The 144,179-nt window shown below is 41.5% G+C and overlaps 3 protein-coding genes across 4 annotated transcripts; 2 read left to right on the forward strand and 1 right to left on the reverse strand.

Annotated features, from left to right (window-relative positions):
* Positions 1-20,257: 20,257 nt before the first annotated feature.
* Positions 20,258-72,591, reverse strand: Slc9a6 (solute carrier family 9 member A6). 2 transcript variants are annotated; one of them, XM_029473306.2, is made up of 17 exons: positions 72,264-72,591; positions 61,918-62,117; positions 59,773-59,850; positions 59,393-59,469; positions 59,011-59,123; positions 53,454-53,559; positions 48,371-48,512; positions 45,881-45,986; positions 45,506-45,594; positions 42,393-42,506; positions 37,503-37,614; positions 35,943-36,096; positions 31,293-31,382; positions 30,248-30,278; positions 27,077-27,156; positions 23,746-23,851; positions 20,258-20,981 (listed from the first exon to the last, which is right to left on the reverse strand). In XM_029473306.2, the coding sequence occupies exons 1-17, from the start codon at positions 72,589-72,591 to the stop codon at positions 20,709-20,711; spliced, it is 2,199 nt and encodes a 732-aa protein (XP_029329166.2). In that variant the 3' UTR covers positions 20,258-20,708. The 2 variants fall into 2 exon arrangements, with proteins under 2 accessions (XP_029329166.2, XP_021008337.1); XM_021152678.3 differs by lacking the exon at positions 31,293-31,382.
* An 11,687-nt stretch (positions 72,592-84,278) lies between these two features.
* Positions 84,279-96,834, forward strand: Mmgt1 (membrane magnesium transporter 1). The gene is made up of 4 exons (XM_021153211.2): positions 84,279-84,575; positions 86,887-86,939; positions 91,181-91,284; positions 93,053-96,834. The coding sequence occupies exons 1-4, from the start codon at positions 84,497-84,499 to the stop codon at positions 93,210-93,212; spliced, it is 396 nt and encodes a 131-aa protein (XP_021008870.1). The 5' UTR covers positions 84,279-84,496; the 3' UTR covers positions 93,213-96,834.
* Positions 96,835-131,752: 34,918 nt separating this feature from the next.
* LOC110287396 (integrator complex subunit 6-like) lies at positions 131,753-135,143 on the forward strand. The gene is made up of 4 exons (XM_029473646.2): positions 131,753-131,900; positions 133,731-134,069; positions 134,413-134,506; positions 134,907-135,143. Exons 1-4 carry the CDS (start codon positions 131,777-131,779, stop codon positions 134,989-134,991), a joined length of 642 nt encoding a protein of 213 aa, XP_029329506.2. The 5' UTR covers positions 131,753-131,776; the 3' UTR covers positions 134,992-135,143.
* The last annotated feature ends 9,036 nt before the right edge of the window (positions 135,144-144,179 follow it).

Here is a 144,179-nt window from a genome sequence, read left to right on the forward strand (position 1 = left end):
ATACATATTTTTGTGGCATGCTACACAAAACAATAGAAGGCATAATTCTTGCCCTTGTAAAGGTCCATGTAGACTGGACCACCATATGTGCAAAGGACATCCATCACTTAATGAAGAGCATGTAATGAAAGACAACGTGATCAGCGGTCTTCCTGCACCATCCCTGCCAAGGCTTTTGATGCTCTTGGTTCTCCTTTGGGTAGCCAGATATGATGAGCCAGAACCAAAATATGAGAATCAAGTTTCCACCCTCACTGAGAGCTAAAGATAATACTTCAAGTTTAACCGATGGTCCCTAGCACAAGAAAATCTCAAGACAAAAGAGTGCTCCCCTTCACCCGAAATGATTCAGAGCTGGGGCACTGAAAACATTCAGGAGGAATTTACAGCTGTGGCTCCAGCCCTAGGTAGTCATTGCTTCTCAGTCATCCATTTGACCATTCTCAATCATGAAAAAAAAAACAAAACAAAACAAAAAAAAACAAACCCACTCGATTTCATGGGAAGTATATAAACAAATGTGGATCTGAGCAAATATTTCCTGGAGTTGGGCATTGGAGACACCCTATAGGAGAAATCGAGCAAAGAGAACTTGTAAAATTTATACATATGGGGGAAAGGTGGTGCCTTTTTTTTTTTTTTTTTGAGTTAGGGTTTCATGTAGCTCAGGTTGGTCTCAAACTCAAAATGTAAACAAGGATAAGTTCAAGCTCCTGATTCCCCTGTCTCCACCTCCCCCCTCCCTGTGCTGCCACACTAGTAGTAAAAAGTAAAGGGGAAAAAAGTGGAGGAAAAAAAGATTAAAAAAAAAAAGCAAGTGGCTTAACTGGTTATCATTCTGCCTCAGGACTGGCCACACAACATCCCTTTGAAAAATGAGATTAAGAGAAATGAGAAAGCAGAACTGTGGAGCAATGAGTGGACTGTTTTATGACTTCTCAAAGCCACCAGCCTCAATACTCTGTCCCCACAGCAGTCCCGAGCACATGAGATGAAAGGGATCACCAAATGCTGACGTGGCCATGGCCTCTCGTCTGTCCCAACAATGTCAGAGCCACCCACAGCATGCCACATGTTTGCGCTGAAGGGACTCTTTCCTATCACAACCTGGCTGTGAGGCACGGATGGAGCTCGGCTTTAGCCCTGACCACTTTCAGCTGAATGAGTATAGTACACCAAGCCGTAGCATAATCCACTGGAAGCAGCGGGAAGGAGACGAGGAAATACAGGACATATGGTAAAGCCATTTGAAGTAGCCAATCAGTCCCTAAACAGAGAGGCAAGAGCCACATAATATTTCATTTGGGAAGAAATGAAATTGATATGCTGAAACCATTCATCCAAAGCACGGTGCCATGCAAAGGACAAGACTACCTAGCTTCCGAGGACACTGTATGGTGGGTGCCATTCAGGGGACTACCTTTAGAATCTACAGCTAATTCCTTGAAGTAGTCGTACTGCTTGGTTTGCGTGGGTTTTGTTTAAATGGGCAAATATTGCCCAACAAGCCAAATGTCCCAACTAGACTGCTCTACCTTGGTGCCAGGAAGAAAGTGAAGTGGATTGTCTCAGGTACCCCATTGTTGGCTCTGCAGAGGAACAATGTCCAGTACTTTGGCGAGAGCATTAGAATAAGGATGTGATCTCCCAGGGGACCTCTTTGGAAGTGCGACTCTCATTTACTAGATGTGCAAGATCTGTTGTAATTTAAATAAATACAAAAGCTCCAATGTATTTTTTCAAACCCACCCCTACTTTCCTAAACAGTATGTTGAGGAAGAGGGGAAGGGAACCAGTGGTATTTTGCCAAGTCATGTGATGTCACCTTGTTCACAAGCTGCTTCCTAAGGGTGGTGGACCTTGATGGTGCACACTTGTACTCCCAGAACTTTGGGGGTGGAGACAGCAGGATCAAAAGTTCAAGGTTATTGCTGGCTACATAGTGAGGTTCAGACTAGCCTGGGTTACATGAAGTCTGTCTCAACTAAACAACAACAAAAATCAAAGAAAAATCCCATAGCAAACTCTTTGTGAAAGGGTCATATGGGAACAATTTTGTGCCTTGAGGACCATATGGGCTCTGGCATATCAACTCAATTCCATGTACAGGTGGTGCGAAAATGACCATAGGCAGTACTGAAGCACATCAGAATGGATGTGTGCCAAGTAAATGCTCTCTCTAAAATCAGCCAGAGCCAGAGTTACAAGATTGGGTCCTCAAGCCCTAGTTTGCCAACCTCTGCTTTTAGGGCAATGCTGACACACATTCACAGGGTTCTTGTTCGTCATCACCAAACAACGCACTGGAAGGTAGAGGGGCGAGCAGAGGTCCCCTGGCTCCCATAATCGCTTTTCTCCAGCAGTTCTCAGCTGAATCCCATGATGTCATTCGGAAATGCAGTGGGTCGCTGACAGGGTCATATTACTCAGAGGAAAACAGGATGTTTGACACCTAAAACATTCAGAACAAGCCAGAGCTCATCTCTGGGAAAAAAAAAAACCTCATATAATGAGATATAAGCAGGGGCAAGGGAAAAGTCAGTAATAGAAGGCTAACAGGGGGCGACCACTCATGGAAAAGGGATGCTGGCTTGAGCTCAGATGACCGCTGCTCCACTGAGAACATTTCTGCTTGCAGCTGTCACTTCAGTGGACAGATGACTTCATTTCAGTTTCCCTCAAATAGAGGGACAATAATCTCTCACTTGGGGGAAATACTATATGGTAGATGCTTTGAAAAGTTGTAAGAGAAATATGAAAGACTTAGGAGGAAAAAGCCACTTCCCAAAGCATGAAATTTGTGAAGAAAAGGATCGGGCGGTTCCTTTGAAACACCATAGCTTCCTAGAAAACTAAACCTAACGCAGCAGGATCAGATGACAGAAGGGACAGTACTGAGCACAGCACCAGGGAGATCTCCTTTTGGGTGTTTACATACCTTTAGTGCATCTCAAATCCAAAACACTTATTCCCCAAACTGTCCCAAGACCTGTCCCTGCCTCAGTCTCTACAGCCTCCACTCTATCTTCACTCTCCGGCCTAGTTGTTCCCAGGCAAGGCTTGTTCTTGAAAGCCTCCTCTGGCTCTATCCCAGCTCCCTCAAATGTGTCCAGCACCCCTCTTCTAGGAATCTCGCTCTATGTCCTCAGTTGCATTTACCATGCCGTTTATTTGACAGGCCATCATAAGGCCTCTGCCAGTCTCTTTGACCTGCCTCTGGCTCCCCAGAGTGTTTCACAGTGATGGGGTCATAGGAGGAGGTCCACAAGCATTCGTGGAATTGAATGTTAAAAGAGCTGAGTGGGGAAACCACCCTCACCACATCTTTCTCCTTTGGACCACAGCTATGTTGTCTAGGACTAGACTAGGTTAGAGCTTCGGCCTGAGGTCACTAGAACAAATACATCTGTAGCTTTTGGATTTTCAGCAAGGGTTCTAAGCAGATTGCTTTCATCCAACCTGTTAACAAACATTTGCGTACTAACCTTGCCAGGCCTGGTGCTAAGAGTCATCAAGCCAGCTCCCTCTTATCCTTCTGTCCCCAACAGAAATGCTTCCTCCTCTAAGGGGCTTTACCTTATGCCCCAATCTCTGTCTTGGCTACAGTTCTGTTCATTGGCTTCCTATCATTAAAACCCATTCCGTACAGATTGTTATGATTTATTTATCATCATTAGCCCCCACCTGTGGGTTGGTGTCATGAGTATGGCAGAGGCTTTGTAAAGGAACCGGCATTGTCTCTGCTGCATCTGCTGTTGTAGCCCGCAAAGCACCAAACTTGGCGTTTAGCAGGCATTTGATGAATACCTGTTGAATGAGTGAAGGCATGCCATAGGTCTGAGTAAAGCTAACACCCATGGAATGCAGAGCCAGAACCACTGCCTCCAGGCACACAGCAGAAGCTCTTTATCATCTTCTTCAAACCCTGTAATCCCAGGAAGCAAGTAGCCCAATGAAGTGCCACCTCGCCCACTCCAGCACTTACAGAAACACATCCTTCCACCTACATCCAGCTGGGAAGGGTGACAGGCACCAAAAGGAAAGCAACTGCCATCTCGGATGCAGCAGGAAGATGTGTGCAGGAGTTGACAGCATTAATGTTCCCTTGAGCATGGCTTGATTAAATAGGAAGATAAGACAAGGTCACACAACCAGAATCATAGATCTGAACACATGTGTTAAGATGTCAACATGTTTAAGTAGCTGGAGTTCATCATTCTATAACATACATGTGCTTTAAAATACCATATTTGTAAAAATAAATAAATGTACACAATTTATCTTTCAACTTAAGCGTAAACAACATTTTTTTAAAAAGCAGTTCTGACCCTGCCACAGATAGGACAAGCCCAGTTTAGGAGATTATATCCATATAAGGCTCTCCACACAGCTCCCAGGAGAGCCTGAGATAATTTGGAACCTCTTACCAAAGAGCAACTGGATTCCTTTCAGGGCTTTGTTCACAAATAACCCCAAGTCTGCTGTCTACATTTTCATCTAAACGCGTGATGGAAAGCCTAATACCACTCTAAGCATCCCAGGCCTCCCAGACTCTTGAAAGAAGCACTTCAAACAGCTCAAAGACAGCCAGCATCCAGAAGACTCACTCAAGGGTATCTAGAGATTTGGGAAAGAGCTGCGGTGGGGGCAGGGCTCTGAATTCAGAAACTCACTGAGATCTGATTCTCTTCTTTGACAGAAGAGAATCTCTAGCAGCAAAAACTCTCTGCTCAATTTGGGGATCATGTTGTCTCCATCACAGAGACTCAACACTACCTTTTTAGTGGAAAAAATGAGATAAAACAGGGGTGTGGTTTTGTTCCAGGCAAATCTTACTGAGGGACACTGATATATAAATTTAATATTTTACACATGTGATATAAGCATTCTTTTGACTTTTAAACCATTTAAAAAGCTTGAAAACTATCTGTAGCTCATAGGTAGTACAGAAACACACAGTAGAAGCCGAGTGGTAGTTAGTGGTGGCGCATGCCTTTAAATCCTAGAACTCAGGAGGCAGAGGCAAGTAGATCTCTGAGATCGAGGACATTCTGATCTACAGAGGGAGTTCCAGGATAAGCAGGGCAGCACAGAGAAACCCATCTGAAACAAAACAAAAAACAAAACAAACAAGAAAAACCAGACAGTGGGTCATATTTGACCTGTGGGTTCTACCTGTCTGACTCTGGAGTACACAGTAAGTAATGCACAGCCACTGTGAAGAACACAGCCCCAAGCATTGGACTCATATAGATTGGTCAAGTGTATTTCTGTCACTTTTTTCATTAGTATAACAAAACACCGGAGAGTGTAACTTTATTTAAAAAAAAAAAAAAAAAAAAAAAAAAAAAAAAAAAAGCCGGGCGTGGTGGCGCACGCCTTTAATCCCAGCACTTGGGAGGCAGAGGCAGGCGGATTTCTGAGTTCGAGGCCAGCCTGGTCTACAAAGTGAGTGCCAGGACAGCCAGGGCTACACAGAGAAACCCTGTCTCGAAAAACCAAAAAAAAAAAAAAAAAAAAAAAAAAAAAAAAAAAAAAAAGTTTAGTTAGCTTCTAGTTTCAGAATCTGGAATTCCAGGGTACTCGCATTGGTTTGGTCTCTAGTGAGGATCTCCTAGAAAATGGCATCACAACAATATGAGTGCGAGAAAGAAGAGATCACATGGTGAGACAGAAAAACCCAGCAAAGGGAGGGGCGGAGGATGCTATTTTAATAACAACACTTCCAAGGCAACTAACTCAGGAGTCCTATCCTAGTTTGCTTCTCTGCTGCTAAAAACTAAAACACTGACCAAAACCAACTTAGGGAGGAAAGGTCTTATCTACCCTTCCACATCAGAGTCTACCATTCAGGGATAAGTGAGCAGGAACTGAAGCTGAGGCCACATGTATTGTCACCCACAAAGTCATTGCTCCAGCTGCTAAGGTAAAAGAGAGATTAGCCAGGACTCTGTGCTCCTTTAGGGTAAGCCATTCAGTTTTAGATCCACAGCAAAAAAAAGAGGCTGTAGGGATACCTGACATACAGGTACTTCTTAGTTTCAAACCCTCTGAGGGGCTGGAGTCAGTGGGGAGGGAGGGGGACATTTCTGCAGAAAATATGGAAAGGAAAATCCTTTTGAGTTGGCTTCAGCAGGCCTTGAACCACTGAAGGCACCCCAAGTGGATCAGAGGTTCCAGCAAAGCTGTCCCTGGCTATGGCCAAGTCAGGCTGACAGTGTTGGTTCCCTATAGGGAGAAAGGCAGGGAAATCCAAGCGAGTGCTATGCTTGGCAGCACAGGCCTTGTGCAACACTGAGCAAGATGCTGTGGACGACGTGAACACTGAAGAGCCCCTAAAGGCTTCCAGCTTTCCTCCGGAGGAAGGTTTGACTTGGCTCATACTACAAATGCTGTCAACCACATCCGAGCTGCTTCACCAAAGCGTTCCAAAAATGTAAAGTGTTGAGGACATTTGTGGGAACTAAGATGAAGCCAATCCTAAGCCCAAGCACATCATTTCCCCACCACCCAAGGAGCCACCTTCTCAAGCCTTGAACAAGACGGATGGGAAACTGGGGGTCTTCGCGTCCTTTTCAGCGGGTCCCTAGAATCCAGGAGGCCTTCAGGAATCTGCATTTCAGAGTTCAATTTGAGTCTTGGGGCTCATGGCCTGCTGTGGCGAACTGGGTCACCAGTCATGTCTTAGGGTGGCTAGGAGAACTAGTAGCTCTAATTGTTGGGCATTCACTGTAGCACAGTTACCTCAGCACATTCACAGCACCTCCCCAAGCCCCCCTTTCTTCCTGGCCTTTAAGAAAGTGATAGTAGTGCTTACCTCAGAGATTCCATTGTGAGATTCCATTAAGGCAATCTGGCTGGGGGAAGCGCCTGACCCTGGGCCTGGCTCAGGTTAGACGAGTCAACAGTCACTAACTGCTATTGTTACCTGTGGGACCTAGCCAAAGATTAAGAACAAAGGGAAAGGCGATAGCGATTTTAATTGCTGTCCTTTGCCCTTCCTGTACCCTCAATTACCTCTAGTTCTTCTTTATCCAGAGGTTAGGCAAGGTCCCCAGTTGGGGGATGGGGCTACACATTCATCTCCAAAATTTTAACCCAGAATTGCTCTTGTCTAAAGGAAATATAGAGACAAAGTTTGGAGCACAGACTGAAGGAAAGGTCATCCAGAGACTGTTCCACAACCTGGGGATCCATCCCAGATGAGGCACCAAACCCGGACACTATTGCTGATGCCAAGAAGTGCTTGCTGACAGAAGCCTGACACAGCTGTCTCCTGAGAGGCTCTGCCAGAGCCTGACAAATACAGAGGTAGATGCTCACAGCCAACCATTGGACTGTGCACAGGGTCCCCAAAGAAGGAGTTAGAGAAAGTACCCAAGGAGGTGAAGGGGTTTGCAACCCCATAGGAAGAACAACAATATCAACCAGACCCTCCAGAGCTCCCAGGGACTAAACTACCAACCACAGAGTACACATGAAGGGACCCACAGCTCCACCTGCATATGTAGCCAAGGATGGCCTTGTCAGTCATCAATGTGAGGAGAGGCCCTTGGTCCTGTGAAGGTTCTATGCCCCAGTGTAGGTGGATGTCAGGGCAGTGAGGTGGGAGTGGGTGGGTGGATGAGGGAGAGCCCTCATAGAAGCAGGAGATGGGATAAAGGGTTTCCAGAGGGGAAACCTGGAAAGGGGATAACATTTGAAATGTAAATAAAGAAAATATCCAATAAAGAAAAGGAAAAGAAAAAATGTAATTCACCTTTTCACAGTGTGTAGTTTAGTGGGTTTTCTTTCTTTCTTTCTTTTCCTTTATTCTTTTCTTTTCTTTTCTTTTTTCTTTTTCTTTTCCTTTTTTTTTTTTTTTTTTTACAAAATAATAAACTTCAGTGTGGTATTCCATGCGTGGGCATCATTAAACTCCTCCCCTGATCATATCCAGCATCCTCACTCTCTCGCTCCACTTCTTGCTGGTCTACTTCTGTGGTCCAGCCAGGCAGTCTCTTTTTGCTCTTACCTTGCTAATTAAATACAGACTCTTGCAAATCTTCTCCAATCCTGAGACAGAACAGGCAGATGAAGCAGGTATAGCAGTCCCATGGTAAGCAACCAATACTAATTATTCTCGGGTCTGCATGCCTATCGCAGCAGCATCCAAGCAGACCCCTCCTCTTCTCTGCACTTTCCATCTCCTTAACAATGCAGCTTAGACCCAGCTCCACACGTGAGGCATGCTATGTAAGAAGGAGTAGAGCTTGCACACCACTGCTGTTCTGTCTACTGGTGCATGCATGATGGGGAAAAGTCACGAGGCAGTTCTAGGGTTTGTTTGTTTGTTTGTTTGTTTGTTTGTTTGTTTGAATCAACCTAGCACATGGTCCAGCTAGCCCGCCACTGGCTATATCAATGCAGAAAACAGAGCTCTCCCCTTCAAGGGAATAAAGGATAGTTTATTCTAGAGCTAAATTTGAGTAACCACGATCCAGGAACAGAGAATTAGGTTACTACAAATTCCATGTTCCAATGGAGAAGCAGTTTCGTGAAGTTTTATAGTTTTATAGAGCAAAGAAAGCCACAAGCCAAGGCACGTTTAAAATACATTGGTGATTCCATCAAGATGGGGGAAGCTCTTCTACAGGCCTCGGATGCTATCTGATGACATTCTTAGCTCCTGGCGTGGATGGAAGCGAGTGGTTTGCTAAGTAAATAGATTCTTAAAGTTTTTTTTTTTTCTTTTAGTCACTTGATGTTAGTTTTGATCCTGAGATAGACAAGGAATGGCAATTCAGGAGGGTAAATCTATCCTGAGATAAGGTAATTAGCCTCTAAACCTACAACAGTCCAACCTCCCCTAACCATAAATTAGTGTTTGCCGACAGCTTCTTTCCAGGAACTCTCACTGGCAATTAACTAGCCAAAGAAAATGAAACCAGAAAGCCAAAGAGATAGCTGCACTCCCATGCTTATTACAGTGAAGAATCTTGCTATTTCTCTGTTACTGAAATATTTAATATCTACCAGAATAAAGATATATTATTACCTGAAAAAAAATCCTTAATTTTAAAACTGAGAGAAGGCTGGCAAGATGGCCCAGGTAGTAAAGACACTTTGCACCAGGCATGAAGTTAAGAGTTTGGTCCCTGCACAGACAGTAGAAGAAAACCAAATCCACAAAGTTGTCCTCTGACCTCCACACATACACCTGGTGCATGTACCACCCCCAGCATGCAGAAAAGAAAATACAGCATAATAAAAAACATTTTTAAAACAAAGAGCCTGCAAAGGGCTTCATGCTATGTGATTGTGTGTCTATGAGATTCCAGAAAAAGGCAAAAACTACAGAGACAGAAAACAGGTCAGGCTGTCAGAAGCATGAGGTCAGGGAGAGAGGGGTTAACTTACAAAGGGGCATGGTGGAATGTTCTGGAGAGTTGTATTTTCACTGCAATGACAGTTGCATGTCTGCATACACTTTTCAAAACTCACAGAACTGTGCATTAACCTTGGTGTTTGTCAATTCTACTTCAATAAGCCTGAATTTTGTTTTTAAAGACATGCTCTGCCTCTTTTCTCCAGTTCTGTTTTCTCTTGGGAATAAGACAGGCCTGGGGAGATAAAACTTTTGGAGGGGATGGTGGAGAAAGGCAAGCTAAAAAAGAAGTGGCAAAGGAAATGTTCCTACTCCTGTCAAATTCTTGAAGTTGAGCCACACACAGCTAGGACTTAAGTTCTCTTTCTTTGTTCTTTGTTCCTGTTTTAAGTCACAGGAGACCAACATTTATGTGAAAACTGTAGCTCCCTTGTTATTTAATGAGGTGACTTTAGTATGAATTCAAGAACATGATTTACAACTCAAGTGATATCTTTAGGAAACATTTACATCTGTAAGAACACCTCATAAAACTTTTTATTGGAATTATTGCTTATATGGTTAAAGTAGACTGTCAAAATATTCCCCCTTGGACCAGACCCAACACCAACTGATAATTGATCATTACTCTTGCCAGTACTGTATCTCGAGTCAATCTGTTGAAGGATAGGAAAAGGGGAAACACTAATTGTCATTGCATTCTTTACAAATGTTGGAGTTTTCACTGACAAGGAAAATAACCTAAAGACTTAATCACCTTGGTATTTTCAGTACCTAGAGTGGAAGGCACTAAGTCTGTTAAAGAAAGGAAGGAAGGAAAGAAGAGAGATGGAGGGGCCAATCAAATCATTGATCTTCTATGAAAGACAGAGAATCCAACTACTGACATCCCCACCAATGGGCCAGCGCTGGGTAAAGCATAGTGTAATGGGAGTGAATGGATGGCTTCTTTATTACACAGAAAAGCCAGTTTTGTCATGGACTGCAACCATTGGCCTACTGTCAACTTAAGGCAGAGGAGCCTAGAACATAGCTTGGCTGACTAACTCCCACTGGGGTAGAGTTCAGTCTTAGGAATAAGACACTTTAATATTGATGGCTCCCTGTGACAACATTTTGCAGGTTAGGATTGGTAGTAGTCCAAGAACTCTTGAGTGGAGAGATAAGAAACATCTTAATTCCTTGGTATCTCTATGGGATACATAGCATCTAACTTCCCTGTAAAGGGCTTATTTTATGAGGTTCTGATATATCTCATATATGAGAATAGCTCACAAATCTGATATATATATATTGCTGATATATATATAACAGCTGCTTGGCTAGACCCTCTCTGGTTCTGCGGAGATTTACATGCAAGCTGAGCCTCCCTTACCTTTTTCACCTTGCCGAAACACTCTTTGGAACAGTTTCTAGGGGTGTGGTTTAACATAAAAGCAATTAAAAAAAATCACTTAAGACAAAGATTTCTTAGGTGCACACACACACACACACACACACACACACACACACACACACACACGGGCCTATCTCTCTGTAGATAATCTTTCCTTCAAGGTAGTTTTAAAGTGAATTTCCCCAACTGTTCTAGAGGCAGCAAAGTTTGGAAACCTTGGCTGAGTGAGCTGGTGACTCACACCTCAGACGAATTAATAAAATTGGAGAAAACAAAAAACCAGATGTTTCCTTCATCTTAATAGAGAGGGCTCTATGCTGTTTAAAAATAAGCTATACTGTCATTTTCTTCTAGTGAGAAGCAAAAAAATCAATTTCTAAAGCATTTGAATCCAGGCATGTTAGATGTAATCTTTCCCACCAGTTGCTATTTGGCTCCAACTTGCCGTCAAGTGTCAGCCTAGATTCTGATGATTGAAGCTTGTGAACAGCATTGGGCATCAGAGCATATACAGCCCAGCCCAGGGCTTTGCTCACTCCACTGATGTGCTAGAAACTGTTCCAGGAGCGTTTGGGCAAGGTGAAAAAGGTAAGGGAGGCTCAGCTTGCATGTAAATCTCCGCAGAACCAGAGAGGGTCTAGCCAAGCAGCTGTGGCTTCCTTTCCACGCCCACTACTCATTCTCTGGCCCTTGACGCTCTAGGAAAATACTAAGAACTGCATTTAACAGAGCCCACCATATATATTTCACTCTTCTGGCTAAGACCAGTGATGGATACACTAAATTCTGGAGCGGCACACTTTTAAAAATTTCCTACTAATACCACCCACCATCCCTGAGAACTTCTGAAGCTCTGTTTCTTCTAAGGAGGGGTAATAATTTATTTTTTCCTCCATTCATTGTATTTTGGTTAAAGCAATGATTTTTCCCAGACACCACCCAGAGGAAAAAGCTGCAGATGGTCCTAGATTATAATTAAAAGTCCTGGTGGTAATCAAGCTTGTATTCTTTCCCAACTTCATTTGGGGCTCTCGTTCCTTTCTCTTATTTCTTTCATGTTCTTATTTTTTAATATAAAAATTGTATGTATTTCTAAGATAGTATGATATTTCAAGGCATGAACACAGTATAGGGTGAAAATCAGGGTGAATAATATTTCCATTTCTATATCACTTTCTGTGTTGAAGCCTTTGAGCTCTTCCTTTGTATAGTTGTAAAAAACACATAATGGACTATTATAAATTATAGTCACCCCATTGTGCTGCAGAACACTAAAATGTTTTCTTCCTATTTGTGTTTACTCTTAGCCAAGTTCTTTTCTATGTCCTCTTCTCTTTGCTTGGTCTCTAATCATCACAACTCGACTGTCTTGTACTTTGAAATTGTTCTAAGCCTCCACAATGAGACACAGCATGCAGTACGTGTATGTGTACTGTGTGTGTGTGTGTGTAATGAGACACAGCATGCAGTATGTGTATGTGTACTGTGTGTGTGTGTGTGTGTAATGAGACACAGCATGCAGTACGTGTATGTGTACTGTGTGTGTGTGTGTGTGTATGTGTGTGTGTGTGTGTGTGTGTGTGTGAGAGAGAGAGAGAGAGAGAGAGAGAGAGAGAGAGTCAGAAGAAATCTACATTTGTTTTTACTGGCACATCTCACAATCTCTCGGTCTAAATATATATATATTTAAAACTTGTACTTACTGCCATGTTCTCTCCCCACCCCTGCCCCCCGGTTGCCCAGTCTGGATCACTCACACTGTGGAACTGTGCCCTCTCACTTCAGCTTCACATTTAGAGATTGGTCTATTTTTATTTGATGAATGCTTTGCCTGAATGTATGTTTGTGCATCAAGTGTGCAATGTTCTCAGGGGTCAGAAGAGAGCATCAGATCCCCATGTGCTAGAGTTATGGGCAGTTGTGAGAGCCATGTGTGTACTGGGAACAAAATGAGGGCCCTCTACAAGAACAGGTGAACTACTGACCCTTCTCTCCATAACCGCCGGCATGGCTCTCTAGCCCTATCTTGTTTAACCTACAACTATGGTTGAATCTCTCCACTAAATGCTCCCTGATCTACTTCTTTGTCCTCACTGACATTTCTCTAGTCCAAACTCTTACTGGCCAAGAATCATCACTTCTATACCCAATCTTATCCCTATCCAAGTAGCCATTAGACATAAGGAGAGGTATGATTTTGTCCCCTGTACACTGCCACTTTCAAGTAATATAGTGGATATGGTGGCTTAGGGAAAATCCTTATACCAGCCTATGACAGGGATGGTAGGTATGACTAGATTAAAGTCACAGAAATGGCAGGCAGTCTTCAGCAATACTCCCCCATCTTTTCCCAGGCTAGGCATCTATCATGTGGATTCTTCTCTATCATGGTCCTCTTGTGCTAGATCACAGTTGTCTGTATGGATCCTTCTCTCCCTTTCTCAACTACCTGTGACTGATTCGGTTCTCTCTGTGCCTGAGTCCCATGCAGAATGCCTGGCACAGGTTAGACATTCTGAAAGAGACAGTAATGGAAACAATGTTCTTTCCCTCACAGGCACTCTGTTAACTTCCTATGGCTGCCATAACAAATTAGTACAAGATTAGTGGCTTAAAGCAACACCCACTTGTCCTTTCCCAGCTTGGTAGGTCAAAGGTCTGGCAAGGCTCTCAGTGGACTAAGTCCATTGCTGGTCCATGCTCTGGCTTCCAGGGGCCCCCTTCCTCTAGCTGCAAAATGAGCCAGGTGGCATGCACCGGGGTTTGTGTCTATGATCAGCTCTTCTTCTCTGATCATGGTCAGGAAGAGTTCATGAATTTTAAGGACCTGTGTAATTCAGATGGGCCCATTTGTATAGCCCAGGATAACTTCCCCACCTCAAGAGCATTCTGTTGGTAATCTTCATTCCAAACTTCCCTTTGGGTGGACAGACATTCCTGGTGAGTTATAGTCTCAGCAATGTGAAGGACCAGAATTCCACCTAACAACCTCATTCTAACGCATAGCCTACCACTAAGATGTTCTTATTTAGTCTGCTGCATTCTCCTTTAGGCTCAAAGCATGGTTTAAACACCTCTGTGTTGTGTTTTCCCCTGTCCCCAGCCTGGCTCATGTCTCAGCCCAGATGAGTTGCTAATGGTCTATGGACTGCCAAGTTAGAATTTAAAACACTGGCTGGCCAAACTTGTTAAATATCAAACTCCTGGCTCCTGGGTTTTGTTTTGTTTTGTTTTGTTTTGTTTTGTTTTGTTTTTGTTTTTGTTTTGTTTTGTTTTGTTTTGTTTGAAGGAACTCCGTTGAGTTTGTGTGTGTGCATTTTTTGTAGCTCCCCAGGGGGTTTAATTGCCTTTATCTTGACTTCTCACACAAAACTAGTACGGGGATGGGGGTGGGGACAACTTTGGTTATCTGACAGAAGTCTTCCAGATTTCTCAGATGGAAAACCAGCTCATGTAATTTTTGTCTAAGCCACATGGAAACCCAGCTGTATAGGAGATTCGAATGGACAACATCAGACAGCAAAGCCTCGTGACACCCAAATCAACCAAGAATTGACTACGTCTCAAGACATTTCTGTACAGTATCTGAACAGTGAACCAACTGTCTCTACAGAGGGACCCAAAAGCACCAATGGGGAACTTAGTACTCCAGCTGAACGGAGAGCAGGGCTTCCTAAGGTACAACTATAATGTAGGTTCACAGTTTTAAAAAAGAGACACTATTTTGCTTACCAGAATTAACTGGAAAATGGACTCATGGACTTGAGGCTTTAGCTGTGATAGCTGCAGCCAGTAAGGCAGCTTCGCTGTGGCAGGCACTTGGGACCCTTCCAACGTGCTGAACTGGAGATTCTGAGGGAACACAGCCCAGAGGATCTGCAGGCTGTGCAGTGTTTTCCATATCATATTCAAATAGCACCTCATCAGCAAAAGCATACAGCATATTCAACCTCAGTCAGACTGCTTTAGTGTGTATCACTTCATCTGATCCCCTAATAGGGCTGGCGGCTATTTGCAGCTGAAATCATAGTCCACCCACCTACCGCAGTGCCTGGCATATGGTAATAGCTCAAGAAATGCTCACGGAGTCTCTGACCTGTCATAAGTTTATAAAGCAGGCTTGGAGAATAAAGGAGCTTTCTAAAAGTGCTTCCCCTGTTCAACTGTGCTAATCTTCCAACTGAGTCAAGGACAAGAAGACTTTTTTCTTCTGTCATTGAGCATCTTCTCTGAAGCATTCCTGTTCTCTATCTAGTTGGGTGTGCTTTTTGTTCATTTTTTTTTCCTTTTCTGAGACAGGATGATCTTACATACCACAGGCTGCTCCCAGATGTAGCTAAGGCCAGGCTTCAATTTGGGACCCTACTGATTGCTGACATTTTTAAGTTCTCCTGCCTCTTCCACTCTCAGCCCCTCTCCTTGTGCCCTTTACCCTCTGTCCTTTTTTTTTTTTTTTTTTTTTGGCTAATTATCCACTCTTTAACCATTTCGTGCATGTGCAATTTATGGTTTGCTTTCTCTGAAGGGAATGGCGACTTCAGAGCAGGGCGCCTTTGGCTCAGTCTTCCTGATGATTCTTACGAGGAGCTGATGCAGCCACAGACAGTCTGCAAGCCAGGGTGGTCTCAGGTGTATGGAAGATAGAAAGAGAATGGGGCTATTTAGCCTGAGGACACAAAGACTCAGAAACGCCATTATCAGCTCTTCTTTTTAAAGGCCACAGAAGGGGGTCATCTTAGCCACATGGGGGCAGGCAGGAGGTTGAAGGGGTTACATTTTGGTTCAAGGAGTGCATTCCATTTTTGTTAACACTGGAATTTGGATTCTGTCCTTGCGACTGTTTTGCAAATGCTGGGAGGGTAGCTCTCCTGTTTCTTGCTGAATTATATAGCACAGTGTATGTTTTGTCACTCAAAAGACACCCGACTAAAGGAATGTCACTCCCCTCTGCCTGGAATGGTCTGCATCACTTCACTCAGCTGGTCCTCGAATTTCTCTTGAGATCTAAAGTTAAACATCACTTTATCAGAAACACCGGCCCTTGCATCACCAGATTACAGGGCCTCTGCTATCACTCTGGGGAGGGTTCTTACATTTTGGTCATAGCTTTTCTATTATCACATTTGAAGTTATTAATTAAAACCAATATGCCTCCCCCAGTAAAAACCAAGTAGTTCTTCTTACATAAGTGATTCCCACGTACGCAAAAAGACGGTTGACAATTTTTGTACAGTGCTTGGCACAAAGCTGAGACTGCTGTTCAATTGTTTGCTGCTATGCCCACTGTAAGTGGCGCACTGTATGAGCTCAGGACCCTTGAACAGTCAAGAAGAAGGGAATGAGAGAGCTTGATTAGGTCAGGCAACTGACCATCAACACACTCAGTAGCCGGGCTTAAGTTTGAACCTAAATCTGTATAACCCTAAAGCCTGGGCTTTTAAACACTAGCCTGGCTTTTATGGACACAGAGCTGTTGATTCTGATCACATCCTCTGGCATGAAAGCTAGTCCCTTGGTGAAAAGGCTAACAGGCAGGGTAAGGGAGTGTAAGGCAGTGAAGCCAGCTTTACTCACAGATTGGACAAGATACAGGAGGAGCCCTTGGCTAAGGGTGTCAGAATGTTCCCATTCAGAGATCCTCGTGTAAGGCAGCCAAGTGGGCAGGAAATGCAGACAGAGCTAAGACTTCATGTCTTCTTCCCCAGTCCTGATGACAAGCATTCGGTGGGCAGCCGGCTTCAAGTGGAGGACGCCCTGCCTCACCTTCAGGTTGTACTTAGAGATTAGCAAGGAACCTGTGCCTGGAGGCTTTTAGAGTATTGGCTAATAAAACTGGACTGTTGATGTTAGATGTGGTGGTACACGCCTGTAATCACAGCTCTCAGGAGGCTGAGATGGGAGGCTCATTTGTTTCAAAGCCAGAATGGGCTACACAGTGAATTAAAAGCCAGCTTGACCTTTATGGTAAGGTCCTGTCTGGGAAACAGAACAACAGACCATGGCTTTTGGAGCCACGCTGAAGGTGGATTTGAGTCCTAGCTCCATGGGTTACCAGCTATGTGAACTCTGCACTTTTGTCTCAACTGAAACATGATGGTATAATCATGATGAAAATGAAAACAATAAAATACCTTGTAAACACATTACCTGTATATAAGGGGGACTCAGAAATACCACTATTAACATTTCCAGTTAATTTTCAAGTCTCACCCTGTACCATCTTGGTAAGCGATTTCTGTCAAGAATTTTCAAATTAATACAAAATATCTATCCTTTCAAGTCCTTATATTCCAGAACTAAATTAGGTTAACTGAGGTATTTATTCAAATCTAATACAGGGGTCTGTGTGGTGATAAAAAGAAGTTGGTTCAAGGTAAAATTTTGTCGTGGGTGCGGGTGCCTCCCACCTGTGTCCTAGTGACTGAACCATGACTAGTGAAGCTGGAATGTTAAAAGCGACAGCATAACTCAAAGCGCTATCTGTACCATTAGCCAGACTGGACAAAGCTGCTGTTGGCCAACTTGGTGATGGCTAGTGTCACTTGCCAACTTGACTGTATCTGGAATTAAGTGAAACCCGACTGGCTGGGCACACCTGTGAGGGACTTTAATTAAATCATTTGAAGGAGGAAGACTTTTAACCGGGATCTTTGAGGTGGGAAGATCTACCTTGATTTAACTGGAGCCATACCATCTGCTGGCTGCCCATATAAAGGACCTAGAAAAAAAGGAAGTATTTGCTCTTTGCTTGTTAATCTTACTGGTGAGTCCATTCCTTTACTGGCATTAGAGCCTACTTTGCCAGGATTCTGGTGTATACTGAACACCAGCTGAGATATCTAGCCTCGTGGACTGAATAACTAGTGGACTCTTAGACCTTTCATTGGTAAGCAACTACTGTAGGACTGTACAGACCACAACCTGTAAGCCATTCTAATAAACCGTGTGTGTGTGTGTGTGTGTGTGGCACACCCATATGTTGCTATTCTTGGTTGTAGACTTGACTACATCTGGAACTAACTAAAACCTACATGGTTGGGCACACATGTGAGGATTTTTTTCTTAATTAAATCACATAAATTCTGTAAGTTTCATTCCTCCAGAGAACCCTGAGTAATATAAACTCTAACCCACAAAACATCTCATGTACAAAGAGAAACATACCTTTAACATGAAAGATTTAATGGTCATGCTTTGCAGACAAACCTGGAACTGCCTTTCTACTTAACCCAGTTCACAGCCATCCTGCCTGCTGTACAATACAACTATTTTCACGACATTTTCTGCTATTGTGCTAACAAGCTACAAATCAATGTAATGGAACTTGATGGCTTTGACCAGTATTTCTTAAATGGTACAATTGTGACCATAAGCAAATACATTCACCCTTATACCTAAGCACCCCAACTCTGCCACCTCATAAGTTTTCTGTCATGTTTCTTTTTAAAACACCAGCCCTTCCCCTTTTCCAGTATGTATATAGGTAGAAAAATAAATGAAGTCAGCATTCTTTATGTCTCTCTAGAATAAACTGTGACTCAAATAACAGTGAATGGTTATTTGCAAGGCTATAATTTTTTTAATGACAGATTTTCCTAAAAGAAACCACTAGAACATCTTTCCCAGTACTCCAAGGGAAAACAGAAAGCACGTACAGATTAGAAGTCTAGTACTTTAACAGCACGCTGCCAAACACAGACTAGGATAAATGCCAAGAGACCTTAAAAACAACTCTGAGAGATGCAGTGTTCAAGTCAATCAAACACGTAGGTTCCACAAACAACAGAAAAACAGGTCCACAAGCGTTCACTCATGCATGATGGTAACTCACACTGTACTTCATCAAAGTTCATTGAGGTGCTTAATTCTAATGACTGTCTCAACAGAGATGCTTTTCTCTTTGCATGGGGATGTTGTACACAGACAAGAGAGGGAAAAAAAGGCTTCCAGATGAATACATAAGTACAACAAGCTTCGTTCTCCTTTGATAAAGTACTGAAGGCAGATTTAGTGGACTCAAGCGTTATCAGTTTCCTTAATGAGAAATCTTATGCATGCTAAAAAGAGACAGGTTACATATAATTTGTCATGCTAAGTATTTATAGCCATTTTCATAAGGTGAGCTCAGTAACCTGACAGAATAAAAAAGATAATAGTTAAATCACTGTATACCCTTTTACAACTTGAATAACTTTGTGGGTCATTGATGCTGACATTCAAAACCCCTCAAACATACATTAACAAAGAAATTATTTACTGCATGAAGAGCCACGCATCATATAAAACGTACACTTCACAGGAGGAGTTCCTGCATAGCAGGAAAGTCACTACCACTACATAACAAATGGCTATGCCAACAGTCAAGGCTGCCACGAAGGGTACACCATGAGAATTCCTTTACAATCTCAAGGAGTGTTGGCAATGGCACAGAACCCTTTTGAGAGTAAGTGCGTGCTTTGTTTGGAAGGGTATTTTTCAGTGGAAAATTTGAACGTCACATAAGTAATCAAGTTTCTAATTGGGTTAGATTTAAGGCAATGCTACTCAGACCTGAGGGAGAAAAATCCACAAGATTTGTATCTTTTTCTCCTGAATCAGGAACAGGTCAGAATCAGCATCAAAAAGTGTTCCCTTCCAAGTGTTCAATGTACCTTTAGGTATTTGCAGCATTACAAAATAGAAACCACTTTCATACTATGAATATGAAATGAAAATTTGTTCTGTGCTCTTTCTTCCTCAAAAACCATCAAAAAGTAACACATGGCAGCTTAGGTGTCTATTATTAAAAAGTAACACGACAATGAAGACAACAAGCACACCCACTTTACACCAGGAGAATCCCTTCAAAGAGTGCAGAACACTGCATCCTTCTCACGGCTGCCTCTGGTGCAGTACAGAACAAGTGTGGGTTCATAAATTAACTTTTAACATCAACTATCAACTAACAAGTGACCTTTAAACATAACGAGTTCAAAAATTTTACATTTTGCTCCTGTTTGGCTGCTAAAGAGCAGCAATTTAAGTTGATATAAAAAACTTCTGGTGACAAGGCTTCCTATACACACAATGAACATAATCAAAAATGAAGCAGCAAGTACATTTCCTATTTCAACTTATCAGGTATAGACTATTTACATATTTGGGAAGAGAGACCTCCAACACCACTATCCCCATGTCCACTTGCTCCAGCGCCCTCAAATCTGTAACAAGTGCCCTGAATGATATACACCTGTACTTCAGCTAAGCCAGCTGGATGCAACTCCTATGGTCTTGGTGTGAAAGAAAAGAAATAAGGTCTTGGAGGTCATTTGTAGCCTTCTTTCTCAGAGCATCAATGTACTGTAGTCAAGAAATCTGTTCTTTCACATCAATGGGGGAAAACGGCCCCCACACTTCAGTCCCCAACCTGAATGGGGTGAGATCAAAATGCCATCAGCTCCTTGCACCACAAAGGGCCACCAGAGAAAAGGGAAAGAAAAAGTCACGACAAAGGCAGCAGCAATCAACAAAAGTTTTTCCAACAAAGGAACCTCTCCTCCCCGGGTTCCCGAGGGAATAACAGCTCCCCCTTCCCTCCCCTTCCCTGCCACACACAAATTAACTCACAGCACAAGAACTCGGTACTCAGATAAATATAAGAAAGAGTCAATCCGTCACTTTTTATGCTTTAACTGAAACATAAAACTAACAGAACACACAACATCACTGTGAAAGTAAGTTTCTAAAACAGATCTGGCCAATATGTAGTAAAGCCAGCAAAACTTAAGAGAACAGGTTTTTTCACAATCTGCCTTGTACAGGGTATTTATCTTCTTCCTATGCCATATAAACGGCATTTATATAGCTTACACATTCAGAGACATGCACTAGGACTTGTAGGTAGTACACATTTCTTCACAATCACATGTGCAAAGTTTACAAACCACTAACTGAGAATCAGAGCGCTTAGGCCGGACTGTGTCTCGTATCATCTAATGAATTTAACGCAGGTTCAGAATCATCCATCGGAAGAACCAGGCGTGTGCCACGAATGACTAGTTCGTGGTCCCCAAATGTAAGCTCCCGGTCCAAGGCATCTTCAGAACTGTTGCCCATAAATCTCCTTGGGGCGCTGGCTGTTGCGGACTCAGTGTTCACAGTAGAATCCCCGTATGTCAGACTGATATCACCATCATTGAGAATGAGATCAGAGTCATCATCTTTCAACTGTTCCTGGTTCTAAATACAAACAATAAAAGGTTTCAGATCAGTTAAGCAATGAAAGAATCCAAGCCATGCAAGGTGGTAAAGTAAGGCGAGCTCTTCAGAAAACCATTCCCAAAAGGAGATCATCTGAGGACTCCTGGTTAAAATGCCTCCCTGCTAGCCTCGCACTGGCTTGACAGAGAAGACAATGTGATTTGTTCCCTTTAGCTTTGCTTCCCATCACCAGCTGCCTCTCCCACTCCAGCGGCCCCTTGCTGTGCAGGGTGGACTACAGCGGTGACAACTATTCCTCTCTCTAGTCTTTCTCTTACCTCCCAGCCGGTAGGCATCCCTTTCAAGTCCTGCCTGTGACTTACTCCTGGCAGGCTTCTTTGATCTTTCAGCTCTACACTGGGTGTTCGTCCTCTGTGCTCCCACAGTGGCTGGCCCTTAGCCCTTTGCTTGCTTAGCTCTTACACATTAAAAGTTTGCCCTCCTGAATCTTAAAAGTCATGTCTCCGGGGCCAGGGAAAAGGGAAACAGACAAATGTTAAGATACAAGACTAAGTGCTTCCTATTCCAACCACACAACACACCATGGCACATGGAGACACATGGAAACTCTCATCACGCAGTTGTTTTCTAGGTTCAGAAACTTCTGTTCTAATGGAAAAAGGTTTTCCAAAAAAGTACTCCATGTTGAGTTGCTGGTGAATTTTGTTTGAGTATGCATGTGTGCACGTGTGTGTGTGTATGTGTTTCCGCTATCAGAAATTTACTATTCCTAGAAATTTCCTTAAATACTCAAAGATTACAATAAACAAGTCAATGAAAAGGTTAAGTCCAGAGCCACTAATCAGCTGAAATCACTTCCTGTCTAATATATAACTAGTTACAAGAAACCTAACTAGTGTCTGCCATTTGCTTAAAACAAAGCTTGGTGGCTACTATTGCAGGTCTTTGGCACTTTCTAATTAATTTTCTTTAACAGGTCTGGAAAAAATGTAAAAGGCACATACCTTTTGATCTAGCAATATCCCTTTAAAATCAATTCTACATACTTATAATTTATACCCCTGAACAAATTTATGTGTAAAAGTTTATTTAAAAAAATAACCAGTCACTGTAAGTACTGTTTGTAACAGCATAAATGACACAGGCACCTGTGCATAGAAAAGGGACACTAAATGGTGCTGAAGCATCTACACATTGAGGAATGCCAAAGACTGACAGTGAAGCATCAGAAGTGAAGAGAGAAGCATGGAGGGAACTGATCCTGCTTCTGCCGTAACCTCAGACTTGTAGCCGTTTAGTCTGTCAACTGCCACAGCAGCTCCAGGAATCTCATACAATGATGTGCTATACTGCTCCATACCACACGATACATAGTTGTCTCTTTTTTGTTTGTGAGTTTTTAAAGGTTGCTGGTGGCAGGTGTGTTTGTGTGTTGTTTTGTTTGTTACCACCTTGTGCTTGCGCACGTTCGAACACACACACACACACACACACACACAGCTATGGAGTTTTTGGCTGTGAATGATGTAAGTTATTGGATCTCTGGAATCTGAGAGCCAAGGCTGTGCCTGAGCCAATAACACGCCTATGGATAGTCATGTGGAACAATGGAAAAGAACAATGCTTGCATGCAGAGCCTGGGTCACATGGGAGGGAGACAGGACAGCATCTAGCATTCTCTCCCCCCCCCCTCATATACAAGCACAATCTGTCAAATGGCTCAAAACAAAGCCACTAGCTGCTGCCCTGGCTCAGGTGCCTTCCCTACACTGCCTCCTCCTCCCCCACTCTCTGCAAAGGAGGACACACTCAACCAAGAGGTCTGTGCCTACACTGCTTCAGTACAGCTACCCACTAACCTGGGCTTCTAAAGTTCTATTGCAGCAGTCAAAACTGGTAGAGGTTGCATTTGGGAAGCCCAGTCAATGTCACAGATTCTTTAAACATGGGGGAAAATTAAATGTTTACATTTTAGAATCCAGAGTAGTTAGCACATCTTTCACTCTCTTCTTGGTTGTAATATTTACCAAACCATCAATCATGTTAGTAGATGAGGAAAATATATGTACCCCAGATTCTGTCTAGTTGTGTCCTGGACCAGACATGGGTGTACTTCCGTAAAATACCAACATTAAATCACAGAGCATCTGTTATACTTAACAGACATCCAAACAGTGCAGCTAAGCACAGTGTGCTATAGCACACTTGTTCCACTACGATTGCTTTGCCGTTAGAGGAGATGCTCCAAAACATCACATTTTTGAATTTTAATAAATGTAACTAAAATCTAAGAAAAAATGTTTTAAGCATCCTCTCAACTGCACTGTGATGAGCCTGATGAAGACATGGAAACATACAGACCCATTGTTGAAATCAGGCCACATATGGTAAATAAATTAAAGCTGGCATGGAAACAGAATGAATGACCTACTAAAATAACCTGCTAGAAGATAAGGAACTGTTCTATTCTCAAAGGCTATTATCTCTACTCATTTCAGTGTATATTCTACTTGAATAAAATGTGCTTAAATTCCCTCTCTTGGATTTATACCTCAAAGACTGAGAAATTCAAACCAAACTAAAATATAACCAGAAGCCTAACCCATAGAACACCTAAAGTGAACTTGCTAAAGAATTTAATTAGTATATAAAAGCTGCTTTCTTTGGAGCAAGGTTGTACATGCCTAGAATCACAGTTTGAGGCTTGCCTGGGGGTATACAGCAAGAACCTGCCTCAGGACAACAGCAGCAAGTGAATAATAAGTAAATATGTGCCACTTACTTCATATGCTTGGGGGCTGGTCAGGCACCTGGCGATTGGCCCACAGCAGGCTGGGAGTGTGGTGGTCAGAGGAGGCCCACTGTGGGTCAGCAGGGGCTTCAGATAGCTGTGCACACAGGGTTAAGGAAGGGCTGCACTCATCTCTGCATAGATTTAAGACAACAGTGAGCCTGTTGTTGCTGTTGTTGTTACAGTGCTCTACAAGTGCTCTACTGACTCCTAAACTACAACTCAGTCCCAAACAATGAACAGCCACAGCCTGCTGACTACTTCAGAGGCTGGCAAAGGGTTTTACACATGCAAGCTCATCTCATTGCTATACTACAGCAGGAAGATAGCAAATGGTGACCTTTTTATTATCTTGATTTCACAGACAGAAACACTGATACACCGGTCAATGATCCACCTAAAGCCATACAATTAAGGAAATGGGGACATATCTGCTAGCTGATACTGGTCTGACTTTGAATTGCTGCATGACATCCTATTGTTTTCCTGCTTTTAGGGACTGAAGGAACATAAGCTCATCCTGAGTTTGGTACTAAAGAAAATAAGGGAGAAAGTAAAGAATAATGGTGTTCAGAGGGAAGAAAAAATATTGCACTAGTGTATCCTAGTAAAAATGGTTCTGATAATTTATTACAGATTCTGGTGGACGCTGAGTTGGATTTCATGTTGCTTCACTTCCTACAAAGCTCGAAGGTGAAGGAGAAAAGAAAAATGAAATCCCAAGACTTAAAACAAACAAATTACACATCATGAACTCCTACATCATAGATCCTCATTACAATAGATTTAGTAATTCATGGTGATTGAAAGAAGAAAGGAGGAAAGCACAGGGGAAAGCATGTGGAAAGGACACAGAGCACATTCCTTCCATTATAAGATGAGAACCTAGGGTGTGTAGCTCAGGGGAAGAGCACTTGCCCAGCAGGCTCGAGGCCATGGGCTCAATCTCCAGGCTTATGGAAAGTTTTTAGCTCTATACAGTGGTGCACACCCGTGAGCCCAGTGCTCAGAAAGCTTGGGATTAAAGCAGGAGGAGTGTGAGCTTAAGGTGGGTCACCCCCAAAATAATTTAAAGACAAAATGTTGAGGCTGGCAAGATGGTTCAAAGGGTAAAGGCAGTTGCCAACAAGGCTGAGAAACTGAGCAGCACCCCAGGACCCACATGGCAGAAGGAGAGAGCCAACTCCTGCAGCTTGTCTCCCCATCTCCATAGCACAGTCCCTCTCCCAACATACATAAACACAATGCACACATAAACAAGCCTTTAAAAGACAGCATTTATAATGCCTATGTTAATAAATCCTATACACGATTGAAGCTTTCTCTATAAACACACTCTGTCTCCACAAAGCCACTATAAACAGAAATGATAAACTCTCAGAATGTTGAATATAAAAATGACTAAGGTCCTGTCTGGTACTACTGAAAAGGGATTTGTTACATAAGATAATCAAATAATTTGACTAAAGAGTCTTGTGCTTAGCTGGGTGGGGTGGTGCATACCTTTAGTCCCAGCACATGGGAAGCAGAGGCAGGAAGATCTCTGACTTTGAGGCAAGCCTTCTTTATAGAGCAAGTTCCAGGACAGCCAGGACCATAACAAGAAAACTGGTCTTGAAACACATACACACAAACACACACAAACAAACACACACACACACACACACAGAGACATACATACATACATACATACACACAAGAGTCCTGTGCTTATTAAAGAAATGAAAGGACTGGGCACAGGGAAACATGCAGACATAGGAGGATCATAAGTTTAAGATAGCCGGGGCAAATTAGTCGCTTTGTAACAACAAAACAAAGAGTGAGGCAGAATGCTTCTCTTGTATGCACAATGTCCTAGATCTGAGCCCAGCTCATTGAATTTTGGTCATACACAACCTTATGGCTAAATTACACAGATGCTTAGCTTAGGAACAAAGGCACAGAAAGAATAAATATAAAGCATTTAAAGGAAAATCTAAATTAGCTATATCTAACTCATGTTGATAGCACTCAGAATTAGAGTTAGTGCTCTGTGAGGCATGCTAGGGGAAAGCGTTACTGATGGAAGAGAACACAGGACACCCTCCATTCTGCTACAAATACTTACACATATATTTACACAGTCAGTAGGTACACAGGGACAGATGCTGAGCAAACTTCATTAAATTATATTCTTAGGATTCACATACTTCATTGTATTTAAATTACAAGTCTATTGTAACAATCTAGCTAAATAAAGGAGCTGAAATCCAGACTGGTAAAATGAATGCTGCCATGGCTCTGGGGGTTAAAATGACTAGAGACTAGTTTTTGGTGTTTACTCCTATAAGATTATATAAGAAAGCAAGTTCTTTTTCTAAACTGGAATCATTTAAGTTATTTTGTGAATTATATAGAAAATGTAAGTTTTATTCTAGAAAACTGAAAAATGTTAAATAGGAGGAATGAAAAAGCCCCAAGAGATATGGGAATGGCATTCATCCAAGATGCTGGTAACGGAGCCAGAAGTAATGACATAATCTTTAAACAATTTAAAAAACCGAGAATCTCACTCCCTAACGGGGGCCTTCATGCCACAGATAGGATTGAATTTTTGTGCATGCATGGTAATTTAATTTTAAAGTACCTGCAAAAATGGAGGTGAAAATTTAGTATACAGAATATACTATATATAGAAAATGGCTTCTAATCCTGAGAGGAAATGTATTTTTCCTACCATACAAGGTTTATGATCACAAAGACTTTTTGCATTGGGAGTTTTTAGGAAGACCCAGTGTCCCCTTAGCCCAGCTTCCTGAGCCATGAGGTCAAGCTCACTGCATTTCACTTTCAAGCTCCTGTTCTCCCCTAAGACCACTACCCAAACAAGTATACCGGTGAACAACAAATTCCTTGCACAGGATTCTCCGGATTATCCCAAGGACATCAAATACTACAGTTTTCTAAATAAATAAATCTGTATCTAAAACAAAAAAGCCATGTCATTTAGGCTGTGGATTCTTTCCATAATAACCAATGCCTTTTGGTTCCCTGGGTTTGCAGAGGAATTCACTGGTGGGAAAGCCCTTCTCTAGACCACTGATGGAGAGAGGTAGGTCTTCCATTCTACTTCAGGAAGGCAAAACAGCTGTTCTGGGGCTGCAACTGCAGCTCAGTGGTAGAGTACACATTTAGCATGCACAAACCGATGGGTTCCTCCCCAGGACCCCTGCACACACACAGATGTGTTGGTGCTCACATGTACACACATGCACACACTGAATCGTTTCATTAAACTCTACTTATCCATGTCTGTAGTATCATGTTTTATCTTTAAGGATACTTATGATCGAAGTTGTACCACATCCGAAAGAGCCAGGCACTCTCTGCTTTGGTGGTTCTCCTTTCGTTGTCAGGAACACCCTGCAGACAGATGATACACCAGTCAATACCAAAGATGCAGACAGGCTTATTTAGAGCCACTCCTCTGTACAATCAGAAGTAGAGACTTCACGAAAGATAGTGTCCAACATAGGCAACATTAGAAAACCAAGGGCTTGTATACTGCAGGTTTGGTGTAGGAAACTAAAATGGTTTCCGAAGTATCTCTGTGACTCAGGTGGCTTGCTAACTTATGACTCTATTACCACTTAAGAGTCAATGAGGGGTCAGTTAAAGAAAAGAGGGCTATAAATTTGAGATGGAGAGAAAGGAGGGAGGGTATATCAGAGAGGTTGGAGGGAAAAAAGCAAAGTGGGGAAATGATATATAATTATAAAATTATTATAAAAAATCAATGTGGGGCCTAAGAAGATGGCTCTATGAGAAAAGTACTTGCCATGCAAACATGAAGACCCAAGTTACAATCCTCAGAACCCACTTGAAGTCAGGCATAGCAACAATTCTTGTAACTCGAATGCTAACAGAATGAGATAGGTAGGGAGTGAAGACAGGAGACTTTTTGAAGGCTCACAGAACAGCTAGCCTGGTGTACACAGTGATCAACATCAAAGAGGTCCTATTTTATTCTACTGAAGGTTTCTCTGATCACTACATGTACTGTGGCACACGCATCACACACGCGCGCGCGCACACACACACACACACACACACATATATAAAAAGAAAAGCCAGTATGGGTTAATTCACCCCCTCAATCTGACTTCCACCACCCCTGCAGTGGCACGTATAGAAGAAACCATCTCACCCTATCTGTTAAGAGCTGTGTCATGGACTTCAGAAATAAATGGCATTATCAAAGTTGCTACTACGTGCAGAACATAGTGTCAAAATGAAGACAAGAAAATGCTATGGTAGAACTCACTAGCCAGGGGGGAAACTAACACAGCAAGCAGGCAGCTTCTAAAATAGTTTTCAAAAATCTGAACTGTCCTTATTTGTAACATGGTATGCTCAGTAGTCAGGCAGTTAGCCTATCTAGCTCCAGTCCTGGCTCAACATGGGTCAACACATACTCTAAAAACTATAAAAATATCTGAGAACATCACATGTGCTCACAAGCACAAAAGAACTCCTGAACTTGCCTATACAGTATTAAGTTTCTCATGCCTTCACTTATTTGTTTAATTTTTGATACTGAGGCTGGAACCAGGACCTCATGTAAACTAACTATACATTCTACCATGAAACTGCCTCATTTCAAATTTTTTCCTTTTTTTTAGATTTATTTATTTAATGTATATGAGTACACTGCAGCTGTCTTCAGACACACCAGAAGAGGGCATCAGATCCCATTACAGATGGCTGTGAGCCACCATGTGGTTGCTGGGAATTGAACTCAGGACCTCGGCAAGAACAGTCAGTGCTCTTAACTGCTGAGCCATCTCTCCAGCCCCCTTCACTTCTGTTTAATTGCATCATCATTAGTAGCACTAACTTTTATTAGTGCTGCTGCTGTGGTGTGTATTAGGGGCTATCTTTTTCCAGCATGGGTTTCAGGGATTGAACCTAGGTCATCAGACTTGATCAGCAAGCTCTTTTACTCACTGAGCCATTGCATTGGCCCCACTTTCACTTCTTGTAAAGCAAATAATCTTCAGATCTTACCATTTAATTACTGTGCATTCCTAAGCTCCATATGGACTAGAATCTTCCTCAAGCTTCATAAGGGACATAATAAGCATTACTGAGTAAACAATACAATTGGATGTCTGAAAGGCTTTATTTTTTAATTGTACTTATTTATTCCCTCTCCACCTCCCCCCCCCGTGTGTGTATGTGTGTGTGTGTGTGTGTGTGTGTCTTGAGAACAACTCTGTGGAGCCACTTCTTTCATTCTACCTTTACATGGGTTCAAGGGATCAGAGTCAGGGTGTCAGGCTTTTCTAGCAAGCTCATTTACCCACTGGACCACCTTGCTAACGTCTGTCCATGGGGCTCTGAAAGCAAATAGAAATATACTTCTTTCTGTTTACCACAACTGGCAGTCACCTATCTGCCTCTTTCCATATTTGTACTCTGTGGTGACAAGGATAACAGGGCTGTGTCAATGTAGTGTTTTATGACAGAGGCAGAGGCACTGAAACACTAGGAGCCCTTGGACCTCTCCCAGAAGCTTATAAGGATGAGGGTGTAGATAATCTGGTTTGCCCGAGGAATTCTACTTTAAGATTCTAACCACAAAACAGGCAACTACTTACTATATCACATATATACACACAGACGCATGCACACACAAAATTAGCATTTAGGAAGGGAATTGAGTAAATGTTTTCATTTAAAGCGCACACTGTAGAAAAAAATATGCCATGCCATGTTTCAGGAAACAATAGGAATTATGTTTCAAAAGGTATTTTCCATCTTCAAAAACCTCATATGTGATTTCTCATGTAATATGTAATAGAGAATCACTTATTCTGTGGTGCTCAGAAACCATTAAAAAGAGGGTGGAAAATACCAGAAAAGGGTGGTCAGTCTCATGAAGGTAGACAGCTTTGCTGTGCCCAGTCCACAAGTCTGGAGCTCACAGCTGAGAAACACAAAAGGAAGGAAGTGAGGAGCTGTGTTGAAAAGGCCTGTGGTAAGAGAGTGTAACCCCCAAAACATGCAGGGGAGACCAGCTGGAGACTCAGAAGCTTCAAGGCGGTTCTCAAGGGCAGCTGCTGGTCATCCAACTTGAAAGTTACACAGGAAGAGCAGCTGGAGTGGACTGACATCAGAGCCCAGCCTTCCTGCGCAACCAGAGTGGAAAAAGGCTCCCCGTGCCAGAGCACTCACTTGAACACCCAGGAGCACTTAAGAGCCTATTCTCCTCAGTGGCAGAAACCCAGGATGGCCACAGATAGGCAAGCTGTCACCCTTGATAGCCACTTACAGCTAAACTATGACTCTGTTTCTATGGAACAGTGAGAAACGCCAGAAATGATGTCAGCTAAAAGCCGAGGCAAACGAAAGAGTATCAAAAAAGAGGCATGAAGTCTAAGAGAGACAGTTTTCTTTCCAAAAGACTGAACATTGGGCAGAAATGCCAGGGACAACACAAGTGCATATTTACCAAATGTTCTTGGTCTGAATCAACACCAACCCTAAAGGAAAAACACAAAGAGCAAATGAGATTTTTGATCCAATGGAAGGTCTCCCCACATATATACAGTGTCGGGCAAATACTTTTCTCAACCCAGAAGCTCCAGAATGGTCACTGTTTTCTCTCTTCTCTGGCGCCTGCCGCTTTCTTTAGCAAGAGCTTTGGGTCTAAGGCAAGCAGGGCAGGTATTCTAGTCCTAGAACCTCACTTACCAGTTCCAGTACAATAGCACTACTCCTGAAAGCAGTGGGGGAGAGGAACACTGCCACAGTTACTCAGTAAGAATGATTAGAAAGTTTCACAAACAAAGCTGGCATACTGCTCTCATGGTGACATTGTTAGGATGACAGAAGAGGGTTCGGTTCCAGGGGTACTGCAGGGTAACTGATGGACATTTAGTCTCGGTTCCTCAGAACACGTGTACCTACATCCAATTCCTTCTTTGGACATTCCAGGGAACAAGTTCATTAGGTAGTTCTGAGTCTCTTCTCTAGTTTAAGACCTGCCAGCTCTGTTCTTTCCCCTCCCCTGCCTGTCAGGTCTCTCCTCGTCATCTGTCCCTGCTGTTCCAGCCTCCGTTCTGACTCATGGGTTCTGTTGAGTAAGCCTTCCCAGCTGCCAGGCATGGAACTCTTCAGGTCACTGTTTCACAGAAGCTTCTGAGAACAGCTCACAATCCTTTTAAGTCGAAAGTCCTTTGGAGGACACAAACTTCTCGACACACTAGTAGCCACCCCTTACTCCAACCTACCTTGCCCCCCCCCCCCCGACAGTCATTCTATAATCCACTCCTTTCCCCATACCTTTGGCAACTTCAAGAGTCAATAGTGTTCTGGTTCATGCCACTCATTCCCTTAGGTGGCAATGTGTGTCCTCTCACCTTTCTACTCCCTTGTCAAGTGCCAAAGTAGCTGCTCTATGCCATGTCTATACAGAATCACCTCCCTTTGTGCTTCTGCAGCCCTTTCTCAGTTCTTTGTTACAAAATACATCACAGTACAGTATAATTATTTACCTGTCCGTCTCCCCAAAAAGACTGTGAGCTCCTTGAGGGTAAAGGCCATGTCTCAATTCATCTCTGTATCCCCAGAGTCTAGCATAGTACCTGACACACAATAGGTGCTCAAATGTTTATTGATTCGGTTACCAACTACAGACAGCACAGACAACACAGAAGTACAAGAAGCTATAGCAACATCTGCAAAGACAACACTCAAAGGAGGAAGATGCTACAACACTACATCTGGAAGGTGAGGGAGTCATGGTCGAGTATCTGAAAACAGGTGGCCGAGACCAGATTCAAAGCTCAAACAAAGGCTCACTTGTTAAAAATGTCCAGAAACTGTTTAATAGCTTTCCAGTCACATTGGACTCTAACCACATTTATGCATCTCAAGTGACACCTAGTGGTCAAGATGATAGAACACTTAGAACATTAAAATCGCACTTTATCCAAACCCAATATAATAAACATTTACAGAACACTTATTATTTGCCAGGCACTGTGCTAGGCACAGGGCATAGACATGAATTAAACATGGTCCCTGTTCTCAAGGGGCTCATAGACTAGTGGAGAAACAGACCCAACTCCAGCAGACACAAAAGACTTTGCCGTTAAGGCAGGATAGTGTCGGGACTTCTCCAGGATAATTTCCAGCTAGCTATGTGAGTTCAGTCATTCTAGGTGGTCCTAAGAACAACGCATCTAATATCAGCACAAAGTGTTCCTGCAAGGATTAAATGACAACAATGTACTGAAAACGTTTAAAGTGCTCGATGCATCACTAGTGCTAAGTGGTAGGTAGCTCTTCTAGCAATATTGGATTACAAGGATGAATGGGCTAATTGCTGTGATGGACAGACCCAGTGCTACACAGCAACTCCAAGAAAAAAGAATCGGGGAGGGGGAAGGGTAGTAGTGTCAATTCTTGAGAATGAAAGAGAATCCCAGGCCAAGCAAAGGCTCAGCAACAAAGAAATGCAAAGCATGTGTGCTAGCTAAATGATAGGGAGCCAAGTGTGACTGTCACACATGTGAAAGGATGCAAGCTGATTAACTCACTGGGGATCTGCTGCTTCTAAGACAGGGGGACATGATCTTTTTACACTGGAAATTAGACCATGTCTTTCTCTTGCTTTATTATCTTCAAAATCCCCACGGAATTTTCCAACCCAAAATCTTTGCTATATACTACAAGACCCTACATCAGAAGTAATACCGTAACTCTCTCTCACACACACACCCAGTGGTAAATAAGGTCTTGTTGGTACATGACCATACTATGTGGCCCCATATCACCCAGAGCTGGGTAGCTGTAACAAAGATCGAGGGAAGTCGAAAGGCTTTGCTACTGGTCCTTCATGGGTAGTTTTCAGAATCCTGATCCCTTTGGGTCTGGTCTACATGTTTTTCTACTTACCAATTTGATTACTCTCATCATGTAAGATTTTCTCTGTGTCAAAAAGACCGAATCTGCTCCTGCCTTCAGGTCTTTGCTACTGATTTTTCCCTCTGTCTGGACTGCTCTTCCTGGTCATTGTTGAACTGGCAGGGTCTTGCCACTCAGGCAGACTGAGCTCAAATATAACCTCTCTGAGAGACCTTGCCTGGCTTCTTCATATTATATATACCCCATTCCTAGGCACTGTTCCAGCATCTTCATTTCCATCACATGTAGTATCATCTAAAACTGTCATGCTCATTTATTTATTAACTAGTGTATTATCACTTTACCCACTAACTGTAACAAAGAACTTCTCTATCTTTTACTGCCACCATCTTTTTGAATAAGGTTATTTCATTTTAGCACTACCAGCATTTTGGGCCAGATAATTCTTTAATTGCAGGTCTAGATAGTAGCCTATTCAGTGCCCTGTAGGATGTTTAATAGGATACTGGCCTCTGCCTATTACATAGTAATGGCAGTCCTTTCTCCTAGTTATGACCATCAAAAGAAAAAAACAAAACAAAACAAAACTAATCCCCAAAACGTCAATATGTTGTCAAATAGTTCCCTGAGGATACAAAATAATCTGCTAAAAACCAGTGGGTTGGAGGCTCCACCAAATAGCGAGTGCTCAGTAAATATTACTTGAAATATTGTGCAAAGAGCTTTGCAGATGCTAGCTCAGCAAATCCTCGAAACTCTGGGAAATAGGTGTCATGCTGCAGATGTAGAAACCAAGGAAGAAGGAAAGAGCAAGAATGCAAAGGTTACGTTTGGATGTACACGAATCTTTGGTAGTCCCAACTCATTAGGCACTTCTTCAAAGTTTAACTGAAAAATGCAGGGGCAGGAAAGATGCTTAAACTATAGCCTTTGCCTTTACTCCCAAATATAGCTAGGAAGGAAAACCCAACTATTTAGGCTTTAACTGACAATATAAAGGTAACTAATAATAATTATAGCAATAGTAAAAGCTACAAAATACTGACATTCACTATTTATGCTGATTAGGAAGAATTTACTAACAGTTAAAATAGAGAAAATTGAATATTTGTGATATAACTATTGAGTAAATGTGATATTTTAAGCCAACATGTATTTAGAAAAAATAAAACAATAATGTGAACTGAAATGTAAAAATTAAGACTATATGTCTCACAACTGTTTGACATGCTAGTCTTTACTGCATTCAAAGAAGTATCAGGTGGCTGGAGAGATGGCTCAGTGGTTAAGAGCATTGACTGCTCTTCCAGAGGTCCTGAGTTCAATTCCCAGCAACCACATGGTGACTCACAACTATCTGTAATGGGATCACATGCCCTCTTCTGGTGTGTCTGAAGACAGCTACAGTGTACTTATATCTAATAAATAAATAAATCTAAAAAAAAAAAAAACCAAACAGAAGTACCAGTGAGGACTCTCAAAATATACAGCTTACTTGAGGGTGGAAGGACATGGGAGGGGCTAGATGGAGGAAAGAGATGTACTTTTATTAATCAGGACATATTTAAAATTAACATAGAACTTATTCACAAACAGGCCAAAGCACTGCAATAAGGCAAGAAACCTAGTCATACTCATAAGACAAGACATAACGGCAGTGGGTATAATTAAGCCTCCAATGTTGCTGCCAGGCAGGTAAGGACCATCCAAAGAGCTCCCAAATCTAGTGATGTAGACAAAAGTCAGTGTGAACAGGGATAGGGTTGGATGATAGAGCAGGAGGCCTTGTTTGCTCTGTGTAGAAGACAGCGAAGGAAACACAACTGACTCTTCACTGAGCATTTTTTCTAGGCTGTTTCACAATCTGATTCACTCTTTCTGGAAGTGTCTTCAGTTACAAGCTTTAGAGAAAAGAAGGTTATGTGTCACACTCATTTCTTGATGTACCATGGTCTCTGAAGGAACTAAGAGCATAGGTTTCTCTGTGTACTAATTCAATTATCAGCATGATATTGAACAACTTACAACTTTTTAAAGCCTATTGTAAAACAGTTACTATGATTAGATAAACATATTAAACACATGGAATGGAATGCCTGGCACATAGTAGGTGCTTAATAAATGTCAAATCCTTCTACAAGTAATAAGTAGCGTTATAAGAACATTACTGGATGTATAAAAGTATACATGCTGCACTATGTTATTTACTACACACAGAAATAGCACAAAAATCACAAGGGATTTGAATATTAAAGAAATATTAAGACATTAACAACATTTTCTGTGTAAATGATGGCTAGCTTCTCTTTGCAATGATAAAAGGCATAAGTTAAAGAAACAGATGACAGATTCTCTAATAGGTGAGACAGTTTTTCAAAATGAAACTGGAAGCTCAGTAGCACTTAATACCTATGAAGTTTCAGTCAAACACAGAACTACAATCCACAAAGGCTTCAGACCCTGGCTGCTGTATCCATGGAAACAAAGGCAGAACTCTTGAGATACAAGAGAGCTTTCAAACTGAATACATTAAGCAGGACACACTGAAGATCATGACTGCAGGATTTTGACCTTGGTTGGATTGTTAGGTTAGAAACTGTGCTGATCAGAAAGACGAAAAGGAACAATATTGTCTGGTATCCATTAGATCTGGAGTAAACTGGACTCACATACTGCCAATGGACTAGACCTGGTAACCTGACCAAAACCCTTAAATACATGCATAGCTTATGGAGCAATCAATTCCACTTCTGGAAATGCATCCTAAAGGAAGAATTAAACAGGAACATGGTGGCACACTGGCTTCAGAGCATTCAGTTGTTTAGTAATATTAATAGCAAAAACCCTCAGATGCAAATGGAAATAGCCAAAGCCTAAAACCAATATAACACTACCACAACAAAAATTTGATTAAATTAGCCAAGATACATACAGATGTTCAAATAATATGAAGATATTTACCAGTGCAAATGCACATGCTATAATAAATTTTCTTCTACTACCACATTTCAAAACCAGTATAGAAGAGCACGTTAGTGTTGCCCGTTTCCTAAAATGTGTAAAATGTCCGGAGGGCTGCCCTTTCAGAGTGGGAGCAAGGCTCTTCATTTCTTTTACTTGCAGTTTAATTTTTTCTATATCTTGTTTTGCACTTTTGAAGAGGGAAAAAACAAAAACTTAGATTTTTCCAAAGCTTAAAATCTTCTCATGACAAAAAATAAAAGTAAATTGAATCAGAACGGAATATGGAAATGAGGTCCCCTGTTCCTACTTACCTTATATGCAGGCATGACAGCATGGCAGTGGTGCCACCACCAAATACCCATACAGTAAAAAACACGATCAGAAGTGTGGTGCTGAACATCATTTGTCGTGCGTAAGTGGCAGTATCTCGAATGGCCAAGGCAAATGCCATTGCACCACGAAGACCTACAGGGAATACAAGTGCATCTTCAATAACTCACCACTGGCGCAAGAGATATAAAACATAACCTCAATACTTGGCAACATAGAAAATATGAAATAAATACTGATATAAAGAATGATCAGCAGATTTAGCATATAATACTGACTTTCACTGATTGGTTTAATTTTTCAGACAGGGTTTTACTAATGTAGCCCAGGCTGTTCTCAATTTCACAGTCCTCACGCATTAGTGACCCAAGTGCTGGGAGTGCATGGATCTGCTACCACACCTACCTTGATCTCTAAAAAACTCTTTACCATTTAGTAATTTATGTATAGTGAATTCAGTTTCTACAGTTTTGATGATGCATAGAAGGGTGTGACCACTGCCACAATCAAGACTGAGCATTTTGCTCTTCCTGTGCAAACTACTTTGTGCTGCCTGTTAGCCCAAACTCTTCATCACCCTGACCTGCTCTCCATCACTATTATTTTGTCTTTTTAAAACATATGTTATCAATGGAATCATATATAGAAATTTTAAGGCTGGCTTCTTTCATTTAACATAACACTTCTGGGACTCATCCATGCCACGATGTGAATAAATGTTTGTTTTTATTATTTAGTGCTTTTTCCACAGCACAGATTTATCAGGTCCTTCCCTGCCCCATTTTCCCATTGAAATACAGACAAATGCCAGGTCTGGTGGTACAGATCACTAAAATCCCAATTACATGGGAAGCTGAGGCAGGAGAGTCACAAATAAATTCAAAGCTTGTTTGAATTATAGAGTATAAGTCTGAATAACTTAGACTCCATGTTAAAAAGCAAAATGTTGCTGGGCAGTGGTGGCATGTGCCTTTAATCCCAGCACTTGAAAAGCAGAGGCAGGCAGATCTTTGTGAAATATGAGGTCAGCCTGGTCTACAAATTGAGCTTCAGGATAGTCAGGGCTACCTAGAAAAACCTTGTCTCGAAAAAAAAAAAAAAAAAAAAAAACAGCAACAACAACAACAACAAAGCAAAATGTTTTCTAAAGGCGAGAGGCTGGGGAAATATAAATCTAGATGATATTGATATAGATATCTGAATGGTAGATTTTTTTGCTTGGTATGCATGGGTTAGGTTACTAGGTTCAATCCCAGGACTGAATAGGAAAACAAGTAAGTTATTTTTCAGGGTTTTAGCCATTATGGCTAGAACTGCTATCAATATTCATTTACAGGTTTTTCTATCAAAATGTATTCATCTTTAACTTCTTTACTTTGTGTGACATAATTTGTAACCAATGAAGCAGCATTTGAAAAGTCCCCACAGAAAGCAACAGGAGAAGATAAGAAGAATTTTCTATTTGAGGATGCAGTTTCAGTGCTTCTGACTCTTCCAAATGGTAGACTAAAAGGTAGACACAAGAGGAAATTGAAACTTACCAGCAAACATCATCATGTGTTGAAAATTTGATCCAATCTTACTTCTTCTACCCAAATTAAGTAAGAGAGACAAGGGATAAATATTGGCAGCTCTTCCCAAGAAAATAGCAATCTAAAATCATCAAGAGGTTAAGGATCATTTCCTTTACCAATGTTAATTTAAACTATACATTCAAGATGGTGAGCAAGCACTCTGTTTATCGTATCTACACAGCATCTGGAATACTGTCAGTATGACTGGCCAACTGGCACTTGAATTGAAATAATCACCATATGGTTAGTTGCTACCAAACTGGATAGTGCATGTCAAGCATGCAGGAAATTCATGTAGTGAAGAAAGGAGTGTATAAAAGTGGACCTTCTCCATTACAACATCACAAACTCATTCACTTCCACTGCAGTGTTGAGAGGATGAAGGGAATGTTGACTGTCCTCTTCCTTTCTAATAATACAAAAAAGGGCAGCTCAGCCACTTCATGCTGCTGCAATTCCTGCAGAGCCTAGCTGGCTCTCATGGAATGTACATTTCCAACCTGCAAAAAAGTTTAGTTTTCATGTCAGTTCGATGGGTCTTCACCAAGAAACAGTTTTGGTGTCTTTTTCTACAGAAAGCTGTGCTTTGTAACGGTAAATTTTACTGCAGGGTTTGCAGTGCCAACCCTACATTTACTGAAAGGAGTAGAAAGGGAAATGTAATATTCAAAGCAAAGCATCATGGTCTAAACAGTGCTGGTGTAAAAAGTATTCAAGGAGAGTGCAGTTGTTAAGGCCAAAGGCAAAGGAACTGCATGTAAGAATTATATACTCACTAGCTGGGCATTAGAAGTAGAAGCAGGAGGGAAGGAATGCAAAGTTGGCCTTGGCTAAAGAGGAAGTTTGAAGCTAGCCTAGGCTACATGAGACCCCATCTGAAAAATAGCAAATGAAAAACCAAGAAGAGAGAAAAATGCTATATGGACTGATGGAGTTGATTTCCAAGGAAATAGTAGTTAGCAATACTAGCATTCTCATATAGCCATGTACCGCATAAGAATTCATGGAAAGAAAGAGTGCTCACATCATGGTAGTCCCATCTAATTATAATGGAGCTAAAGGTTCTTTTTGCCTAATGACATCACAATGACGTTTATGTGTCTATGCTGATGCTGACACAAATAGATCTACTTACTGTCCTGTCACTCATATATAAGAGCAGCACATAAAATCTGGTAATAAGGGACTGTTACATTTGTTTACATGTTTACTATATTATACTTTCTGTCATTATTTTAGTGCATTCGTTCTACTTAGCAAACAAAAAGTTAGGGCAAAGAAGCTGGCTCAGTAGATAGAGGTGTTTGCTGCTAAGCCTGAAAACCTTAGGTCACTTCCTGGGACCCACACAGTGGAAGGAGAGAACTGAGTCTTGAAAGCTGTCCTCTGACATCCACACGTATCTTCGTGGCATGTGTAAAAAATATTTTACTGTGAAACAATGCTGTTACGCCAGCAACAGCCCTGTATATCTTATGTTTATCAAGTGACCTAACTGAATCAATAAGCTTTTTTCAATAACTGATTTATATCATGGAGATTTATGTAAATATGATGCTTACACAATGACAAAACTGCCTGACAACACATTTTCTCAAATATATCCCTACTTTTAAGCAGCATATGACATATACTGCAACTGAACAACTAAATAATTAGATGGAAGTGCCGGCAGTTGAGTTCTTTATGGTGGGACAGAAATGTACAGACCAACAAGGGAAGATGGTTGGCTGATTAACAGCAATAGGTTACAGTTGGAGATAGCAGTACAAACTCATGATGGGAGATTCAGACAGTTACAAACAGAAATGCTTACAGACATGTGTGTGCGCACATGATGTACTATGTACCTTCCTCTGTCCATGGACACAGTCTGGAAGAAAGAACACCTAGTGTCCTAAACACACCCAAGGACCAGATCTTGCTTTCCAATACCATTTTTCCCAATAAAAGAAACCAGAGATCCTTGGAGAAATGGACAGTTCTTGGGCTACAGTGGAAAGTGCATGAGATGAACAGAAGCACTTTGTAGTTCCAGAAAGTGAGGAAGTGTTAAAAACATTCCCAGACCACGATGACAAGGCATCAAATGGAAGCAGGGTTCTGTACTATCTTCATTATTCCTTTTGTAAATATAAAATGGAGTAAAATGACATTTTTTCCTCAAAAGCAACTCTATTAAGGAAAAAAGAAAAGGTACCGGCAGCAGTAACACATGGGAGGCAGGTGGCAGCGCTGCTAGCTTTCAAAAGCCCGTACCCCCTCCTGTCCTCTAAGTACAAGACCCTCCTCCCTTTTAGCTCAGACTCTGGAGAACTCAGCCACCCAGATAAAGAGTACGATTCTAAGCTTCCCTTGTAGGTAGCTGTTGCCAACGTTGTTATGTACAAGTGGTATGTACACTTCTAGGCAGTGCCCTTAGAGGTAATTAGGAAGCACAAGGGTCAGATGCCACAAACTACAAGAACGCAGCCAACTCCCTAAGGAAAACAGCACCAAGACTGCCTGCGTTCCTAACAATTCTCCTGGTCACACGAGCTTAGACTTTTACACATGAAATAAACTTCTGTCTCTTTTAACTCATTTAAACCTGGGTTCATTGGAGTTGTTGTCATATAACCCTGGCTACCAGAGACAGGGCATCTTGGGCCTGTGAAGAATCATTTTCACAGATTCTTTCTTTATTGACAATTTTAAATCCTAACAGACTCAGAAACCTTGTGACCAATTTAACCTTATTTGTAGATTAACTACTATAGATTAAACAACTGGGATTATTTAAAAAAAAAAAAAAACAACTTTCAAATAGCTCTGAAGCTCCTGAACTCACACTTGTCTTCTGGCTAAGGCTCCTCTTACTGACAGGAGATTTGTTGTTTTTCTGTAAACTGAAGAATGGCATTTGAGTAAAAGCTCCCTTTTCTAACATAGATTTCACACACTGTCTGATTCTTTTGAGAATCCCTTAGTTAAGCACTCATTGTCTGGGTACACATTTCAGGGTTAACTATTGCGCTCCCTGGGATCTTCAGTGCAAAGGCCTCCCTCTGATGCTCAGCCCCCTTCTTCCTCCACTCTACTTCTTCTCCACGTGTTAGACACAAACACTCTTCCTGAAACCTACATCTATTTTGCTCTTTTCTGTTTCCAGTGAACTCTCTCAAAGAAACCACAAACCTCAAGGGACACAATGTTTCTTTGTTTTCTGTGTTTACTGCTAAGTCTTCCTGGACAAAGACACAGGACATGGGAGATTGGTATCTTTGTAAGTATCTATTCCTCGAAGTTAAACCGGCCACCATTTAATGCTGTCCAACCATACTGCAGTTCTTTGGTCAACTCTCTATGAATTTTCCATGACTATTTCAAAAACTTTCTCTCTACCTTTCCCCAAACTCCTATCTATTGGAGCCAGCCCTCAAGATGGTCCCTAATGCCCCGACCTTGTGTTATATAGGACTTATAGCCTTTGCAATCCCTACTTATGCTATACCATGGTTGGTCTGTGTTACCAGCAGAATACTGCAGAAGTGATCATGAGATTCACCTCCAACATTACTCTATAAAAGGCACCTTGGCTTCCATTCTTGGACTATTTTGGCTCACTCACTCTGGGGAATCCAAGCCAAAACTTCTCCCGTGGATAGGTCCTGCAGAAAGATGATCCTTTCTGTGGACTGCCATGTGGCTGAGGTTGGCACAGCTCCTCCAGGCCTAGGTAAGTCCTCATCAGCATACCAGAAAACCATGTCACTACAGGCTCCTGTGAGGCTGTGGAGCTGGAGTCACCCAGCTAAGATAGCCAAGGGTTCTTAACCTGCATAGACCATGTAAGGTAAAGAGTAAGTTTCTAGATCATCTCTTGCATAACAAATAACTTGTATACCATGCTATTCAATTCTCAGCAGGTAATATCACTTCCTACTTGATGAAAATAGAAGCCATCAGCTTGGAACTCCACTTTCTCTCCATACCTCCTTCACCAACTGGAAAAGCCACCATGATCAGAGTCCAGTTCCTCTGTACTTCAGAGGCCATCTGAACCCATCTTGTCATGACGTTGTCTTTCATGTTCTCAGATTCTTCCTTTCAAGTTGGTTTTAACTTTTTATTTATTTTATTATATTTATTTATTCATGCCACAACACAAGTGTGGAGGTCAGAAGCCAATGTGGAGGAGACAGTTTTCAACTTCCCCCCACGGGTCCCAAGGAATTAAACTAAGACTGTCAGCCATGGTAGTAATCATCTTTACTCTCAGAGCTACTTTGCTGGTCCCTCAAGTTAGCTTTCAAGGTAAAAATGCTCATTCACATGAAACAGAGAAAAGTGTGGGAAGATGTCTGACACATTGCCTTGTGGCACAGACTCTAACTCTTCCCAAACTCAAGCTTGCTCTCCTGTAGTAACTGGAGAGTGCTTGTTCCTTCTGTTGTGCTGTGCTAGAGATGGAAGTCAGAGCTTGCCCAAAGGGAAGCAGCTTCCCTACATTGCTCCACTGCTCCATTTTCAAATTTGACTTTGAGACAGGGTTGGTGATGACAGCCTCTCAGTTCAGTTCTTCCCGCCTTCACGGGGATTACAGTTTACCTGGCACATGGCTGGCTTAGGACAAATATTTTTACCTTTGAGATTGGCAAAGCAGTAGGAGACTTTTCTGTCATTTCACTCTGCCAATATTTTTTGTGGAATAAATTTCAAATGGAAACAGAGCAGAAAAAAGATGAGAATGGAACTGGGAAGAACATTGACATCCTTACTTATTTCTCAGAAAGAACCTTCTGCAATGCAATATTTTATCAATCACATGCCTAAAACCACGGGAAGGTCTCCAAACAGACACATGATAAAGGATACGAATGCTCCTACGACAAATGTTGGGTTAAAGACGTGATTCTGGAAGGTGAACAGCGTCAGCCCCATGTAGGAAAAGATGAAATTCTCCGCTAAAAAATTGAGAAGCTCAAACAACTGAAATGAAATTGAAAAGGCTCCAGTAAGTAAGCATCATACTATGACAACCTGAGTAACAAACATTTATTTCATATATGTACAGATCATATATACTTCTGGAAGCATATGGCTCACATGTAGAGGTGGCATTTCCAAACCCACAGAAAGAGCCAGAAACATAATGGTATCACATTCCTTCATCAGCACCCTTCTCACAGTTCCCTTCATCAATTACCTACTCCTCCAAACCCAGCATTGCTTTTTGAATACCCCAGCCTAGCTTTCATCACTTTAAATGTGATTTGAAACCTAAATGGTAAGCCCTTCATACCCACTTCTCATCTCCAACGAGCGAGTTGCTCTTAAAATGAGTTTCAAGATGATGTCCTTAAGAGAGGCCCATTGGACTTGCAAACTTTATATGCCCCAGTACAGGGGAATGCCAGGGCCAGGGGAATGGGAATGGGTGGGTAGGGAAGTGGGTGGGGGGGTATGGGGGACTTTTGGGACAGCATTGGAAATGTAATTGAGGAAAATACGTAATAAAAAAAAAGATGATGTCCTTTATAAGCTAGAGAACACAGTTCAACTTCTTTTGCCCTGGCAGAAGATGCTGCATGATCACTGTCATATCACTGGTGTGTTGTCACCTTTACTTTCTCACTAACACTCCTAAAATTTAACAGGGCTTCTCTAGGATAGTATGTACTCACCACCCTCCCGATGCCTGCTGGAGCCCATTTATTCACTTCACGGTTACTATAGCAACAGTACAGGAACTTCTAACAAAGTGAAAGCCCTCCATAAACTCTACATTTCCTTGATCTTTCCCAGGAGTCATCTGCCCCACCACAATAGGAAAGAGATAGAAGAACCTGCGCTCAGGAGTCTGAATGCCTAGGCTTAAACCATACCTTCCCCACTTGCTGGCTCTATGGCTTTGAACAAGTTAGCTAATGCTTTTGTTTGTTTGTTTGTTTGTTTGTTTGTTTGTTTGGAGGAAAGTCTTAGAACAGTCTTACTATGTAGCTTAGGGTGGCCTTGAACTCCAGATGGTCCTGCTCCTAATTCCTAAGTCCATGTGTTTGCCTATATGTGTTGTGTATATGAATATAGGCACATGTGTTACAGCACACAAGTGAAGGTCAGAGTCAATCTTGAGTGTTAACCCTTGGCTTGTCTGAGACAGGGTCTTGGTTGATTTTTTTTCCCCCTGTGGAAAGCAGGCTAGCTGACTGCCAGGCTTCAGAAGATTTTCTTGTCTCTACTTCGCATCTTCTTTTAGGAACACTGGGATTACAGACACATGTCATGCATCTAACATATACATGCATTCTGGATATTTGAACTCAGGTCAGCACATTTGCACAGCAAGTACTTTTACCCCTGAGCCATCTCCCCAGTTCCCAGGTATTTCTATTATAGATATACACCACACACCTACCTTACTCTTTTCAAAATGTTTTTATAGAGAGTTGGAGTGTCTGGGTATATAGCTCAATAGTAGAGCACTTGCCCACCAAATAAGAGACCCTGGGTTCTATCCCCAGAACTTAACAAAAAAGCACAGTAGGCTTACTACCAAAAATAAGAACGAACATTAAAATAAGTATTTATTTTCTATATTCTTATTCCTATTTGCTTGTTTAATGGCAATAAGTATGGTTTCTTTCCCTTTTACTGTGGGCCTGATTACAGTACTAAGTAAAGGCTCCATGCATACTATCACATTTTAATCTTATGAGTCAGGACAAAGCTGAAACACAAAGAAATTCTTTAACTTCTTCCTGATCACACAGCCACAAAATAGAAGAATCAGTGTTCTCTTGCGGATCTAGAGTCTTAGCAATAACTCTGAACAAAGAGGCTGGCAAAACCCAGTGGCTGCCAGAGAGTAAATATTTGAGGTTTTACAAGCACAAGGTCTATGCCACAATCTATTATAGGCAGTTTAGCACAAAAGCAGTCGTAGGCTCTGTGTATGTGTGTGTTTGTTTGTGCATGCACATACATGTCTGTGTTTTCTTTATGCTAGTTTCAAATCACCAACAAGGCTGGAAGCTCTTAGCTTGCTCTTTTTATGCCCTATCTTGCTACCTAAAACAAGACCTAGCTATTTTTCTTCTGTACACTAAGTGTACTAAATTATTTGGCAAAAGAGATTTGTAACCTCCATGTAAATGCTCTAGAGTGGGAGCCTAACTTCCTCTGGAGTGTTAGGAAAAGTATACTAACTTTGTGGCTCCAGGACAGAGCGAAGGGAAAGGGTGGGAGGGGGGAAGAGGATGGAAGGAGGAAGTAGAAAAGGGAGGGCAAGGGAGGGAGGGAGAGGGAAGAAGGATAGAGAGAGAAAGAGAGCTATTTTGCTTTAGTATTGAGCCTTTCTAGACTCAACGTACCTTCTAGCCTTCTGCAACACGGGAAGTTCCTGGTTCTCACTACAGCCCTCATGTATGCACTATTGTAGACATTACATTTTGTTTGTGAATTTGTTTTCTATATCTCTTAAGAGTGGAAAATGATATGTCTAGTGCCTAATTCCTTCATAATTCTTTTCAGGTAGCCTGCTCATGCAGTGCCCAGTCAATGACAGTCCTGAGGCTCCTGGAAGCAGCAGCATTGCAGGGCCTGAATGAAGACTTCAGGAAGCTTAGTATCTGCGTAGTTTAGTAGATCCCAATAAGAAATTAACCTTTTCTATATTGTACAGGAAAAACTCTGATCAAGTCAGAGTGGGCCCTCAAATCGGTGCTCTTAGCAGCCACTGGGTTAGGGAGACACAAAGAGAAGAGGGAGTCAACTGGCTAGTTTAGAAGCCCAATAGTAACAGCACCTGGCTTCTCTGCTAACTGCTACGCTAGAAGCTGCTACCTGCCCCGTGTCAGTCCCAGTCATTTCCAGAGTCAAAGAAGAGAAGACATCATGTTGAAATGATCACAGATATTTAAGTTGAAAAAAACCTTTCATTTTTCTAAGAGGAGGAAAATTTCATTCGCTGATTATAAAGTTTTTCTTACCTGCTTTGTTCTATGCTGAGACTCTGTAGACAAATTATTGTACGTGTAATGTGCTTGTGTGATGCCACAAAACAATACTGCAACCACACCTGCAAAGACAGCAAAGTCCAATTCACAGAAAGGGAAACTGGATCCTAAGCATCTTATTTTACAGAAGGATATTCCATTTGTAGTGTAGACATTCTCATTTACTTCGACTTATTTTGTTGGGAAGAACCAATTGTTTTCATTGAAAGTCTTTTTTACATTTGAACCTCTAACCTGACTCCCAACCATAACAAGTATGTTCAAACTCTAAAGAAGTTGGTTCACTTGGAAAAGTGGCTCTCTAAGTGATTCCTCACAGGGACTTAAAATGCAAAGTGAGTTACCAACCTGTGAAACCCCATGCTTCCGCCAGAAGAAAGGTGCTCCAGGACATCAAGAAGAAAAGGCCTGTCTCCAACAGCTGGAACTCTCTCAGCTTTGTGAACTTTGTGACGTAAGACTGTTAAGCTTGCTAACAAGATCACATAATAATACACAACAGTGACTAGAAAAATAAGTCAACCCAAGGGAGTCATAAAAGTTATGGAAGGGCTCTTCGGCCTCTCTAACGTAAAAGACACAATAAAGAGGCTCCAATGATAAATTCTTGGAACAAAATCTTATGGAGTTCCCTCCTACCAGGAGAAAATCTCAAAAATTAGATGTTCCCATTGATTTATGGGTATGACATGCCTTGCCAGAATATAAATAATAAACGACAGAGACAGGAGCATCAGAATGAGGTACACTGTAACAATACTCTACTAACTTGTGTCCCAAAGCAAGACCCTCTTTCCATTATTACAATAATTTGCATTCATAAAAACTATGGAACTTCACAGTAATTAGATCTTCTAGCTTATCTGCAACACAAAGTATCCATTCCATGATGAAGAAATTGAGGCACTCCACTCCCTTATACTAATCTTTAAAAAAGCATACATAGGTAACAGTGCCAAGGTGTAATAAATCTAAGGCTAGATCTAGAGTCGGTTCATGAACGAGCACTGTAATAAATAATAAACACCTAGCCCTGGGGCTCTTGTACCAGAGAATAGATACAGCCTGAACCAGTTCCCACCAAAACCCTTTTACTGCCTTTTATGGCTCAGTTCACCTAGTAAAAAGTTCACTTATTAAAAATGTAGTATCTTCCAGCATAAAGCCAGAGGGTAGCAAACCAAGAGGATTCAGAAAGAATCACACATCTGTTTTGCATGAAAGTGTCTTAAAAGATTTCTAGATGGATGAAGCTGGAGAGATGGCTCAGTGGTTATGGGTACTTGCTGTTCTTCCAAAGGACCTTAGCTGGGTTTTAAGGGTGGCTTATAACCACCTGGACCTCCAGCCCTAGGGCATTCAATGTTCTCTGCTTCTGAGGATCAAAACTTCCCAGGCATCCTTAGCTCCATAGCAAAATCAAGACCAGCCTGAAATACATGTTTTAAGTCACTGAGCCCATGCAAAACAATAAAATTAATTAGGTGACATATTAACAAAGACTTTTGCTTCATTTTTCAGAAGAATTTCTTGGTTACCTGAACAAATGTGTCAGATACACATACATACACATAAATAAAAGTTCAAAAATAAATTTTAAAAAATGTTTTACAGCTAGAAACTTTGGAGCTTATTCAGGCTGACTCAACTTTTCCAACCTCCTACTGTCCTACACTGAGATCCAGAGTTCAAATATCAAAACCACTATCATATTTGTGTCTGCAAGGCAGGGGCCATGTTTGTTTCATCTTTGAGTCCCAGAACATGACATCTGGCATACAGCAGGCAATCAGCAAATATCTCCCAAATGAACATAAGAATTTGTTGTCTTGTGTTTCTTGTGGTTAGCTAATGACAGCATCAGGGCTAAAACCCAGGTCCCTTGGGCTCCCAGCTCAGGGCTCTGGTGAACAAAATTTGCAATTGAGAGAGACAGGATAAACACTTATTTTCTCACCAGGAACCATGCATTTTCTGTTTGTTCTATTAAACGAGGAGAGAAGAGTAACAGAGATGACCAACAGCACAAACGTCTTAGAGACTTTGGGGGTACTATTTACTTCACACCAATGTAATCTATAGCTTAAAAATTCATCCTCAAAGAGAAGTATGTCTAGTGGTATATGACAGCAAGAAGATAATGAATTTGAGGGCAGCTTTGGCTACCATAATAAGGATCCAGTCTCAAAAAAGGGAATAAAGGCTAAAGAAATAGCTCAGTGGTTAATAACACTGGCTGCCCTTACAGAGGACCTGGGTTTAGATCCCAGCACCTCCACCCTCAGTGGCTCACAACCGTATGTTAACTCCAATTCCAAGAGATCTACCATCCTCTTTTGGACTCTGGAGGCACCCCTGTACATTAGTGCACAGACATACATACAAACCAAACAGTCATAAACATAAGTGAATTAAAAACAAAAGGCAGGGGTAAGGGCCGCAAATACAGTTCCATTGGTAGAATGCTGTCCAGGCATGCACAAAGCCCTGGGTTTGAGCCTGAACACTGCATAAACTGGGTATGGTGGTGTATGCTGATATTTCTAGCTCTCCGGAGGAAGAAACAGGAGGATCAAAACTTCCCAGGCATCCTTAGCTCCATAGCAAAATCAATACCAGCCTGAAATACATGTTTTAAGTCACTGAGCCCATGCAAAACAATAAAATTCATTAGGTAACATATTAGCAAAGACCTTTGCTTCATTTTTCAGAACAACTTCTTGGCTAAAAGGTTAATAACTATAAAAACAATTCTAGTCATGGGAATAGGAAAAAACATGCCTCATTAAACTACCTTGGTAGGTTAATAAGAAAAAAATAAATGCAACAAAAGGATATTAAAGCTGTCACCACGCCTGTTGCAGCACCCATTGCAAAAGATCCACTGAAGATCCCAAGGAAGATTCCAATAGATTTGAACATGGCTGTAACATCAAAGGTGTGGCTGTTGTCTCCGGCTGGCTGGTATGCCACTATTGAGCTACAAAAGGAAAGGTTATTTTCAACCACATTGTATTTGGTTCCTCTTATGGGAAAAATGAAGGATCTTTCCAACTTTCAAAATGACAGAATCACTAAATGCCTATCACTATTTATCCATTTAGGCAAATGGGACTGAAAAGGCCTTCCAAGGAATTAGGATCCACTCTGGAGTATTTTGAGCATACCCAGGTGGGACCCTACAGCCTACACTTCAGAAAGAGTCACTCCACTCGGTACCAAAGCAAGCCAGACAATTCAAAGGGACACTCTCTGTCTTGAACTTAAAGTCCAAACCTGGTCTTAAAAAGCTTCTTTTATAACAGTCATCTTAGGAAGCGGCAATGAGCAAGAGAACTACTCTTGCCAGCAGGTCTCTGCCAACAGTGCTTACTGTTACTGAATCAGTTCTCAGTTCAGTTCATTAATGCACCAGCTTCATGACAAGTACAGATTCAAGCCATTCAAAGGAAAGGAAGGAACACACATTTCTAAGAAATAATGAGTTCACAGATTAAATTAGCATGGGAGATATGAAAACCACTTGTTATATGTTAATCTGTTCATTTAAGACCACACAGTATGATGTCCTAACTAGTATCTATTTTATTAAAGCACAACATCAATTTCTAGTAACAACATTAAGAAATTTCTGACAATCTGAATTGAAATCTTTACATATTTTTTGTTTCAATGCTGAAAGTAACTGGATCACTTTGGAACTATGCTTTGACAAACATGAAATGGCCTTTAACAGCATAAGTCCCAACATTGTAAGTGTGATATGACTATGCTCTGTAATGTTAAAACAGACCTTGCCAGGAGTAAGACATACTTCTTCTCTACAGTAACCTTCATCCTCTTTGATAATATTTACAAAATATTGTAATCAAACAAAACATGGATTCTTTGCCTTCTGAGATTGCTCTCTTTGGATTAGTCTAAATTCCAGTTTCACATTAATCAAAATTAATTAAATTTGACTCTTTAATCACAAAATGAAGAACACATGAAAACGTGATAATGGGCTTGTGTCTTCTGTTTTAGGCAAATGCTGGCGTCTGGCTTGCAGTCTAAACTCATTTTTTCCATATCAGGAAACATTTCATCTTGAGGCATAAATATTTACATGAACACTTTTCAAAAACTTCTAATACTAATATAACATATGGCTCAAGGGAAAAAAACCGCCCCACCATCTACTGCTCTAACTATGTGTCTTATCTTTCTGTATGTATCGTCTCATTTTGTTACATGCATGTTGCTTTGAATTCTTTATGAGGCATGGTTCCATAAGTAGGCCAGGCTGGTTTTGAACTCACTGTGTAGCCGAGGATGACCTTGAACTCCTGATCTTTCTGCCTCTACCAGCCAAGTGCTAGGAATATAGGTGTGTACCACCATACCTGGTTTTACTGCAGAACTAGGGATTGAACCCCGAGCTTCATGCAAGCTAAGCAAGCAGCCTAACAACTCTGCTATAGACCTAGCCCCTGGTTTTTAACTTTGCTTCTTCAATGGACAATGTAACAAGAATTACAAAACCAATATATTTAATAATTTAAAACAGTATTAGCAGCATAATTTATTTAACCATTTGCCCATTACTATAATTTAAAAGTTGCTTTTAGGGATAAAATTCAGTAACACAGCACTTGCCTAGAATACAAAAAGACATGAAAAGGGTGCTGTGTTTTGATTCTTATACCACAAAAATAAAAACAAAACCAAAAACTGTTCCTAATATTTGCTTCTATAGTTAGAGGAGAAGAATCCCTTTGTGAGTTTCATATACTTTGGACTATTCCCTTCTGTTCCATTCAGAGAAACTGAGTATTGCTGAATCTACCTGTATTTTCATGTGTCAATCAGCGGCTTCCAAAACAGCCTCTGATTTTGGAAAGAATTATGACAATATCTCTCTGTTTTTAAAAAGTTATAGCCACTGGCCTAGAAATTCCACTTTAGAAACATATCCTTGGAGTCAAGGAGACAGCTCAGTAGAGAAAGACACTGCTGCCAAGCCTGATGACCTGAATCCCTGGAATCCATGTGGTAGATGGAGAGAACTGGCTCCCAGCAAACAAAAACAAGGTCCAAAATACATTCTATGCATTCTAAACAGTTGCCTTAATCTCTTTAATTCTCTCATAAAGACATTCCATCCCTACCTGTGATACAAAATTGCCTTACAGAATATAAACAGCAATTATCAAACTAAGGGAATGCAGTTCAAGCAGAGTAAACTTAACACCCTTTGAAACACATCAAATGTGAATACAAGATGACTGTTAAAGGTCTGCTCAGTACCTCCATCTAGTAACTCCCCATGGACAAGCAACACAACTGCTTTCCCTCCCATTTTGGGGTAGGAACTCACTTGTTAGCTCCATCAAGACACATCCATAGCCAAAAGCTTCCCTGTTACAATGATACCCTTTAGATATAGTGCTTTTCTGTGAGCGCTGCAGTAGAAATGGCATGAGTTAACCTAATTCCTATTCAAAAGGGGACCAGACATGGCTCATCCTTAGAGAGTTCAGAAAGAAATGATTCAAAACCCAATTTGAGAAAGGCTGCAATAGAAATGTGGTCCTTTGTGAGAAATTCCATGAAACAAAGTCGTTTCTTTTAAACACATTTCTTCATCACTAAAGCTCAAATAATTTCGATGTATTTGTTTTTCTTAACACTACTCATATGCTAAAGTTACAGGCAATGGGTTATTTTATTGATGGAAAATGTAAGGCACAGTGAACAACGGTTTAAGGTAGGACCAGAATAGAGCAAAGTTTGTTTTTTCTTTTGACTCATAACCCATTAGAGCAACAAGAAAGGACTCCTTATCAGTTGGATGATTAAATAGTACAATAACTGTCTAGGATACCAAATTAATGTTAATAACTTTCTTTATGCCTTACTCTCTCCATTTAGGACTGAAGGGGGTGGGTCTCTCATATATGTATGTATTAGAAGTTTCAATGGTCTTTATCATTTCATGTTTCTGAAATGCCTAAATTACAATTACACTATCCATCTACTCTTCCTTTCACATAATATAGAACTTCTATTTTGTACCTATCTTCATGGAAGGTACTCACATTTAGCATCAACATTAGTTATAGCCATTAGGTTTTGTTTCTTTTTTTAAAGATTTTAAAATATTTTTATGAATATGAATACACTATAGCTGTCTTTACACACAGCAGAAGAGGGCATCAGATCCCATTATAGATGGTTGTGAGCCACAAGTGGTTGCTGGGAATTGAACTCAGGACCTCTGCAAAAGCAGTCAGTGCTCTTAACTGCCGAGCCATCTCTCCAGCCCCAGGTTTTGTTTCTTAATTTAGGTTTATATTACTTATAAAAAACTCTGGCAATAGACACAGCAGGGAAGGCAGCAACACTTATACATAGAGCATTCACAGAAAAGGATTTGACCTTTAAAACAGTGCCATCCACCTCATGGAAGGGGTTAGTGTCATATCTCTGAAAGGGTAATTTCTCACTGTTTAGTAAGGCAACAGTGGCAGTCAGGCTGTGCAAAGTAGAGTCTGTGACTTACGACTCTTTTATAGCTAACAAAGTAGAAGTTAAGGAGTGAAATTAAATAATGAGAAAATGTGAAGGGCTTTTTCTTCCAGCTCATGACAAGTTCTAGTATAAGATGAAGGTGGTGGCCCACATGAGTGCATGTGTCCTTAGTGAAAAGTGAGTTCCCCAGGGGTGCAGAAGCTCTTCTGCCTGCAAAGGCCTTGTATTAACATGTACAACAATTTCTATTATTAGATAAAATGCATTACTCATTCAACAATTATCCTCACTAAAAGTATATTCAACACATCTAAGATAAAGGTGTTTCTCAGATGATTATGGTAAATAAGAGAAACATGAATTAAACTATATTTTCTCAAAAAAAAGCTGGGCATGTAATCTACTGGGGAGCTCTAAAGAAAGAGTTACTCCCATATTGTGGTGTTTGAAGTATAAAGTGATACAATCCTTTGACTGGCAATTTGCCAATAATAAATAAAACTTAAATTTGCACTTATCCTTTAAACCAACCACAAATCTCAGTGACTCCTGAGAATGTATTCTACCATATACCCATGCCTGTGCAAACTGAAGACAGCTCTAGGTCAAATACTGCAACTTCCTTTGAGATAGCAAAGGACTGAAAGTTCTTTAAATAGCCAGCAGCAAGAGACTGAGAGAGCAAAGAACTAAAGTAGGGTTCACAGAGAATCCTGCAAAGCTGCAAAACCTAAGACCTGCCTTTGACATGAAAACATAGTCAGACTATACTCATGATCTCATATACAATACAGTAAAGTGCTTTCCAACTAAGAATTGAGTGGCTGGGGATGTAGCTCAGTGGTGGGGCACTTGCTTAGCATGTACAAGGCTTTAATAGGTTCACTCTCAAAAACTGCCAAAAATTAAAAACAAAAACAGAAATGAGAGGCAAATAAAATATATTCATGACTGTGGTTGGATTTTAAGAAATACAAAGCTATAAAAGAAACTTTTTTACTAAACAGCTCTAAGGAGCTAGGAATCAAGGAGTAGAATAAGAACAGAATTTCTATACAAACCTTTTTGTGTAGTTTTGAATTCAAAACTTAAGCCTAAGTAAAAATGTATTCATGTTATAATGTTAAAACAGATAATAAAATTAAAGACAGTAAAATGACTCTTATATAAATACATCACAAACAGAAAAACAGTAGAAGGAACTGTCCTGTAATCTTTATAGGAACTATTTTTATATGACAGGAATATAACTTTTTCTTTCATTTTCCAATTTATCCATAAAATATATGTTCCTCTCAGAGCAGGGCAGAAAGCCTCATTGTTTGGAATATTTCTATCCATAATGTGCTGCACTCAGCAGCTGGCTTTGCGCATGGAGCATTCGGTATAGAATAAAGTGCACACTCACGAGGACAGCACTATGGCAACCGCGTCATTAAGGACACTTTCCCCGAAGAGAAGAGCGTAGAGTTCAACATCAACTTGAAGCTCGTGGAAGATGGCAAGAACAGTCACTAAGAGAGAAAGAGTCAAAGGAATACTGAGACACCACAAATACAGCACATGTCCCTCCAAAGCTGTTGGATGTTATTTAATCATTTCTTCCTTTCTAATAGCCTACTGAATTAAAGTTTTCGTTTTTCTGACAGTATGTGCTCCTAATTGGCTACATGGTACACCACCTTTCTCAAAAAAAAAAAAAAAAAAAAAAGCTGAAAATAACCTTGAAGGCCTGAGTTGGCCTACAATCTTCATACAAATTTGAAAAGTCTGGTTTTGCATATTTATTTTCTATAAAGAGTATATTCAGCATTTTTTGTAGTCTAACGGGCAATTAATCTTTAATAAGAAAGAAAGTATGAAAAGTGTCCCTTTCTGTAAGGAGCCCTTGTTCCTTGAAGCCTTACAACCCCCTTCTATTTGACTTGCAAACTGGATGCATACCAAGTTCAGTAAAGACCTTAGGCAGTGAAAACACAACTTCAATTTTTGTTTGGCACAATGTTTATGACCAGAGTGACAGCTGCTGCATTTAAGTGACCAAGAAGCCAACTATCAGGCCATTCTAGGGTAAGGAGGACAGAAAGCACAACACACCCTTCCTTTGGGGAAGAGATCATATTAAAATTCTTAGAAATTCAGATAAGACTGATAAGCTAGATTGTAGCTTTCTTTGCTGGGTAACACATTGCTCACCCAGAAATAACTCCAAGCCGATATGAAAAGGAATATAGCCAGAAACAAGAGAACGTTTTCAAATAGGAAACATAAAAACAGAAAGTTCTATTTTTAAAGGGTATAATTTTTATTGCAAAACACTGGAGTACACGTATATCAAAACGCAGATATGTTCTATGTCTACATATACATACATAAACCTGGGGGGGGGCAGAGCAAGAGCTCAGCACTAACTGCACTGGCTGTTCTTCCAGGGAACCAGGATTCAGTTCTGAGTACCTTCATGGAGGCTCAAAGCAGACTCTAACTCTAGTTCCAGGGGACCCAGAACCCTCTTTTGGCATCCTCAGACACCCAGGCATACATGTGGTACACAGACATACATGCAGGCAAAACACCAATATATAAAATAAAGGAAAACTTTCTAAATCTTTTAAAGAAAAAATATTTAGGGGATCTTTTATCTTATGTGTGTGGGTGTTTTGTTTGCATGTATGTATGTCTGTGTACCATGTGAATGCCTGGTACAGTTGGAAGGCAGAAGAGGGTGTAGGATCCTTTGGAAATGGACAGTTGTGAGCCACCATGTGAGTGCTGGTGACTGAACCTGGTTCTCTGGAAAAGCAGCTTGTGCTCTTAACATCTGAGCCATCTCTCCATCCCCAAGAAAACGATTTGTTAAAGCTTACCAAGAGAAAGTAAAGGGGAGAGTGAAAAATACTGTCACATTTTGAATAGAGAACCCATGGTTCAAACTTCTAGAAAGATAATGCAAATTAATAGAACTAGAGAAAGTGTGTACATAATCTAGAAAAGAAATCTGTCCAAGTTTCTATAGACAAACGATTATTGCTTGAGATAGTCTGGCAATACTCCAATGAAAACAAAACCAGAAAGTTGAAGTGATGTTGCCAGTTTGATCTTTAGATGTCTCATAGGCCTGCTTCTACTGAAAGACATGGACACCTAAGACTATGGGCTTCTTGAAAGTAGGGGAGCAGCTTCTGTAAAGTCTTTAAAGAAGCAACATGATTTCCAGTTTTCATAAATGTTCAGCTCACTCCTCTAATTCAGTACTCAGGAGACTAGAGCAGGAGGGTTACCTCTTGTTGGAGTCCAACCTGAGCTGCATAATGATTATCAACCCACCTTGAACTACATGGGAAAATCAAAACACAATGTTAAATGGAGCCAAGTCTGGGTGGTACAAACTTGTAGTGACAAATCCTCCAGGGGCTGAGGTGGGATGCTTCCATCTTTACGGACTGCCTGGATACAAAGTGAGGTGAATGCCAACCTTGGGGTCTTAGCAAAGACCTTTATTTAAAGCTCAAACAGATGGGAGTGGGGCGCTGGCCACACTCATAAAGTGCGTGTCGTGCAAGCGTGAAGACCGCAGTTTAAATCTGCAGCACCCACTGGAGAAAGCACAGAGAGGCATGCCTGCTAGCTCAGTGGGAGGGAGCAAAAGACAGGGAAAGTCTGCAGCTCACTGGCCATCCACTCTAGACACTGGTGAGCTCTAGCCTCACCAAAATGAAGGTAGAAAGGGTGGAAGAACAAATACAAACACAAACACATGCACAGGCATACACATATACTCACAGGAACATGTGCACCATGAATATACCTAATGCCATATTAATTAATCCATTAATTAATTAGCATCAAAAGGACTGAAGCATGAAGGGCTTGCCTAGTGTGAGTGATTCCCTAAATTCTATATATCCTCAGCAGTACAAGAAATAAAAATTACACTATACAAATGTCTAAAACAGAGCTCTGTCTTTTAAATTATTCATTTCAAAGCAGTCCCACTAGATAGCACAGGCTGGCCACAAGCTCTCTAAATACTTGACTCCACTTTCAAACACTGAGATTATAGGCCTGTACCATTGTGCCAAGCTAGCTCTGAGTAATCTTTTAGAATTATCTCTCATAGCATATGGAACACATTCTTTCTCCTCTCTATCATTCCCTGTGTTATCAAAGTTAAGGAAGGAATTCAAAGATAACCTGAGGACACCGACTTCAATTGTGCCCTATGATAATTAAAGAGGATGATTAACTTACAAGGGCAAAGGGTGAACTAGTACAAACCTCTACCAAATCCTAACCACTAATAAAAGAAGACTTTGATTCCTCAGGTTCTCCGTCTTTAGGGGATAGAGACAGAGGCCAGTGGCAGAGCACTTGCCTATCACAAGCAAAGCTCCCAACACCAAACAAGTAAAACCCTTAAAAAGCCCTTAAGTTGGTTCCTATGCTGGCTTTCTTCTCAGTTACTTTTATGACCACATGTTAACTGTATAAGCTAATAGGTTTCACTATGATGTTTTCATCCATCTATACAATGAACATTGACCCTATTCAGCCTACTACCATTCCTGATCTCCCTAATCAACTGGTGCCCTCTCTCTTGCCAAATAGTTCCCTGTCTACTTCCATATTTTGATTTCTTTTGTGAATTTTGGCTTTGCATGCAAAAGGAAATATGTGCAATTTGTCTTTCTAGCTTGGCTTACTTCAGTTTAATGTGATTTCCAGTTATACACATACTTCTGGAAATGACATAACTCCATTCTTTATGAATAACAAAGCTCCATGGTATATATGTATGCATCAATGTGTGTGTGTGTGTGTGTGTGTGTGTGTGTGTACTGCTTTATTATTTCCTTTGTAGATGACTACCCATGGTAATTCTACAGTATGCTACTATGAACAGTACTACGATGAACATCGGAGTTCAGGTATTTTTGCTATGCTGATTTATATTCCTTTTGCCTAAAGAGTGATATATCTGGGTAATACAGTAGTTCTAGTTTTAGACAGTTTTTTAGGAGCCCCTATACTGATTTCCATGGTGGCTGAACTAATTCACAGTGTACAAGATTCTTTTTTCTTGAGGTAGTGTCTCACTCTGTAGCCCACACTATCCTTATACTCACAGCAATTCACCTGCTTCAGCTTCTCAAATGCTAGAATTACAGACATAAGCCACTGCATCCAACAAAAGCTTGTCCATGCCTCCCCCACAGCCTCACCAGCATACATTTCTATTGGTTTCCCTGATAACAGACAGACATTCTTGACCCAGGGGAGATGGAATCTCAGTACAGTTAGGATTTTCATTTCTCCAATCACTAAAAGTGTTTAACACTTTAAAAACTTTTTTTGGTCATTTGTACCTTTTTGAGGAGTATCTAATCACTCCATCAAAGAACATAAAGACTGTATTACTTATTCCTTTAGTGTTGAGCTTATCTTTACATATATTCTGGATATCTACTCTGAACATTTCATTCTAAATTTTCTACAAATTCCTCATTTAAATATAGCTTTTAGTTTATCAATACACATTCAAAATGTTAAATTTTATCTAGCAAGCCAATTCATTCAAATCATACAAACTCTTAGAGATTTCACCCTTGAAAGAACAAAGAAACAAGCTTTGACAATAAAAGGGTTTCATAATCGTAAGGCCAATTTTATAGAAAGTAATTCTTTAATATACTGAAGACTGCTAAAATCTCTAAAGCATACACCTATCAGCATAGCTGCTGTACAGCAACCATTTTAAACTGACTTTTCTTAGTTAGGCATGATGGCTCACACTGGCAATCATAGCATATTACAATGCTGAGGTGAAAGAGGTTGAGGCCAGCCTAGATGAGAGATAAGCTGTGTCTCAAAAGAACAAAAACAGTAGAGTACATGCCGAGGATGTACACAGGCCTGTGTTCGATCCCCAGACACCCTGGCATACCCCAGTAATCCCAGCACTCCGGAAATGAGGACAAGTTCAAAGTGAGCCTTAGCTACCTAGTGAGTTAGAGGCCAGTTTGACAGCCTGGGCTACATGAGACCCTGTCTCAAAAAACAAAGAAAGAAAGAAACCTAAATTATTTTTCTTATTTGAAGATATAGATACTTAAATATAAATAGAAAAATTTTGGAGAAATGGCTGTCTAGAAATGCAAAAAGAAGTATACAATCAATTTTAAAAACTATAACCTAACTTTTCTTTTGCTATATCCAATCACTAGGATATTGTAGTGGCTATTCCTGGTTGTCAACTTGACTATATTTGAAATGAACTACAATCCAGAATTGGAAGGCTCACCAGGGACCCTTATCTGGAGACTTGGAGATAGAAGTTTCTGATTTGGATTTTAGTATGGAGATCTTGAGGCATAGTGGCTATGGATTCCAGAAGATTAAATCTCCGAGTTCAAGGTCATCCAGGATTAAAGGTGTGGTGGAAACACACCTTAATCTGGGCTACACCTTCTGCTGGAGACAATATAAGGACATTGGAAGAAAGGAGTCTTGCTCTTGCTCCTTCCTCCTTCGCCTGCTTGCTTCCTGTGTGAGACTGAGTAACTGCTAGAACCTTGGACTTCCATTCACAGCTACTACTGAACCATTGTTGGGAATTGGGCTGCAGACTGTAAGTCATCATTAAATTCCTTTACTATATAGTGACTCTAGAGAACCCTGACTAATACAGATATAAAGACCAGTTTAGATTTCTCAGGAAAATATTTAATAGCTGTAATCAAAATAGCATCAATTTGTGAAGCAGTTATTGTAATGAAAAAGCCAAACGAGCAAATATCTGCTTAAAGCAAAAGGACCTGAAAAGCATTTACCGCCTCCCTCCCCATAGGACAGCACAGTGCTAGTGCATAACCTAGCCCTGGTTCCATACCTCAGAGAAACAGCCACATGGGCTTTAACAGGGAACCCTGCAACTGAAACAGTTCCACTCCACTCCTAAAGCATACCTGGGTCGGTGGCTGAAACAATGGCACCAAACAGCAAGCAATCTGTAAAGTAAAAATCTCCTGCGAGTTGCCCAGTCACCTTCATCAGGGTTACACAGCCATACATGATGGACCTGTTCAATAAACACATTCCTATATTATAAAAATGCCAACTATTAAAGAAGTTAGAATAAAGGAGGAATAAGAAAAGTAATCTACTATAGTACTCTATGATTAATCCTGGATTGGTATTTAAATATACCTAATACTTTAGGTTTAAGGAAAACTCAAACAAGTACCACAAAACCCGCACATTTGAGAATACAGTAATAGAGAAATCAAATGCTGTTCTTTTAGAATTATAATCTGAAAGCTTAAAGGCATTCCAAGCTTCAAATCTTACCCAATAACGAAACAAGAAATCGCTGTTCCAAGAAAGGCATATGCTAAGATAGACCCAAGGTTCCGGAAGAAATGTCTCTGATAAAAAAGAAAGAAAAAAAAAGTTAGGCTCTGTTAGAATATCCACCACCAACTGACAAAGAACATCCCTCTAGTGCAATTTTCTCTGCTAATATTAAGTGCATCATACTCTAGAAGAAGCCATGCAGGGAAAGCATTCTGACACTGGCATTAATTTCAACATAATTTGAAAAGACAGGGAGAAAAGAAAGGAAACCTGGAAGAAATGTTAAGTACCAAGAAGAACATGGGAAACAGAAGAGCTGTCAAGCGCGGGAAAGTTAAGGCCGGTCAAAGTGTAGGAAATTCGAAAGTACTCACCCTTTTGAGACTGTACCCTGCATAAAATATGATAGGAGGAAGCAGTATGTTGAAAAAGACTTCTGGATCAAAAGTAACCTGTTAAGACACAGAGTTCTTTTCGATTATTTCCTTCAGAATATCTCACTACATCATCAAAAGGAAGGAATTCAAGGTTAAACTGGTCAACAGCAAGAACATTTCTATGTCAACTTCAAAACACTTCATGTAGGAGTATACATTTTCATTTCTCTGATGCTGAACACTTTTTATTGGCCATTTTTATTTCCTCTTTTGGTAACTATTTACTTTATTAGCACATTAACTGGATAGATTTGGAGGGGTGTTTTTTGGTGATTCTCTACATATCCTAGATTTTAATATTCTCATTGATATATACTTGGCAACGATTCTTTTCCCCTTAAGCAAATTTTCTCTTAGTGTATGTCTGTGTGTATGTGTGTGTATGTGTGTGTGTGATATGAAAGTAGAAAAAGATAAGGAGAGGAAAAAGAGAGTAGTCGAATACATCATGTATGAGAGGAGACAGGGGACACAGAAGAGGGCAATAGAAGAGGGAAACAAACTACAGCCAAATATGACACATATGTATTATCCTACATGCTAGCTCAAAAGTCAATATTCTAGATAGGGATCCGGTTCTTGCATGCTTTACACACAATAGTTTTTAATAGAGGAGAGCTGTTGTTCTTCTTTTCCTCCAGTGACAGGATGACAATGCTAGAATAATCAGTTACTCAGTTTCTATGGAAACCAGGCTAAAATATTATATTAAATTCTTAGTAGAAGACAATAATACACACCTGTAATCCCTGCATTTTGAGACAGGTCTGAAACAGGAGAATTGCTGTGAGCTCAAAGGCACCCTGAACTACAGATTAACAGGCAGCTAGAGCCATATAGCATGGCTTTGTCTCCAAAAAAAAATTAAAAATCTTAAAAAGTAGAGAAAATATAAACATATTTTTGCTTTATCCAAAAAGAGGCCTGGATCTAGAAACAGAAATCCAGGTTATACTCATTGTTGATAAATAAAACCGAGTTGGTACTCAGGGAATCTAAAGCTACATAACAAAATACTGTAGTCAAAACTCTCTATACAGCCCAACATTTCCAGTCCTCACAGCTCCACTCGTTTTAAATCCTATTTGCTCTAACAGTGCAGATGACCTCCTTCTGTTCTAAAGGCAGCAGGAGAAGCTGCTATGAACGCAAAGCAGCATTTACTAGAGTTTTAAGAAACTGGCCATTTTCCATGGCTGCTATTCTCTGGTTTTAAAGTACACTTTGAGTTTGTAAAATTTTAAACCAACAGAAACACAACTAAGAGGCTGTAAAAATCAAGTCGAACTAACCAGAAGACAGGAGGGGTGGTGGTGAAAACAGACAGATGTGTGAAGTGGTTCTGCTTCGGGGGAGAAACAGTAGAACAGCCAGGAATCATGAGAGCTGGTGAGACTGCAAGCCACCCTCCCATGGGAAGCATGCTACAATACCCGAGGCTCTCACTAGGATCCCAGAAGTTGTGCAAGACTATGAATCAAAGAAAGGTGAAATTATATTTGTCTAGAATACAAGCAAGGCATGAAAGAATCCAGTGAAGCATTGGTGGAATCACTGGTAGAACTAAACGAACTCGATGTGCTAAAGCAATAGGACCATTTGTAAACTGAAAATATGCGTATGCATTCTTCTGAACTCAGGTCCCGGACAGTGTCAGTTATAAAAACCTTACACACACAGTAAAATAAAGAGTTACAGATCTTAGCCTTAATCGTGACAATAAAATATACTCAGTCTATCTCCTGAGAGCATTACATTTATTAACAGGTTTTATTCCATTTTAAATTAATTATTATTATTTTAATTATAAAAAGTTGCAGCTAGGCATGGTGGCACAACCTGGGAGAGGTACGTGGTACATGTGTATAACTCCAAGGAGGCAGAGGCAGGAGGACTGACTGTTACAAATTCCAGGTCAGCCTGTTCTCTGTAGCCCATTCCAGGGCAGCCCACAACACAAGACGCTGCCTCAAAAATAAAAAGAACCAAAACAAAACAGGTAGTTCTTTTTCTGAAGATTCACCTAGTTGCTCCTTACACAGCTTTTAAAAACCCAAACATCCCCCTCAACTGAAAACTTACCTTCCTAAGCATTTCATTATCTTGAACATTGTTGAGTTCATGTGAGCTAATCTCTCCTTTCAGCGTATACTCATAAAATTTTCCACTGACGTTGACCAACAAGGTAGTTGGACTTGACTGCACTTCACAGCTCAGAGTCACATTATTCACATCGCTTGGCACATGAATGCCGTACCGAAGCACAAGGCCTACCAAAAGACCTGGAAATGAAAGAAGCGTCAGCTCTTTTCACAGAAACTGCTTAGTTGTACCCAGTACATATCTCTAGATTAACAACAGAAATTTTCTGATGACAGTCCTTCATGAATCAGAACCAATTTTCAAACCAAATTGCTGTCACAGTTTGAAGTACTACTGAATTCCTATGTCAAAGAGTCCAATCTTCATGTAATCCAGTGGGACAGGGGGGGAAACGTGCCTTAGAGTAACAGTAAAGGCCACTCCATATCTAAGTCATCATATTCATAATTCAAGGAAAGTAACCAAATGAGGAAATACTTTCAAGTCATCAATACACAGCTTATGCTCTAAGTGTCATCGAGCTGAAAATGGAGTCATACTGGAAATGTGTTCTTTGTAAGCCTGGCCAATTTGGTGCCCACCTATAATCCTAGCGTTCAGGAGACTGAGGAAAGACTGGGTTCCAGGCCTGCCTGAGCTACATAGTGAGTTACTGGGCAGCCTGAGCTACATTAGACCCTGCTTTCAAGCAAGAAGGAAAAAGCAGTCTCTCTTTAGCAACGCTCCTTGGGTTTGAGCCCAAGACCACAAAAGGGTACGTTTCTAAAAACCCCATCCATCAGTTAAAAAGACAAACATATGCTCCTTGTATTTATTCCCAAGCACATACACATAGGTGATCAAATAATATATATTTAATAAATGGCAAAGTAAATATATATACTATTTGTAGATTTACTTAATTCTCCTACCACTGAAAGGTCAGGATTAAAATGTAAAATGCCCACATCAAAATCAATACGTGAAAGAAAAGGCCCTGATTCCTGTCCTGTGGAATCAGCACAGAGGTTTTACTCCTACACATATGCAGATCTAATCACTTCTCTGGGTTCTATAAAACTGGAGCGATAAACTGCAATGCTTAGGGATAGCTTTATTGACACATAATTCTAATGCTAGAAAATTTATCCTTCTGAATTCTATGATTCAGTGACCTTTAGTATATTCACAAATTGTATATTCACAAGTGTAACTCAATCACCACTAATTCCAAAGCATTTTCAATGCTCCAAAAAATTACAATACTCCCTACTCCCCTATACACAAACTCTAATTTTGGTTCTTTTTAACTTAAAAAAAAAGAGTATATACATGTGTGTGCACACATGCATGCACATATGTGGACATGTGGTAGTAGAGGATACAGGTTAACATTGGGTGTCATCCTCAGCTAGTCTTCACCTTATTGTTTGAGACAGGGTCTTCCCTGAGCTTAGAACTCATGGATTTTGGCTAGACTGAGCTCCAGGGATCTGCCTGTCTCTGCCCTCCCTCAGAGACACATGCCACTGTGCCAGCTTTTACTTGGGTGCTGGGAAGCCAAACTCAAATTCTTATGCCTTCACAGTAGTTTACTGACTAAGCTAACTGTCTAGCCCTGTAAGTACCAACACTTGAAAGTTAATAATCAACCTTTTCATCTCTATAGATTTACATATAGTGGAGGCATCATATAAATGGAATCCTATGATGTATGGCCTCATGTCTAGCTTCTTTCACTTAGTATAATATTTGAACATTCACCTTTGCTGTAGAATGTATCAAATTTCCATTTGCATGGCAAACTGATATTCCATTATATGCATATATCTCAACTACACACTGAACTCATATTTCTGGAACTTTCCTTAAGGCCAAGAGTCACAGTACTAACTAGATTTTTACCTTCCTATGACCTTTTGTTCTGACTGGTCATCCATTCATTTAAGATATAAATTGCTAACACAGTCCATTTCAAAGACTTATCAATCCAGTTAGCAAAAATGGCAATTTTAATAATCATTATGTAACATACACACACACACACACACACAAGATGTTCTAAATACAGAGAATAGTTAACTAAGTTTAAGGGAATGGTACCTTAGAGGGCTTTTTTTTTCAGCAATGTCACCTAAGGAAATAGGTATAGACATAGTAGAATATATATCTACTCAAGAAATAGCACAATAAGACTGATAAGGAGAATCACAAGGTGTTTCACTGTGGCTACATTAGCAGCTGACAAGCGGTGACATTTGTAAGAGCTGCAGGAACCGAATCATAAACAACCACAAGTGTTAAAGAATGGATGGGGCTTGGACTTTATTGTCCTAAAGCAAAAAGAAATCATGAGTTCTCAGTATGAGCTTGACATTAGAGTTCTATTTTAAAATATTGGTCTAGACTTGAAAGGATCTAAATGGTTGTCTAGGTGAACACTACAATCATTAGACAGTAAGAGCTTTGGACCTCGTGTAAGAGAATAATGCCAGAAGTGTGTGTGTGGGGGGGGGTGGCTGGAAGATAGTAGGTTTTAGAAAGCTTTGGTGGCTAAGTAGAATAGGCTAGGGAGAATGAAATGAAAGACTAGAGGAGTCTTAATGGACTTGTCAATGAGGTGGTTACGTTGGCCAGAGCAGACAGGTAGAAAGCAGGGCCATTTAATGAAGTGGGAACACGTCAGAGAGAATGGCTTCACAGGAGGAAAATGCCAAGTTAGTTTTTAAAAGATTGTGATTCTTATGTATGAATCTGCCTGTCATAGGCAGGCATGGAAGATAAAAGAAGGATACCTAGAGCTATAGTATCAGCAGTTGGGAGAAGCCTGACACAGGAACTCAGGACCTCTGGAAGAGCAGCAAATGCTCTTAACTGCTGAGCCATCTCTCCAGTCCCCTAAGTTTAGGTTCAAACATGCTAAGTTTGATGTGCAGAGTCTAGAATGCAAGTAGGGAGCCCCAACTTGATAATCAGTGGTAGAAGTTAGTACTTGCATGAGATAATCATCTGGGAGCAAAAAGTATGGGGGAAAGCACAGATGTAGGCCCTAGGTTTGATCCCTAACAACCAACATTGTGGTGTCAATAGGAACTGAGGAACTGATAATGAATGTAAGGAGAAAAAACCTTAGGAGTGAGAAGAAAGAAAGAAGTGGTGGCTAAGCATTCAGGAAGAAAAGGAAATGACTCAGTCCTCATCAGAGAGGCTTCTTCTTGCAGCAGATGGAAATTAACATGGAGATCCACAAGTAGACAATATGAAGAGAGTGAGAGACTTTAGAGCACCAAGCCCTAAATGGGATGTCTCTATCAAACCCCTCCCGTAAAGGCTCAGAGATCTATGCAGAAGAGGAGGCAGAAAGATTGTAAGAGCCAGAGGTAGTAGATGATTCTAAGAAAATGGCATCTTGTATACACAATTAACTGATACACATACTAACTCATAAAGACTGTGACAGCATCCACAAGACCTGCATAGGTTCAAACCAGATAAAGTCCCAGCACTGAGAAGGGGAGATGGAGACACAGTCCCACCCCAACTATGAGGCTATTTGCAGGTTATTCCTACTAGGAAAGGGAAAATCTGTTTTCTCCAATATAGTGTCATTGAGTATACTGACTACACCCCAGGCCGGGTCCCAGGCCCAGGAGCAGTTCAGCAACACAAAACAGACTCCATGTTTCATTTGAGGTCGTTTATTTCATTATTTTTTACCTTACTGTTCATTTGTTTTAATGTTTGCTTTGTTTTTGTTCTGAGTGAGAGAACATGAAGTTGGGTGGGTAGGGAGGTGAGGAGCATCTAGGAGGCGTTGGGTAAAGGAAAATATGATCAAAATGTATTGTATAAAAAGAATTAAGTGGTAAAAGCCATGGGGAAGTTAAAAGCCTTAGCTGGTAGGGAAAGGGGAGGGAGAAAAGAAAACAGGTCCTTATAGTTAACTCCCAACCACCACTTGTGTTTGTTAAGGTAAGCAGCAATGATGATTTGCTGAACAGCACAATATGAATTTGAAAAAATATTTTGGCCAATGTCCTGACCTAAAATGAAGAATCACTTTAAAACCCTCTGTACCTACTGGACTGGTAGGTATATCTTGGTGGAAAGCCCCTAGTTCAAACCCCAGCACCACACACAGACACACACACAGACACACACACACACAGCAGTTGTACAAACACAACTGGGTGTGGTGAGCACATCTGTAAGGCAGAAAGATCTTAAGTCTATATAACCTCCATGATACGATGAATGAAAGAAAGCAGGAAAAGGGACAGAGAAAGAGAGGGGGAGCAAGAAGGAGAAATAGACAGGGAGAGATAAGGAAGCACATCGTGCCAGGATATCAGCAATCCTTGATAGATATAACCTAGGAGGGAATAAAGGCCGTATCCATATAATCCCTCTGTGTAGGTGATAACTTTTTTCTCTCTTATACCAAAAGATTTCCCAGCGGAGAGGCATAGTAAAAGTTACCCCTTTGCATTTACATGTTAAGAAAAAGCCTCACAGTTTAGCTACTATAAATATTAAACAGAAGCATAAACTCTTTCCAATGCAAGGAACAGTATGCACTGGCTCCTCTGCATGCCTGAAGCTACACTGAAACATCAGGTGCCCTGATCCAGGCCCAGGACTTGAGTAGATTTGAAACACACACTTTGGAAAAGTAAAAACAACACCATGCAAAACAATTACTTATGCTGGAAATAAGACAGATCCTTTCATTACAGCATCTGGAAAATTGAAATATCTCTGAAAAAATGTTGACAGATCAACAAAATTCAAGTCTGTAAAAGGTCAAATCCTAATCATGGAATTAAAACAATTCTTAGTAAAGAGGAAGGTCACAAAAGAGTGCTTTGTCCGGGAGATAAAGCAGAAACTTCTAGCATCCTACACATATGGAGGCATAGAATATATTGATATTATAAAATTTAAATTAATAACAGGCAACAAGAGATACTTTTCACAAAACAGAAGCCTACCCCTACCATGCATTCATGATCTGCTTGTGCTGCAAGCGTGCCTGGTGATAAGGAATTTAGCACAACTTGGGCCCACTACTGTCTGCTTCTCTAGATAATGGAACACCACCTTCTCAGGAATTCCAGCCCAGTCTTCCTGCCTATTGCACCTGAAAACTCTGGAGCTCAAAAATATGAAAGTACTATCACTGAAGAATTAAATATAGACAAAACTGATAAAAATTTCTACCCCTTACGAAGTGTTTGTGGCCTGCAAGATGTTTGCCACAGGAGCCTAATGGACTGAGTTCAGTCTTTGGAAAGCAGTCTATAAAGTTATCCTCCTACCATCAATGTACACTGTGGAATATGCATGCCGGCACTCACAACTCATAATGCAAACATACATATTCATACAATAATAATGAAGTTAAATAAAGAAATGTTTGTTCTATAGTCCCAGCACTCAAGAGACAGAGGAAGAATTAGAGCAAGTTTGAGGCCACTCAGGGATATTCAGTGAGAACCTGTCTTAAAACAAAAACTAAAAGGCTATCTATGAAGGTCTAGCTCAGTGGCAGGATGCTTATCTGGCATGAGTGAGTTCCTGGGTTCAATGCCCAGGGCGCCCTAGAGAAAGTCTGCATACATTCATCAAAACATTTATAACTTGTTTCAAAAATGCTGGTATAGAAGCCTGGAGAGAAGGCTCAGCAGCTTCAAAGCACTTGCTTCTCAGGCAAAGAACCTAGGTTTGATTCCCAGTACCCAGATGGCAGATCACAACCATCTTTGACTCCAGCTCCAGGGGTTCTGATGCTGTCCTGAGCCTCTGAGGGCAGTACATGTATGTGGTGCACAGATATTCATGAAGACAACACATTTATATGTATAAAAAGAAAATCTCTTAAAACAACACTGTTAATTCTGTGGCAATGGCTAATTGAATTTCAAGATAGCAAAGAAAGTCAAAGCTTTTATTGACAGCTGTTGTGATTTACTGGCTAAGAAAATGGGACTTTAAAACCAGATAGACTTTTTGAATCCTAACTAAACTTAGGATATCAAGCAGTTCACCAGTTAACCTCTCTGAGCACTAATCTCCATGTCTGTAAAATGAGAAAGATAATAAAGAGTACCCATATCATGGGGTTATGAGGTTTAAACGAAATGTTCCTTAAAGTGAATTACACAAAGTCTAACACATTGTAATCATCAATAAACACTATCTTTTTGTTGTTGTTGTTTTGTTTTGTTTTGTTGTTTTTCAAGGCAGGGTTTCTCTGTATAGCCCTGGCTGTCCTAGAACTCAGAAATCTGCCTGCCTCTGCCTCCCAAGTGCTGGGATTAAAGGTATGTGCCATCACTGCCCAGCAAACACTATCTATTAAGTCACTAGATTTTAAGTACTTTGAGGCCAAGGAATGTGGCATGAACATGCATTTCTCACCATATGCCACCTAGCACAGACATTTAATAATAAATGTTTACTGACAAAATTAACAGTTTATCCTAGGACTTAACTAAGCAAGATTCTCTAAGGCAAAACAAATATTTTTCTGTCATTTGCTTCTTACGTCCAAGCACAGTGCAGTGAGTGAACACTTTTCAGACTTAATTAACGATGGCAACGATTTTCACTAACAGTGACTCACTTTTAAGCTTCTTAAGAAAGCTAGTCCAATAAGCAAAACACGTGGGCACCTTGACACTGTGTTTGCAGGGCTTCGGGAGATGGCTCAATTGGCAAAGTTCTTGCCACACAGATTCTGAATTTGGGTCCCCCAAGCCCATGTACCAACAGGGTTCCATCAGAGCACACCTACACTCCCAGCTCTGGAAAGGTAGAGACAGAGAGACCCATGGGATTTGCTGGACAGCTACTCTAGCCACACCCATGGGCTGCAGGTTCACTGGAAAACCCCATCTCAAAAAAACAAGGTGAGTAATGATTGGGGAAGGTACCCAGTGCTGAGCTCTGGTCTCCATTGTATACCCACACATGTCAGAGTCGGTGCTTTTAACTAAAGCAACTATTAATCTATGTTACAATCTAGAAACTGACCACACAGGTGACTTAAGTTTACTTTTTGTTTGTTTGTTTTGAGATAGGGTCTCACGACAGCCTCCAATCTTCTTGCTTCAAGTTCCAGAGTTCAGTGATCACAGGTGTACCCCAGCACATTCCAGCGGTGCTTTAAGTTTTTTACACTTGCTTCTTACAAGGATAAATGAGCTAGGCATGCCAATGAAAGCTTGTCATCCTAGACCCTGGGAGGCAGAAGCAGAATTTGCCATGGACTTAAGACTAGCCTGGGCTACAGAAAAGGACCTGATAACTTTCTATTAAATAAATAGTGTTTTTCTTCAGTTTGCTGAACCTTTGAAACACGTCGTTCCAATCCCATTTAGTCGGGAGCTGGATTTGGGAGTTAGGAACCCAACTGTTCCATAGTCCGTTGTCATTTCTCATGAGAAAGTGGGACAAGCTGTGGAATGCCAAGCCAATCCCAGGGTTGACTCCTAGACTAACACTCTTGAATCTCATGGTTTTCAAGTGATACCCTTGTTGTTCCCTCATGGAATATTACTACTAAGGCACTATTCACTCTCATTGTAGAAGTGTTAAAGGTCATCAGCAATCCTGTGTTTTCCTACTTCAGACATGAGATAGCAAAGAACAAACATTTTCAGGCTCGTCCAAAGTCCCTATTTGATTTTTTAAAAAAGCCATACTGTTTGTGTCTTGTAAGACTAAGTAAGGAAAAAACACTTTTCTGACCCTGAGAACACACAGCTACAACAGCAACAGGAACAGCTATCATTTACTGAGCATTTACTCAGGAGTCAAGAACTAGGCGAACAAAAAGGGTTTTCTCATCATTTATTCCCAATACAAAGGTAAGACGAAAAGATGAGCGGAGGCTTGCTAAGATCACACAGAGTTGCTGGCTCTGTGGAACAGAAATCTGGGGCTGACTCTCAAGGGGTTTGCAGCTTCAGGCCTCAGTCTGTTTTTACATGGCTCAAGAGTTGGGAATGGTTTTTACATTTCTTTTTAAAAGCCTAAAGACATAGAATTTAAATGTATTTGTACTTTGTGTGGATGCATGTTTTGCTCACATGTATGTTGGTTATCTGTGTGTGCACGCTGCCCACAGTCCAGAAATGGGCATCAGAGTCCCTGGAACTAAAGTTATAGATGGTTCTGAGCCACTATGTTGGGGTTGGGAACTGAACTAAGGTCCTCTGGAAGAGCAGCCAGTGCTCTTGCCCACTTATTCTTCTCTCCACATCCTGGTTTCTTAAAAAAAAAAATTTCGGGCTGGTGAGATGGCTCAGTGGGTAAGAGCACCCGATTGCTCTTCCGAAGGTCCAGAGTTCAAATCCCAGCAACCACATGGTGGCTCACAACCATCTGTAACGAGATCTGGCGCCCTCTTCTGGAGTGTCTGAAGACAGCTACAGTGTACTTACATATAATAAATAAATAAATCTTTAAAAAAATTTTTTCAAAAAGAATAAAATGCAATATTCATGACCCTCACAATCAGTCCTTTAAATATGCCAGTCCCTAGTCTGAAGTTTCGTACCATCAACTACCATGGCAAACCATTTCTCTCAATAGGAAAGAGCTTATCTGTGATCAAGCCCTTATTTTAACAATATAAGGCTCATTTTGCACTTAACCACAGTTCAAATGCCATTATATGCATGTCTATAGTTCCTGTACATAATATATAATAATAAACTACCCAGTATATGTTCACTGAAGATAGTAAACAAGTCACATACAGTGTCACACAGAGAAAGGAGATGAAATGTATAGTTTGTATGACCAATTAGCCTTAAGGGGCACTACAAATTGAATGGCATTTTTGACATTCTAGCAAACAGGGACAGTCCTCATGCTTAGAATTTATTACCTTACAAATGGAATGGGAGCCTGAGTCCATGCATTTTCTTAAGCCATACAACTACCTTTTATTGCCACCCTTGATATGCACGGACATTCTAGAACTCTGGGTTTCCTTGAAGTGGGTGGGTGGGGGCTGCATGAGAAAACGCCTTTTAGTTCCAAGCCTTCGCATGCCCATCTTCAAGTGTCAGGAACAAACCTCAGCTGCCTCAGTAATTCAAGACTACCAAATGAAGATAATCGTCACACATGCACTGCACAGACAGGATTGTCTGTCTACCCTCATCTCTTCAGCCATACCCTCCTAGGCAGATATGAGACTGTCAGCAAGATCTTTTCCCCTCACAAGACTAGAGAGGCTCAAAAGGCTTCTAAGCCCATGGGTTTTTTTGTTTTTTTTTTGTTTGTTTGTTTGTTTTTTGCCTCCTCTCCTCTGTCTCTCTGTCTCTTTCTCTTTTTCTCCACCCCCACCCCCGTGTATCATCTGTCCCTCCCCCAACACACACACTCACACACATACACACACACACACAGAGAGAGAGAGAGAGAGAGAGAGAGAGAGAGAGAGATAACCTCAAAAGAAAACACAGTGAGATGAAGAAGCAAAATCATTTACACAGCAACTGATCAATAACCTCATGCCAACAGCAAGTCACCCGTATGCATATGCATGAAGGTTCTTAATTACCACTTGGCTGGCCAATTCTCATCATATGGTACGTAACATGCGGCTGGAAGAACCATAACTCTTACCATAACTCTCACTTCCTAAGCCTGAATCCAAAGGGTCAACCCTAAGGCTCCCCATCAGGTATAGTATAATAAATGAGGACAATATTTAAAATGCCCTAAGCCTTCTGTAGCCTACTTCAGGTTTTTAGTTTGTGTGGGTCCCACGGGAGTAAGGTTATCATTTGCACCTAGAAAGGAGGCATAGCAAAAGCTGGGCAAGAAGTAAAGGTCGACTCTGGTTCCAAATGAATGCCAGATGCTGGCAGTACAGCTACTACTGCAGCTTCAACGAACCTTAAACAAACTGACACCCCAGAGACAGAGATTGCAAAGATGTCTTCCCCGCCCCCAGCCCCATCCCATCCACCGCACCCGACTCCCTTTCCCACATCCTCTACACCCACCGGTCCTGCTCCCCAGCTTGGAAGGCAGAGAAGGGGCAGCAGGGAGCAGAGAAAAAGGGGGTGGGGTCGAAGGCGAAAACAGCAAGGAGAGCCAGAGAAAATGGGGAGGCGAGGCTGAGAACGAGATAGGAAAAATGGGGGGCGTAGCAGAAATAAAAGGGGGTGAGCCAGAGAAACGGAGGACGATTTAAGGCGAGGTGGAAAACGAAATGAGAAGGGGAGCAGAATGTAGGCCGAGCAGGACCAGAACAGGAGGCGAAGGAACCGGCAGGCAGAGAAAGGGACCGTGCCAGCTAGGGGACAGGGGTCCAAGTCACTTGCCATAAATCATAGCAAGGCCGGTTTCGTGCAGGAAGCGGGCCCGGCGGTGCTTGAAGAGCCAGATCGTCAGAATGGTGAGGGTGAGCAGCAGGATGAAGATGAGCAGGTTGGCGCTGTCCTGCCGGTGGCTCTCCTCCGCCTGCTTCTCGGACACGATCTCCTCGTCCATGGCTCTGGTCGTTCCCCCGGAGCCGTCCAGAGCCCCTGTCCAGCCAAAGAAGCTCACTGCGAAGAGCAACCAGAGGGGCCGCATGAGCGGACGCGCCCGGGGCCCGCAGACGCCACGGCGAACGGGCGCCAGCCGCCAGCCGCGCCGAGCCCCAGCCATGTCTTCCCCCCACCCCCTGCCCCCCGCCCCTCTCCTCACCCGCAGCCGCCCGTGGTCCGACCACTCCCCGTGGGCTCACGGGAAAGGGGCGAGGCTAGAGCCCAGCCGGCGGTGCAGGCACCGCCCAGCAGGGCCTCCACTCTTAAAGTGACCGCCGCAGCTCCCGCCTGCGCGTCCCCATTCTTTGGCTTGTCTACCCACTTACAGGCACGCCTAGAGCTCAGTCCCAAAGTGAAAACTTATCGAATCTAATCCACTGTTTTCCGCTGAAGAAACACGGGGCCAGTGTCATCAGACGCAGGTTGCGCGCTCTCCACTTGGATTCAATTCTGACAGCTGGGAAGGGGACAGAAATCGATCTTCATAACCCATCTGGATATTGTCCCCCAGTGTCTCTTAAAGGCATAAGAAGTTGTCCCCATGGGAGTGGCCTCAATCTCCAGCTCTGTAATTTAAATCGGGATCCCCTTATTCTGCCCTTATTGGGGAAACAGTAACACTGTAAGAGTTCAAAAAGGAACTTACACAAAGGCATAGATCATAGATGTAGCTATATAATCGGGTTTTCTATGGATGTCAATGTTTAATATATGTCATACATCATCAGGAATGAACACATAGGTTCATCAGCCTTGCAAAGAGTAGGCAATCAAGTTTGTGCTCAGATTTACCTCAGAGCTGTGCTACCTTGGGGAAGAAATCTTTGCTGGTACAGGGCTTTTACCTCCCCTGTTGTCTTTTTTACTGTTACTTTAAGGCAAATGTCACTGGTTCTTTTCCATTTGACTCCTTACCTTTCATTTCCCTTTCCCCAAAGAGGAATTTCTGCAGATTCCTCTAGAACTCATGAGGTAAGATTTTCACAGCTCACCTCCATAGTTGAGCTGTGCTTGGGGACTTTTTCAGATTCTCCATACTTGCGGGCTCACTCCTTAGGTGAGTTGGGCTTCGTTTTATCTAGACTTTCACTTCTACACGAATAAGCTACACATCTCAAGCCCTGGCCTGCCACTGTTCCTTAAGGCCTCTATCTGTTGGGTAGTAAGTCTATCCTCTAAATTAGCTTATTCTTTCCTCTCTGAATATATATCCTTCCTCAAAGCCTTCATGACATCAGTAGTACTATTTATTATCTATCCCAACCCTGCCATTTTGTATATAGCATGCCATTTTGAAACCTTTTCATCTCAGGGCCACATCACCCAACAACAACTACAAGCCACCTGGTCTGTGAGGATAGCGAACTGGATGCCTCTTCTGTAACAAACTGCTTAAACTCTGTGAGGATAGCAAACTTCAGGGAAATCAAAACAACTCTGGAATGGTTGTCCTGTGTGACTGGCCAGGAATATTTTTTTCCAACAATAACGGCCTATTCCTTCCTATTAGTAGCTGGGGCTATGTGTCTTCCCAAGAAGACCATGGACACCTGCCTCCTTTCCCTTGTTTCCTGTCTAACTGTACTTCCCTATCCACACAGGGCTGGGCACCTTACCGTATACAGGCAAGCAACTCAGGAAAGGAACATGCCTGAGTTTCCCAGGGTGCTCTCTTCAGACCCAGCTGGATGCCCCTCCCCCACCCCCCACCTCAGAACAGGCTTACCTCCTTTGGGCATAGCCACTCACTCCAAGGCTATTTTGCTTCTGCACAAAAATCACCTTCTGACAAGGGTCTGGATCTTAAGGACAAAGTCACAGGTGTGTTTCCTCGACCACAATGAACAAATCTCTTCCAACCCCAGGCTCCCACCAGTTTCCATGGCTCTAACAACTTAATCTTTTGCACCAAACAGCCTCTTGATAGTAGTTAAGGTTCCAGGAGGAATCTACACAGCAATAACTTCACCAGACAGTCAAAACCATGGCCCTAAGCTCCCCTCGGAATATCCTCTCTCAAACACACAGTTCCCACTTCTCACTCCCAGCTGCCTTTCTCTTCTTTGCTGCCAGTCCGCTCCATCCAGCGTGCTTTCTACAGCACCTAATCCCCTCGGTTGCTGCTCTCAGGGTCCCTTATCCCCTCCATTTCCTTGCTCTGAAGCAGTTTCAAGTGGAGGCAGTCCGTTTCATCACAACTTTATTGTCCTATATGCACACACATGTGTGTGCATGCACATGCATGTGCACAAGTGTGCATGCACGTACACACCATGAATCCTGTAGCCTAAAGGAGCTGACACTTTGCTTCCTGCGTCTTGTTCAAAGCCACACCCTTCATGGGAAGCTCTGTCACCTTCTCTTTTCCTTATTTTCGCCACCTAACCACTTCCTGGTCACTCCTACGCACTGAGAGTACTTGAGAGTCTGGTCCTTAGGCTTTCCATCTTCCTCTCAGCCCTGTCACCACCCTTAAGAGACTTCAATAATCAGATAAACAACTCTGAATTCCAGCCTTGCTTCTCTTTTTACTGGACACGCAAAGCATTCTGGGAAAATTCTGCCCTCCAATTTATTCAATATCACATTCATGTCTTCCCGCCCCCCACCCCCACTTCAGCTTCATGTCAAAGGTGCTTCCTCCTTTCAGAAACATGACCCTCAGTCTAGCTTGACCTCTGTTTTCCTTTCTGCCTCTTCCAGAAGCAGCTCTGATCATCATCCACCCTACCCCCACCATGCTCTGTGACCCCTTTGCTGTCCCGTGCTACTCTATCAACATGTTCAGCAGGTAGCTTCTGATAAGCAGCCCTTCCTTCAAGCTTTCCCACTGCTATTGTTACTGTGTTGACTCTTGCTTGAGAGAGAAGCTTTTCAAGTGCATTTCTACCTTTTCTGTGATTGCATCCCCTAGTGTGGGTATTATCAAAAATCAGACCCTGGCCAAAGGGCCACAGGAAACCTATCATCTTTAAATAAAAAAACAAACAAACAAACTGAAAGCTAAAGACAGTTTTGACATTTTAAATAAAAATAATAAAACCCCAAAAGGGTCCTTTGTGATGTGACAGTCACCTCACGTGAAGTCAAGCCTTCAGTGCCCATCCAAGGTGGAGTGTTGGGAAAAGTGGTGCCATTTGTTTGCTCGCTGTTTATGGCTGTTTTTCTGTAACAAGGGCAGAGTTGGGTAATTTTGAAAGAAGCCTTGGGGCCTGCAAAGCCTAAGGTATTTATCTGACCCTTTCTGGGAAGAGTGTGACCTCTGCCTTAGTCCCTGTCACTCATTCCCAGCTTCCTATGAGACAGCACTTTTTGAAGCTCCACTCTGCTTTTCTATGTTCACCCTTGCTCTAGTGTCACCCATTCAGTTCTGGCCCCTCAACATGGAGCACAATGCTGGGAACACTGTGGCCCCAGACTGCTGCTTTACTATTACGGTCTGTCCTCCCCTGAAATATTTACCTCAGATATTCTGAAACACACACACACACACACACACACACTACACCTTGTAGTTCTATAATGGTTCAAATGTCTCTCCTGTATGTTTTCCCATGCTGCTGCTGCTGCTGCTGCTTGGCTAGTAAGTACCCCATCCTTCCAAAATTAACTTCTACTTGGTTGACAAAGCTTGAACTGAAAGTCACTGATCTCCCAGGATGCCCTCAGACTCAGTTGGAGGCTCTTGTTCCTAAGGACGCTGACCTCCCTGGGCAAATCTCTGTCCTAGCTCTCCCAATACATTATCATATTCATTTTCCAAGATCATGAATACCTCCAAGGCAGAAATTAGATATTACTTTGTCCTTTACCAACAGCACCTAGTATAAAACTTAACCAAAATAAGTACTCTGGGGAAGGCAAGATGACTCAGTGGGTAAAGATATATGTCGATAAGCCTGACTCACATGGTGGAAGAACAAAACTTGAGTCCTGCAAGTTATAGTGTGGTTTCCACACATGCACCATGGTGAGTGGGCGCGCGGGCGCGCACACACACACACACACACACAATCACACGAACAAAAGAAAATGCAAAAAAAGTATTCAATAATATATACCACACCACTGCACCAAATAAATGTCCCTTGAATCTTATTGAGTACAAAAGAAATCTCCATGTTTGCAAGTGGCGTTGAATTTCCATGGGAACATAGACTCAATTCAAGGATAAACTGAAAGAGGACTTTGCAATGCCAGGTACATAGTAAGTACTCAGTAAATACTTGATAACTGAAAAACACAGATAAGTTTAGTCTAGTGTGCAGCACAATTGTTAGTTCAATGGAAGTGCCTGATAAACAGTTAGTTAACTGACTCATGTACTGGGAGAAAGGTAGGAAAGTTTGCTTGAGGTCACATTATGGAAGATCTACAATGCAAGTGAAATATTTGACTCCTTCGTTGTCCCATTGCAGAATAAATATGCAGCGAGATGAGGATTGGGGGCGCCAATCAGGAGTTTAGAAAAGCAGTTTCTCATGGCCTCCATGCCTTCTCATGGTGATCCTAGCACACGGAATGCTGCAGCAGGTAGGAGCACGAAGATTTTGAGGCCAGCCTGGGTTTCACAGTGAGATTCTGTGCCTTCTCTATATTAGTTACTTTTCTGTCACTGTGACAAAACGACATTGAAGAAAGAGACTGTTTGCTTTGGCTTATAGTTCGGGAGGGATAAAAGCCCAACATGGTGGAGAGGCACAGCAGTGGCAGGCATGACAGCAGAAGCAGGGGGCCAGGAGCTCATGTCTTCAAAGGCAAGCCAGAAGCAGAGAGAGCATATTGGAAGTATGGTGAGTCTATATAACCTCAAGACCTGCCCCCAATGACATACTGAACCCACCTAAACCCCTCCAAACAGCACCACCAACTTGGAACCAAGTCTTCAAATATCCAAGTCTATGGGGGAACATTTTTCATTCAGAGAACCACAATCTCTTACCAAAAAAAAAAAAAAAAATAGATAAAAGATATAAAATTAAGCAGAAGTAGTATTAAGTATACTAGGGCCTTAATTTATTGGGTATGACAGGAATGAAAGAGTAAATGTGGCAAACTGATACAAAATCCAGTGTAGATGACTAAGGATGCAGCTCAGTGGAAGAGTACTTGATCAACATGTGCAAGGCCCTGGGTTCAGTCCCTAGCACTGCCAGAAAGAACAAAAAGACACTGAAAAAGGACTCCCATGTTCGAACTCGCATAACCGGAAAACAAAAACCTATTAGCAGTAATAGTAGGAAGTCATAAGGCTGGACTTGGCTATGGACAGGTTGGAAGAAAGAAACTTGTGGGGATCCAGGCATGGTGATATGTGACTATAATCTGAGCACTCAGAAAGCTGGGACAGAAGAACTGTAATGAGCCTGAAGGTAACCTGGGTTACATAACTAGTGCCAGACCAGCCAGGAATAAATGACAATAAGACCCTGTCCCAAAACTACAAAGGAGACTGGTGGGAAATCCACATGCAGACCTTGTAGGAGACAGAAATATAGAATGACAGTTCAGGAGTGCCATCAGAGCAGCAATAGAGGGGGGAGCAGTATGTTCAGTACTGAAACTGTGGGACATCCTGACTTTTCCCAAAGCACACCATGAGGTCAGATCTGAGGCAATACAAAAGTAAATGCCTATATCCCAAAAGAGCACAGAGCGGGCACAGCTACTAACTTGGAACCAGTATAAATACGAAAAAGATTTCACACAATTGATTTCCTCATGTCACCATCCCAATATTCTGGGGGGAAAAAACAAGTAAATTTTCTCTTTCAGATTATTTTTAAAAAGATTGATTTATTTAATTTATGTATGTGAGTACACTGTTGCTGTCTTCAGACACACCAGAAGAGGGCATCAGATCCCAATAGAGACAGTTGTGAGCCACCATGTGGTTTCTGGGAATAGAACTCAGAACCTCTGGAAGAGCAGTCAGTGCTCTTAACTACTGAGCCATCTCTCTAGCTGCACCCCCCCCCCTTTTTTAAAGATTTTTTTGAAGTGTATGTTTTGTATTACCCTCATACTAAAGCCCTAAGAGCAATTTTTAGTCATGCTAAAAATGAGCACAAGAACAACAATTAAAATAATCAATGGGTCAGCACTCAAGAGACAGAAGCAGGCAGATTTAGGTCAGACAAAGCTATACAGTAAGACCCTGTCTCAAAAACAAAAAACCAACAATGAACAAATAAACAAATGATTGGTGGTGGCATACACCTTAGGAGGCAGAGGCAAGCAGATCTCTATGAATTTGAGGCCAGCCTGGTCTACAGAGTGAGTTCCAGAACAGCCAGGGCTACACAGAAAAATCATGTCTTGATAAAAAACAAACCAAAACCAAAAATTCAAAGGGAAGAATCAACTGATGTTTTAGGGAAAATTAATAGAATAGGGAATCTCTTTAGTTTAGAAAAGTAGAAAGGTCAATACAAATAACAGGGGCTAGGAAGATAACTCAGTGGGTAAAACAGTCTCTGGACAAGCAAGACGGTATGAGTTTGGATCCCCCAGGACTCACATGCGAGATTAGCTAGCTCACATCTGTAATCCCAGTATCCCTACAGAAAGATGAGACGCAGAGACGGAAGGCTCCCTGTAAGCTCATGAGTTAACTAGTCTGACATACACACCAAGCAAGAAGATCCTGTATCAAACAAGGTAGAGAGTGAGAACCAACCTCTAGGGTTGTCCTTTGACCTGTACCCGCTGTACTCATGCACACTCACACACACACACACACTCACACACACACACACACACACAGCGAGAGAGAGAGAGAGAGAGAGAGAGAGAGAGAGAGAGAGAGAGAGAGAGAGAGAGAGAGAGAGAGAAGAGAGAGAGCGTGCAAGAGCAGGTAGGGAAGGAGGGGGAGAGAGAGATTAAAATAATAATAGGGATTTAGAGATAGTTTTAAAAGGTAAAATATTTACTTTATAATCATGAGGATGTGAGTTCGAGACACAGAACTCACATAAAGATTGAAGGAGAAAACCAACTCCAAAGGTCCTGAGTTCAAATCCCAGCAACCACATGGTGGCTCACAACCACTCATAATTAAATCTGATGCCCTCTTCTGGTGTATTTGAAGATAGCTACAGTGTACTTATGTATAATAATAAATAAATCTTTTAAAAAAAGAAACAGAGTTCAATTCCCAGAACCCACACCAGGCAGCTAGCTCACAACCAACTGTAACTCCCTCTCTAAGGGGTGACAGTGCACATCTGGTCTCTGTAGGCAACTATACTCGTGTGCACAATACCCATCCACAGATACACTCACAATGCACACACACACACACACACACACACACACAATTTTAAAAACAAATATTTTTAAATAATAAAAACAATAGTCAACATTTACCGAGTGTTTACAATGTGTGAGATTACTCACACACCTCCAAGGCATCGTGTCACTCAATCCTGATAGCTATGGTTCACCTCAAATTACAGGTAAGGAAATGGAAGCACAGAGGACATGACTAACTCCTTCTAGCTATCAGATGGACAGAAGGAAAACCCAGCTTGCAAACCTTACCCCAGTCCACAGCACATGGTTTAGAAAACTACTGTAGTAGAAGTAATCCAGCAAAGAAGCCATGAATCATGTAAATACAATCACATGAAGACCGGAGTCTCCTGAAGCCAAGGTACTACTTAGATTTTTTTTTTTTTTTGAGATACATGTTTTGGTGTGTCTCACACTATGACTGTGAGAAGAAAAGACACGGGTGCAGTGTCAATTTTGAAAAATGTTAGTTTCCTATGGAGAGCTTCAAAGCAGAGACCTGGACTCCAGTTCTGGGAGCTAGGGAGCCTCCAGAAGGTGTTCGTAACGAGGCCTAGGCTCTGATAAGGGCTACACGTCTGCCTAGCTAAAGGGGAAAATGTGTCCAAGGGATTCTGCTTTGTTCTGATTTGTTGTTGTTTAAAAAAGAAAAAGAAAAACTGTGTGAATGCTTCTCTGGCAGATTACTTATGTGTCTTCAGGGAGGCTGGACAAGCACTGTGTGCGTGATGGATGTGTTAGGTAAAGCCTATACGGATCTAGGGAAAAAATGCTTGTCTGAATGATTCAGTTTCTGCTCTTTTATTGATCTGGTTCCTTACCTGAGAAAGACCTATTCAATTCCCTGTTTGCTGATAAGTCCATGAAGGGAGGAGGAAAGGAGGGAGGGAGAGAGGGAGGGAGGGAGGGAGGGAGGGAGGGAGGGAGGGAGGGAGGGAGGGAGGGAGGACAGACAGAGAGGGAAGGCAACCAGGCTAGTTTGCCTAGTAATCAATAGAGGTCTAGAATTTGTTACCCAGAGATATATTTCTTAATATAAATAACTTAAAGGTTTTTGATTATTTAATTCAGCATCTGTGCATGTGTGTGTGTGTGTGTGTATTTGCATATGCACTCTCTCAGGAAGTCATTCTCTCTCCTACCACCATGTGGGTCTGTGGATTGAACTGAGGTCATTAGGTTTGGCAGCAGACATTCTTACCTGCTAATCCATCTCATAAGCCCTTTTAGTACATACTATGTATTCTTCTTATAGATATATGTAATAGGAACATATTTACAGGGAAAGTAAATTTTCAAACCTGGTCAGAGGATGCCAGAGGAAAGGGAAACTGTCTGCGAGCGAGAGCTTGGAATGTTCACGAATGACATACAAAGATAACTTAAGAATTGGCTGGCACGGAACAGAGGTCCAGTGCTGGGACACTGTCTCTAGTCAACAGATTAATCTGGGAAACATTTCTCTATAAATACCGTAGCTACTATTATTCCCACTTCTATATCATTAACCCATGGCACATGTGGAGAGTGTCTTCATTTTTTGCAGGGATGGATAGTTAGTTAAGGCATTTCTGTGGTCACATAGGAATTTAAGTACTGTGTCTCAGATAGCGTGAGCTTTGTTCTAAGAACTCAGGTGCTCTTGGTATTCACATCTTGTACTCTGGGACTAACCCCAAACTGCTGAACCATGTTGGAATACATGTTAGTTACCTATTTGTATGATATATTTATCAATAACTATGTATGAAAACCTTGGTCTCCCTTCAAGTTGGAATCTATAGACAATTGAAATGTGATTCCACAGGCATGGTGGTACATAAATGTCTGAAGTCCTATAGTTTCTGGAGATGGTAAGGCATACGGACCATTTGTGCTCAAGTGTTTGAAGCCAGCTTGGGCACGGTGACAAGACCCTATTTCCAAGCAAAGCCCATGAAATTTAACAGTTTGTGACTAGAAAAGGTAAACCTAGGCTAGTTTTCTGGTATTTGATACACTGATAAAGGTCAAAAAGTGTGCTGATGCATGAAAAAGAGTGAGACACAGAGATGCAAACATATCTTAAGTGAATAGAGAAAGCAAAACTGCTTTTCTAGGACCAAGTCACTTCTCTAAAGCATAGGAAAATGCATTGGTGGCTTATACAAATACCAGACTTCTCAGTGGGTGTATTTCTCCATAATATCTCTGTCTGTTTCTGTCTCTGTCTCTGTCTTTCTCTCAGAAGTGACCCAGAATTCAGACACTCCCAGAAAACTTTTAGCTGCTCATGGTGTTACAAGCTAAGTTCCCCAGCACTGGGTGGGAGGATAAAGCACAAAAATTTCAATTATGATTCTGAGGCCTGCAGAGACTACAGAGTGAGTCTCTTTCTCTTCTTTGTTCCTCCCCTCTGCACCCACCACCTCTCTCCCTCTCAAAACCCTCTAACATTTTCTGCTTCAGATAACTTGTTATTAGATCACATGGAAAAGTTGTTATTAGGTCAAGTGGAAAAGTTTTATTTCCATTTAAATATGACCATTATCTAAGCTAAAACAAAATTTTGATGTGATTTTTAATTTTTATTGGTTATTTTATTTATTTACATTTCAAATGTTATCCCCCGTCCCAGTTTCCCCTCCACAAAACCACTATCCCTACACCCTGCTTCTATGAGGGTGTGCCCCCATCCACCCACCCACTCCTGCCCCCGCCTCGGCATTCCCTTACCCTGGGGCATTGAGCCCACAGGACCTAGGGCCTCTCCTCCCATTGATTCCTGACAAGGCCATCCTCTGCTACATATGCAGCTGGAGCAATGTGTCTCTCCGTGTGTACCTTTTGGTTGGTGGTTTAGTCCCTGGGAGGTCTGGGGGGTCTGGTTGGTTGATACTGTTGTTCTTCCTATGGGGTTGCAAATCCCTTCAGTCCTTCCCCTAACTCCTCCACGGGGGTCCCTGGGCTCAGTCCAATGATTTTTAAAACTATGTTTTCTATATTGCAAACTCTTAAGCACTGTCCTGCCAACTAAATAGTGCTGAGTTGGCTTGTTCTGATTGTGAAGTTCATTGTTACTTGTCTTTTTGTAAGGAATACATGATACTGCAATTGCTATGGATCAAGCACTGTGTGCAGAGGGTCCAGAGAACAGTGATGACTATGACTTAATGTGATGGGATCCAGTTTTTCAGATTTGAAGAAACTTAAACATATCAAAAGACCACAGGCTTTTAAGAACTAGACTGAATCTCTGTAAAGATCTTTTCAGTGATAAAACCACTCTTTGTTCTTCACCAACAGTTGTTCACCCTTCATCCAACATGTTTGTATGCAATGCTTGCTGTTTGACAATGTTCTAGAGAGGGAGAAAGCTGTCTTCTTGCAGCTCCCATCCCAAAGTGGGAAGAGAGGCAGCAAACAATAGCAACCCAACAAACATAATAAAGAAATAACATCGTTTAGAAGATGATATAAAGTCAGAATAGAATAAGGAGATCATAAGTGGGAATGCTTCAACTTTCAAAGGCACGGTAAGGACCAGCAGTACTGACCAGGTACTGGTGAGTCAACTGATTCAGATGACACAGTTCTTTGGAGACTGATGGGAAAGAATATGCGGTCTACAAAGCTGTGCCACTCAGCCAGGGGCACTGAAGTAACTTATATAGAGTTGAGGGTGTGAGTTACCTTTGGTCATAAAAATGTCATGCCCACAGGGTTTACTCACAGGCAAATGAATATTCAGCAGTGGGTAGCTAGGAATGCTGATCCAGAGCTAAGGAGTTATGGTATTTGAGGTAAAGTTATTGATTTGGAATCACCGGAAAAACTAAGCTGGTCTGAAGTGGAAATGAACTAATGAGCTTGCCAACTGAGAGTAGAGCGAAAAGAGATCCAGGAAAAACTCTACTTCTGAATGCCTGCATTTTAGGAGATGAAGATAAAAATGGAGAAAGGTTACAGTTGTGTGCTCATCAGACTGTTTCCAACATCCCTTTATTCTCCCTTCATACATTCTAGCTTTCTTCATGACAAAACAGTCCCGCTGTGCTACACTCTTTTTTGTGTGGATCTTGCTCATAGAAACGTAAAGCAGAAAGGTAAGACGTTGAACCAATGCTCTGAGCGTCCCCAGCATGCCAAGAGTTCAGGGCTCCAACACCCCCCAAGTTACTCTCAACACTTTATTTACTTCTTCACGTTGATGCCCTTGCAACCTGCCTCGGTAACTGTAGGAAAGACTTAGTGAAAGGAAAGGACTCTGTTGGAAGGAAAACCAAATCAATTAACCAATTATCAAATACCAAGTACCAGGCTTTCGAGTTCTACGCCCACAGCCATTTAGCAACGCCACCAGCCCCACCTTCTTCTCCTCCCAGGCCTTTCCGTAAGTCCCGCCCCTTCTCCAAATCCGGCGCGTATTTGCGGACGCTCTACCTCGTCTCCCCATTGGTCTCGCTCGGCCTGTTCTTTCACGCCCCCAACTCAGCTCTGCCTCTCCGGGAAGCTGCACTGCGCAGTCGCAGAGGAGGCCTCAGGCCCTTTTTTCGCGTCGCTCTCCCCTCCTTCCCGGCATTCCTTTTTCCGCGTTCTCTCGGCGGCTCTCTGGGTCTGGCCGCCGCCGGCACTTCGCGCCCAGGGCTCTGGTGACGTCATGTTCTTGCGCCGCGTGGACGCCCGCCGGTGAAAGGAGGAGTACTTCTGCCGCCCTTCGTCTCCTTTTGTTGGGCTGCCGCTCCTTCTGAATCATGGCGCCGTCACTGTGGAAGGGGCTTGTAGGTGTCGGGCTCTTTGCCCTAGCCCACGCTGCCTTTTCAGCTGCGCAGCGTAAGTAACTGAGGGACGGAGACCGCTCGCGTGGGGGACACCAGGGGCTGTGGGGGCGCTCCCCTAAGGGACTGTTGAACCCAGTGCAGGAGAGCCGTTTTAGGTCGGGGTGACTAAGTAAAGCCATGCAGGGTCCTCAGCGGAGGGCTTGAGATCGGAGGGCTGAGGAACACCTAGACTGCAGGACGGCCAGAAGAGGTTGCTGAGGTTTGAGAAAGAATTCAGACCGGGACTCTGTCCCAGACACGACATGTCAGATGCATCCTAGGTAGCTCAGACAAAGTGTGGAATTGAGAACTTTGCATGCATGTGGCATCGTGACAGCTAGCTAGACAATATCCCGGCCACTTTGCTGTCCTAGCAGAGATGGAGAAGTTAAGTGACCGCTTGCCTCAGGGAGGCACTGTAACACGGGGAAAGAGCAGTGGACTGGTTTAAAAGGCTGGTTGTTAACATTTTGCTTAACTGTTAAATCTGTGTGACCTTGAGCAAATGATAACGGTGTATGGTGGGTTTTTATTTTTGTGTTGTTTTGTTTGTTTTTGTTTGTTTTCTCAGATAAATAATTGAAGTTGCTTCTGCTTTTAGGTGCTAGAGGTTCCTTGATTCCTTAAGGGAATTCTTAGACTAGTGGAAAAACTAGTGGGCCAACAAATAATTGCAGTAAGATAATATGAATGTTCCAAAGGGGTGTCTGTGTGTGTGTGTGTGTGCGTGTATAAATGTTCATGGGGAGTAGTGATTTGGTGGGACCCTGGGAAAAGTGCCTTAGAGCCTTGCTGCTCATAGTGTGGTCAGTAGAGCAGCATCGTGGACATCACCTGGGACCTTGTTAGAGTCTACTGAGGCTCCACCTCAGAACTGTTGAATCGGAATATTCGTTTTAATAAATCCCTGGGTGATTTATAGTTTGTGAAGCACTGTCCTGGAGGAGATTAGGATACACTGGAGTACTGGTTATTTTCGAAGCAAGCTTTGGCTCTATTATAAAGTCACAAAGCAAGGAAGGCCCTTGCTTGAACTCCAATAGCCTCATTTCCCCAGTGAAGAAATGCCTAGCTGAAGATAGTCTTAAATTGCCAGAGTAGACTTCATTCAAACAAGAAAGTTAGCTAGAAGTGTGTCATTAAAAGGTTAATCCAAACAGCATATAATATTGGATTGATTTTGCTTTTATCACTGTCCTTACAGGCTCTGTAAGTTCAAATATACTCTGCCTGCATATTTTTTTAAACAGACTCAACACATTCACACAAGTCATTTTAAGTCTAGAGTACATTATGAATTAGGTATTGTCCTATTTAATCTAGAAGTGGATTGTCCTACTTCATCTAGAATAATATTGTCCTACTTGATGTAGAATTAAGATTTTAGATTTTTATATTTTTCAAGTGATAAGAGTGCCTTGTGGACTGAAGCAAGACCTCTGTACTGCTTGTGCTGGCAAAAGACTGCCATTTACCTTTGACACTAGTTGTGTCATGGGAAATCGTGGCAGCAGATAGCATCCTATGGCGTTGGAGCATGCTCATCTCTGCCATAGTGACCTTTGATATAGCAGGGCACTGTTCATACACGAAATAAACCCTGTTCACCTTTCACGTTCCCATTTGCCACAGAGGAAACTCAGCCAGTGCAACTCTGTTGACTTTCCCATTGTAACATTCTGCAGTTGAAGTAAGTGCTGGGGTTGCTGAGGATGTCTGGAATGAGGCACAGTAAATTGTAGTAAACAGAAAAGCTGGGGCTGTGTATGACTTGGGGTTACCAGTTTCTAGGTCCTGATCACAGCCTTCAGTCCCTTGCAGCCTGCAGAAGTGAAGGCAGCAGCAGAATTAAGCAGTAGCAAGGACAGAAATTGAAGTCCTGGAACTCGAGTTACACCCCTGCACTGAAGAGGAACATTTCCATACCAGTTTTCACTTTGGCTTCACTATGCAGTGGCAGGGTCATTGAGCATTGAAAATTGTTTGTAGTCCTATTGATTGTTAAATAGTTATGACTTCTTTGACTACTTAGTGAAAGAAACAGTTTCAAAATTTCTAAAGTGTCTATACTAATGAAAAATTATGCTTAGTTCTTCTGGTTTCATATTTGTCATCTGTCATTTACTTAAGGTGATAAGACAGGCCTTGACAAGCATAAACTAATTCATAAAGATAAGGCTAGCTATATTAGAAGAGGTTTTTGAGGAATCTGGGATCATTACTTTATGTAGTATATAAGTCAGCCACTTTGGTCTATTCATTTTCTTGCATTTTAAAAAGGAAAATGGGCTATAATTTCCTAATGGTGTGCTTCTGCTTTCTAGATCGTTCTTATATGCGACTAACAGAAAAGGAAGATGAATCATTACCAATAGATGTAAGTTGGCCGTATATATTCCATTAAGTACACACTTAAAATCAGTCACTTTGCTTATGACAATTTTTATTTTGTTTTATTATTTTTTATCATTTTCAAGCATGATATGGCATTTGTTACCTGCTTCTTTTTTATTAAATTTTTTTGAATTAGGGTCTCAGTATGTAGCTCTGACTGGCTTGGATCTTGCTATATAGACCAGGCTGGTCTCAAATTCACAGAGATCTACCTGCTTCTGCCTCTGCCTCTTTCTTTGCCTCCTGAGTGCTAGGATTAAAGTCCTGTGTTACCTTGCCCAGCCGTTACCTGCTCTTATCACTGTAAAATCGAAAGATTTTTGAAATCTTAAAAAAATTCTATTAGACCTTTTTGATCAGACATGGTGGCTTATACCTATAATCCCAGCACTTGGAGATTGAGGCATGAGGATTGGTGTGAGTTTGAAGTCAACTTGGACTACAGAGTAAGACCCTTGTCATAAAAACAAAAGCTAAAGAAGGAAATGGGGGTGCCTTTTAGAAGTTTCTGTATTGACAGTATAAAATGGCCTTTAAGAATTATCATTTGGCTCAAATTTTTATAAAAATTCCTTTTTAAATATTTTATTATGTGTGTAGCAGTTCATGCCACAGCATAAGTGTGTAGGTCACTTATGTGACAGTGTAACAGCAGGAGTCAGGTCTCTTCTTCCACCATGTGGGTCCCAGGGAAAAAAGTCTCAGGTTGTCAGGCTTGATGGCAAGCATCCTCACCTGCTCAGCCATTTCACTGTCCCAACAGTTAGTTCTTTTGAAAATGAAGTTTAAGAACAAGCAGTGTGGAAAAAGGTGGCTTTCAACTTGAGTTAATACTATTCCTCACTTGCCTGTTTTACTAATTTACTGTTACTAGATTTAAACTTAGCAAAACTATAAGTTTTTTGTAACAAAATTAAACAATAGGTGTGAAAAATATTATCTAATCATTCAAAATTAAAACAGTGGAAGCAACAAAACTGATCCCATTCCCTGGCAACTTCACATTTGCTCTTAATAGTTTAAAGGGCATCAGTGTTTATTTAGGCTTTAGAATGTATGGACAGTGTTGTCTTGGTGCATGGACTTTAGTTTACCTAACTGAAACAGCTTTGCAGGGGCTGGCGAGTTGTCTCAGTGGGGAAAGATGCTTGCTGAAAAAGCCTGATAATTTGAGTTTAATCCCTGGAATCTACATGGTAGGAGAGATCCAACTTGTGCCAGATGGCTCAGATTTGAACCCTTCCTTATGCTGTGGCACTTACACTGCCCCCACCTATAAATATGAACCAAATGGCAAAATTAAGGTGAAAACTAGATCCTTTAAAAAAACATTATGCGCGTGCATGTGTAGTTTACAAATTGTTTTTGAACTTAAAATATAATTTTATCATTTTGCCCTTTCCTTTCCTCCTTCTCAATGCTTCCCGTGCACTCATCCCCCACACTCACTCAACTTCATGGCCTCTGTTTCTTTAATTATTGTTATATACATACACATAGGTGTATATATTCCTAAATATATAAATACAACCTGCTCAGTTCTTGAAATGTTGCTTGAATGTGTATGATTTCAGAGATGCCCATGGGGCCTCAGCCCTAGACAAAGTACAGCCAGCTAAGGAATGCTGAGAGCATGGAGAAATAGACTTCCCCAGGGAAGAGCTCCCAGATTTGCTGTCTAATACTAAGTGTGTATGTAGTTTTGTAGTTAGCTAATGTTCTTGTTTTGTTTGTTGAGACAGAGTCTATGTGGCCTAAGTAAGCACTGAAATTATACGGCCCAAGCATGGCCTTGAAAGTCTTGATTCTGCTGCCTTCATCTCCTGTGTGGTGAGATTTCAGGCATGTGCCAGTAAACCTACTTCAGAGTTACCTTTTCATGGACATAATCTTTCTGCAATGTATTTTGATGACAATCCATTGGTTTTTCACATTCTTACTAACAGTATGTTCTATGAAGGACATTCTCTGTGGGGCTACGGATGTAACTCAGTACAGTGTTTGCCTGGCATACACAAATCCCTGTGTTTTCTCCTCTACACCCGATAAAGTGGACATGGTGGAACACACCTGTAATCCTAGCACGTGGGATGTAGAAAAGGAGGCTCAGAAAATAAGGTTTTGCTCAGCAACATGGAACTGAATCCCTGTCTTAAAAAAACCAACAAAACAAGACAATCTCTTTGGAATATTAGTGGTTGGAATGTAAAGTAACATTTCAGATGTCATTAATTTTTAATTTAGACAGTGATAGCTTGTGGCTAGTTTTGTCTCTGTTTAAAGATGTGGTACATGTGGCTGTTAGCTCATCCTCTTTTTACCTTCTCTTCTTGGGAGCTATACACAAACATATAATCACATATATATTTTCAAAATAAAAATCATGTGATCGTAATTCAGAAAATAGGCTCATAATCCTGTGTGGTTAATTTCAAACATTCAGATTATTGCTTGCACAACCTGTTTGGAAAGCAGTTTGGTGTTATGTAATACATTGAACACATACATCCTCTGTTCTCAAGAGTTTCCATTCCTGTGTACCAGGAAACATGTAGGAATATTTATGCTGGCCTTGTAGAACTGTCAAGAAACATCCCACATTCCCAGTAATAACGCAGCAAGCCGTGGTGCTTTCATATGATAGGTACTAATCACAATGAAAAGGAATAGATTGCTGCTGCAGGGATGAATCTCAGAATGTTGAGGGAAGACAGCTAGACTCAAAAGAATGTATTTGAGTGCATTTAAATGAGAGTCACAATGAGTAAAAGTAAATGGTAATGTGTTTTAGACATTCTTAAATTGTTCAGAAGCACAAGGAAAACTGTCAGGAAGAACAAGGAATGAATTACTGGTATAGTAGTTAACTTTGAGAAGGAAGGTTCTGGGAAGCCATGTTTGGTGGCATACCTGGAAAGGCTGGTGCAGGAGGATTGTGAATGCCAACTTGACTGTTTCAAGTGAGACAGGAGGAAAAACTAGACCTTTAGCTGGTTGGTGGGTATTTGATACCTTTTTATTGCTCTCCTTTATATTGTGCTCATATGCTTTGTGCCCTCTGCTACTAAACAGCAATAACAAAAAAGAGTTTTAATTGCTCTTGGAAGCAGGCAGTTTGGTACTTGAGTTCTGAGGGGCTTAGTACTATTCAGTACTTGGTGATTTTGCTTCTGTGAACATGTTGCTAAGTTCACTTTCTAAATCATCAGAAGTGTTATTGTACTTAAGAGGTTTTATTGTGTCTGAGTGCAAATCATTTCAAGTAAAAGCTGACCCCTTGATGAGTGGCTCTGAGGAATGTTTGTTAGAAGTCATCCAGAAGCTTCTTTTAGTTGGGAGATTTTTAATTATTGCCTCTATATCATCGGTTAGTATGGAACTCTTTAAATTATTCACATTATCTTGCTTTAATTTTGGTAGATCACACACATCTAGAAAATCATCTGTTTGAAAAGATTATTCCAGCTTGGTGGAATGTAAATGTTAAAAGGATTGAATACCCTCCATGTCTCCTTTCTCCTCTTTAATTTTATTAATTTCACTCATTTCTTTCTTTTGGTTAACTTGGCTTGAAGGTGTGCCAATCTTGTTAATATTTTCAAAAAGCCAACTCTTTGTTTCACTGATTGTTTATATTTTTGTTTTTATTTCACTAATTTCAGCCATGATTAATGGGATCTCTATATTATACCCCTTCCACAAGGCTCAAAGACCATCTTGAAAGATGGGGCAGAAAGACTGTAGGAGCCTGAAGTCAGGGAGGATCAGAGGGAAACTGTGTCTTCTGGCAGGAGTGCTACACTCACGACTCAGACAGAGCAGCTGTGGTCACCTGCACAGCATCAGTCCACTCAACAGTCAACATGTGGAGTGGGAAAGGTCCATGAGTTCCTACTCCTCACTGATGTTCTGTGGACAGTTAATGGCTTCTGTGAAGGGAGGGGCAATTTTTCTTAAAGGTTGACTCCTGGGGTTGGTTATTAAACAATAATTTAATGTAAAAGAGATACAGACTTGGGGGGTCAAAGAAACTGAGACATGTGGGTGGGATAAATGGGAAGCATATCATCAAAATAAATGGTATGAAATTCTCAAAGAATTAGTAAAAATTATTAAAGAATATTCATCTAAAATAAAAGTTGCCTAGAGGGGTAAGCAGATAGATTGTCAGTGTTCCAGTAGCATTCATATGCTATATGTTAATCTGCATCTTTATACTCACAGATAGTTCTTCAGACACTTCTGGCCTTTGCAGTTACCTGTTATGGCATAGTTCATATCGCAGGGGAGTTCAAAGACATGGATGCCACTTCAGAATTAAAGAATAAGTAAGTCCCTTTTCAGAAGCATTTAATTTCAAAGACATTTTTTATGTACATGATTTACAGTCGGTTTTTGACTACATAAAATTTGTTTTCATCTTTGTGTTATGGTTATGTAGTTTGTAAGGGTAATGAGGGAAATAATTAAGTCAGTGTTTGGTGTCATAGGACAAGCAGAAGTTGAAAGCTAGGTATGGTGGCACATGCCTATAAGCCCAAAACTCTTGAGAAGGGAAAAGCAGAAGGGTTGTGAGTTCCAAGACAGTGTGAGCTCTATGGGAAGATAAAAAATAAAAATAAAATTAAAAAGGAGACCAGTACAAATAAGGTATTAGATTGTGGTTCCTGCTAGTGGCCTAAAGTATTGGTTGGTTAGAATGTGATAGGTGGATGAAAATAGGTGTATAGAAAGCTAATAGCTCAGAACTAGCTTCCTTCCCTGCTTTTTCTTCCCGTGTATCCTCTTCCTTCCTCCCTTCTCCCCTCCCTTTCTAATGCTTCTATCCTCTTGTCTCAGCGTATTATTTCGAAAAATAACTGATTTTTCTGTTTCCTCTGTCCTTTAATCTTGACTTGAGTCCTGCCCTCAGCCCTATTTCTGTGTGTGGATTAAATAATATTGTTGTTCTGCATATTTCTCCTCTCTTTTGTTTGCTCTCCTGCCCCATATTTTTAATTTGGTTTCTTTAATTCTATTTCTGGACTTTCCCAACCTTCCTTATCTAGAAATAATAATCCCTTACAATATTTTCTTTGAAGTATTCACAGGAAGCATCTATATAATGGAGAAAATCCCTCCCCCTCTATTTCTATCTATTTTAAGACTATTTTGTATTTATGTATATGTGGCTACATGAGTTTATGTGTACGCTATGCACACATGTGCCAGAGGGAATTGAATTCCCCTGGAATTGGAGGTAGAGGTGCTTAGGAGCCACCCACCCAGCATGGATGGTGAGAACTAAACCCTGTTCTCTGCAGGAGCAGTACACATTCCTAATCCTTGAGCTGCCTCTCAAATATTTCCATTTGAAGGTATGCTTGGGTGGTTAAATGGGGCTAACTTTGAGATTTGGTCTTTTTTTTTCCATAAAGAGAAGATTCTCTGGTTCTTTTCAGAAAATAATATTTCAAAGCAAACACTAAAAGTGTTTAAATTAATACTTTTTAATTTTTTAAATTAATTAAATTAGTGTTTTAAAAAGCCATTAATATCTCAAGATGTTTATGGACTTTTCTAGAGGATACAAAATCTCACTGGAAGAGTCTTTGAAGGATCTCAGGCAAGGAGCCAAACCAAATGGCATCAAGTAAGGGGCAGCAAAATCGATGAGTTTGGCCAATAGTACATACAGAAGGCCAAACAGGATTTCATTGTACCTGAAAAACAGATCTGTGAAATCTCTTATGGCTTGAAATATCTATGACTTAGGGCCAAAGGAGAATAATCAGAGGTGCAGTGTGTGTGCTGGCATGGAAAGGTGGTGTATCATAAACTGCTGTTAGGTTTAAAGAGGTGATTGAAGTTCATCTAGTATGTGTGTGTTATTATTGCTAGACATTCCTGGAGGAATGGCTGAAGAAAAGAAAGTCTGAGAATTTTATGGTCATTTCCAAGTTTCATACATTCTCTGTATAGGAAAAAATAGGCAGTACCATTTATAGTTTAATTTGTAATTCACAACAAATTCTTAATTCATTAGAAGCCTGCTTACTTTTCAAATGGGCTTTTATAAAGGTTTATCTAAAAATTGGTGTTCTTTTTTCTTTTAAGGACATTTGATACCTTAAGGAATCACCCATCTTTTTATGTGTTTAACCATCGTGGTCGAGTGCTGTTCCGGCCTTCAGATGCAACAAATTCTTCAAACCTAGATGCATTGTCCTCTAACACATCGTTGAAGTTACGAAAGTTTGACTCACTGCGCCGTTAAGCTTTTTACAAATTAAATAACAGGACAGACACAGAATTGAGTATTGGAGTTTGGGGTGTAAAACACTCCCCCCAAGATCAGTATTTATATTGCTATTTCAGAGCTAGTTAAAATAATCTATGGCCCTTGTTTATATATTATTGATCCGATCAAATGGAGTATGAATTATCTGTGAAATGAGTCTTTGAACTTTCGTATAGAGGTTTTTTTGTTGATTTGAAACAATTCCCATGTTTTGTAAAAGTCACTGTTTCAAACATAATTCCCTGAAAAAATGTTGGGATTTTTGTGATTATTTATTTTCATAGATTTATTTTCTTTTGCACTACAGTTTTTAGGAATCCTGGAAATACCATATACCATCTGTGTTTTGCAGCACAAGAATCAAATGGTCTTCAGTTCTTATCAGACCAACTTCTTTAAGAACACCAAAATGGTGACTTTACAGTTTTTCTTTGGTCCCCTAAAAAGTGACTCTACTTTTACAGATACTTGCCAATTTTTACTTTATTAATGGTTTCTCTCCGGACTCCACTCCCTGATACTGTCTAACATAAGCTGTCTTGTTTCATCATTTCTAAGATTCTGTGTGCAGTGAGCAATTTTTGTGTCAGAAATTCTATCATAACATATATATTTAACAAGCTCATCTTGCTGTAAAACTACTCATGTTCTTTTGTTGTAAAATTTTCACTGATTGTATAATGTAAGACTAGTTGAAAGTAGACCAAAAAGACAATTTGTGACTTCATTATCTTGCCTGAGTAGAATAGTATTGATTGAGGAAAACTGATCGTCATTAGCCAGTCTCACTCATTGTAAGTCTATTGGTTTATGTTGTACTAAACTAGTGAATTAGTGAAAGTAAAGGAAACGGCTCATTTATCTAAAGGCACATGTGCAAAGAAACTGGGCCAAATATGTTCTAAATATTTGGAGTTCATCTATTTAAATTCTCTTAGAAAATTAAGGTCATTTAGGAAGTTGGTTCTCAGCTTCTGACTGAGAGCTGACCTGGAGCTTCCCATCTTCACTCTGCGGTGCTGAAGGGGAGGATAAGGACATGCCATTGGATGCTTTTCAGAAACTGTAGTTTACTCTGAGAACATTGGAGTAGCTTTTTCAGCTAGAAAACTAAGAAGCTCAACATTACTGTAGAGATTACTGCTTTCCACGAGCATGAACACATTACTTGTGTTAAACTCTATAGGTGTAAAGGGAATCACTGCAGATTTTGATAGGAACCCTGCCTGATGCTTTTTTGTTTGTTTCAGGCAGGGTCTTCATATCGAGAAGCTCTTTTACTTGGTAGCATTTTTTGATTAGGAATGAACCTCAGCCTTTCTGCCCAGTCATACACAGCCTCAAAGGCCAAGGTTATTTTGTCATTTCTTTGTTGGTTTTGGTTTTTGTTTGTAAACAGGATTCCGTATAACCTGAGCTAGCCTCAAAGTACTATGTAGCCGAGGATGATCCTCATGCCTCCACCGTGTCAGTGCTAAGATTATAGGTGCTGTCACTACACCTGGTTTTTTGAGATCCTGGGCACTGAACCCAGGGTCTCATGCATGCTAGGCAAGCACTATACCAGCTGAACTACATCCTAGGCCCTTGACATTGAATTATGATTCTTGAGCTCTGTTTTGCTAACTAAGTCTATGGAGCATTGACTGTTCTCTAATGAGAACAAACTTGGAAATCTGCTGATTACCTACAATAATTTAGACATAGGCTAAAAGTGTGAAGTCAAGCCAGGTGTGGTGGCATGTGCTTGTAATCCTAGCACTTACAAGGCTGAAACAGGATCACAAGTTTAGGGCAGAACTGGGCTATCTTAATGAATCCCTGTCTTAACCCCAACCCCTAAAAAGCGAACCCAAGGACTAATGCGATAGCTAAATCAAAATGGCATGCAGGAAGCATGCTGTACATCAGGCTTTTCTGCCATACTCCTCGACTATTACTTGACTGAAGAGCCTCTTGTTTTCTTCTCTTTGGAGACTGTTTTCCCTTCTTACTGTGTTTTCATAACAATGTTACTGAGAAACTGCGTGTTTTGTACTTCCATTCTTTAAAGGATGTATAATTGCCAGATGTGGCTCATGCCTATAATACTAACACTCAGGAGGCCAAGGCAGGAAAGTATTCACACACGTTCAAGACCAGAATTAGCTACACAGTGAGACCTTATCTTTAAAGAAGTTATACAAAATTTAAAGGGTACAATTAAGTAACTTTAAATATACTCACAAAATTATGCAACCACTTGATAAATCTAGGCCATTTCACTCCTCTCCTAGAAGCCCTGTATTCTTTAGTAGTCACCCCTGATTTCCTCCCGGTTTGTCCCACGTAGGTCTTAGGAAACCAATAGCTTATTATATGCATAATCTGATCATTTACTATAAATGAATTAATGCAATATTTAGTCATTTAGTTTCATAAATATGGTTTCCTATGTGGGATAAATGTTCATTCTGAGAACTCAGAACCCAGTACAGTGAGAGAAAGTGTCTGGGTTTGTAAATCTGGTAGGAAGCTTGCCTAGCACATGCGAGACCCTAGGCTCACCCACAGTATCCCAGAAAAAAAATCTAGTTGATAAATCAATGGATTTAAAGAGGGAAAGCCTGGCAGACTCTAGAGTTAATCTTATTAAATAGAGTACTTTTCCTCCTAGCCAAACATCCATTCTATACTACTGCTTCTAACTTACATTCTAGGTCCTCCCAGCCCTGCTTTGGTTTTGCCAAGACAGGGTTTCTCTGTGTAGCCCTGGCTATTCTGGAACTCACTTTGTAGACCAGGCTAGACTCTAACTCACAGAGATCCACCTGCCTCTGCCTCCCAAGTGTTGGGATTAAAGGTGTGCACCACCAGTACCCAGCCCATTCTAGTTTCTACAATGGATATTAAAATGTCTCTTTGTCTACTCAGCCAAGAAAATCCTGCTTAAAATAATGCTAAAACATTTGGCCGATAACTGACATGGTAAATTTAGACGTGTCCACCTTTGGACAGCATGCATACCTCAGACCAGGTAAATAGCCCCAGGTTTTTAAATCGACTTCATTGATTTTCTGCTATCTTCTTGAAATATGGTACTATACGACTAAATCAGATTTGGGTGCGTTGTAACAGTGCTAAGTGTGCTCAGTAGAACTTTATTTACAGTACTGTATGATAGTCCATTACTGCCTAGGGTAGTTGAAAACCAGTGATCTGATCTAGTGCTAGGTAAACCTATAGGTGACATGATTTCAGTGACACTCAAAAATAGGAGACATGTACTCATCAAAGTTCTCCAGAATGCAGGAACACACTTCATAACCAGGGAACTAGCCAAATCCTATGGGCTAATAGCTCAGCTGCAGGGAATAAAGATTGTGAATTGGTGGCAAGTATGCACAATAACTCCCTAATAATTGCTTCCTAAGCTCTTGTGGCATACTTTTGAGTGACATAACAGCATTTTCTTGGCTGTACATGACCGGTTTCCATGATGTATTGAATACTGTTGTTTGTGAGCCTTGATGCCTGTAACACCAATAAACCCCATTGTTGAATATATTTTCTCTCTTTAAATGACCTTGCCTTGTCCAATAAATAAGCGATTGTCTCACCTTGTGTTTGGTAGTGGGTTTTTGTTCATTTGCTTTTACTTTCAATCTCATTTCTTCATTTTCTCTGTCCCCAGAAAAAAAAAATGAGCTGATTTTATCATGTTATATATGTTGTATGATGATGTACTTTTTCCTGTATGATGCTGATTTTTAAATGTGTACTGTAATTGTATATGTAAAATCTTCCTTTATTTTTTGTTTTTGAGATTATAATACAATTATATAGTTTCTCCTTTACTCTCTCTAATGACTTACATGTACCCTCCTTGCCATATTTCAAATTCATGGCCTCTTTTTCTTTGCTATTTTACAGACATATTTGAGATGGTGTCTCATTTAGTCCTTACTGGCCTCAAACTCCTACATAATCAAGGCTGGACTTGAAATTCCCAATCGTCCTGCATCTGCCTCTCAAGTCCTGAGCATACAGCTGTTCACTACCACACCCCGGCACATATGGAAAGTTTTAATGCATGTGTGTTTTTGCACTCATAACGTATGTCATTTCTAAATAACCAAGTGCCCTGCATGGTATAGGAGTTGGTCCTTGAGCATCAATATGTGCTCACTGCATCACAAGTATGTCACACAGTCAAAACGACAATGTTTAAGAAATCCTGATTGAACTGGCTCTGGTGACACGTACCATTGACGCTCAGCTACAAACTGAGCTGTAAATTGGTCAGGAATTTGTAGTGACTTTTTTGTTTTTCAAAAAGCCAGTACTATCAGGGAGAAAAATAAAAGGTTTAGCCTGAGAGTGGTGTCATATGCCTTTATTCCCAGCAGTTAGTAGACAGGGACAGCCTGATCTCTGAATTTGAGGCAAGAATGATCTATTTAGCAAGTTCCAGGGTAGTCAGGGCTGCACAGGAAAAGCCCTGTCTTGAAAAACAAAACAAAATGAAGTTTAATGAGAATCTAAGGCCAAGTCCCATGTGTAAAACTAATCAGTTACTTACAGTAATTTGAAAATGCTACCAGTATCAAAATCCATATATGATTTTTCAAAATGACCTGGTAAAGTTTTTTTTTTTTTTTATTTAAGAAGGGAAGGGTAAGATAATATATGTACATGGGAAGACTAGGTAATGAAAGTCATAAAATTTAGTGTCACAATTAAAATATATTGTATGAAAATAGTATTTAAATAAAAAAGATTAGTCCCTGGTTAGAGAAGCCAGCTTTAGAATGATCAAAAAACTTTATTTTGTTCAATAATAGGAGTCGTCTCAGAGTAGCTGGAGAAGTGCACATGTCACATTTGATTATTGTTTTGTATATTAGGGATTTGTCTGTTGTGGGATTTGAAAATGGACTTTGTGTTTTGGGAAAAAATACACTTGGTCTCTTCTCAAATATGTGTGTTTCCAGAGGCAACCAACTTTAATTGACATCCAACATATACTTTTATTATTTTATATTTATGGAATCAGATAGTTTATGCCTTTGTATGTTATTCTTTTTGTTTCTTGTGTTTTATAAGATCTTTCAGTATCTATCTAAACATCTCATTTTTAACTGATACTTCAAACATTGGTGTATTTTTAGATTGTTTTCAGTATTTTACAAAGTCATATTGGAATGAATATACTCATGGATTTTAGTGAGATTATGCCCACAGGGTTAATTGCTACCAAAGTTGAATTCCTGAATGAATGGGTGTTTTTCAGTTTCAGTTGACCTTCAGACATCTCTGCCCAGCCAGTATCCTTCTACATACACTGAAACTGGATACGAATTGTTTTGGTTTAATCATCTGAAAGCAAATTATTGGAATCTTACATTTTAATGAAGGAGTAATGAATGCATTGAATGTAGTAGATGGAACACATTATCTCTTGGTTATTTATATTTTCAGTGAATTGTTCTGTTTTCAACTTTCCTGGTTTAAGAAGTTAAGAAAATTGGTTATTTAGTAACGCTTTTCAGAATTTTATCTGTATGGTTAGTTAACAGCATTTGTGGCTACTGGGAATTTGCTTTGCTTATAAAGGCTTTCACATTTAAGAGTGAATTGAATATACTTTTTTTTTTTTTTAGCATTTTAAAGGCTTCTTTGTTTTTTATTTGCTTGTTTGTTTTTGAGACAAACTCTTTCTCTCTGTACTGGCTGACCTGTACACAGTATGTAGCCTAGGCTTGCCTGGATCTAACCACAATCCTGCCTTCATCTTCCAAAGTGCTGAGATTACACGTACTGTACCACCATAACTGGCTCAAGGGCTTTCGTTTGTTTGAATAAAGGATTGTTGCAATCCTTTACAGCTTCTGTTCATGCATAACTTATTTAGGTAGTAGGAATACTTTTTATACAAGTAACTAACTGCTCATCCCAACCCCATTTATTCTTTCTTCCACATTGATTGGAAGGACCATCGTCATACTTTGAATGTCCACACATCTCTTCCTGGATTCTACAGTGTGTTGGGGGGAGAGTCACACTTGTAATTGTTTCAACTTGCTATACACTTCCTTTCTTTCTTTTTTTTTTTTTCTTTTTTTTGTGGTCCTGGGGCACTAAGCCAGCTCCTTGAGCATGATGCGCAAGCGCTCTACTTCACTGGTCTGTGTCTGTAGCTCTATGTTCTCATATTTGGCATCTCTACTCCAAACCTCAGTAGTCCTTCTGAGGATTGTTTCCTAATTCTTGCATGTTTATTTTTTTTTCCAGATAAGCTCTAGTTATCATTTTCTCCATATCTAAAATCATACTGTTGTTTTCCAGAGGTTTTATTTTGGAGTGTGTAGGCGTCTGAACTGTGATAGAAGAGTAAGAGCCTTGATTCTCCATCACTTAGATCCATCATTCCTAACTTTGTTGCCGCTGTTCTTTCTTTCTCCCAGTGCGCTTTTGCTTTGCTTCCGTAATCATTTCAGCCAAGCTGGAGACATTCCTTACCACATTTCATGACATTCCTAAACATGCCAGTGTGCCTGTCCTACAAGGGTGAGGACATTCTCCTGTGTGATCACAATGCCACTCCCAACAACTAAGCAGGATTAGTTTAGATTCGAATTTCTCCACACTTCTCTCAAATAGCTTTTCTAGTGGCTTCCCCAAGGGTGACAGATCAGCGCCGATGGGTATCCTTTTAGGCTGTCTTTTGAAAAAGTGTTATTTTTTAAATAAAATTGGCTCTTTGAACTTTTTCTTAACACAATGACAACCTTATTGGAGCTTAAGAGCCAGACACTAGGGCAGACAGGCTGCCAGGCAGAGGACTCCAGACAAGAGGAAGAGGTGGCTTCAGTAAGGAAGGTCAGCCAGCAGCCACATGGCTCACAAGCAGCTACAAGGCTGCAAGGAGAAGTAGAGGTGGCCTCGTAGAGGAGTAGTGAGGAAGCCCAGAGTAGCTGTAAAGCATGCCCAGGCTTTGGCCACTATCCCAAAGAGAGAGAAAGGTAAAAGAAAAAAAAAAAAAAAACAGGCAAAGTTCTTCACTTCTGAGTCAGAAAAACCAGTAGACCTTAGTGCTCCATAGTGGAAGATTTGCAAGAGACTGGACGGAGGAAAGGACTTCTGGGAAGAGAAAGAACATAATCTCACTGAGGAGATAATCCCACCCACTCCTTAGAATGACTTTAGGTGAGTTAGCTTTCTGTGGATAGGAAGGTAGGCTGATTATTCGAAAATTTTCACACTTGCAGAAAACTTGGGAAGATTGTCATATGTTCTATAGTCGGTTTATTTTGTTACTAACATGTTCATTGAAGCCATTTGGTACAATCAGTGAACCAATATTAGTGTGAGATATTAACTAAAGTCCATACTTTTTTTTTTCAGATTTCTTGGGGTTTGCCTAGTATCTTTTTTGTGTTTTAGGATCTTATGTTAAGATACTGTGTCCCGGCTTCTCTTGCCTGTGACAGCTTCATAGCCTTTATTTGATGTTTTGCTACTGGGATTTACCTGACATTATTAGTAGACTGTAGTTATATGTTGGGGCAGGAGAGAATTGACAGCCAAGGTAAACTGTCTTCCTTGCCATAGCACACCAAGGCCATGCATTCGCTCAGCACTAGTTGGCCTGTCAAAGGTAAGACTTGTCAAGCATCTTTCTCCTCTGTGAAACTGCACTTTGTCCCCATGCAGTGCTATTAGAAAGCCTTATATGTAGCCCACACTTACAGAGTGAGAACTTATGATACCCTACCTTGAGGACACAGTACTCTTATAACTGATTTAGGTTTCTTCTATAGAAATAACTTCTAAAATACATTCAATCTCATTTACTAATCTATTTAGTCATTCGTTTATTCAAGTTGGGTTTGCAGATATGAATACTACCTTATTGTGTTGCTGTAACTGTTCCGATTGTAAATACTGGGAGCTTTATCTGTGGCTCTATGTCCTTTGGCCATGCCCTCATCATGGTAGGTTTTGATTTTAAGCACTTCTTTGCTTTCTGGCACTATAATACATTCTAAACTTTGCATTGTGTATCACCTTTTCTAGTCCTAGAATTAGCCAGTTTTCCAAAATAGCCTGGTTTCATTGAGTGAAGAATGGTATTAGAAACCAAGACCTGGCCACTGGTTTGCTCATTGCTACTGGAATTTCACTGCTTCCACATCTTCTCATTTGGATATAATAAGGAAATGGGTGTACTCAATTAGTCTGTGCACTTCCATGTAAGTGTAACTATTTCTACATATAACATCTTGATCCATGCTTAGTGGGTTCATGCTGGTATTGAATACATCATCCCATAGATAATTCAAACCTCTTTTTCCTTGCTTATTAGTCAGCCTCCAACTGAAACCTGACTCCTGCCTTCTGCTGGTCACTTAATTGAATTGTTTGGTTTCTAATTGTTTAACTTACTGCACATATAAGTAATTGCAGAATTGCTAACTCACAGTCCCAGGGAAACAACTTTATCAGGTGGGAGCCCAGAGATTACAAATTGATTGTTTGCCATTTGTTTTATAGACTGCCCAGTTGTAAAGTGACAGGTTATTCCCCCGTCTCTTCAGTACACACACTGATTTATTTTTAGATTTTTATTTCTTTTTTTAAAAGTTATTTATTTATTTCATGTATATGAGCACACTGTAGCTGTCTTCAGACACACCAGAAGAGGGTATCGGATCCCATTACAGATGGTTGTGAGCCACCATGTGGTTGCTGGAAATTGAACTCAGGACCTCTGGAAGAGCACTCAGTGCTCTTACCTTCCTCCCTCCCTCCCTCCCTCCCTCCCTCCCTCCCTCCCTCCCTCCCTCCCTCCCTTCTTTCTTTCTTTCTTTCTTTCTTTCTTTCTTTCTTTCTTTCTTTCTTTCTTTCTTTCTTTCAAGTCAGTGTCACTTTGCAGACTCAGGCTTGCATCAACCTCACAGCAATGAACCTGTTTCATCCACTTTATAAATCCTTAATACAATTAGATTGTCTTATTGTATTGTACATTGTATTTTGGAATTTCCCTGACCTAAGTGGTTTCTTCATTTGTCTACACTAGGGTTCACTTGTTCCTCATTTTGCATGTGTTCATTTTATTATGTTCTGTTTTCAGTACTGGAGATGGAATGTAGCCCTTAACATGAGCTAGGTGAGCTCTGTACCCTTTTTTATTTTGTGGCAGTATCTCACTAAGTACCTCAGAGAGGTCCTGAACTTGAGATTCTCCTGCCTCAACTTCCCAAGTATACTTGAGATTAGAAGCTCGTGGAACCAAGCCTAAGAGAACTACTCACTTTTTGTGTTCTAAAGTTTAATGAGTGTTGGCTGGTGCATAATCCAATATAAGCACAATTGCCTTGTTATCCTGTAGAATAATTTCACAGCCTTGAAAAGCCCTGCGCCCCACCTCTTCTCCCACTTTCCCCTGATCCCCTGTATACCCATATGGTTAGATTCCTCCACTGTGCAGTCTTGTTTTGTTTGGACTGACTTCTTTGAGGAATATGCATTCATCAGTCCTCTCTGTGCCACGACTACACATTTCTTTGTATCTCTAAATAGTAGACCGTTTTCCCGATGCCTCTGCCTGCTTACTTAGTAAATACCTCGGCGGTTTCCAGGTTTGGCTGCTCGTGAATTGCATTACTGTAAGCATTCACATGTAGTTTTGTTTTGTGTGTGTGTATGTGGACATAACATTTCAGATTAGTTGGGTAAATACTAAGGAGCACAGTTGCTAGATCATATGTTAAGATTATGTTTAGCTTTATAAGATATTGCCAAACTGTCTTTCAAAATGGCTGTATGGCTTTGCAGTCTCCGTAGCAATGAATACATTCCTGTGTCTTGGCACTCTTCTCTGTTATTGCTATTGTCTGCTTCTGAATTTTAGTTCTACTGCTCAGTGTGTAGTGACGTATCACCATTACTGTAATTCACAGTTCCTTTACAGCATCCTGCAGAACACGTTTTCATGCGCTTATTTGCCATCTCCGTTTTTTCTTTGCCTATTTCCAAATGGGATTGTTTTCGTACTGATCAATTTGAAGACTTCTGGAGATCTATTGAGTCGCCTTGAAAAATGTGTGTTTTGGAAAAATTTTTTTTTATACTCAGTGGCCTGTCTTTTCACTCTCCTCCTATCTGTTACAGAAAAGTTAGTTTTAGTGAAGCCTAAATCGCCAAGTTTCTCTTTCATGGATCAGGCTTTTGGGAATGAGTTGTAAATCTTACCTAGATTTTCTCATGTTTGCATACAGTGTTATTTATTTTTAAAGTATTACTGCATATTTCATGAAATGACATATTTCATTATACTTTCATATCTATAAGTATATACTCTGTTCATATTCAACCCTCCATTAACCCCCCTTCAGCAAATGGGCCCTTTCCTCTTCCCAAACAATGATCTTCCTTCTACTTTTGTCTCTCTCTCTCTCTCTCTCTCTCTCTCTCTCTCTCTCTCTCTCTCTCTCTCTCTCACACACACACACACACACATTCACTCACAGAATTTACATTCTGGATATTACAAAATGATAGAACTTGCATAGCCTATGTGTGTATGTAGAGGTCAGAGAACTCAGAGAACTCAGGACAGTGGGCTGTTTCCTTACACCATGGGATTTGGGAGTCTGAACTCAGTTGGTTAGGCTCCTGTGCCATCTTTTACAGTGACCTATCTTACCAGCCTGAGTCCTGCTTTTATAATACTTTCACAAATAGGCAGAGAATTCTCCACATTGGGGGCTTGATTTTTCCGTTCTTGTTAACTGTACTGATACCTCTGCTCTAATTGATATGCCTTTCTTTTTGTAGTTAAATGTTTCTCTTGTAATATTTGGCCAATATGAAATAGGAACTTATATATAAAATGAAACTGAACAAAAGGGACATGTGTTTACATGTCACCAAACTGACCATGTACTGACAGTGTCCTTTAGTTATGTTTGTTAGTTTCTGTGTCTTCAGAAAATATTTTTCCTATTTATGTATGTACTTTATCATAAAGTCTATTTTTACTTCAAGTATGTAATCCATTTGGAAGTTTTTTTTTTTTTTTTTTTTAATGCGGAATGAAGATGCTGTGGAGATTGTTCAGTAAGCAAAAGTGAAGACCTAAATTCAAACCATAGAACCTACACAAAGCTAGATGCAATAGTTCAATTCTATAATCAAAGAACTCCTACAGCAAAATGGGAGATGGAGACCAGAGAATTCCTGGAAGCTTCTGAGCCAGCCAGCATGACTTGTGGAATGGCAAATAACAAAGAGACCCTGTCTAAAACAAGGTAGAAAGGGAAGCATCGATACCCCAAACCATCTTCTGACCTCTACGCAGATGCTGTGGCATGCTATGCCTGTACTTACACACACACACACACACACACATACACACACACACACAGAGAGAGAGAGAGAGAGAGAGAGAGACAGAGACAGAGACAGAGAGACAGAGACAGAGACAGAGGCACAGAAGGGGGAAGAGAGAGGAGAGGGAGAGAGAGATTAAAAACCCAATCTAGTTGCATCATTTATTTACTTTAGTTTGTGGTTTTGAGACAAAGTCTCACCATGTGCCCCTGCTGGCTTTGAATTCTTGGTGCTTCTGGCTCTGCCTCCAGAGTGCTATGCCACTATGCCCTGACATTTGCTGTATGTTTCACATGCATTGTTAGCTACCCTGGTGCCATATGTTGACGAGGGTATTTTCCCACAGTTGTCTGCAGTGCATACTATGAACCACATCAGACTTCCACACATGAGTGGGACCTTCTGGGCCTTTCTAGCCGATTTCATCACTCTATTCTTATGCTCTGTGCTAGTCTTGATTAATAACCGTCAACAGACATTCCTGAGAAATATAAGCTGTATAATAATAATAATAATTGTTCTTTGTGTGTGTGTTTGTCCTAACGATTCCTTCGATTTCTTTCCCATGTAAATTTTAGAATGGCTAAATTCCATTTAAAAAAAACCCTTTACTGTAATATACTACATATATACATTATCTCATATACTACATATATACATTATCTCAGGGGTAAAAGCACCAAGTCTTCCCATCCATGAGGCCCTTTTCTGAAGTCTTAGTAAAATTCTATAATAACTTGCATACATGTTTTATATATAATTGTATTTAATATATAGTCACATATACATACTCCATATAGACTCTATATAAAAGATGTATATTTCTGTATATGTTTATATACTTATTCTCACAGTTTTACTAATGTTATCTGAAAATCTTGCATTTCCTAAGTTTCTTGGTACTTTTTTTTAAAAAGAAATTCAGTTAATTTCCATATGCTGAATTTATACTTAATAAGCTACTTGACCTTTTGGTTCAGCCAAATTGTCTACTGGCGAAAGATGGGGATTCTTGTGCAGTGCAGTTGACTAGAATTGGTGACAAGGAGCACATTCATCTTCTCCCTTATCTTTGCAAGATTCTAATTACAGTTTGAGAGAAAGTCTCATGGTGTAGCCCTAGTTGGCCTTGAGCTTGCTTTTGTAAACCAGTTGGCTTCAGACTCACAGAGACTGGCTTACCTCTGTTTCCCAAAGAGCTGGGATTAAAGGCATGCCTGGCCTGTGACTCTGATTTTTAACTCCTAGGAATAATGTATGCCGTAGATTCCTGATAGACTGGTTTTGTAAGTGCATGCATGTGTTTCTTTCTTTTTTTTTTTTTTCAACGTTTGGTTTTTGTTTCTTGACTTTTGTTTGTTTGTTTATTTATTTATTTATTCTTTTTGAGACAGGGTTTCTCTGTGTAGCCCTGGCTGTCCTGGAACTCACTCTGTAGACCAGGCTGGCCTCGAACTCAGAAATCTGCCTGCCTCTGCCTCCGGAGTGCTAGGATTAAAGGCGTACACCACCAATGCCCGGTTGCATGTGTTTCTTGAAACATAAATCCATGCCTGGTGAGAAGTCTCAGAGATGTTTGTTCTCTGACCTCTGGTAGCATGCCCATCCAGCATTCAAAGATACAGATCCTGAGCGCATACATGTGCACACACACATGCACAAATGCTAAAATCATGAACACTTTGTCCTAAGAGTCTCTGGGAGAAGTTAGAGTGTATATATAGATGAGGAAGGACTTGGGGAGGGGCCCTATCTACATAGCCATGGGAAATCCTTCACCTGTGCTGCATGAAGGCCTTCCAGTATTGCTTTAGGGTCACCTGTACTCCCACTTGTAAGCCATCACCCATGTTGTATAAGAAAATGCATTGTTTCACCAGGGTGATCTTTAGTAGACTCAAATTTTGAGAAACTTAGGAGCCAGTAGACATTGCTTAGCCACCACCTGTGGAAATTTCTATAGCAATCAGAAAGAGTTGAGTACAATCTTTCACAAGTTATGTCCCAGCTTCTGTACCACCCTGGCACTGCTCTGTACCTAAAATGTCCCAGTCACTGTGATATCTCACATGCTCACATAATCCTCTCTTAGCAACCTCTGCTGGCCATCTTATCTCTAATACACAATTGTCTCTCTGTTCTGGTCCAACTCTCCCTAAAAATGGTCTCCCTAACTATTTTCTTGATTCTCCACTCCCCTCAATTTGTTCTTATATATGAGACCCTGCTGCCCTTTTCTCTCCCTTTCTCTTCTCTCATTTAATTAGAAATACTTTTAAAATTGAGTGGTTTTTCTCTATTCTTCTAGCCTCCTCTGACATGATGATCATCAATCATCAGGAAGCTCCAGTAAGTCTAAGTCTATTCTGATCAGTCTGCTTCCCATTCTTGCCCACTTCCCACCCATCCTTCCTCCTCCAGCCCTGCATTACAGTGATGGTGTGAACAGGAAAATGAGCCCATGCCATGTCCATGCTGAAAGCCCATCCTCTGTGGTCCTTAGCACCCAGGATACAACCTGACTCCTGAGTGTGGTCTACAAGAGCCTGTATAACTCATCCCACCATTCGTTCCTCTCCTAGGTCACTCTCTGCCTCTTTCATTCCATGGCCACCAAACATATGCTCCTACATCCTCTGCTGTGGTCCTTGATACAGCTGGGAATTCTTCCTCTACATCTCCACAGTCCCCCTATCTCCTCCTCAGCTCCACTTAGAGGACCCCTCCCAGAAAACCCAAGTGCCCTCTGCCTCCCCCTCTTGCATCTTTGATCAATTCATTCTCCACATAAGGGCAGCTGTTTGTGATTGCATTGTATTCTTGCATGTCGGGGAATGGGGTTCTTGTCCCCATCTCTTCTGCCTCAGAATAAATGAATTCTCTTCATCCCCAGTCTGATATTTCTAATGTCATTTCCTCATCTTCTGCTGTGCCAATTACCAGCCAGGAGTTAAGGGTCAGCAGTGAACAAGAAACACAGAAACTAGGACCAGGCATGGTGGCACACGTTTAATCCCAGCCTTTGGGAGGAAGTGGCAGTTGGATCTCTGTGAGGCCGAGGGCAGCTTGGCCTACTCTACATAGTAAGTTCCAGGGAAACCAGGGATATAGGGAGAGACACTGTCTCAAAAAACAAAACAAACAAACAAAACCAAAACAAAGGACAGGAACTGACTGTCATTCATGTCCTCAGGACGACACAGGAAGGTGGTCAAACAATAAAACAATTTGGTGAATATGGCAAGAAGTATCATCCCACTCCTTCGCCTGGATTCTGTCTGATGGCATAACTAGTGTCAGCAAAAATGGGCTGATTAAAATCCTGGAAGGGAAAAAAAAATCCTGGAAGGGATTGACTAGAAGATGAAACTGCTACCAACAACTCTCTATAGGTGAGGAAAGAATCAGAGAAACATCTGTTTGGGGGACTGTGCCAAATACATCCCAAGGAAAATCAATTTTGCTATCAATTAGTTAAAAAAAATTAAATTAAAAGTTTGAGTAATATAAATAATGAAAAAAACATGTATCACTGAAAATAGGATGCATCACTCTTGTTCTTTTTCAAGGCAGAAGATACTTGAAGGGGGTATGTCTTTTACAAAAACAACTGTTGTTGGGTTAGAGAGAGCACGGCAGTGAGGGACGTACACTATATTTGCAGAGGATCCAAGTCTGTTTCTCTGTACTCACAACCACTTGTAACTTCTTCCCCAGAGGATTTGACACTCACTTCTGGCCTCCATGAATACTAAGAGACCTGTGGCAGGCACACACACACACACACACACACACACATGCATCCAAACAAGCAAAAGTAAATCGTAAATCTTCTGTTACTATTTCAAGTCTACATATCACAAGAAACAAAGAGTAGGATGCTATTGAAGGGACGCAGACTAACATCTAGCATGACATGGATTTGCTCTTTTCTCTTTCATGTGTGTCAAGAGCACTTGGTCATCTGTAAAAGAAATGCTCCCATGCGCTATTCTGGGTTCTCTTTACTTTGGCTGAGAAAGCATGCATTGAGGGGTTGGGGATTTAGCTCAGTGATAGAGCACTTGCTTAGCAAGCGCAAGGCCCTGGGTTCGAGCCTCAGCTCTGAAAAGAAAGAAAAAAGACAACATGAATTGGGCCGGAAAGATGGCTCAGAGGTTCAGAGCACTGGCTGCTCTTTTAGAGGTCCTGAGTTCACCTCATCTATAATGATATCTGGTGCCCTCTTCTGGCGTGTAAGCATACATTCAGGCAGAACACTATATACATAATAAATAAATCTTTATTTAAACAAAAAAAGTAAGCATGTATTTTTCCTTTTCTTCCCTGGTTACCCTTCACATTAGTTCCCTTACATGCAAAGGTCTCATTTAAGTGTTAAAATACAAATTAAGTGTCACCTACCTTGTAAAGCATGGTTACAAAGCTAGTGGATGTCTTCATTGATTTCTGCATCCTCTCCATCTTCCCAGTGGGAATCATTCAGTTGTTTCTATCTGGTCCCTTTGACACCTCACCAAGAGGATGCAGTGGCATTAAATGTCCTACAAACCCCCAAACCATGACCACTTGGCCCTTTATAGAAAAAAAAAAAAAGTACCCAAACTTGGTCATAGCTAAGTACTTCCCAGTGGACTCATTAATTGTGCTGCCATCAGATAATAAAAGATATGCCAAATCATTTACAAGTGATAGGTATGCGCCAGACTGCTGGAAGCTACCTGGTGGTCCTCCAGTTCAACCATCCCACAATGACCCAAAGCATTGCAGATGGGGGCCACAAGCCCTGATCTGGCCTCAACCACGTGTACTGCTTTGTTTCCGGCAGTTCAGCAAAGAGAGCTCCATGGGTAAAGCTGAGTCTAGCTTTAGGCACGCACGTAAGTGGGGCAGGTCTGAGCTCTAAATGCATCATTTAGATGCATTGGAAATGGACTCGGCAGATTTTAAAAGAATTTATACATTTATTCATGTTCTGGTGTGTGTGTGTGTGTGTGTGTGTGTGTGTGTATGTGTGTGTCTATGTGTACATGAAGGCCACAGACATGCTGTGGAGGCCAGAAGACAGCTTGCTGGAGGTTTTCTTCTATCAGTCATGGTTAGAGAAAATGGCAATCCTCTGTTTATCCTAGCTTGATGTCTGGCTTCGTGGCCAAAGTTTGCCTTATGCCTAGGACTCATACCAATCAATGCAAATTTAATCTAATCTAGTCATCACAGCAGAGGAGGAGGAAGACAGACTGAGACTTGTAGACCATCATACTACCCACAGACCTGCCCTCCGGCACATGGAACAGGCCAGCCATAAACACCTGTTTGCCACACCATATAGCATGGATGGAGGATGTCACCCAGGGGCACAGCAGCCATGTGGCCAGTCTACAGTAGGAGCCATCACAATGTACAAGTCTGCAGTAGTCAGATGGGAGAAAGAAGTGGAGCAGCTTGGGCATTATGAAAAGAGATGGAGCTAGAGACTCAAGGGTGGCGAGGAGACGTCTGTTGTGAGTGTCAAGCTCTGCCACCTGGGGCCATGGTGAGGTCCCAGCACAAGCTGCCACTGAGGGCCAGCTCTTGAGTCAATAGCTAAGTAGCACAGCAGCAGGGGTTGCTGTTGATATCAGTGGCTCTAGACACTAGACTACTAGAGAACTTGGGAATGTCCCTGGTCCAGGAAGCCGCCAGAGACCACATGAATGTCCAGGGGTTGTGCATAATGGCCCCATCCATCACTGGTGCTCTGGAGAGCTGGCCCCATCTCTCACTAGTGGCAGCACTTGGGGAGCAGGACCTGCACCTTGCCCAGACAGCACAGTGACCCTGTCACTGTTCTGCTGTAGGCTGACATGGGCACAGAGGTGATGCCCCCACCCCTACCACTACCCCTCACCACCTCTGGCATTTGAGAAAGCTGCCCACAAGGTCATGAGCTCCAGAGAGCTGGCCCTGCCCCTCACCAGATGCAGTACTCAGGAAAGCAGGTCCTACACCTCACCTGGGCAACACAACGGAGATGGCCCTGATCACCGTTGGGTGAGCCATTCCCGAGAGAGTGAGAGCAGTAGAGCTGACCTAGCTCCTCACAGGCTACAGCCCTTGGGAGAGTGGATCCCAAACATTGACTGGGCAGCATAGTGGAGCTGTCTCTGGCATCCTGCAAGTTAGCCTCCCTGAGGGCAGGAGAGCATAACTGACCCTGCCTCCTGCAGATGACAGCATTGGGAGGCCTAGCTGGAGCAGTGCTAGAGAGCTTGCCCTGGTGGTGTCGATAAGGGAGAGCTGGTGCACTGACCAGCTCAGCTACCACCCAGATCCAGGTCCAGGTCCCCCCAAAGTCTATATCATCTGTAAACATCTGAGATGTATGAAAGGGCCAGTCCTGCTGATCCAAAGCTTCAGGAAATCCATGGCACGGGGCAACTACAGGATAACCAAGAGGAATCCCAATGAGGATCCAATATTGATGGTGTGGCAGAAGCCAGAGATCTCGAAGCAGACCAATGACTCATTGCAGTGAACATTTGCAGATGGAGATATGTGGACAGAGGGATAAACTGTGGGACACATTGTGATGTACTGCAGTTTCCACAGTGAGATGCCTTCTATGTTTTGGGTGTGTGTGTATGTGTGTGTGTGTGTGTGTATTTTTTTTGGCAAGGAGATTGCAAGGGTGAAGTGTGGATATGAGGGGATGGGAACGTGAAGGAACTAGGGCGCATGATGTGCAACTCACAAAGAATTAATGAAAAGTAAAAATAAATATATAAAATCACTTTATTCCAGTTAAGAAAATGTCCTACAGGCCTGCCTACAGCCTGATATTTTGGAGTCATTTTCTCATTTGGGGATCCCTTCTCTCAGATGACTCTAGCTTGTGTCAAGTTGACATAAGCCTAACCTTCACAGGGTTGAAACAAGAAAGAAAAAAAAAAAACCCTTTCTATCCCCTTTCATGATACATGCATACTTAGCTGACATACCAGCCTTCCTCATCACCCCATCCCCGCAAATGCTCTCCTTTCTATAATATCTGCACACTTTGAAGACCTGGTGGGGTGAGGAGAACCTTCCAGACTTTAGCCAAAGTAGCCCATTCCCCAGCAGACCACTAGTTAATTGTTCTGTGCTCCAAAGCCAGCCAGACTGCAGCAAGACCAAGCCATCCTTTGAGATAGTAAGATGTTTCCAGCTTCAGTGTCACTAGCTTGAAGGAAATTCCCTAGCTAGAACGCAGCATGCAAGGAGGGTCCTCCACATTAGCCTCTGACTTGGCAAGAAAATTAGATTTTAAAAGGAGGGTGAGGGGCTGGAGAGATGGCTCAGCGATCAAGAGCCCTGACTACTCTTCCAGAGGTCTTAAGTTCAATTCCCAGCAACCACATGGTGGCTCACAACCATCTGTAATGGGATCTGATGCTCTCTTCTGGTGTGTCTGAAGACAGTGACAGTGTACTCACATATATTAAATAAATAAATCTTTTTTTTTTTAAAGGAGAGTGAAATGGAGGCGTTGGAATGTTTCTCATGACAGTGAAACAGAAGGGAAACGAGTACAGAAGACAAATGAACAAACCCTTGTTCCTGGAGTCAGACTCTAATGTCCATGGGAAGAACTGGCTAGAAAGGAGGAAACGGTAAGATAAAAGCTGTGTGTGGATGACATCCCCACACGGCACATCCGACTCTTGGTTTAGAAAAAGAGAAAAATTCACAATTACTGATGATGGCTCTATTTAAGCCACTGTGGTCATTACGGAATATTCTGCTTTGGAGCTGCTTGAACTGAGAAAAGCTTTTCAATGGGCATAGAAAGGAGCCCCCTACTGATTGGCTTTTGAGGCTCTGGCACATGGGTGTGAATGGAATCTGCTTTGATTCTCTTGCTGCTTTGAGCATCATGCTGGCAGCATGATGATTTATCCTTTTCTCTATCAATGCCTGCAGAATCACCACTTGAATGTATGAGGGAAATCACTCACTCCTTAAGGACTGGCTCATTCTGCCTTCCAATGGAGCAAGACATGTTCAGGATGAGAACCACTGAGGAGGATTAATTAGGTGATGCCATGAGAGCTGAGGATGTAGGAGAAAGCTTTTGATGCCTATTTATTAGGCCAGATCGAACTGTGCTTACTAAGACCCCTCTCAAGATTCAAAGCAACAGGGCCTCTGGAGAGGTACTGCTCTCTAGTGGCTGTATGAAGCCCACTAGTGGAGCATAAGACCAGGGTGGGGAGGGTTCTGGCCAACCCAGATGACCTGAATTGCTGTACAAACCAAGGACACAGTTTTAAGGCAGTCAAAAGGGGACACACACAAAAATGGAAAACAACCAAGAGTTACCAATTCTAGTGACCAGGAAACAAACACAGTGGGACTTGTACCATGCTGGTTTACCACAAGGTATAATTGGTAAGAAACTCAGTGCTGTTTTAGTAAGTTTCCCCAAAGCAGGGGAAGGTAGGAAGGTCCATATTCTTTTTGGGATGGCCTTCTCATGCTAGAATCAAAGGACCTTAGATGGCGGGGCTCCCCCAGCCACTCACAGGGGAGCCATACAGGGCAACTGGAAGTGCCACATTGAACTGCCATCATATTGGTCTTCTACTAATATAAAGGCCACATGGGATTTGTTGGCCATGGAGCTAGAGTGCCCATCAGTTTGTGGGCATTTCCCCTTATATGGAGGGCAATAGGAAGCTGTCAATAGAAGTGGAGATCAAGTCTTAGTTAATTCCAGCAGTGGGAAACTAACCGTCTCCATGCTCTTTTGTAAGTAGACTGCTTACATTTTCCCTCTTGATAAACTCCTAGGGGTAGAAGTGGTGCTGAGGAATAGCCTGCACACAAAAAGTCAGGAAGTGTATCCCAAGCACACAGACAGTAAGCACAATAACTGTGAAACAGTAACTTTCACCTGGCCATAATGAAAGCTGCTAAAGCTGCCTACCCCTGCACAGGATGATTACCACCAAACAGTGCAGACTGCAGGGGGATAGAAGGAAATCATGGCCATCATCACAACACTTAAAAACTGTGGGACAGGAGCTGTCCCTGAGCCTGCCCTTGGTAGCCTTTTCTCCTCCTGGGTTGCCTCGTCCAGCATTGATACGAGAGTTTGTGTCTAGTCTTTCTGCATCTTGCTATAGAACGTTTCAGTTCCTACCACTTGGAGGCCTACTCTTTTCTGAAGTGGGAAATGGAGGAGCTGTGGATCTGGGCAAGAGGGGAGGTGGGAGGAGTCTTGGAACAGAGGAGGGAGGAGAGGCTGAGGTTGGGATATATTATTATGTGAGAGAGGAACAAAGGAAAGGAAAGGAAAGGAAAGGAAAGGAAAGGAAAGGAAAGGGAAGGGAAGGGAAGGGAAGGGAAGGGAAGGGAAGAGAAGAGAAGAGAAGAGAAGAGAAGAGAAGAGAAGAGAAGAGAAGAGAAGAGAAGAGAAGAGAAGAGAAGAGAAGAGAAGAAGAAAAGAAAAAAAAAGAAACTTAAAAAGGCAAAAGCACTTGTTTACCCTGAAGTTCCTTAAAAAGCAAAGGACGTCTCTGGCCATTAGAGAAGACATGCAGCTCCTGGAGAATGGCTATGGAGTATAGGAAGCAAAAATACAGAGATGCCCACCCTCTACTGACATTGCTCTTCTCATAGACCAGCGAATAGAGTGATGGGATCATGGGCTCGCTTAAATCTTGCTAATGTTTTCTCTAATACTCCTTTAACCTGAGTCCCATGACCAGTGCACAGTCACCTGCAATAGATAACGGTGGAACTTTATAGCATTTCCCTATGGTTGGACACAAATTCCACTACTTGCAATGTGACAGTGACACAGAACTTCACTTTTTCATCCTACACACTCATAGGAAAAGTATATACACAATGTTATAACCTCTGAATATTTTACAAATTTAGATAGACACCTTATATAGATTAACATCCCATCATTGCTCTTACAGACACACATTAATATGTATGAAAATGACTAGTTTTTTATTTTTTAATTTTATTTTTATTTTATGTCTATGGGTGTTTTCACAGTGTGGTGAGTTGAATGAGAAGCCCACCCCCATAGGCTCATATATTTAAATATTTGGTTCTCGGTTAGTGGAACGGTTTGGGAAGGATTATGAGATGTACTCCTGTAGGACGATGTGTGTTACTGGGGGTGGGACTTGATGTTTCAAAGGCCAGTGTCATTCCTAGAGACACTCGCTACCTCGTGCCTGTGGATTGAAATGTGAGCACACAGCTCTTACTTCAGTGCCATGACTGCCTTCCTACTACAACCCTCTAGAGTCATGATGCCAAAATTCAACTCTTTTTTTCTCTATAAGTTCTCTTGGTCATGGAGTTTTGTCACAGCAACTGAAAGGTAACTAAGACTCTGTATGTATTGCTGTGCATCACAAATGTCCCCGGTGCTCATGGAGGCAGGCAGAAGAGGATAGTGGATGCCCTGGAACCGAAATGATATATGTTCTGAGCTACCTTATGGGTGGCCTTCTGGATCAGGTCTTCTGGGAGAGCAAGCAGTGCTTGCAACTGCTGAGTCAATTCTCCAACTGCTTCTTCCTCTTCTTCCTCTCTCTCCTCTTCCTCCTTCTAGAGATGGGAACTATCTTAGTTGGGATTTCTATTGCTGTGAGGAAACACCATGACCAAAGCAACTTGGAGATAAAAGGCTTTATTTCAGCATATAGTTCCACATCACTGCCTATCATCAAAAGAAGTCAGAGCAGGAATCCAAACAGGGCAGGAGCAGAAGCTTTGAAAGAGTGTCACTTACGGGCTTGCTCTTTATGCCCAGCCTACTATCTTATGGCACTCTGGACCACTAGCCCACGTACCAGTCACTAATTAAGTAAATTATGCAATACAGGCTTTCCCACAGGGCAGTCTGGGTGGAAACATTGCCATATGACAAGATTTTTCCTGGGAAGACACTACACACATGTCTACTCACCTCAGCTAAGGAGCCATGGCAGACTAAGGTTCAGATACCACCAAAGTCAAGCGTAGTGAATCAATGAGTTTTAAGGGGATTAGTTTCAGGAATATGGGTGAGGGGTTACTTACAGGAACAGAAATGACTCAAAGATAGCTGCAATACCAAAGCCCACCCAGGCATGGGTGACAGCTTATAAATCCTCACAAAGCCGGGGACCTGGAGAACACTGCACAGCCTGCAGGCAGCTCAGCAGGTTGGGCAGAGTCCTTTCCACATGCCTCAGTGGGTCTAAACCTCTTGGACAAAGCAAAGCTCAGCTGGTGTCTGCCTCTTCCAGGCGGCTGGTCTGGCCTCAGACTCTTCTAGGCAGTCTGTCTTCTGAGAGGGACTCTCAGCAGTGAGCTTGTTTACAAAAGAGGGACTTAGTGAATCTGATCAGTTTGGGGGACTTCCTGGGGCTGTTTTGAGTTATTTACCTTTTGTTAAGGAGCTTCCCAATAGAATGATTTAACATCAGAGGAAACTGTTACACAATACAGTTTTCTCAGTTGAGGTTCCTCATTGCCAAAACACTCTAGCTTATATCAAGTTAACATAGAAACTAGCCATTGGGCATGAGAGATGGCTCAGTGGGTAAGAGCACTGACTGCTCTTCCGGAGGTCCTGAGTTCAAATCCTACCAACCACATGGTGGCTCACAACCATTCATAATGAGATCTGATGCCCTCTTCTGGAGTGTCTGAAGACAGCTACAGTGTATTTACATACAATAAATAAAGAAATCTTTTTTTAAAAAGGGGGGAGGGAAGAGAGAAACTAGCCCTCACAGGCACATTTTTTGTTATCTAGCTCAAGTTTCTTGTGCTTTATAGAACCTGATATAAGAGGATCATGTGGAATTGGACCAAAAGCCTCAAGAGGCTTTTGAGTAAGACAAGATTCTTGTGGCACTGATTGAACAGTTATATGTTCCAGGGTGCCAGCACCCATTTGTTTTAAGATTACAGAGCCCCAAGGACCAAGGCTGGGGGTGATGGCAGAAACAAGCTTAACCCATGTTCTGATGGGGTTTGGGTTCCATTCTTGGAAAGAGGTACGGAACCCATCTACAGCACAGGAGCAGCAACTGCTAGTTCTATATAAAACCCTGCAGCAGGTGGACTTCATCACTGAACCTCCTCCAGTAGCAGTAAAACATAGACCATGAAGGACTGTACTGAAAGTCTCCTGACCAGCCCCTCTATAAAAGTGGCACTACCACCTGTAACTCTGGTCCCAGAGGATCTGACTTCTTCTGGCCTTCACAGGCAACAGACATGTACATGGTACAGAGATATACGTGTAGGTAAAACACACATACAAATATAAAAAAAAAACTGGGGCCCAATTGAAACTGGTAGAGGGAGGGATAATAGGAACAGCATTGACTTATGAGGAAAGACCACTAGTTTTTCCACAGACGATTGTTCTGTCTTCCACAGTGTAGCTTTATGGATGGCACAGTAGCAAAGAAAGCACTAAATAGCTGCTTGCTGGGCCAACTGATCTAAAAGCAAGCAAAGTCCAAAATAAACCAGAGCCAGTAACAGTCTTCTGTATGGCTTCCATAACACACACACTCAGGACCTCCTGTTGTCACCAAAAGCCTGATGCCTTCACAAGCATGTGAGCCATCTGCTCATCAAGATATGAAGAAGTTATCCGTTGAGTACATGTGAAATCAGGGTACAAATGGAGCAGGGGACAGTACAGGCTGGAAAATAGCACTATTTACAGGCATTCCCCTTAAGTATAGAGAGCTGTCACATGTAGTGTGGAACACCTGAACCTCATCTCTGACTGTGCAGCCTTGAAGGGGCATTACACTAGCCTAACAGTATGCAGATAGGTCAATATGCCCAGTAATTGATTGCCAGGGATTGGCTAGGGCTCAGGCCCGTGGATAAGGAATGCAGATGTGTAAGGATTGTCTTGGGATTCCTGTAAGTTGCCCTATATAAACAGGCAACTCCCTAAACTACAGGCATCACCCAGCTCAGGGTTATTAAGTAGGTGTCTGCAAAGGATTAACAATAAGAAGGATACCCATTTCATAAACACTGATGTACAAGTTTGGACAACTAATTAAAACATAAAAATATAAAAAGCAATTTTGGACAACTAAATATGATATTTTGATATGAGACAGAAGAGACAGACAGAGGCACTTTACTGCATTATCTGATACGTTTGTACTCTACATTGTAGATAGGAATCTGAACATACATTTTATCAACAGCTTAGCATGTGCTGTTTATTTATGCTGACTTAGCCCCAACCCCAGTTCAGATACCTTGGAGGAGTACAAAGCTGGTACCAGCAGATACTGGCTACATTCAAGGACTCAGTAAGTGCCTGAGCCCAGCCATCCAGAGAATGAGATAAGAGAAGCGCAGATGTGCAGGTCTCACAGATGTGGCTGATTAGCTCCCCAAAGGAGAGACTGAACTGTGGGATGCGTGTCTACCCATCCTCTCCCCTTCTAAGATCAACCAACTGGAGATAAGGTATAAGGAAATCTTTCAAAGAGAGTCATCCTTGGGCCAGCAAGATGGCTCAGTGAGTAAAGGCTCTGGCAGCCAAGTCTGGTGACTTAATTTCCATCTCCGGAACCCACATGCTGGAAGGAGCGAACTGACTCTGGTAAGTTTTTTTTCTGACATCCACATGTTCATCATGACAAACACATTCTCACACATAACATACACACACACAAACACACACACACATCACACACATCACACACATCACACACATCACACACACACACACACACACACATATGGACACACACAAACCCACACATGGACACACATACAAACACATCACTGAAAAAAATTAAATAAAAATATAGGAATCTTCTATCTTACCAGACTGCTAGCTCTCTGAATAAATGCAATTTAAAGGTTAAATTCCTGTCTCTGTTCGATAGCATTTGCAGGAAGGGTCCCCACAAATTCTGATATTCCAGTTGTATCTTTACTTGCCTTGTAACTTTAGAGATGATTTTGATGGTTTTATGAAAGGGCTGTTAAAATAATAGCAAGATAAAAAGGCACCCAGTATGGGTAAATAAAAATGCTTTCCAGGAGCTGGAGAGATGGCTCAGCAGTTAAGAGCGTTGGCTGCTCTTCCAGAGGTCCTGAGTTCAATTCCCAGCAACCACATGGTGACTCATAACCATCTATGAATGGGATCTGATGCCCTCTTCTGTCATGCAGACATACATGCAAATAGAGCACTCACATACAGAAGTAAAAATTAAAATAATAATAACAATAATAAAATCTTTTAAAACTATGCTTTCCAAACCATAGTTTATTAAATAAAAATTATTTAATAAGGTTATTAAGTAAAAATCCCACATCAGGGTGCCCTAAGAGTCATTTGGCCACGGAAGCAGTCAAGACACTCTGCACACTAATGATAACTGGTACTTCAGCCAGTTGCATGCTCAAACCTTGCATGGATGAGGCCTGGGTTCAATCCCCAGCACAGATACAAAGCCACAACATATACACCAACGTATAAGACAAACTATCCTGGGTAATAGCTCCTATATACATGCCTTCCCTTTTGTATTGAAAAACTTTAAATGGTGTGCTGGAGAGGTGGCTCAGCGGTTGAGAGCACTGGCTGCTTTCCCAAAGGACACAGGTTCAAATCTCGGCACTCACATGACAGTTCACATGTCTGTAACTTCTGTGCCAGTGGATCTGACTCCCTCACATAGACATACACGGAGGCCAAACACCAATGTAAATAAAATTTAAAATTAGAAAAACCCTTCCATGGCTTAAAGGCTTATAGGTTTTTAGATGTCTATGATGCTTCTGGCACATCGACTGGGCTTTCTGTTGGGCAATGCAGGTCATGTACTCTTGACTGGTGTTTGTGATGATGTCCCAGGAGTAAGCAATTCATTGTTGCTGTTCATACTGTGGCTGTAGCATACTGTCCCAGTGTTTAGCCGTTGACACTCAAAATTAATCATGTAAATCCCTCTCCAAGATTAAAAAAAAATTTAAGAAGTGTCATAAACAAAAGTAACAGCGAAAAGGAAAAACAAAAAACAAAAACTGAGGGTGATGTGTAGGGAGACTAGTTCTCCAAATCTAGCCAATGAGACACTACTTTTCAGAGGTTACCATTTAGGTGTTCTGTGCCTCAGGGCTATATTCCACATTGCAGCAAACCAAAGGCAGCCCTACCGTGGGCTGACAAGGTTCCTGAGACCCTCAACACATCTGCTAAGGACGAGGCTGGAGTCCACATAGTCCAGCTTGCACTTTCCCTGTGCTGAACTCTACAAAACAGGACCTATGGAGCTAGGCTATGGATGCAGCAGGATGCTGGGGTGGGAAAGCGGGTAGAGACAGCAACTACAGGGAGAAAATGCACCCAACATTTTAAAAGATCTAAGAAACACATGTGCTTTGTCAAGCTGGACTTTTAAGGGGGGGGGCAGGGCATTCCAGTTCAGAATGGGGCAATTCTTTGTCCCCCTGGGAAAAATCGTGTAATGTGGTGAAATGTTTAGCCTAAACAGAGACACCCCTCCTTTAACAAAAGTCTAAATGCAGCCCACTCCTGAAGTAGTTTGAAACTTTCCTATACAAAATGCAACACTAAAGTTGATTGCTGCAAGCTGGCCCCTTGAATAGTTAGCTGAAAGAGCAGGATTTTGTGCTTCTAGATACTTCATCTACAAAGCTGCTTTGTCCTCCAGGTCTATAGGACAAGCTCTGAGGTCACTGCACCCAAACTGGAAAGTTACTTTTGCCTTCTGTCCTTAATCTTCCTTTGCCTAATCTTTAAACAACTTATCCTCTGACATAGAATTCTTTAACACCCTCAACCCCCACCCCTCCACCCCCGCCTCTCCTTTGCTCATATGATTAAACTTTTAGAAAAGTAATGTGCTTATATGTAAAGAAAATGCAGGTGCTGGCCCCAGGAGGCCACCCAGTTCCCAATAGACCTTTGAAAACCACTAGAAGGAACACGTGCAGTGCAGACAAAGACCACTCCAAGCTCATGGATTTCGTGCAATTGTCTGGAGGATTTCGGGCCCATTGTCTCATTTTAACCTGCAGGATTTTAGAAAAGCCCCTTTGAATTCTTCCACCCTCTTGTTGCTGCGAGATGACGATTTGAGAAGGAACACTATTCCCCACAGGGCTGACCTTGAACAGATCTAGCTTGAACAGTGATCAGGAGAAGCTTTCCATCCCAGGAACAGTGAGACTGCAGGCACCACTAAGGCGCAGAGATGCCCAGCATGACTGTGACACAGTATTTTTTTTTAAACTTGGGCAGTGTGCCTTGGGGCATCTGTCCTGTGCTTAGGGGTGTCTGTCCATTGTTTATTCCCTGACCTTCAGAAGTCCATCACAGCAGCCCAGTCTCAGTACCTACGCCTCTGAGACACACCTGCTTTGCACTTTGAAGTTTCCTTCACTGGTAGAGAATTGCCAAGTTTCAACTAGTCACAGCCTCCATAATCCCCAGCATCAAAACCGAGATAGACTCTTGCAGATAGTAACTCTCTGTCTCTCTGTCTCTGTCTCTCTGTCTTTCTCTGTCTTTCTGTCTCTCTCTCTGTGTCTCTCTCACTGTCTCTCTCTCTCTCTCTCTCTCTCTCTCTCTCTCTCTCTCTCTCTCTTCTCTCTCTTTGTTGTTCCTTTCACTCAAATGGACCCTTTACCTGCAAATTTCTCTGTCCAAGGGGCAGAGGATATTCCAAGGACAAAAAGATTACTTCTGGTGCTTTATTCTTCTGCAAAAGTAGGGGTCCTAGAAAAAAAGGAATGCTAGAGAAACTTTGGAGTTCAGAACTTAGGGGGCCTGAATGATACTCAGAAGGAAGGGGGGTCTCATTTTTATGACCTTCAACGCATGAATAGCCATAAAGGGGATAGAAATCAAAGGCACAATGAGATAGCCTTCCACCTTACTGGGGTTACCACATGTTGCAGATGGTGTGAAGAAATGAGGACACTCAGATATGGCCGGTAGGAATGTGAAGCAGTGTGACATCATTAGGAAGTGACATTTTTGGCCCTGTAATTCTGCTTTTCAGTATATACTCAAGAGAGAGGGGGAACTATGTCCTCATAAAGCCTTGCTCATAATAAACTTTGGTGGAGAGGGAGCAGCCAGACGGCTCTTGCTGGCAAGCTGAAAGACCTGAGTTTGACCTCAGGACCCACATGTGGAAGGAGAGAATCAACTCTCAAAAGTTGTCCTCTGGCTTTTACATGTGTGCTGAGACATGTCCCTAACAAATACACACGTGTAAAAAAAATGAAATGCAATACAAACTGGCAGAGTCAAAGTCAACATTTGTTTCAGATTTTATACACTAGTGTGTGTGTATGCAAGCGTGCGTGCATTTGGAGAGATGGTTCAGCAATTAAAAGTACTTGATGCTCTTCCAGAGGTCCCCAGTTCAGTTCCCAGCTTCCACTCGAGGAGCTCACAACTGTAACTCCGCAGGCACCTGTGTGCACATGCCCACATGCAAACATACACACGTGTGATTTTTTTCAATATGAATGGCCCTCATAGACTCATGTATTTGAATGCTTAGTCAGCAGGGAGTGGAATTATTTGATAGAGTTAGGAGGTGCAGCCTTGTTGTAGGAAGTGTGTCACTAGGGGTGGGCTTTGAGGTTTCAAAAACCCATGCCAGGGCCAGGGCCAGGACCAGGGCCAGGGCCAGCCAGTCTCTCTCTCTCTCTCTCTCTCTCTCTCTCTCGGATCAGGATGTAGCTCTCAGTTACTGTTCCAGTGCCTGTCTGCATGTCACCAGGCTCCCTATCATGATGATAATGAACTAAACTTCTGAAACTGTAAGCAAACCGCAACCCCCCAGTTAAATGCTTTGTCTTATAACAGTTGCCTTAGTCATGGTGTCTCTTCACAGCATTAGAACAATGACTAAGACAACACCTAACCACAATTTAACATAGTAAAAATATTTATTATTGTGCACACCCGTATGTATGCCATAGCATACTGTACGGGTCAGAAGACAACTATTTGGAAATGGTTCTCTCTTTCTACTATAGGTTTCTGGGATTGAACTCAGGTCATCAGCCTTGCAAGGCAAGTGTCTTTACCCCACCCCACGCCTACAAAACTATCTTGCTAACACTCATACCTTTAAGAATCATTCTCATATGTTTCTCCCATGCACATGTATGTGCTTACGTTATATTATATCGCATACATATTTTGTATATGTGAATGCGTAGTTTGGAGTGATTATTATCATACTTTCTTACTTTTTAACTCAAATTTCGCCTGTGGGAAGTTGAGTCCAGGTACAGGTTAAGAAGCAATGGCTCGTGATGGTAGTAGCTCTAGCACAGGATCAATAGCACCGTGTAAGGACAGCATGGGAGGCTAGCAGGCTGAAACCTTCGAGAAGACCCCACCCAAAGCTGACCATGCTGAAATCCTGATTTTGGATTTCCAGCTTCCAACACAGTGAGAGCATCCTAAATTTTATTTTATGTTGGCAGTCTTAGCTAAGACAGAGTGCATTGTATTCAGATTCACTGGACTGCAACTCTGCAGTTCTATTTCAAATTTCACTATCCCATTTCTTCCTGTGACCCAACCTTAAGAATCTACGTAAGGCTGTGAATTTAATTTGCATTTTAATTCAGCCACTCACAGGATGAGACTGTGTTGTTGCTATTGTGTTATTGTTGTTAATGGAGGGTAGAGGATTTGCCAGGCCTTAGGGTTGGAGATCCTGCTTTTCAGCTGGATGAAGTAAATACAACAGATTTAATTGGGCCCCAAAGTAGCATGGCCAGATGACAGCACTGCATCACCAAAGGCAAGGTAACCACAGTTACTGTAATGGGCAGCACACACAAAGTGATGTCCACTATGGTCTACAGTGTAACGGTCAGCACAGGCAGAGTGTATTTGATGGTGGCTTGACTCCTATGCACCTTTGGTACTGGATAATCAATCATACTGTTTCCAGGCATGAAATCCATAAGCCTGCTGAATTTGTGTTTGATTTGTATAAGAGGGAAAATTCTCAAACAAATGAAAAAGGTGACTCTTGGTCCAGGATCCAATTTCTAAGCTTGTGTCAGTTTTCAGACCCAGAACTGTTTGAATGCAGGAATGGCCAGGTTCCCCTGAGGAAGGACCTTGATAAAATTTCTAAGAGTTGTATACTGTTAGCTTTTTTCCAGTCCTTCTTTAGAGGGACCTATGTCCCACTGCGACTTTGGGTAACTATTTCATACCCCTTTGTACTCAGCAAAGTGACTGTCCAGTGATTTTTTTTTCTTGGTGGACTGACCAAAATTTAATTTTGAGCCACACCATGTGGTTTCTGGGAACTGAACTCAGGACCTCTAGAAGAGCAGTCAGTGGTTACTCTGAGCCATCTCTCCAGCTCCAAAACTTTTATTTGTAACTATTAAAATATCTCAAAAGAGTGGTGCTTTATGGGAAGTCCATCCACACAACCAGCAACCTTGGATGTGGTCATCAACCCGAATGGGAACAGAACTTCTTGTTCCTAGTGGGTGACACCCTTTCTTTAATCTCTTTTCCCACGTGCAAAAGGGTTCTTCTTGGCTGTCATCTTGTCTAATCTCCTCTGCCATTTTTTGAAAATGGGGAGTATGCCTTCAAACGCAACTGTCTGTAACAAAGTAGAGTTCTTTCTTGACTAATCCTTCCCAGGCCTAAGTGACCATGAATCCCTAGAGATTCCCCTCGGCTACCCAGAGGCAAAGGTACAAAGGTTTTCCTTGGGTCATCAAGCTCTGACAGGCCCAGCTTGGATTGGGGAGGGGCTGAAAAGAGGAGGCAGAACAGAGGACATCTGCTTGCTTTTGTATGGTGGAGAGGAGATGATGATGTTGGGAGGGGGCATGGAAGTATAAATTGAGGGAGGGGTACAGGACCTGAGTTCAAATCTCCAGCACACACATAAAAAGCTTCCACAGCTGCTTACACTGTGGCAAAGGTACAAGGAGTGGGATCAGGAGGAAGGATGGAGATGCAAGACTAGAAGGAGAAGGACTGGGCAGGATGGAGTGCGTGGGGGGGGGGGAGAAGGCAGAAGTGGGAGGGGAAAGAGGAAAGAAGATGGAAGATGTGGAAAGGGAACAGTAAAGGCCATCTCAAGCCCCTCCTTGTGCCTCGCTTATACCCAACATGTGTATGGACACGTGTGTACGAGACTGTAATCCAAATTATTGGGGAGGGAGATTGAGGCAGATTGCAAGTTCAAGGACCACCTGGGTTACGTAGCAAATTCATACCAGCATGGTGAGGCCTGTCTCAAGACAAAAGCAAAACATTTAAGAAGTGCTAGGCCCCAAATGGAGGAGCTAGAGAAAGTAACCAAGGGGCTAAAGGGATCTGCAACCCTATAGGTGGAACAACATGATGAACTAACCAGTACTCCCTGGAGCTCATGTCTCTAGCTGCATATGCCTTTACCATGACATGCTCACAGTTTCCACCCACCCTTGTTTTTTGCTTGGTCATCATTTATTTGTTTGTCTCCGGGCTAGCGAGATGGCTGGAGGGTAAAGGTGCTTACTGCCAAGTGTGCAAGCCTGATGAGCTCATCTGAATCTCTGGAACCCACCTGGTGGGACCTACAAGCTGTCCTCTGACCTTTGTGCTTGCAGCTTGGCCCAAGTTTCTCTCTGTCTGTCTCTCTGTCTGTCTGTCTGTCTCTCTCTCTCTTTCTCTCTCTCTCTCTCTCTCTCACACACACACACATACACAAACACACACACAGAGAAATGTTTAAAAGGATATTTGTTTCTGTTTTAGGAGAGATTGTTGTACCATTTTGTATTCTTCTAATGAACTTCTTGTATCAGTTTATGTGGGCTTCACAAAATGAGTTAGAGACTCATCTGTCTTTTCTGTTTTGTGAAATAATTTGTGTAACAGATATTTTTTTTCACCCAAATGTTTGGACAAACCCTTACCAGAAGCCTCATGGATACAAAGGTTTCAATTTTTGTCCTGATGAATCTTACCAAATACAAAAACATTCAGAGTTTCTGTTCCATGGGAATTTGATTACATTTTATTTTATCTCCGTTTTCAAACCTAAGTGAAGTTTTTCATAATATTTTGCTCCTCCCACTTTACCACGTCTGGTCCCGTGGTTATATAGTCTTTCATTGTATTTGCTTTGCTTTTGAGTCTGGCTGTCATTCTGGAGCCCAGACAGGCTTCAAACTTGCAGCAGTCCTTCGTGCGCTCCCTGAGTTACAGTCCTCATCCACCAGGCCAGCTTGTGACCTGTCGCTTCACTCTGGTAATTGTTTACTTTGCCTCGCACAGCTTTGCAGCTTGATGCAACGCCATCTGCCATTGCTTTTTCTCTTTCCTGCCTTAGTGAGCTCAGTTTGAAAAGTCACTGTCTCTGTCTGTATCTCGAGGTGTTATTCGTCTTTGCCTGGAGCAATCTTGGTGTTTTCAGGTCAGAGTTTAACTCACTCTGAGTGTCAGCCTTCCATTCTAGTTTGAGACTTCTCCATGTAGGTACTCAGCTTCTCGAACACCACTTGGTGTAGAAGCTTCCATTTCTCCAAGTTATGTATCTTGGCAAATTTATTGATAAACATTTGAATTTCAGTCCTGTCTTCTATTTCATTATATCTTTCTCCTCTCTCTCTCTCTCTCTCTCTCTCTCTCTCTCTCTCTCTCTCTCTCTCTCTCTCTCTCTCTCTCTCTCTCTCTCTCTCTTTATCTCTATCTATCTGTAACTTTTCCTTTCCTCCCCCATCTTGCTTCCCCTCCCTGACAGGCTGTTTTCATCACTATGATTGTGTAGTTCCATTGGGATTTAGGGCTTGGGATGTAAGACTTGGGATGCCTTCAGCATTGCTCTTGTTTCATGAGGGTTGCTCTGATTACTATTTGGTGTTCTTTGGGCTTCCATCTCAATTTTTATAGTTCTTTTAGTTTTATGAAAATTACTGCTGAAAGTCTGATGGGAATTGCATTGAACTTGTCCAACATAGTGTGGTAACATTACCAGCCTGATTTCTGCCAGCTGATCCATAGACATGAGAAGCCTTGCCATCTTCTAGCATTTTCTTAAATGCCTTTTTTCAGTCTTTTATAGTTTTCATGGTAGAACTTTGATAAGCTTGGGAAGGTTGATTCCCAGGTAACTGTGCAAGCCATTGAAAATGGAATTATGCCCTTGACTTCACTTTCACTCCGTTTGTTATTGATGTGTAGCAAAGCTACTGATTTCTGAATTCAGATTTTGTACATTGCTACTTTACTGAAAGCCACACTGAGTGTGTGAAAATCTGAGAACCACTTGTGGGAGTTTATTCTCTCCTACCGCCAGGAGTAATCTGCATTAGCTGAGCCAGGCTTCTGTCCCCAAAAGAACCCAGCATACTTATGGCTCATAATCATTTTCATGTGTTGTCAAATGAGCTGTGCAACTATTTCGTTGAGGCATTTGCTTTCTCTTGGTATTCTCTTACTCTGTGTTGGTATCCAGGTGATACTGGTTCATGGAATGTTCTGGCATCCTTACCTCCCTTTTGGTTATATGTCAAAGTTTAAAGAGTACTGATGTTGGCTCTTCCAAGATCTGGTAGAATTCAACTGTGGATCCATCGAGTGTTGGCTTTACTTTGGTAAAGACCTTTCATTACTGCTTCACTCTCATTACCTGTTATTCATCTCTTTAGGTTGCCTTAAGGGACTAGTATTTACCCACCAATGTGTCCATTCATTTTAGGTTTTCAAATTTATTAGTGTATATATATATATATATATATATATATATACATACATATTTACTTCCATTTCAGGAGAGACTGTGCCTCAAATCATAATTCAACCAATGGATCTAATAGATATATAATATTATTATATAATGTAACATAATATAACATAATATTATTATATAATGTAATTTATATACATATATACCAATAGATCTAATATGTGTGTGTGTGTGTGTATATATATATATATATATATATATATATATATATATATATATATATTAGATCCATTGGTTAAATTACACTTTGAGGCACAATCTCTCCTGTAAATGGAAGTAAATATCTTTTTATAAAAAAAAGATTTATTTATTTAATTTATGTATGTGAGTACACTGTAGCTGTCTTCAGACACACCATCAGAGGGCATCGGATTCTGTTCCAGATGTTTGTGAGCCATCATGTGGTTGCTGGAAATTGAATTCAGGACTTCTGGAAGAGCAGTCAGTGTTCCAGCCCTGCAAGGTGTTTTTTTTTTTTTTTTTTTTTAAATCTAGTAAGACTTATTTTGTGACATAAAATGTGATATATTGTGGAGAAATTTCCATGGGTTGATGATAAAAATGTGTATTTATGGCTAATGGGTAGAATATTTGGTTCAGTTTTCCTTTGAATTTTGTTGATTTCCTTGTCTGGATGCTTTTCTCAACTACTGAGAAGGTGGTATTGACAACAGCCACTGTTCTTGTACCTGGACCTCCCTGATCCTTCACGCTCAGTACTTCTTCATCTATGAAACTAATTGTATCAATATGGGAATAGCTTTTACAGAAGACACTTCTTGCCTTGAGAAACTGAGATTTTCCCAGATTTTGCAACCAAGTTAATAATACATCTTATTATAATAGACTATAATATACTACATATATAATCTGCTGTTCTAGTGTGAACTTAGCCTGTTTAATTTGACTTTAAGAGAGTAATGAAACCAACATTATATGCCCTGGATTTCCGATGTAATCAGCTTTTACTACCTAAGCTAAATGCATAGCTTTAATATTAAACTATGTATGGTTCCATGCCCCTGAAAAAAAAAAAGGATAATGTATGTGTGTATGTTGTTGTGGGAATCATATACTGAAAGCAGCTAACAAGTTAAAAGCAACCTTATATGAGAACTATCCCATAAATGTTGGACGTGGCGTATGGCTATAGGTTGATAACATCTCTATGCAGTTTTGAGTGCTATTATGGGTCAGTAAAGGAACTTCTTCCATTGCAAAACTCAGATTTCTGTAGAAAAGAATTACCCATTCCTTTCCCATCCCATGTTTTCTGTGCTGTTAATTACAGAGCAAACAGGCAACAGTCAGGCCGTAGATCAGAGACTTACAGAGAGATGAAGGACCCAGGGAGAGATGTGGTGAACTCAAGGTTGGGCTCACTATTGGTCTAAACTACTCCGGGAGCAAGTCTCTTGGTTAATTCCTTAGTGCAATGTTATGCACTCCAACATTTGCTGTATTTACAACTGTTTCCTCCTTTGGAAAAATCATTCTATTTATTAAGGTGCGGTCACTTTCTTTATATTGTTTTACAGTTTTCATCTTGAAGTCAGCTTGTTTTTCAGATAGGAGCACAGGTGTGTCCTTGCTTCCTCTGAGACTCTGTTTGTCTGGGAATGTAAAATATTCCTTACGTTGCCTTTTCATCTTTTAATCTTTGACTCTGAGATAAGTGTCTTGGAGACCAGACACAGTTGGATTTTGTTTTTGTTTTTGCTTTGTTTTGAGATTTCTCAATTCTGCACATTTTTGATGATTGCACATTTTTAGGCGGGTGCACTCACCTATGCATGCCTGTGCTTGTGGAGGCCGGAGGATGACGTCAGGTGTCTTCCCCTAGTGCCTTCTACACTAGTTTTAAGGCAGTCTCTGAGTGGACATGGACCTCACTGTTCAGGCTAGACCTGCTGGTCAGATTGCCTCAGGGATAGTCCTGCCTCTGCCACTCGACTTCTGACGTTGGAGTTGCAGAGGACTGCAACTGCGCAGGACATTTTCTAGGCCCCGGAGAGCGAACCGAAGGTGTTTGTGCTGGCTGAGCAGACATCTTGCACAACGAGCCATCTCCTCAGCCCCCAGACTGCATATTTTCTGGGGAGTTCACTTTTTTTCTTTAGAGTTATCTTCGCAAGGTACGTACTGATTTCTTCCCTGTTCATTTTTAAGCTTTATGGGTCCGCTGAGATAAAAATGTTTGCCCCTTTTTTGAATTTCTGTTTGTCTCTCTATTTTCTAGTGATGTTTTTAATTCCCCAAGCTCTCATGTTGCTGTGGATCTCCATCTTCTGTGTGTAGTATTCCTTCTTTAGTGTCTTCTCTCATGATGAATTGTTTTACTTCAAGCTTATCATGAGAAGATTTTCTTTCTCCTCTAATTTTAAAAGATAAATCTACTGGGTACAGTCATCTTGGTCAGCACTGGCTGACTTTCTTTTCTTTCTTTCTTTCTTTCTTTCTTTCTTTCTTTCTTTCTTTCTTTCTTTCTTTCTCTCTCTCTCTCTTTCTTTTTTTTTTGAGTTTCTGTAAACTTTGCATATTTTCTTATTTATTTATTTTTTTACATTCCAGATTTTGTTCCACCCCCCCCCCCCGACTGTTCCACATCCCATACCTCCTTCCCACCCCCCTGACTCTACGAGGATTTCTCCACCCCCAGCCCCCATCTCACCTGACCTCTAAACTCCCTGAGGCCTCCAGTCTCTTGAGGGCTAGGTGTGTCATCCCTGATTGAACCCAGACCCGGCAGTCCTCTGCTGTATGTGTGTTGGGGGCCTCATATCAGCTGGTGTATGCTGCCTGGTTGGTGGTCCAGTGTTTGAGAGATCTCAGAGGTCCAGGTTAGTTGAGACTGCTGGTCCTCCTACAGGGTCACCCTTCTCCTCAGCTTCTTTCAGCCTTCCCTAAATCAACCACAGGGGTCAGCTGCTTCTGTCCATAGGTTGGGTACAAATATCTGCATCTGACTCTTTCAGCTGCTTGTTGGGTATTCCAGAGGGTGATCATGCTAGGTTCCTTTTTGTGAGCCCTCCATAGCTTCAGTAATAGTGTCAGGCCTCGGGGCTTCCCCTTGAGCTAGGTCCCACTCTGGGCCTTCTTTTCCTCAGGCTCCTCTCCATTTCAATCCCTGCAGTTCTTTCAGACAGGAACAATTCTGGGTCAGAGGTGTGACTGTGGGATGGAAACCCCCTCCCTCACTTGATGTCCTGTCTTCCTGCTGGAGGTGGGCTCTATAAATTCCCTCTCCCTACTGTCTTCATCTTCTGTGTGTAGTATTCCTTCGTTAGTGTCTTCTCTCATGATAAATTGTTTTAGTTCAAGCTTATCATGAAAAGATTTTCTTTTTCCTCTGGGTTTAAAGAATAAATATACTAGGCACAGACATCTTCGCCAGTAATAGCTGATTTTCAAGGTTTGAAATAGATCAGTCTTTGGCTCTCATCTCTTCTGCAAAGACGTCTCTTGGGAGTCTGATGGGTGTGCCTTTGTACCTAACTTGGAGCTGCCGTCTCGCAGCTTCCAGTATTTTTCTTTTGTTCTGCCCCTTCCACGTTAGAGCTGTCTGATGACCTGAAGAGGCACTAGAGTGTACGTGGTTAGACTGAGCCTTGGTTCCTTCTTTTAAGCTAAAAGTTCACATGATTGGCCTCTTCATCATGTTCCCGCATTCCTGAAAGTTGTGGTCATGATTGCTGTGGTTGTTGTTTGTTTGTTTGTTTTTCCTATTTTTTTTTTTTGCTATGTGAAAGTAATAATTCCTCAATCTTGTCTTTGATTCCTAGATTTTTTTTTTTTTTTTTTTTTTGTCCAGATGCTTTCTGTTAATTGTTTTGTCTGATGTCTGACCTTTGCCTTTCCAAGGTTCCTGTTGGCCTCTGGCTCCCCAGGATCGCCATTTCAATTGCTTTTTCTCCCATCTGTTTTATGAATTCATTCCTTTCTTTCATCCTTTGATTTCTTACTTGGCCCTTTAAGCATGGGGATAATTTTTAAAACTGTACCATTGAATTCTTTGTCATTTCACACATTTTGGTATTTTTAGATTTGGCCACATCTGCTTTTACACAGTTCTTAGATTGCTACGTTTTCCTGACTCTTCTCATGGTGGAGTCAACTGGAGGAAAGTTCTTAACTCCATCTTTTGCTAGAATCTCTTTTGTTCATTTTGTTTTGTTCTACATAGCCCCAAATATACTGGAACTTACTCTGTAGACCAGGCTGGCCTCAAACTCACAGAGATCTGCCTGCCTCTGCCTGCCAGTTCTGGAATCAAAGGCATGTGCCACCATGCCTGGGAAATAATATTCTATTTTCATAACTATTTTCTAGGATAAGAAGCCTGACAAAGAGGGGCATACCATGCTGAAACGGAAAATTAGCCCTGTTGAAGAAGGAGAAGCCATGGGTCCACCTAAGAAAAGTTATACTCTGGACATGGTGTCACATGAATCTCTTGAAGCTTCTGCTGAGGCAAAGGGAGAAGGTAAATACATCATTGTTGGGAGGACAGATCCTGACGTGTTTACAAGTTGAAGAAAACACAGGCGAAATGATGAAAGCGTTAGGAGTTGCTGCAGGGAGAGCAACAGGTTCAAACCAGCTCCATGCAGCTAGCGTAGGACAGGATCTAAGAGGAGGCAGACCTCTTTCACCTAGCCTTGCTTCTCCTTCACCTATCCTCTTCTTTCCGCTGCGTGAGAATGTCGTCTGGATTCCTGTCTTCTGTGTCATCAACCCTGCAAGAGCTGTGCAGACCAGGTCTGCACTGACACTGGAATTCCCTTCTCAGCAGCTGCTGCTGTAGACTAGACATCTACTTTTATTCACAACAGCTTTTGGGGATTTCTTATTTTGGTGTGTGTGTGTGTGTGTGTGTGTGTAGTGTGTGTTGTGTTTTGTCTGCATGTGTATCTATGTACCACTTGTGGACCTGTTGCTCACAGAAGCCAGAAGGCGGCTTGGGATTCCCTGGGACTGGAGCTGCTGATGATTGTGAGCTGCCTTGTGAATGTGGGGACTTGAATCCGTCCATGTTCTCTGGGAGGGTAGACAGTATTCTTAACCACAGAGCCATCTCCTCGGTCCCAACTGCCTGGGATGTCTGTCCTCCGCAATCTGCTTCCATTTCCTCCTCATTGGTGAAGCCTTGTCACTTCTTTCCCTCCTTTTTATTTTCTTGTTTTGCTTGAGTGTGTACTAGTTTCTAAATCAGGCCATTGAAATTGTTCATGCTTGTTCACTCCTGCCATAACTTAATTCCCACCGAGCAGAAAAGTAAGTGTTATCTTGCTCAGTCTCCTTTCCATCTGTACACACTTCCTATCAGCCACTTTCACTTCACAGCCACGGTAAGGATATCAGTAGGTATAGCTGGCCACATTCATGCTGCAAAAAACCAACCAACCAACCAAACCCATCCTGTGTTCCCAAGCATGCAAGACGCAACCCAACTTTTGTCCGTGGTTCATCAGGCTCTGCATCACCTGCTCTCATCGACTGACAATTATCTGGGTCCCAGTGGTCACCTTCGTACTCTGTATCAATTATTTACTACACAAATCTTATCTTCCCTTCCCTCCCTATTTTCTTCACATCTACACAGGCTACCTCTGTCTCCTCCTCTGTTTTGCACAGAGGACACCTCCCAAAAGGGAATGATAAGCTGGTGGCCCTGTGAGCACCATCTGCTGCTTTCTCTCACATGTCTGTTGACTTCTTCGCCAACACGAGAACCCCACTGTGTGATTCCTCTCTGATGTTTCCACATCATACTTCCATAGGGACAGGAGCAGTTCCTGTGTTCCACGTTTTATGTGGATCCAAGCACCTGGAAGATGCAACAGAACATGAGCAAATGACACAAAAGTTTTACACAGAGAGGGAAAAGGATTCACCTTGGAACCAAAGTGAAAGATTAGTAGAGAAAACAAGAATCCTATAGATTCTTATTTTTAGTGAAGGTGTATACCTTGTGACACTGTCAGCTTTTAGACTTATAAAGAATATCAAGATGACACTAAGCTATCTATGTTGTTTCTTCTCTGTCCTGTTCAACTAATTTGTGCATCTGGTCATGAAGCCACAAGGTAGGAGGTGTTGGTTTTGTATGCTGTGTCCTGAGGTCAGTTTGTCATGGTTAAGATTTCTCTCTTGTGCACTCTCTTCCTCTGAAAGAATTTTTGACCTTGAAGAGCAAAAAAGGGTGCCCAGGTGGAGCCTCGGAGCTCAGCCGTGTCACAGCTCAGCCATGTCACAGCTCAGTCTTGTCACAGCTCAGCCTTGTCACAGCTCAGCTGGCTGCTTTGCTTTCCAGGTGCTCTTGTTAGCCAGAAGGCCCAGGTGGGGATGGTGGAGGCTGATCCGAAAGTCTGCGCACAGAACTGTGCTTCCAAACAGCTTATGCCTGTGGCAGGAGAAGCCGTTCTCCCCATGCCAGGAGATTCTCGGCCTGAAGACTCTCTTCATCGCAAGGATGGTGGCCACGACACAGTTGTGGGGGGAAGTGTTAACAGTGACTCCTCTGAAGGCACTTCCAAGGCTCCAGCAATGTCTTCATCAGAAGCTCGGCCCTATGTTTCTTCACTGAGTTCAAATTTGTCCAATAACGAAATAAAATGTGCCCTGATGACAGAAATCCGACGCTTTGGACGACGTAAGTAATCAAACTGGTTAGTAACAGAAGCAAGGCTCTATTGTATGATTAGAATAACCTGAAACTGCCTCCAGAGAGAGGGCCTTTGCAAGAAGCAAGGTTTTCTATATAATCGCTTTTAACTCAAACTAAAACATCTCAGCAGACCCCATCCTTCATCTGTAATGTTACTGGGTTCATAAGAATTATATTAGTATCTGCATAGGCATTCAGAACACATACCCACCCACTGGCATCCTTGGCCAGAAAGTCTGTTACCGAGCAACACACAGATTCCCCCACATCCACATCCACTTCTATTTCATTTGTAAGAAATACTCGAGTATTCTTATATTTTCTTCAGGATACGGAAGGCTTTTCAAGATCCTTGAAGAAGTGCAAGGACCTCTGGAAGTCAGGATACAGTTAGTTGAGTTCTCCATCAAGGAGGCGGCAAGGTGGGTGCAGACGTGTGGGACTGCACATCTTCAAGCTGTTGGGTCACTGCAGTGGTTGAGTGAGGAGGGGGTGGGGCACACCTGCCTTGAATCTCTCAGTCCCTGGCCCTCACCTTATAGTGAAGGCTGGGGACATAGACACTCAGGTTGATATCACCTGTGTTTGACACTTCCTTCCAGGCCCACTCAATGCTCCTTTGTCACTGTAATACTGAGCTAGACACTGACCCTTAGCAGACACTTCATATTGGCTAGAGTACCTGGTGTACCTGGGGCACACTTACTATTTCCGCAGATGTGTTGAAGCTATTCTTTGCATCACACTGCACTTCCTATAGCACAGGTTCTTTGGGAATATTTTTATTTTATTTTTTTACATGATGTGTATGTTTATTTTCAGGTTTAAAAGACGCCATTTAATCCAGTATCTGGAGAAGATACTGGAAAAATTAAAGTCTGAAAGGTCTTCCAACAATGATGAGTGATCTACACTCAAGAGTGTGATCCTGCTGTTACAGTGGTCAGCAAGATTCAGCAAATAGTTCAGAGTGATTACAATGTAAAAGGAGGATGCTGAGACCTCCTAGCATGTGTTAGCTAAAATAATTACCCCTGAGAAAACTGTCTTAAACTACTCAATAAATGGCTGGCTTTTGCCCTGTGTTTTGTTTGAAAACACAACTTCTTACTGCTTTCTTGATTTTTTCCCCCTGTGCTGGCTGCTGTTATTGTCTCCTTAGGTAAAAATTATGACTGAAGATAACAACAGTGTACTCACATACATAAAATAAATAAATCTTAAAAAAAAAATAAACACAAGGGGCAGTGGTGGCGTACGCCTTTAATCCCAGGACTTGGGAGGCAGAGGCAGGTAGCTCTCTGATTTTGAGGTCAGCCTGGTCTACAGAGTGCGTTCCAGGACATCCAGGGCTATACAGAGAAACACTGTCTCAAAATACCAAAAAACAAAAACATGGCAAGCCTGTATTTTGCAACAGATCACAAGTGTCATCCCTGGTATTTAGAACTGTCGTCTTTCTAAAGCATTGCCTTGTTTGTTTTCATTTTGCCTTTGTGAAGTCAGTCTCACTGTGGCTAGCCTGGAACTCACTGTGTGGAACTCACAGGAATCTGCATGCCTCTGCCTCCTGAGTGTTGGGATTAAAATTGTGTGCTGCTACCACCATTTTTTTATTCCCCTTGTCCAGAGATAGCCGTTTAACAGGTCATGGTGCTTGGCTTAGTGAGCTGTCTCAAGTGTTTTTACTTAACCACCTGGGCTGAGCCATTCCATGTCCTGAGTGAATTAGGCTGCTGCAAATGTCCATCACCGCTAATGACAAAGCACAAGAGTACTAAGAAGGCCACCACACCTTCCACACTGTCCTTCTTAGCCTATGTAGTGCATCCCAGTATCATTTGATCAGCAAGTACTCTACTCCAGAAATTAAAGAATCCTTCCACATATGCCACATATGGTGGTTGGTTGAAAAAGATGCAGTCTCTATCCTGCCAAGCCAACTTCCACTTGGAAGTTCCACTTCCATGCCAGCTGATTAATTTTAGGATCTCCTTGCAAAGGTGATCTAGTAGTGTCTAAAACTGTCATGATATGAAACATGGGTGTGATGTTATATCCTTAGGAGTAGCATGTGGAGTTGCATCCTACTGATCCAAATCACAGACAGTGCTCCAAAGTAGAAACACAGGCAACACTCCATATTTTGTTGCTTTAAGCTGTTGGGTGAGAAAAGTTTGTTATACAGCAGTGAAGAAACTAATATAGGTGCTGCCTACATGTTTTTAGTGATTAAAGTCACACATGATTCTTTTTAGCTTATTTGTTTTCTTGTTTTCCTTATCAACTGGACAGAGGGAACTATTCCTGAAGCCACAGATGCTAGACAAGAAAAACTTCTTTATTTTTCTGGGCCCTACTCCAAACTAGCAGATTCTTGCTCAACACTCTAGCACCCAACCCTGAAGTAAAGTCTGTCTCTAGTATGTCACACATAACTTGTTGCTATGCCCCCCAATGTTATTTTTTTAAAGCCAAGATGAGGGTATTTTCTCATCTTACAAGCACAATCTTGACATGCCTTAGATTATGAGATCACCGAAGTACTATTCACTTCAAGAGCCCTGGTTTTGTTCAGAAGTGATTTTTCATGTTCTGTTTAGCAAGCATGCTGCCGGGGTACCTGGATTGGCCTCCATTTCCTAGTCAGTGACAACAGTGGCACCAGTGCAAAGAAATGATGCAATGGTGTAATGTGCTGGTAATCAAGATCCCCAAAGACTACCTTAGAATATAAGCCTGAGGTAAGAAATGGCACTAGGAGACGAAGAGATGTCTGTGCAAACATGAACGTCTGAGTTCAGATCTCCAGAACCAACACAAAAAGCCAGGCACGGTGGCTCGCACCAATAATGCCCGTGCTACAGCAGTGGAAGTAGGACTACCCTGGGGCTTTCTGGCTAGGTAGTCCTACTGAACCAGCCAGCTCCAAGTTCACTGAGAGATGCTCACAAAAGATAAAGTGGAAAGTAATTGAGGAAGAGACACATATATGAACATGTACATACATACTTCACACACATAAGTGATGTTACATTGGCTTTTCTTTATTTTCTTTTTTCTCTTTCTTTCTTTCTTTCGGTTTTTTTTTTTTGTTTTGTTTTGTTTTTTTTTTTTTTTGGTTTTTCAAGACAGGGTTTCTCTGTGTAGCCCTGGCTGCCCTAGAACTCACTTTGTAGACCAGGCTGGCCTCGAACTCAGAAATTCACCTGCCTCTGCCTCCCAAGTGCTGGGATTAAAGGCATGTGCCACCACCGCCCGGCTACACTGGCTTTTCAAGCTTATCCTTTTGATAGTCAGGTGCTCAGGAGCACATGGATTGTAAAACCAAGGAATCCTCATATACAATCACATTTGTTCTTGGAATAATCATCCGATTACAATTTTCACCATCACTGTCATTCTCCGAGATGTGTGATGTGATGATCAACAACCTGCATTTTTAATTGTCAGTGATGCCACAAATCATCACAGTCCCTCTATGAATGGAGTGTCATTTTTGCTTTGCCATTACCATAGATATGTATTACTAGTGGCTTCAGTTTGTCCTTTCATACTACAATAGACCTTTTCCCATGGGTTGGAGAATCAGTGTATATTTGGCATTGGTTTAATAAGTCTATTCTAATGGTAACTTTCTGAATTTCAGGCTACTAATAGCTGACAGGTGAGTTCAGGAACCACTCAGAGATGTAGGTAAAGCTGAACTGATCTTATGAACTCTCCTCTGACCCAATGAGGGTTACTTCAGGGATGGTATCAAATAATCTCAGAATTCTAATGACATACTATGATAACTTTGCTTCTATCTTACTGCACTGTGGGGGTGTTCAGATTCAATATTATTTCTGAGTATATCTGTCACAGTTCTGTTCTAGATTAGCAAGTGGATTGCCCCTGTCTTCTTACAGTTCTAGAGACTTAAGTCCAAGGTCAGGAGCTCACATCTGTGTCATAGCATGTCAAAAGGCAGCATGTGGCTAATAGGATTGAACAATGGCCAACCCCCACCTATTTTATTTTACTTCACTATATGGAAGCAGACTCTCATGCTGTGTCCCTGGCTGGCCTGGTATTCATTATGTGAACCAGGCTAGCCTTGAACTCACAAAGATCTCCCTCCTAAGTGCTAGGACGAAAGGTGTATGCCATTCCACCCAGCCAAACTCACTTTTCAAACAAACCTGTTCTGGTGATTACTAACTTACTCTAACAATGAAGGGAGATTCCTCATGATATAATCATGTCTTAGAAGCACCACATCTCTGGTCTAGAGACATTGCTCAGTTGTACAAGGTCCTCAGTTCTATCTTCAGTACGACAAAAAAAAAAAAAAAAAAAAAAGTTGTCAAGTCCTACCCCTCACTTCTGTTGCATTAGGAAATGAAACTTAAGGGACATATCCAAACTCTAGCACGTTCTTGGCACGTGTTGGAGTCATCCAATCTGCTAAGTCTTGGCTTTGGGGGCTCATGACTGGGGGATCCCATGGCAGAGCATTTTTTGAGTATTGTGTTTATTAAGAGAATTATCAATACTATGGACATACAGACAACTGGTGACAGAGCCAGGGCCTGAGCAAGGATCAGCCCCAATACCATAGATAGGCAGACAGTGTTGTGGGAGCTCTAATAAGAGCTTAGGCCTACAAGGGAGAGTAAGGTGTCCCCTTTTTAGAGGTCTCAGAGGAGACAGGAAGGGTCCTCAGTATGAACCTATGGAAAGGCTGTCCCTGATTCCTTGACACCTAGAATATTCACATGTCTTGATTCTATTTCTCTGAAGAAAACAGAATAGTCCACCAACCTATGCAATAGTTCACCATTACACCTGAAGCTGATCACTGGTTCATTTGACAAAGGTTGGGGCAACAATTAACAGAGTAGTCATTTTACAGTGAAGCATGCATGGTTCTTTCTCTGGACCAAAGGCACGGCAGCTTCTGGCAAACAGAGCAGTCACTAGAGAGGTGCCTGGGCTCTCCTTAGAAAATCATTTACAAAGCCATGTCCTCAGGACCTACTGAGGTGGCCAAACTGTTCTGTTTTAGTTAATTAATTCACTGTAACATTGCAGTCTCATTTCGGCTTCAGATGTCTTTCTGTGAGTAGGCCAAGACCTGAGAGTTGTTCTTAATTTAGAATAAATCACCTTTGGGCAGTATTTCAGGCCACTATCTGAACAAGCTGCAAGAAACTCCCTTAACCTCTAAAACAAAACCACTGATATTATGCCCCTTGGGTATAAGCCTCTATCAACATGTTTAGTCTTGTTAAACATCATGTTCCTTCTACTTTCATACACCACCCTTAAAGATCTATGCCTGCATGGATCTTCTGGAGTCCCAGCTAAACATAAAGAGAGAAGTCCTGGAGCTCATGTGGTAAAATGCTGGAACTCCTCCTGGGGGCTGATGAAAGAACAGGGGGGGGGTATCCTGCCATTTCTAACAAGAATCACCAGAGCGTGGCAAGAGCTCTCGTTCCTGTGAGGCAGATACGGATTCTTCAGATAATGAGGTGACCTCCTTGGACAAGAGTCAAAGCTGCATTTGTGCCCACGAGACACTAGAATACTTAGCAGTCAAGAGACTGAGCTTCCACAGAGTTGGGGGTATGTGTGTTCCACTCCAATATATGAAACAGCGGTTCTCAGCCTTCCTGATGCTGCGACCCTTTAATACACTTCCTCATGCTGTGGTGACCCCCCAACAATAACAGTTTTTTCGTTGCTACCTCACGACTGTAATTTTGCTACTGTTATGAATCATAATGTAAATATTTTTAAAGATAGAGGACTGTCAAAGATTTCATGATCCACAGGTTGAGAAACACTGGTTTGAAGGATTTTGTTCATAGGCCAGCTTTTTAAAAAAATATATTTTGAATTAATTTTTGTAATTCCGTTTTTGAAGATTTATTTACTTATTTTATGTATACAAGCACATTGTAGCCATTTTCAGACACACCAGAAAAGGGCATCAGATCCCATTACTGATGGTTGTGAGCTACCATGTGGCTGCTGGGAATTGAACTCAGGACCTTTAGAAGAGCAGTCTTAACCTCTGAACCATCTATCCAACCCCCTGTAATCCCCCTTTTAAAAAGATAAGGTCTCACAGTGTATCCTTGGCTGTCCCAGAATTTACTCTGTAGAGCAGTGTTGTGGGAAATATTAAAAAAAATCTGCATCAACCCACGCTATACCCAGCTACTCTCTGCCCATGGTCTCTCCACCTCTAGGCTAGCCCCATTCCACAGTCTTCCCTGCTCCAGTTCAGTTCACTTGCCTCAGAGCCGCTTATACCTTCTCATCCATCCACCTCCTGCAGCTAGTTGTCACACATCCCCTTAACCCAGTAAATCAAAACTCTAGAAGCTTATAATCAATTAGTCAGATTGATATATATATATATCAATAAATTCTCAATTCACAAGATGACTACACAATAATTTCAGAGCCAATTGATAATGATACAAGCTGCCCACCTATATTAGATAAGTTATCGCAATTATTCCATCCTTTTATGATATTCATAACTACCTGTGGCTATTTAAAGCCATGGGGAATCTGGATCATCTTCCTCTTCCTCCATCTTCCTTCCTTCTCCTCTCATCCTCTCCCTGTCCCTGTCTCTGAAACTCTTAGCTCTGCCTCCCTTTTCCCTGTCCAACCACAGGATTCTTGTTGTATTAATATTTAAAGTAATTGAACAGGGAAAATTCTGCTACAGAGTAGGCTAGCCTTGAACTCAGAGATATGCCTGCCTCTACCTCCTGAATTCTGGGATTAAAGGCATGTGCCATCATACCCAGCCTTAAATGTATCATTCTTGATTGTCCAGCACAATTATATTTATTTATGATGTACAATGCAACTGTATACATGTACCAATTTGGAAAATATTAAGTGAAGGTATCTATGACCTTACATTCTTGAGGGAGCGTGGTAAAAACGTTTAAAATCTACTCTCAAAGATGGACATAGTTATCCAGGACTGTAACACCAGCATTCAGAAACTTAAGCAGGAGGATCTCCTGTTTGAGCCAGTCTGTGCTGTATACTCAGATTTTATCTCCAAAACACAAAAACAAAAACAATACTCAGCAATTTTCAGGTGTATATAACATTGTTATTACAATGCCTTATCACTAGGTTACATATTAGAACTCTTGTGTGTATTCCTCCTAGCTAACCACCTTTGTATGGTGTGACTAGCATTCATCTGCTAACTTCTGCCCCTTGTCCTTACAACCACCATTCTCTTCTTTCCGCTTCTCTGAGTTCAATGCTAGTGTGTAGTTAGAATTCACCTGGAAGCTAGTTCATGCTATACTTGTTATCGTTTACCACAACAGCCTTTATGTTCGACCATATTGTGGCAAATGACAGAATTTCCTTTTCTTTCTTTCTTTTTGTTCTTTCAGAATTTCTTTCTTTCTTTTTTCTTTTTTTAAAGCAGCCTCTCACTCTATAGCCCAGGCTGGCCTTGGACTTTCAATGATCCTTTTGCTTCCTGTTCTTGACTGCTGAGATTACAGCACCCTGCCAAATTTCCTTATTTTAAAAATTCACAATCAAATTTCACTGCACATGTGTACGTGTTTTCTGTATCCATCTGCTGATAAGCATCTGAACTGATTGTGTGTCTTGGTTATCATAAAAAAATGCCACCCTGATGTGTCTTGCCAAGAGAGACACAGTAGTTGGATTGCAGGATTGTAAGATAGTTCAGTCAGTGTGTTTTTCTTTGTTGGTTTGTTTTGTTTTGTTCTTCTGAGAGCTCTCCATCCTCTGCACTTTGACTACTTATGCTTCTCTGCCCCGACCACTGTCCACTGCAGAAAGAGGCTTCTCTGGCCAAGGTTGAAAGCAGCACATGTCTATGGGTATAAATAGAAATGTTTAGGAGACTGTTTGATAGTGTCACCAGTTAGCAAAACAACTACAGTAGCCCCCACATTGCCTATGATCCCCCTACTACGGCTAAGTTTAGAGTGGTAGCCATAAATTCCTCCCTCTGTGGTTTTCCTCATAGTCTTCATTTCTTTGTTAATAGTCTCTTCTTGTCTATATATCATTTCTCTGATTTTATTTATTTTGTGTCTCTAATTCATTAAGCACCATCATGATGGTTATTTGTATTGTTCCACAAACAACTCATATCTGCCTTATTTTTTCCCCTTCTAAGTTCTTATTTTAGAGGTTGCATTTATTGCTTTGGAGTTGGAATGTAACTCAGTGTGTTTGCCTTCTATGTGTCAGGCCTTGGGTTTGTCTCACAGGGAGAGGGAGAGAGAGAACAAAGAAGAAAGTAAAAGCAAAGAAAGAGTTGGCGGGGAGATGCAATAGTGAGCTAGCCAGAGACAGAGGAGGCACACAGATATAGAGACTTTAGAGACTTACAGACGGAGGGAGAGAGTGAGTGAGGGAGGGAGGGAGGGAGAAAAGAAAAGAGGCTGAACAAGACCCTAAGTGCATCATATTTACTGTTTACCTGTCATCTTAGGTTTGTTAGAGTTTCAGCATCTGGAATAATCACCACCGCTCCAGGACTTTGTATTCTGGGGTTATACAGGGAACAATTTACCTGTTCATTCTAGGTAGTTCCTGGACATCTCTCAAGCCTTTTCTGCAACGTTTCTGGGTTTGTGAGGGACAACACTTTTGCTGCAGTCTACTACCATGGGGTTCCCTCCCACCCCCTTGTCTGTCTGTGATGCTGTAGCTGCCAAAATGCTGCACTAATTCATGGTCCTGGACCGCCACCTAGTGTTCCTGGGCACTCTGGTACCTGTATTTCGTTCCTTGACTAGAACATTATTCTCATCCATGCTAAGATTTAGTCATGGGAGAAACTAGTCCCTTGGGCAGCCCTCCTTAAGGATAAAGATTAAAATCTAGATTATATTACATCATCTCCCAGATGGGAATTGGATTTCTCCCAATTGTATTGTTTTTGTTCCCTTGGGGTGGGGAAGGGATTGGAAGGCAGGTCTCTGATGAGAGAGAGAGTTCCATGAAGTGCCTTACGAATTTTAATTATAGCTGTTTTACATTTGCCTAGGGTGCAGGAACCCACTGGTTTCTATACACTTCACAGTAAGTGTTTCTTCTATTGTTCTTAATTTGGCAATTTTGGCTGAGGCCTCCTTACCCTCCCCTTTCTTTTTTTTCTTCCATTTTTTGCTCTTTTGGTTTTTGAGACTAGGTCTAATGTAGCTCAGACTGCCCTCACACACAATATGTAGCCATGGGTGGCCTTGAATTAAAAATCTTTCTGCCTTTACCTCCCAAGTGCTAGGATTACAGGCATGCACCACCATACCCTGTTCCTATTCCATATTCCTAACGATACAACTTAACTTGATCCATTCTGTTTAGCAGAGTAAATATAACACCAGCAAGCCTGTGTTGGTGGAATGTGGAGACTCTTTTGATTTAGGAGTGTGGTTGTTAAACAAAATAATAGCTAATACTACTTACTTATTAGGAGTACCTACTAGGAACTATTGGTTTGAATCATCAGATTAAATTCCCAGAACCATTCTATGAGGTAAAGTCTATTTTTAACACTTCTATGGGGGGCGGCGCATATGCCGCTGCATACATGCAGAGAGAACACTTGTGGAAGCTGGCTCTCTCTTTACCATGTGAATCCTGAGGACATGATAGCAAGCAAGCATCTTTACCCATAGGACCATCTCACTGGTCCTATGTTCTCATAAGAAAAAAATTAAAACTCTAGTCAAGGACTTCTCATGGTGAAACAGTCCCTAAGAAACAGATTTTCTGGCTGTAGAATCTGGCTTCTTTGACACTACTCTAGTCTGAGTCTTTTGATACCAGGATCACAGTTTATTCACATTGCCCTGGATGCCCATGTCCCCAGGATACTGGTGTTCAATCCAGACAGTGACTACGTGCTTTTCTTGAAAGAGGAATCACCAGTTGGGCCTGCCATGCTGTCCACTTTTGGCTGCATGATAAGAAGGTGTGATGGGTGGAAACCCTGATCCGAAATGTGACTGGATGTAAGGAGGTAATTAGGTTTAGATGAGGATTTGTTTTTTCAGTTTCCAAGAACATTTGTTG

The sequence above is a fragment of the Mus caroli genome, unplaced genomic scaffold (genome assembly GCF_978045245.1).
Source record: "Mus caroli unplaced genomic scaffold, Mus_caroli_1 scaffold_5, whole genome shotgun sequence".
Classification (NCBI taxonomy): Eukaryota; Metazoa; Chordata; class Mammalia; order Rodentia; family Muridae; genus Mus; species Mus caroli.

Bases quoted from the DNA above. Each gene is read 5' to 3' on its own strand.
- Mmgt1 (XM_021153211.2), top strand. From the start codon at position 84,497: ATGGCGCCGTCACTGTGGAAGGGGCTTGTAGGTGTCGGGCTCTTTGCC. The intron at 86,940-91,180 runs GTAAGTTGGCCG...TTATACTCACAG, and splicing joins ATGAATCATTACCAATAGAT to ATAGTTCTTCAGACACTTCT. The intron at 91,285-93,052 runs GTAAGTCCCTTT...TTTTCTTTTAAG, and splicing joins ACTTCAGAATTAAAGAATAA to GACATTTGATACCTTAAGGA.
- Slc9a6 (XM_029473306.2), bottom strand. From the start codon at position 72,591: ATGGCTGGGGCTCGGCGCGGCTGGCGGCTGGCGCCCGTTCGCCGTGGC. The intron at 62,118-72,263 runs GCAAGTGACTTG...TTTCATTTCCAG, and splicing joins CGGCCTTGCTATGATTTATG to GTCTTTTGGTAGGCCTTGTG. The intron at 37,615-42,392 runs GTATCCTTTATC...TGATGATTTTAG, and splicing joins CATTTGTCGTAGGAGCATTC to ATTGCTATTTTCTTGGGAAG.
- LOC110287396 (XM_029473646.2), top strand. From the start codon at position 131,777: ATGCTGAAACGGAAAATTAGCCCTGTTGAAGAAGGAGAAGCCATGGGT. The intron at 134,070-134,412 runs GTAAGTAATCAA...TATTTTCTTCAG, and splicing joins AATCCGACGCTTTGGACGAC to GATACGGAAGGCTTTTCAAG. The intron at 134,507-134,906 runs GTGGGTGCAGAC...GTTTATTTTCAG, and splicing joins TCCATCAAGGAGGCGGCAAG to GTTTAAAAGACGCCATTTAA.